This window comes from Lagopus leucura, unplaced genomic scaffold (genome assembly GCF_019238085.1).
Source record: "Lagopus leucura isolate 7727_CA_CO unplaced genomic scaffold, USGS_WTPT01 Super-Scaffold_100004, whole genome shotgun sequence".
NCBI classification, from domain to species: domain Eukaryota; kingdom Metazoa; phylum Chordata; class Aves; order Galliformes; family Phasianidae; genus Lagopus; species Lagopus leucura.
The window spans coordinates 1,283,075-1,423,064 of record NW_024962264.1 but is presented as its reverse complement, the minus strand read 5'-3'; the positions used below and the strand labels follow the sequence as shown (position 1 = coordinate 1,423,064).

The window sequence follows — 139,990 nt, the reverse complement described above, 5'->3', positions numbered from 1 at the left end:
CTGTCTACTATAATTTAAAATCAAAGGTTTATGCCAGTGAAGACTTTAAAAATGCATGCGTAACTGGAGTGATTTTGTGGGTTTTTTTGTTGTTGTTTTGTTTTTGTTTTTGCTAAAAAAAGAGCATATTCCAATAGAATTTAAGGACTGATTTAAAAAAAAAAAAATATATATATATATATATATATATATATATATATATATATATATATATTTTTTTTTTTTTAAATCAGTCCTTAAATTCTATTGGAATATGCTCTTTTTTTAGCAAAAACAAAAACAAAACAACAACAAAAAAAAACACAAAATCACTCCAGTTACGCATGCATTTTAAAAGTCTTCACTGGCATAAACCTTTGATTTTAAATTATAGTAGACAGAAGTATAATCTGTGATTTCTATTACCCTGGAGGCTGGCTGACTTTGTGCTAAACAGTGGTGTGTACAAAGCAGTCCACTCTATTATTAATTATTGGTGTTGGAGCTGGTGCCAAGCATAATCTTCAGTCTGAACTGAAATGTTGTGAGGGACTTCAAGGAAAATTTGCCAGGAAATTTTGTCCCAAGGGAACATCATGAAAGGAAAAGGATGTGAGAAAAATGAAAAACACCAGCCAAATTCACATCACTACCCACTAAAATCACATGTACTCCTGATAACCATATGCATGAACACTCCACACTTCCCTACTTTTACTGCTGAACTCCTGCAGCACTACGCTTATACAAGTCCTTATTATTTACTTTCAGGTTGTAAAAGAAGAAAGGATTAAGAAAAAAAGAAAAAGAAATCACCCAGCCATGTTTTGCCCCTGCAGAAGCAACACCAACCACACGAAGCCTCATGAAAGGTTATCATAAAAGCTAAGAAAAAAAAACAAAAACAAAACCAACAAGGATTACTCAAAAATGTAATTGCTTAGCCTACCCAGAACTGCCAGCAGCAGTTTCCTCTTTAGGCAATTGACTTCACAACCTTACCCAACCCTTCAGAAATTTCCTGGTCAACAAGACTTTTCGGAAGCTTTGTGGAAAAAGAAAGAACAACAAAAAAGCATCGGTTTTAGTCAGTTTCCTTAAGACTGAATCACTTCACAAGAACTCAGACTAAACAACTGTAAATGTTACTAAAAGTAAATTGGTTTATCCCTGAAGAGTAATAAAAACAAACAACCAGACAGGAAAGCGTGTTGGAAACAACCCCTTAGACTTTGAGCCCAAGGGAAGATTCAGATATCAACTGAATATGTCTCTCTCTATTAGTAGAAATGGCACTGAAGAGCTTTTTTTTTCTTCTTCTTTTAAATTTCTTTTAAATTTCCAGAGATCCTCAACGGTATAAAATATTTCAAGGATTCCTTTTTTAAATTGTATTTACAATTGTATTTACAATTCTGATAATTTAGATTTTTAAGTATTTTTGTGACTAGAAGTATAAAGCATGTTTTGTCAAAAGAGTTTTCAAATTAACACACAAAGCAGAGGGAAGATATTCTGTGAGACTACACTGACTCTACATTTACTGCTGTGAGTATATTCTCATCCTCAGGGATGAGCTTGGTGGCATTATTTACATGAACAAGCTCAGATAGATATTAGCACTGGAGGACTATGTGTCCACAACAAACAGGGCTCGATCTCATATCTAGTTATAGGAAGTAATTCATATTTGAAGGGAAGATGCAACTTATGTATCTAGATAGTTGCAAAGGATTAGATGAGAAAGTCAGGCTCCCATTTCAGTAAGTGTGCTCTCACCCATCTGCCAACACACAACAATGGATAGCTGGCCAGGCTGCAATCTATTTTGGAACTTTAGGGCACACAGTACAAATCACATCCATAGTTTCAGACCTGACATTATGAGGTTCTGAATGAAGAGGTCTATATGGAATGAGACACAGGAATTACCTTCTATTTAAAGCATTAAATTAGCTTTAGATGTTGTCCAATAAGTGATTGGAAACCAGTAGCTTTTATGTCAAGAACTCTGAGGTTCTTCTTAGTTTTCAAGCCTTTAAACACAACTGAAATGTCACTTTTTTTTTTTTTTGTAAAGTTGCAGAAAAATTGCCATTGAAAATGATTGTAGCCCAGAATGTCTAAAAGAGCATTATTTTCTCCCAGCAGAGACTTAAAGACCTCCAGGCATGGAAGAAGCCTCCACAGTGCTGCATAACAGAAAAGTAACAGAACGTAACAGAAAAGGCACCGGCCTACAGAACTTGGAGCCTAGTGAAGACCAAGGATCATTTTCAGTCTTTTACTATTTTAGTAAGTTTTCAGAAATATCACAGGTGAGCCAATAGCTCAGTGCTTTCCTTCATAAGGCGCTGAGGGAGACGATGCAGACCTTCCTTCTCTAGAGGGCTAGCTATGCGGCAGCTGATAGAAGGCAATATGAAGTGTGGACTTGGCTCTGTACTTAGATGTAAACACATGCAGAAACATTTGCTTTCACCAGTGAGCTCCCAAGTGATTTTCGTTGTTTTTTTCATTACTGGCATTTTCTCCTTCCTATGTTATTGAAAAGATGTTCGGTTGTATTTATGGAAATAAATTTATAATAAATGAGGCAATATCCTACCAGCAGCTTGTGAACATAACTTAAGCTAAATTTGTATATTTCCATTAAAAGTGCCTTATTCTGATTCAGGTCTGTCAATTGCAACCTGTTAAATATGCTTGTAGCACCTTAAAGTAAATCAATTAGGAGAGCCAAGCCTGGTGCTACATTTCATGTAGGATTTCCATTTTAACAAATATTTGGCACAGTGGTTTGAAAACACAAAGCATTTCATACTGGCATTTTGTGACAGTCTTAACTAATCTCTCCTTCTGACTTCTCACTCTCCTCCCCGTGTTCAACAGGGCTGCAGAGCCACGGGCAGATGATGGTTGATTGAGCTGTAGTAGGTGCTGCTCCTTAAAAAGCATGAGTTTTGTTTTTCTTTAAACTTCAAGGTCTTTTCTTGCTTCTCGTGCTTTAAAAGCCTATTGCAGACTTCCTGTCTACCTGCCACCGGCATTTGATTATAGCTTTTCCACCCATCTGGAGTATAATGAAATTCCTGCTCTGAGAGTCGCTGGTTGTGAAACGGAGGAAGAAAACAAGCTATTGTTCAGCCTGGAAGCGGCTGGGGCCAAGAACAACAAAGATTCCTCTCCTGCCACTTCTGTCACCTACATTCACGCTCCTTCCTATTCCAGTCCGCACTCATATTTGGAATGCAGGTCTCCAAAATGCATAAACAGAGATAAAATTGGAGGGCCAGCACTGACAGACAAAGGTCAGGGAATGCTCTCTTGGCAGGCCAGGCAGAGTGGGAACAAATAAGAGTAAACAGATTACATAACAACAGTTTTTCCTACAGTTATTTTAGCAACACAAGGAAGAACCTTGGCAGTTCTAAGCCGTTTAATCAGTCAACCTCTCTATAAATAAATAGGTATTTAATTTTAAATGCCATTTCTTCCCAAGGTTCAGTTTTACGTGGCTATCACACAGACCTGAGAAAGATGGTTTTTCTGAACCTCCCTTTTCTATCTTTTTTCTACTGCCTGTCTTCCCTTCCCCATATCCCTAAGCAACTGGGATTTGTGATACACTGGTTGGGCTAACTTTTGACCTGTTGTGTCTTAATCCCACTGTCAGGTGTACACATATATTAAAGAACCTCTTCTGCCTCCTATAAACTGGAGCGAGACACCTCCTCAGGAAGAGGAGTTTAAGGACCAAAATTAGCAAGAAGAGTGAAAGGGTACAAAAAGTTCACTTGATCCTGTAAAATACAGACTGGTTTGGAGTAATGAACTATGAGCAAGAGGAGGACCAGGACTTTCTTTGTAATAGTGGTGGATTGAACAAGGCTAGCCCCAAAGCCAGAGAAGTCGCGCCCCACATAACTCTTAATTCACCAGGAAATGTATATTTTATAGTCTTATTTTCTATTACAGACTCAAAAATCTGAGGATTTGAATTTCACAAGCTGGAAGTGTGCTATAAAACACTGCAACTTGAATAAAATATCTTCCCATACTGCAGAACAAACTTGGGAGCAGAAGCTGAGGAGCTACCATCCTTCTGCCTGTGTGCAAAACAAGCCTATTTCTACTGAGGCATTTTCATCTCACAGGCCCAGAATTAAAAAGGTAAGACTTTGTACTGATAACAGCCTTCTCCTTTTTCTTACTGTGCAAGGACATCACAAAGGCAGAAAAAATAAATGTATTGGAGGGGATAATAGCTTTGGTTTCTTCAGACAACAGTGTACAATTATCTGTTGTGTCACAAGTATATCCATTACTCCTTTACTTGACTTCTGGAACAACAACTTTGTGGCAACTAAAACCAAAACTTACATCTGAACCCAACACCGTTAGGGTCAGTAGGCAGTTTGTCTCCATGCATGGCACCTAGATGAAACCATCCTCATGCCTAGGTTAAGTTATCCCCTAATACAATGTGACTTTTTACCAGACATAGCTAGAAAATAATAGATTACAAATCCAGCTACGTGAAAACATAAGTAAAGGCACCAGGGAGCTCACTTACAAATTTATGCTCAAGTTTGCTAAATTACATAAAGACTGCCACATCCCAGCATAGTTTCTCAGTATAGCTGGTTTTCAGGCACAGTTCTGTCATATCCCAAAGAGAAGCAAATGCATTTTCTGGGCATCTTACCATCTTGAGGCAAGAAGGTAAAAAAAAAACAAAAAGAAAAAAAAAAAAATCTGCCTGCCACATCTATTAGTACTTTCTTTTTACATTTTGATCCCGTTAGCATGTTTCATATGACCTCATACTTTATCCAAGGGGTCAGCACGTAACTGCAATTACATTTTACGGCTTCTCTAGATACACAGTGCGACTTCCTTATTGATTCCTTTGGCAAAGTTAGCACACATACAGACAGGATTTAAGAACGCTGTAATTGGGTACATGGCCACGGATGGAAAGATGGAAAGGAAGGAAGTCAGAAGGTATTTTTAACATATACTAAGCTGTTGCGAGCACTTCAATCGTAGTCACGCTTGACTTGGAGCAGAGCAGATTAGAAGTCATACTCCTGGATATCGGTCAGTGCAATTAATACCTTCAAATAGAGGATCATGTAGTAGTAGTTTCCAGGATAAGTTTTTCTAGGCAACCCTAAGGAGGCTCAAAGTTTACATTTAAGTTGAATAACTGAGCGTATTTGAAGTTTACCCACATAAGTCAAACGCTGTGCAAATTGATGCAGGCTGGAAACTTGGAGGAGTAACCTTTTTTCCTCTCTCCAGCATTTATACCACATACATCTGCCACAATTACATTATATCTTTAGGTTTTTTCAGGATAACAAATTGTTTTTTTAATCAAAGTGCAGAAGTAGAAAAAGGCACAAAGACTATGCTAAAAGCAGATTTGTAATCCAGATTTTGCCTGTCTATAATCTAAAAGAGTACTTAGTCATAAAATTGGAACCATTGAGTATGAAGACGTATCCTCATGCATAATCAGAATTAAAAAGAAAAAAAACACCTCTACTTTTCTGTCCCTATGTTAATCTGTATTGGTAATACAGACAAATCTCAGAAAAAAAACTAGATTATCCTTTGATCTCTTTCTTCTGGCTAATTTAGCTGCATCACCACGCTTACCAATAATCTCAAATTGGAGATGTTATTGTTTTATACTCAACTGGTGTTGCCTGATCCAAGAGTACCAGTTGACCCAAGTTTTTGTAAGATCCATTGGTAGATTAATGGGAAAATTCCCATATTAGCATTGCACATGAAGCCACTGACACAGCACTTCACTGTCAGATTTTGACTCCTTCCAAGCATCCAATTTGGCAGAATCCTCAGCATGTCAGAGCCATTCTTGCTGAGGGTGTTGCCCTTTAGTTCATTTACTAGAATCTTCCTGAGCTAGAAATATGAGCTCAACCATAAACATGCTTTGTTCTCAATATAGGACAAAGCCTATAGACACTCAGCAGTGCATTATAAGAATAACATATTTTACTGCAAATTGGTCATATAAGTAATTTATTTTTTACACATAGGAAAGAGTGACTCTACATGCACTTCAAATTCCCCAGGTGTTCACTGGGGAACTTGTTCACCCCACTTTCAAAATGCTAAAGAAACATGCATCCAAATCAAGATTTTTCATTGTAATATAGCTGGTGTTGTCTTTAAGTGCTTCTGTCCAAAATGAATTCACAGTTCTTAGGAAGCCTATGATGGAAAAAGGCAGCTTTTTCTACTTTGAGACAGCCACAGGTTTTTTAAAGCATGAAGTACCAGAATTACGGGCTGAGTGTGGTTTTGGAAAAGACCTAGCTTAGAAAGATGTCATGTTAATAGAAACCAATCAAACAAAATCACACATTTTTAAGAGTCATTAATACTCATTTTACTCTTAGTCTTCCTCCTCATTCTGTTTCGTATTTAATTCTGAATAGGCCTGCAGATAATTGTTGCAGATCAAGATACAATTAATGCTAATACTTCTCTTAATACATCTCTGAAGACTGTATCAGATTCCTTTTAAATGTGAGAGGGCCTTTTTCCCCAAGGGGAGCAAAAAGCAGGGCCAGCTTGTATTAGTTACGATTCCATTCTGGCAAGAAGTTAAACCATTTCATTCTGGATGTCTCTTTCTAGCTCAAGTAATAAAGACAGGTCTGGAAATTCAATTACTGTCTCTTGTCTGAAATTTTTAAAGGAATCATTGAGAGAGAGAGAGACTCAGAAAGCATATTTAAGAGGTCTTGTTTTTAAAGTTTATTATTGTATCATTACTGTTTAGAGTTCAAATTTGAAGTGATGTAATTACCAGTGTAAACACACTATATTTTAGAACTGTTAAGCCAGTTACTGATTCTTTTTTTCTGGCTGCAGGACCAGAGAAAAAATTTACAGCATCTCTTTTTGCATTTCTTTGCATCTCAGGCTGAATAAGGATGGAAACATTCCATGCCTACCTAGAGGAAAGAAAAAGGCTGCTCTTCTCTCCCTGTTCTTAACATTGTTTTCACAATATTTGTTTTGGCCATACATACATCCCTTTTGATTTTATTCTAAGATGAGAGTGAAGGTATGTGACAAGAACAGGTGCAGAAATCCAAGTTTCTTTTAAAATAGATCTGGAAGGCCAGTTTCAAATCACAGCAGGAAAAAAAACCCAGTTTTTGCTCAGTCAAAACAAAGAGGCACATTTCAAACACTATTTACAGTAGCAGTTTCATCCATGACCTCAACAAAAGATCACTGGAGAAATAAATTTAAAGAAACACACTGTGCACAGAAAGCATGGGAAAAAGAAATGAAGGGAAAAAAAATCATGTCATGGATGGTGAATTTTATTACATTGAACGACCTAAAGAACAAAAGTACACAGAAATGGTAGCAGGACTGATATTACAGAACCACAAAAGCAAGAATAAGAGAGCTAGGACTCTAAGTAGTAGTAGGTGGTCTACCAGTACCATGGTTTCTGCCCATGAGGTAATGGCATTTCCAGAGTTAGCTTGGTCAAAGCTGACAAACAGTTCTTCACGTGAAGTCTGAAACATCATTTATCTTTCATTCCCAGGTTGCATTTCTATGCATCTGTATTCTGGGGTAATTTTTATTTTATTTTTCCTTGAGATCTGCTTTTTTTGACTCAGAATGTGAGTAAGACTGGGAATTTCCCATGTTTTTTGACTTCGATTTCCTTACAGCGATCTGCAACCAGAAATTCCAGGAAAGTTCCCTATTGGAAACTATGCTTGTGGTGTTTGAAACGCCCTGTGCGGTGAGCCAGCTGGACTCCCTCAGCTTTTGGTTCCCTGACTTGAAGGCCACGTGCAGGTTCAGGCTTTCAGAATGGTTGCTCAAGGAGGGAGCTGGTGGAGTCACCACACTTCTCCTTATCGTAATGAGTCTGCCTACTGTTGAGAAATTGGACCTTATGCAGAACTACTACAACTGAAAACAAAGCTGCCTGTAAGCTGACATGCCTGCACTGCTGTGACAGATCTTTCTGATTCCTCCCTTGAAGCCAAGATGTTAACAGCTGTGGACGGGCCATGGACTCTCCAGTTACACAGCTGTGCAGCAATGGTGCTTGAACAAAGCCTGGCAGATCTGCTTCAGACCTCTGGGCCCTGGAAACCCAGACACCTTAAGAGCACATGAAAACACACAGGGGTGTAGCTATTGCCAGCTGCCTTGCTTATCAGGTCCTTGGAAAACCTACTAAATCTATCTCCTTGATGTACTGATAAATACAGTTTTACCAAGAAGTTAGGAAAATCACTTCATTTTTGAGAGAAAAGACCAATACCTTGAGCAAAAGTTAACTTCCCTGCTCACATTGCATCACTCTTCAAAATACTGGATAAAATAAAATTTGGCCACTCAAATTTGCCCAGTTTCCTTCAGCTCCCACTAAAACATCTTTCCGGTAAAGCACAAGCAGTGAGTTGATACTTAGGCAGATGAGTTCATCATTGGCTTGGCCTGTTAAGAATGACTGTATCAAGCAGTAGTTATGACACTCCTTCTCCAGACTTTTGGAAAAATCCAGTTGTGCTCCCTGTTAAACTGTGCGAACATTAGGAGCAACCATTTTCTCTTCTGTATTTGTTCAGCTATGCATGATTTTAACATAAAACTGTTAATGGAGAGATATTAATTATCTATAGCTCATTTAACAATTCCAAGATATAGTTGTACCCAATCTGATCACATCCAGCTCATAACTTGAACATAATCAGGTAAGTGACAAAACGTTAAAACGATCATTATTTACCCTATGCTGTCTTCAACTAACTTTGGGTATGTGCTTCAATCAAGTTGTTTGTTGAGATTGTTTAAGGAAAATATTCATTTCCCTCATGTCTTTGGCTATCTGTTTCCAGAATTTGCTAATGAAGTTGGGGGCGATCGCTAGAAAAGGGCAGAATAACTTCTTGTATCTGAAGAATAACTGTGAGGCTTAGAAAAATAATTATTGAAAGGAAAGAATAGTAAGAAACTCAGAGAAAAAGGTATTAATAGGAATTTCTGCTATTAGGATTAGGCATATTAGGATTTGCAACATGAAGAGATCTGAATATATTAGTGGCATAGAGGACTAGCTTCTTCTAAGGTTAAAAACTAAGATTAGTGTTTTAAGCAGTGACAGAAAAGCATTAATAAAGGAAGCAAAAGATTTATCTGGAATGCTATGGTTAATGTTCCAGAAAATCAACACTAAAATACATCTGGCAGATCAGGGAGGTCTTGATGATGCAGGAAACCGCTTTCAGGTATACATTTCTATGGCTCTTGGCAAACTTTACAGTGTAACTTAGTTATATCATAAAATAACTGTCCATACAAACAAGGCAAAATGGATTTAGCCTTCTGACTGGAGCTAGAGAACAGGCAACACTGATGTTAAAATAACTCTGTTTTTCTTACACAGCTCTTTGCATACCTAAGAAAAACAGTTGCTTTCTGAGTTCTGTAAACATAGTTAAGCTAATTAAATACTCATCTGTCTGGATGGTGAATCAAGCACACTTTGCTCTGTGTCAATCTGATATCATTGCTCATGAATGAGGAACATTACAACTGAAGTAAACAAGATCAGCTGGCTTTAGACTAGGTACTAGTAGTACTTAAAATTACCTTTGTCTCCTGTAATGAGTTCTACAGGTACTCGAGGTGCCCAGGACACAGTTTCTGCATGGTACCATTCTGGACTAAGCATATTGCAATCTCACAGAAGAGTGAGCAAGTGACTAAATGTTCTGCCTACAAAATCCTCATAAGGAGCTCAGTTTGGAGGATAGCATCAATCATTAGAAGCAATGAAATTGCTTCTAGTAAGTTTTTCCTAATACCAAGCAAAACATCATTAAGAATATCAATAATCACATGTAGGAAAAATTTGAACCACCTGATTGGTCATGGCATCCGTAGCTGTAGAACATTCCTCCTCAGGAAGTGACCTTCATCCAGGAGAGATGCACTTGTTGGAGGCTAACCCTTAAATGAGCTCAATGAGAAGTGGACCCAGGGTCACATGGGAAGCACAGGTGAAATGCTTGCATCTGTGCCTCCTGGGCCAATCATCAGTTCAGGCCCTGACGTAATAGTTCACTCACAGGTGTTTTCAGGGGATTCCTGGTCTACATCTACACCTGCAGTATGGGTGGGGAAGGGGGGAAATAGAATGGTGTATTATTTACTTGTTAGGGCAATGAAGAGAGAAAACGGAGTTGGGAAGTTCCAGTTTGATGTGCATTTTCCTCTAAATACTAGCAGGAAATATGCAATCCTAGTAACAATGTGAGTTTAGCATTCCCTTTTCCATACTAAAAAACATGAATTATACTGAGGGAGCCAGAGCTTCCTTCTCATCTGGTGAAACAGAGATCTGTTACTTAATGCTAATGTCGTTTTAGAAGTTAGCATAGGGAATGTTCTCATCTCATAGCCTGTCCGATGGGGAGATGTGATTAGGGCACCATCAGCTTGAGAAGACAATTAAACTCAGTTTTTCTGTTTACTAAGTGCTCAGACCACAATGTTGGCAGCAGCAGAAGCTCCCTATGGGACCAGCAAGTCAGACATAATCCTTCCCGCTTGTCCTGTGAGTGATTCACATCCCAGGAGGACATTTGAAGTACAAGGGATGGGTCTAATATGAGACAAAGAGCCTGAAGGTTGAGTGTCTGCATGGCGTCTGTTTCCTTGAGCTCTTAGATAGAAAACATGATAGGATAATCTCCTGAATGAATGGTAAATTCATGAGTCATCTGACCTTTTTGCAATTTTCCAGACATCCTTTTGGAAACTTTCCAGTCATTGGAATGTCATTGTACCCCAAAATACCACAAAGCATTAAGGTGATGGAGAAATCCCCTCTGCACAATGGGAACTTATTTTTAGAAGAACCTTCAGGTGTCAGCTTCAATAAGTACATGATGCCTGATCTCCATGGTCACATCAGAATGAAACTTACAAGGATCTGCTCATCAAACCAAGTGTTTTTAGGAGATTCATAAGGGGAGTTGAGCACTGCAGCAGTTAAGTGCAAAGGCTCCCCTGCATGATGTGTGAGAGGAACCTAAAATTTGGATTCCCAACAGTACGTATTCTGAGAAGAAAATTGCTGTAGGTAAATCCCCAAAGACAGGTAAGATTTTCTTTCTGCCCCTGTAGGGCATGTCAGATATGCATGCCTAGAGTTGAAAGTTCACATAAAGAAAGTCTCCCTAGGGCCTAAACTCTCTTTCTTTGTCTGCGTATACATATAAATGATCAATGGAAGAGCACTTGCCCATACTTTCTGCTTAGCACATCAGTGTTTATGGCCTCCACATACACAGAAGCCCAGCTCTACCATGTTTCTCAACCTTACTAAGTTTTGATCTATGCTTCCTACCACACAGCTTTAATTACCAGGTAAGTCTTTTGGGGGGATCATATCTGATCATAAAGGTGTTCTTGAGAGGTACATTCCAATCCTAAAGGGCTTAGTAGGTACTGTGAGAAAAGGAGCATCAGGACACTGATTTTTTGAACTGTCCACTCATTCTTTGAGTCTAGACCTGCAAGATTCACAGCCCCACAGCTTGTCATATTGCAAAAGTTGGGATTTCACTGAGTTTGTAGGACACAGAGGTGGTTCATCACAATAAGCCTGTATACAGGTATTGCAGTTGTCCCTCCAGTCACTCTCTTGTCAAGAAGCCTCAGTCAATTATCCTTTCATAGATAATGAATGAAGTGTAGTATTATTCTAATTTGAAGGTGAATGTGATTCCAGGTAATTAAAATTTGCTAGTTTGTTGGACATGACATCTCCTTACTGAATATGCACATTCTGTCCTCACTTCAAAGCTGTGAATAAAATAGTTCTAGCTTTAGCAGTGTTAGTGAAAGCACTACCTTCAGTGGTCACATTTTAGATGGCATCATTTAGTGTTGTTCCTCTGAGTTCTGTACAAAGGTGCTGAATCACAAAGCTGAGCATTTACTGTAAGATGCTGTTCTTGCCTGCGGCCCCAAGGCTCTAAACAGAGCTGCCTTCCATTCTTTGTTGACTTTACATTTCAGACTTTTAATCAAAATGCTGTTTGTACTACATCATACACTCAAATTTCTGTGAGGCGTTTTAAAACAGCGCTGTTACTTTTAGCAACTAAGTGTGTAATCTCCTTAAAAAAAAAAAAAAAAGTCCAATTAGCTTGTCAGGCTCTATCTACCATAAACAGTGTTGAACAATTTCAATTAACAGACAGAAATATAATCATCTCCATTCTCTATTTATTCTCCAGAGCCAAACTGACACATCTTTTCTTGGTTGGATCACTCCAGTCACCCCTTTTAAAGTAAGTGGGGATTTACTGATAAGGATTCAATTTGCCGTAGGACACAATGTGACAAGAAATATGCTATATCCCACTCCCATTAAAATGGAGCTATAATCACTTGCTTTTTCCAGTTTTCCAAAACTCTTCTATTAGTCCAAGCTCTACCAAAAATTAACACTAGTGTTCATAAGCCCTTGAGACAACTTTCTTGGGTTGGGTGCAGCTCATTGAGACGTGCTTTTTTAGGTGGTTATTTTTAGCAGCTGCTGCTTAACAGCCTCCTCTGTTGCTGTTGGAATAGAAAATACTTTTCATCATAAGAGGGGATGCTGTATTAGTATTTTCCACAATAGCAGAAGCATTTATTTTTCTGCTGATGTGAATATCAGGAGAGTTCAGTAAGCTAGCATATAAGCATTTGAAAGCATGATTTAGACAATAGTAAACTAAACTCACACTGAATGGACAGATCTCTGTAATCTTTATCTGAGGATCCGTGGGATTGCAATGTAGGGAGTCACGTGTTTGGATTGGATTTAAGCTGAACTGGATCCAATGGCCAAAACTTCAAGCTACATGATAGGACTGATGCATGCATGAGGCAGAATGCAGTACTGCAAATATCAACGAGCTCACATCCTAGAAGTAGCATGGTTATGGTAGCACAACTTTGCATGCAAATTGGTTAGCCTTTGGGTAATCTCCATAGTGATATCTGGGCTGAAATTTTCAGCTCTGCTTTCATTTTTGTAGCTATTTCAGCAGTTCTTAGGGAATGTATGTCAGACGTCATTTGGCAGGTATTACACTTCACTCACTTCACTTTCTGTCCCTGATATACCAGAGATGACTGATGAGTGACTATGGAAAAGAAAATGTGTTGCTAGGAGTTTTTTTCCTTCTGAGTGTTGCAACCTCCTATGCATTGAAATGAACAAGTTCACATCTGCAAAATGAGGTGGGAATGTTTATTTCATTCACCATTACCTGACAGATTCTGAAGCCTATTAATTTTCAAACTGTTGTATAGTTTATTATACTGCTTACTGTCTGTTTGTGGTGCCGTTGCAAGTTAGAACCTGAGTTAATAACCTGAAAATCAAAATGATATTATTTAACAGCAGTAAACACCATTCTTTGAGTAGACTTACAAAAAATAAGTCATAATACTGCCCTAAGATATTAGTGCACTTTGTCCTAAAAGAAGAAGGAAAAAAAGCTAGGTATGAGATAAAATACTACAAATCAGAGCTAACAACTTTGGGAAAAGAAATGGAGGAGATTGCCAAAAGGTGTTCAGAACTTTCTGTTGTTTCAATGTGAAGCAGCCATTCCCAACACCATAACACGCACGTAGGATTAACAGATACAACAACTCTGGCTTCAGTCTGGTGACTGTATTAGCAGTTTTGAATGCCTATACAATGAATTACACTTTTTTCATCTATTCAGTTAACATTAAGCTCTCTAAGTTACCCAAAGTAATGTATTAGTCTCAACTGAGATTGCAGATGTTAAAAGTACATTTACAATAACTGGGTTCTTGTAGTATACAGATGTCTGACTGGCCATGATTTGCAGGAAGAAAAAGAACAGTGAATTATCTTCTTTCACATAGTGGCTCATTTGAATGAATTGTTTCACAGTCAAATCCTTATCATTCCTTCATGTGAGAATCTAGCCCTGCTGGAAGCATGCATATTGTCAATGATGGTAAAACTAGAAGAGATTGAGCGTGACCTTAAAATAGATATTAGCCATCTAGAAAGTCAACACTGAATTCTCTGTACATCAACAAAATTCTGTTGAGCACTGGGTTAAAAGGGATAGATAGGCTACTGGCTGTCATCTGCTGTCTTTACCATGGTAAAATTTCTGTTGTTTTCATAAGATTTAAGACACTGGTGGAAAATACAGAACTGTAACCACTTTTGAAAAATTGCTGCACAAAAAATTTTCTTCTCAAAATACATGAAACGTAGCAAATAAGTTTACATGACGAAATATATGTTATATAGGGAGCCATAAGCCTATAAATATGCAGTCAATAAGAAGATAGAAAAAAAATAGCATGTGTCCTGAAGACTGAAGAAGGAGATGCTAACCTGACAAGAAAATAAGGCAGTAACTTCTCTCCTGTAGCTTTACCCAGCTCCCAGAATGATCATCCTGTTTTACTAGGCTTTACTTGGTCATGACCAGGTGTTGCACTGAAACAAGAGCTTTCATTATTTCCTTCATCAAAAAGGATCAAAACTTAGTCATTATGCTATGAACAAAACAGTTGAAGAGAATGCAGGGAACCCACTGTTGGGCTGTCTTCTTCATTAATTTCTAATTAGATGAGAGACTGCACGCTCTTTCTTAGCTTTGTTTTTGATTTTTTAATGAATATAATGGAATTAACATTACTCAGTTCAGTGGTTCCCAGAATTGAGAAGATATGTGCTGAGCAAGAGGATTGATTCTTATTTGCTTTACTTAGGCATGAACAGGCTTATTGATTCTATGTGTGTGATAGGACTCCTCATGTAAATGACTCCTCTTTAAATGTCCTGTGTTTTACAGCCGCTGGTGAGTTTATCAGGAGCTGTAATTCCAGCTCTAACTAAAGAAGTTCCAAACTGCTAACTCCTGGAATTTGGGAAGTGTACTTATAGTTTTTCATAAACATAAACCAATACAACAAACGGAGACAAGAACACTGAAGTAGATGAACGTGTGGTCTACAGCAACACAAAGCTTTTGCTCGATTTCTTATTCACAGACTCCTAATTGTCCATAATCCAGAACCATTAAAAAAAAAAATAAAATAGAAGCCAGCCTGTTACCAATGACCATACACTGATCGTATCCCTCAGCAACACGTACGAACTGTTCCCCAAAGAGTCAGATTCCAGAGGAGGTTTAGATTAGACATGAGGAAGAACTTTTTGTCTCAGAGAGCGGTCAGGCACTGCAATGGCTGCACAGGGAGGTGGTGGAGTCGCCGTCCCTGGCAGTGTTCAAGAGGAGTCTGGATGAGCAGCTACAAGATATGATTTAATGGCTTGTGGTAGCAGTGGTAGTGGGAGGACAGTTGGACTAGATGATCTTACAGGTCCTTTCCAACCTTGTGATTCTATGATGATGATTCTATGATGGTGCCATAAAACAGTTGAGAAAAGATCCCGTCTCACTCGCAAGATCCCCTACTCCCACAAGATGTGATTTTGTTGTACAATTAAGAGAGCTTGCAGGTTTCCTTTGCCTCTGATCCTTGTTGTTTCTGCCTATATCAGAAATTTGTGCTTAAGCTCTGAGGTTTAACTGTACAATATGGTATTGCATGAGACTTGTTATGGCTTACTGAATGAATCAGAGCTCTAGTTGCTTAAGTCTCTGGATGAAAAAGCTCTTTCAGCTCAGATATACTTTGTCTTTCAACACTTATCTTCAACATCAGACATCAGAAGTGACTGAGTGGGTTACAGGAGAACAGACTTATTTTTGAGGCCTTCCACATGGCGCCTATCTCTTCTAAAGAACAGAGGTGGAATTTTGTACATTTGGATTCTGCATGCCCTTCAGCAATATAAAGTCTGCTCTGACTTCACAACTGTGTGAAGCTTCCAGACCACCCAATTTCTGCTTAGCACCTCCTCAGCATAGCTATATCAAAAATCTGCCTAACATCTTTAAGGAACCACACACGCACAAAGGTGATCTACAGTAGGTGGATCACCTACTTTTCTCCACTGAAGAGTAGAGTCACAACATACATATAGTTTGCCTGAAGAAAGGAGTAATTTGGGATATCCACCCTTATAATACCTGAGGGACATGTTTATTTCACTGTTTTTGATGATAGAAATTCTCAACTTATGACACAAGGATACGAAATTAACAGTGACTGAAGCAGGAAAACATGAGATGGATAAACGTGATGTATTGCTAACCTTGTTATATTGCTAGGATAATGCACAGTGAAAGAAAAGCAGAGTTTACTATGAAAGATGCAGTTGTCAAACTCCAGTCTGAATGGGAGAGATACCATAACCCACCTGGGGGGAACCTGTCATCAGAGCTGCAGAGGAAGGCAGTGTGGCCTTCTTGAGTCGAACTGTTAATTCTGTCTTTAGTTCAGTAGATAATGTAAAAGCTTGCCAAATCAACAAGGAGGAAAAGCACTCCAGGCTGCAAAATTTCTTGGGTCCCTTCTTTGAGAAAGAGAAGGGCTTTTTCTTTAGTTGCTTTGTTTGCAGAAAACACGCCTGTAAATCTGATGATTGCATTACTTGAATTCATGCATCAGAGATGCCTTAAGTGAGAGGGACAGACTCTGACTCTACTTAATGAAGACAGACGAGCTCAATAAGGACTGACACAGAGCATGCTTCAGAGAAGCTTACGTGCTCCGAATCACACTTGCAAAGAAGCTGTCATCTTTCTCATGGGACTTAGCTGCAAACTTACTTTTCTTTTAACAATCTAGGTGAGTTTCAGTGAAGCAATGGGCAAAATGTGTCTTTTCTGAACAGCTTTGTCCAATTTATGCTGAAACAGTAGTCATGTTTTTCCTCTGTTTTTGGCAGACAAACCAAAAAGCAAAAATACTGCCATTGGGTTTGAAAGGTGCATGAAAGGAGTTTGAAAGACAAATTGTGTGATGAAGCATCCCATGCAAAAAATGATTATGAAGAGCAAACTTACTCACACTAATTTAAATATCACGTTGTCTCCAAGCAGCTCCAGAAAAGTAAGTTGGACTACCTGGCATCAGAGTGTGGTTTGAATGTGAATTCTGCAGTTGTCACTCTTCAGGCATCTCTGCATGGGATTTTCTGACAGAGCCATAGCATTACTACAGTATCTTCAGAAGTAAAACAAAAAGTAAATGTTTCCAAATTTTAATTCCAATTTTAATTGGAATTAAATCAAAATGAGACCATCTGAGCAGCAAGCATCTGAATTGCAAACTTAGATGCTTTAACTGAGTTCTCTGTTAAAAAGGAAATAAAGAAGCAGCACACATTAGCTGATGCAGTATCTGCTAAATAAGGTAGCTTTGTGCTTCTCTATTTTCCTTCCATGCACTCTGTTGTATGAGACAATTTTTTTTTTTCTCTTTTTGCTGAAAAATTGTTAGCCTATGCAACCAGGCAGAGAAAGAGTAAGGGAACTTACAAGAGTTTAGGAAGCAACGGATCTGCAGTTAACACCCTTGATAATGTAGTTTTGGTGCTGCTTCCCATCATCCCCATGCTGACAACAGCTGACAGAATGGTTCCAGGAATGTAAATAGCTGCAGAATCCATAAAAACAAGGCTCAACATTGGTAAGCAACTCCCCACTCCATCTGCTTTTCCAGATGAAGGCCCACACCACCAGGCCACCAGGGTGCATCATCTGTGCTTGGGGCAGCAAAGGGAGGTCAAAAACCAAGGACAAGGCAGATGAAGTGAGAAGACACAGCTTCAACATGGAGGTGAGGACAGAATGTGCTCAGCAGCGATAGGAATAGCAAACAGAAGCAGTGGCGGCTTTGGATTGGGTGAGAGTTCTGGAAATGGTGCTGCAAAGAGAGTTCAGATGCTGCACTGTGGGCCCACAGAACAGAATTACATTTCTCAATTCTTCTGCTGAACCAAAAGCTGTGATTCCTGCTTTTATCTCCACTTTTTAGAGGCTCGTGACATCACAAAGAAATCACATTATTAATATAAAAATAAAATCAAATAAACCTCCCGAGGACTCAGAATTCAAGAGAAGCAAGTTTCTTGTGTGTTCACTGTTCTGCATTTGGAAATGGGTTAATATTCAGACTGGATAATCGGATACTGCATTTACAATTGACATGTCTTGCCTCTATAGGTGACTGAGGGTTGGGCAAAACAGAACAGCTGAGAGAATCAGACTGCACCTGACAATTTGCTGGAAGTGATAGCAGAAATTAATACCAACGTGAAAAATGCCCACGTTCTCAACAGAACTCATTTTCATGACAGAAAAAGTGGCAAATGTTATTTCAACTTGATGGTTTCAAATCCACTCAATTTTTAACATTCTGAGTGTTCATACGAATACAATCACATTTCTTTCTTCTTTTTTCTTTTTGTCTCAGAATTACAGCTAAGCAGAGCCGACTAAGCAAACAGAAATCTCAGTAACAGGAGGCTTTCATTTTTTGATGACCTGCAAAAGAAGTAGAGTACAATCCTTCCTGCTTTCTTCTGTTTTTATGTATTGACCAGATACAAATACGTAGTCATACAAACATTTCTCCCAAAATTAGCATTATTACTTTATTTGGTGATTCATTACAATCTGCAAATCCAATAGTAAAAAAAAAATAAAATAAACTAGGCATAACGTTAAAGCATTTTACAAGCAAAATATTTTACTGCTTTCTTTTCAATTTGAATAGGTTGGGATAAGTGTATTGGTTAGAGGATATAAAGTACAGAAGAAACAAAACCACAGTTGATCTAGCTGTACTGAAGAATGCTACAATCCCATGAGTGAACAGGATTTAAACAGCGATAAATGTCAGTGGAAAACCATACACTTCAACATTAACAAGGCTGCCTTCCCATGACAGTGATGCATCATGAAGGCTGTAAGCCTCTGAACTTACTGTAGATCACCCTACTTTAAAGAAACTGAAGAGTTAAACAAGCCACGATGCATCTATCTATGCTCATCTCTTTTCTACTGGAACAAAGGCTAGAATGGAGAGAGGGAATTTTTAACATCAGCTTGTGAAACCACTTATAATAATGTCCATCTCTTGTATATTGGGTATCATGGAGCTAGCAAAGCTTTGAGCTTTTTATTAGCTTTTTATTATTACTGTGCTTGCAGGTTTAAAAAAAAAAAAAAGTACTTTTTCACTGTGTAGCAACAAAGTAAAAATATAGTGCTCCTATCCCATTGTAATCTCTTCTATGTTCCTCCAGCTGTACAAATCCGTCTTTAAAGTTTCATAAAACTAAAAAATAGTTGATCTAGATTGTAATAAAAAAGAATATTAAATACCTTTGGTAAAAATAGATATATTTAACAAGTTTAGAAAAGCAAATAGTTATATTGTCAAAAGGAGAGTATAAAAATGTACACAATAAAAATAACAAACAAACAAAAAATCATCGGCCATAGTATTAAGAATAAAGGCATTGTTCTTTTCAACGTTTTCTTCCTTAGCTCACGTTACTGTCCAGTCTTCTTTCTAAAAGGCAGGAGCTTTACTAGAGCACATGGAAAAATCCAGTCTTTCCTACCAGCGTTAGACAAATTAAGTTTAATTCAGAGCAAGGCAGTCTGGTATAAACCAAATTGATAAAACAGAGAATGCTTTGAGTACATAGGAGTAGTTGAACACAGAAAGGAAGATTTCAGATGTTTTCAGCCAGAGGCCAGATGTTCTGGAGCTGTAGAAATGAAACAGCCAGCAGGATCCAGTCTCCATGATGTGAGCCTTCTAACTTTATTTTTACTCCTAAATTATAAATCCATGTATTGTCAAGAAAACTGTAGGGGACAAAAAAAAAAAAACACATGTATTTTAAATCTCTCATTGATGCCTTTCTCCCATCCTTTCACTGGGCCTCCAAACAGAGCTGTCATACATCACATAATCCCAGTTTTGCTTCTCCTCTTTTTAGAGCTCACTGTAAATCTTGAAGATGGAAGTTCCCCAAAGCAAACAACTGAGATTACAGAAGGAGATAATGCACAAGCCCCATAATAGAATCAGCAAGGATTGAACGTGCTTCAAAGAAAACAGCACAATTAAATCATGTTTATCCTTCAGTATTCCCTTTGCATACACAGTCACACTCCTCGTGGTGTTCCAAGGGTACATCTGTCAGCGATTTATGCAGTCCCCGGACACCACTCCTTGGCTTCAGCTGAAGAACCTGAAGGAGAAGAAGTCAAGCATCAACAGAACAGCAAGTACTTCATCACACACCTAGGCTATGAGTTAGACTGCACTGGAAACACACTGGATGGCAGGAAAAGTATTAAAAGAAATAGGCTTTTCTCAGCTGAATTTCTTCATTTATTCCACTCACTAATTTTTACTTTGGCTTTTACACCAAACCCTTCACAAAAGTTATTAAAACATATAGTTAAATCAGTTTAGTTATCAGGTAATTCTACAATAAATACTGTTAGTTATAAATTTATCACAATGAAAATGGGACAGATATTTATATCTTCTTCTATGGAGCACGTATCTACAACTGAAGAAAGCTGAACAAGGACATATGGATGTCATGTGCCCAAACTGCACTAGTAAACAAGGGCTTCAGAAATGACTCAACGGTTTCACAGAAGAGCATTTTAACAAGGAATGTGTTATTATTTTTTTTAAATGTGATATATCATTAAAAATGGTTTAAATATATATATTTACTGTAAGTGCACTACGTGCAATATTAAAAACAAATTCCTATAGTAAAAAGAAGTTCTTACACTGGCTTCCATACACGAAAATGTAGACAAGTGCTTACCTCGTGGTATTTTTTGGTGACTTTTGTTGGTATACATTGGCACTCATTGCAGTTCTGATGACAACAGGCACAGTTTCCACCACAACGCTTAACCAGAAGACACAGTGGCCAGAAAATGGTGTCAGTTCGCTTCAGCTCCTCCCTCAGTGACACTGAGAAGTTGCGAGGGGTGCAACTGTACAGCCGCACTTCCTCCTTTAGCAAGTTGAGATCAACCACTGCAAAGAGACAAATGGAAAGATCTTTGTTTAGGAGCCCTCACCAATTGTTTTGTAACTCTGGAGGTGTTAGTTCAAATTAGACAAAGCAAGCCTTGGGCCGCTCTGTTCCAATAAGTGCTTTACCACTTCAATCCTGATGGAGTTCCCTTTGCTCACGCTGAGTTTGAGTGTTGCTGTCCCGTATTAATAGCGGGTTGGAAAAATGCTCACAGCAATTAAGAAGGCTACAACCCTCCACACAAGTTTTTGAATTCATTGCTTAAAGCATTCAAACCTCTCTCCCACTACGATGTCAATCATTGCTTTTCTGCAGGTGTGATGCAAGTATAAATAAGAAACCATTTATTTCTAAGAAGCTCACTTCTGTGGACAAAGGCATTAAAGAATCACCAGTGAGTACCGTAGAGACAACAAATAAGTGCACAAGCGTGTTTTTAATTGCAGTACATTCCATTTTTCAGAGGTCCCCTCTTCCTCCATAGCAATTTAAATATGAATCACAGAACCTCAGAATGTCAGGGATTGGAAGGGACCTCAAAAGATCATCTATTCCAATCCCCTGCCGGAGCATGCACACCTAGATCAGGTCACATAGGAACGCATCCAGGTGGATTTTGGATGCCTCCAGAGGAGGAGATCACACAACCTCTCTGGGCAGCCTGTTCCAGTGTTCTGTTATCTTTACTGTGAAGAAGTTTTTTCTCTTATTTATGTGGAACCTCCTATGTTCCAGCTTGTACGCATTGCCCCTTGTCCTATTATTGGGTGTCACTGAGAAGAGCCTGGCTCCATCCTCCTGACACTCACCCTTCACATATTTATAAACATTAATGGAGTCATCCCTCAATCTCTTCCAAGCTAAAGAGACTCAGCTCCCTCAGCCTTTCCTCAACAGGAAGGATCACAAATCTCTACTGATTCGCTAAATCTCATTTTCACTTGATGTGCCTTTAAATATAGTTACTCTTTCCAGGCATCCACTTTGAAGAGCAAGTTAAATTTATTCACGCAGGGCACCTGTTTTCCTATAATCTGGTTCCACTGTATCACCGTAAAGCTTTACTATGCCAATGGTTAAACAGCTAGCTCACAAAAAGATCAGACACAGGGCACACTGCTTTAGGTTCCCCTCAGCTGCCCAGCCAAGAAATAATAGAGGCAATTAAGTCTGGAGACCAAGGACTGATTTAGAGGGGAAAAAAAAAAAAAAATTAATACATTTTTTTTTGCTTTGGTGAAAAGCCATTTAATTTCATTTCTTTCAGAAAAGCCAGACTGTAATTATCATGTTCTGGGATATTTTGTCTACGCTGCTTCTCTCCAAACCTACCAGCATTAAGGAATATCAGCAGCATTCAGTTCACAAACATATTCCAACTGGTTAGTATTATTTTATCCTTCTGAACAAAATAACTAAAACCCTGTGGTAATATGGCTTTTGAGACTGTTGTAATAGAAGACTCAAAGCAGCACAGAGCTTCAAGCCAACTGCTTTTGAGCTAACTCAAGAATAAACTAGGAGTAAAAAATATCCCAGTGCAGTTAAAAAATCAGAGTGTTAACATTACTTCACAAATCTTTTATATTTACTGCTAGTAGTTTGTAAATTAAAAAACCCTGTAACATAAAGTTGAAATATGTTCCTGATCTGAATTGTTCAACAGAGAAATACCTTTTTTCCAACTTATATAAGACTCTTTATTATATAAGGAGTCTCCAGAGATCACCAAGATCTTCTGTCTACCAAGGCAAGATATTCATAGAATCATAGAATCACCAAGGTTGGAAAAGACCTAAAAGATCATCCAGTCCAACCGTTCACCTATTCCCAATAGCTCCCACTAAAATATTGCCCCTTAACTCTACTGAAACGTAGGAAATCAAGAGAATTTAGAAGATTCACTTCCTCAGCAGCAATGCTCACCAGTTCTCCCTCAGAAACAGATACTGAGCAGCAATTTCATTCTGTGTTTCTTAAAATATTTCCTTCGCAGACCATATCCATATACTGCTATCCTTAAGTCAGGCCTTACCACTGTGAAGGGTCAGTTAAACACACTGAAGCTTTTTCTCTGCTTACGTTTACAGTGGGTGCCAAGCTGGGGCACTTCATTCCTTTACTATCAGGTTAACGTAGGGTCCAAATAAACAACCTGATTTTAAAAGTCAGGAGTGTGTAATAACTCCAATAAAGTTACTGATGGGATGCCAGCCTGCCTCCCACACTGTAAGCACATTCCTTGGAGAATGCTGAGAAGGGAGCAGAGGAATAGAGACAAAAGTTACTGGGGAGAGACTTGCTGTGAGGAATTAAAAATTATTTAAGGTCTTCTGATCAGCTAATAGCTCCAGGCTGAGTCATTCAGAGGGTGGACATGTCTACCTGCATTAATCGAGGACTGTGAAAAGGAATCTAATAATTCTTGCCCGTGTTACACTTTCAAACACACAAGAACTGAATTGTCAAAATGAGAATAAAATGCCTAAAATGCAAGAGAAATAGTTCTGCTCATGCTGGAAGATTTCCAGTAAGACTGAAATTTGGTATACTTTGTCTTGTTGCATTGAATTTGAAGGCACTTACGCATCCTACCACAGCCAGATGGCCCTTCAGAAACTGAAAACAGAAATCGGGCACCGATGCTTTTTTTCCCAGCAAAACCATTGACCCACAGGAGAGAGATGCCTGTGTGGCATTCAGCTTCCCTGATGACTCCTGCCTGCTCTCAACAGCAAAGGAATGCAGCCATCTCCTAGTCCTATCCAAAGTTACAGGATAGAGAAAAGAGTTATGTGCTAACATGGGCAGTAAGTGTATTGTACATTTTACTACAGAATCTGAGTGAATTTGAGCTGAACCCTTCAGGCGTGCAGGCCCAAATTGAAAAAGATTCTCTGCAAGAACTCATTCAGCACTTGGCCAAAAAGTTTCAGTATGCTTTGCTGTAACAACAGGGTTCTGGAGAGATGAAAAATGCCATGTTTGGTTTCCATGCTTTACAATGTATGAAGGTATATTGCTATTATACCTTGCCATGAACCTTTGCCCTACCTTATGTAATTCAATTTCATTAAAAGGTCTATGGCAAATTTATCTAGTGCTTATATAATCACTTCTTTGAAGTGTGTGAATGAAGCTGTTATTTTTTCAAAGAGTATTTGTCTGCCCAAAATTTATTTTAACGCACTGTGGGCATGAAGCTAGATGAGAGAATGTATATATTCCCTTAAAAGTGTTTACTTAACCACAATAAAAGGTTATGTGGATTTCCCAAGTGCACTTAGTTACAGTACCTGTTATAATGTGAACATTTAAACACTCTTTCAACTTGGCTGCCACTCATATATCATGTTTGACACAACAGTCAAAGTTCTTTTGTTTAGCACTAGCTCAGGAGGAATGGAAGGTTCTGTAGTAGCACGTGAATGGGAGATACTATAAAATTAAAATCAGTGAAAAGGGGAAAAAAATGGAGAAAAAACACAGATACAGGTAAAACCTACAGTAAAACCTATTTCTAAAGTGCACCTTTATTAGTACAAACATCTGAAGTACTCTGTGTTCACATCTGCCTGAAAATATCTGTGTTCTACAGCTGGCATTGCAACTGTCTAGCATCTTAAATTCTTGTTGGGACACTTGGGTGTAAGCACAGATAGGAGCAGAATGGTTTCAGTTTCTAAGCACTGTTGGTTACAAGCCTTCAGTTTCTAAGGCATTCCTGGAAGTGTAGTTTCCTATAATAGGTCAGGGCTTTTACAAAACTGGTTCCCATGCAATTTTTGAACTGTAAACAAGGATAACAGAAAAAAAAAAAAAAAAAAAGAAACAAACTCATAACTTTTACATTTGAAAAGTATCCACAAAGTAGTATGGTTGGATTATGACTGTTCTTAAGCAACTTTCTGAATATGACCTGAAGATTATACAAAAATTTATGTGGGAAGTGATGGGATCACCTTTTTGCACAGCAATATGTATTTTATTTTTAAGTATGTTTAATATTATAAAGGAATTTAGGACTGTATTTAGACATCAAAGCCTCTGAACTCGGTGTTTCTTTTTTCCTGGCTAGTTTTTGGAAGCATTTTATCCAGAAAAAAAACACCCATCAGAGACAGAAGCTCTGTGGAATTGAGGTTGTTTACATACAGTTTTTTCATACGAATTATTAAGTAGGAGTAAAAGACTCTTCACAAACTAACATACACTTTTAATTACATTTATATTTTATCTTACGAAAGCAGGACAGCAATTTAATTTCAGATTTACCTAACCATGGAATCTGAGAGTTTGAGGGGGAAAAAAACCCTACAGAATAAAGCAAGCAAACAATAAAAACATTTATGCTATGCACATTCCCAAACGTTTCTTAAATAGATTTTGAAATACAGCAAACCTTCCACTAAATGGAAGGTTAAAAAAAAAAGAAAAAAAAAGTTTGTTTTCCATGTCTCTTGAACAGACCTAGCAGTTAATGTTGTGTCATCTCAACTGGACACATTTTCTTCTCCAAGCTATTACATTACACACTCAGTAATGCAGTCTGAGGGTGGTCTCCTTAAGATGAATGTGGCAATACTGTTACATGTTTATTCAGTGGGAAAAAAAAATCTATTTCAGCATCTAATTAGAAGTCTTTAAAAGATTTACTGTCATCATTTCTTTCAAAGATATGTCTTGCAGAGAGTCACCTTTTTCTGCATAGATGTTATCTAACACATGCATTTTAGTTTATGTAAGGTTTCACAAATTACTTTTTTTTTTTTCTCCCACTTACTCAATGCTTATGGCATATATTTGGCAAATACTGAAACTCTTTAATTAGACAAGTAATTAGGCAAGTGCTAAATGACTATCTGAAAGACATGGTTCACTGCTGGAAGCTTTTAAAGAGACTTCCTCCTCTTTGACTCTTGATTTAGTCTTTGTGTGCCAATCTGTAGGAATAGAGGTAAGGTTGAAGGGTTGGTTTTTAGGCTCTGATCCAAAAATCAGCCATCAAAAACTTAAATTTGAGTTATGAAAAGTTCCATCTCCTCCCTTTTCTGACTGATCAGATGATAATCTAGTTTAAATTTACTGACAGAGGACTCTCTTCAGTTACTCCTGTAGGTCACCATTTTCATACTGTGTAATGGGCAAGGAAGGAGATCCTATGTTATCCCTCCATGTGGAATCACAGAACGGCTTGGGTTGGAAGGGACCTCAAGGATCATGAATCTCCAACCCCCTGCCACACGCATGGCCACCAACCTCCACATTTAATACCAGCCCAGGCTGCCCAGGGCCCCATCCAACCTGGCCTTGAACACCTCCAGGGATGGACGGGGCATCCACAGCCTCTCTGGGCAGCTGTTCCAGCACCTCACCACTCTCTTGGTAAGGACTTCCCTCCTTCAACTTCAAACCATTTCCCCTTGTCCTGCCATTATCTACCCTTGTAAAGAGTAGGCTCCTCTCCTGTTTATAGGCTCCCTTTAGGTATTGAATCCCTTTAGGTACATGGAATCCGTAAACATGAAATCGAGGGCAGCATCTGGACAATATGTTGAGAAAAAAAACTCATGAAGGCCAGATTTGGATGGAAGAAAATAACTTGCTGAATGAGAAACAGCTCCACAGATCTTAAAATACATAGCCCATTTTACATCTGATTAATGCAGTTGAAAACTCCATGTTTAAACTGGTCATGGACTTAGGAATTTCATGAGGTATTATGGAAGAGACATTTAGCTAACTGCACCGAGTTCACATGGTGTAGATGCTGGCACAATCTAAGGAAGCAAACCTGTGATACAGTAAGTGTATCTATAAAAAACAGGAAGTTTTTGCCCTTTATAAAAAAAAGAAATCCAGAGAGTTAGGTTACGTGACTCAGCCAGGATACCCTGCCACTCTGAAAATGAGGAGCTCCCAGTTCCCTAGAGTAAGGTACCTTACCTGCTTCAAGTACTTTTTCCTTTGTTAGTTTATACTGCTAAATTCCTTTAATTTCTGACTTTAGCTATTGTTCTTTTCTAGAAAATATAATTGTGAAGATAGCTAATAACAATTATCTCCAATTCTTCTCTTGGAATCAAGGTGATGAATACTCTTAATTACTTTTTACTGCCATGAGAACACACCTGTAGAAAGCTGCAAGGCCAAATAAAAGAGTGATTTACCTCTTGATTTTCTCCCATGAATATATGCCTTCCCAAGAAGTTGCCACGTTGGCCTGTACAAGTCTTCCAAATCCAGCTGCCACCGATCTGGTTCAAGGTACCGGATAAGTTCTTCCACAGTACTGAATCCAGCAACAGCATTGTTTAATACATCTAATGGCAAAGCTGATGGGGGCAGCGATGGTGGGCTAGGTGCTTCTGTGTGGTGCTGCAATCAAAGCCAAGAGAAGAGTGCCAGTCAGAGGTTTAATGGATCTGCTTTGATGAAGTGTTGTACTTTAGACGTTACATAGCTGGGAAAGTTTATACGTAGCTAGTTTGTTTCCAGTGCACAAAAAGACAAATGACAAGAGTCAAAAAGTGTCTAATTATTCTCCAGCCCTGAGTGTAAACAACTTTCCACCAGACAGCTTTCCCATTTCTTACATTCCTTGCCTTAAAGATAGCATGCTCATATACCTGTTCTTTGAAGAAATTCACTAAGTGATGGACAAGATTTTCGAAACAGAATGATTTGCAAATATGGCCCCATTACGGGCAATTACTGCAACCTTATAGAAATCTGGAGAAACATATTTCACACGTTGCCTTTCCTATGAAATTTAGCCACAGTCCTTTTGTTCCCAGTTTTCAATGTAAAATTTGAACATCCCCACTGCGAAGATAGCGAATATTCATGTTCTCATCTATAAGCAAACAAACAAAAAAAGCAGCAGAGTTGTTATGTATTGTGCTAAAAATTGTATTTCTAGCTACGCAGAAGCCTTTTACTTAAGAAAAAGAAAAGGTATTCCCAAGGATTTTAAAAAAAATTTTAGACACTGAAACTCAGCACTGAAAAAAACCACTGTACTTTCCTGCAGCACAAAACTGACTCCAAAACTTGCACTTGCTGGTTCGGGGCTATCAGTAGAAGGCAGTTAAAACAAAGTGAGACTTCTCATTTTGTTCTCACTACAGTCTGCTTGAAAATTCTGCACTGATTTGTATTTTCAAAAGACTTAAAAAAGGCAAGAAGGGAAATCTGTGCAGGATGTTCTGCAACACCATCTTTAGGTTTTTATATACACAGACATCACTACAGACACCAAGTCCACAGCACTGCACTAAGGCAATTCTATGGACCACATAAGAGTAAGGACTGGAATCTGATCAGAGGACAGAAAAGACAAGAAATCAGCAAACTAAGTGCATAATATGTATCACTGCAATCAAGTGTGGTGCATGTAAGATTTGGGGAACATATCACTATAAGCACATTCAAGCTTTGGGAAAGGCTGTCCAGAGAGGCCAGTGCGTCAGCTAATATGCTTTGTGGTCAGTGTTGTGCAGCAGGGAAATGGGATAAGATCTACACTAGTTTATGTCATTATGATATTGCCACTATATGCATACATACATATACATACAGCAGATGTAGTGTCAAAATGGCCCTCTCACTACTGCAATGTGAAATGTAAACATAACTTCATTTTTTCCATCTCTAATGACAGATCAGTTGTATTTCTTTATCTTTACAAAAGCAACACAGAAATAGACCAATCGGAAATGTCCAGCCAGGCAGAAAAAAAAGGAATATAATAAAATAATTCTTGTAACTCTACACACTATGCAGAAATTTTCAAAAATACATAAATACATGGCTATATTACACACAAATAATTACATTGTCCCTTCTATGCTCTCAATTCTATTAAACACGTATTTTTGCCTTCAACTGTATCCGCGGTTGGAAGGGCAGCAAAAAAGGGAAGCATCCATCTTACTCTTCCTATTTTTTGCTTCAAGGGTTTTGTCTCTCTCCACCTTCAAGAACTGGCACTCACTAGAGTGACCTGTGCTGCTTTTTAACAGGGAACCTTGTAAAGATAACAGAGAATATAAATCTAATGTACTAATTGCTAACTTTACTGTATTTTCCTTTTGCCTTTCTTGCTCTATTTCCAATAGAGTGAGTGAAGTAGTTACTGCTCATTCCAGGTGGATGTGGATTTCTAAAAGTCAAAGCATTTCTTTACCTCTTCTCTCCAGTGGCCATAATAAAAATAATAACATACTGACCCATCTATTAGGTTATGATAATAAGGCAACAGATTCTGGTCTATAATTTAAATATTTGCTCTTAGCAAAACACGCCACTCAGCAAGTTTCAAAATAGTGCTGTGACACTGTAATTCAGATGGTTAAAAAAAAAATTACAAAATTTTTCTTCCTGTTTTTAGCCATAATGATGTATTTGTTAACTTCCCTGGTTTGAAGGCGGAGGAGTTTGCTAAGGGAAAAAATAAACTAAGCCTCAAATGGTGGAAGTAGTACCAGAAAAAAAGTTCTTCTATTTGTTTCTAACAGGAGAAAGTACTTCGGTTTCTGACTTCTGTTGAGACCTTTTGCTTCCAAGTGAGATAGATGGACTCCAGATAACAATCTGTCTGTCTAGAAGCTACTTCTACATTTCACAACCTTGAACATGCACACCCAGCAATACACACATTGGAATTCATTGATTAGTGCTGTTCTGGATTCAGTAGGCATTTGCCAGTTATAATGTTATGAAGAGATGGTGAATCATCGTGCTCAACAGCAGCACAATTAAAGTTGTCATCGCTTTCTAATCATTCTCATAGCAAAATAAAATGTGGAGAAAAGTAACCAAAACAGCTGAATTGCACAACTTTCTGAATAAAGTGGTTGAAATCAAGATTAATTATGTATTTTCCAATAATCTCTTAGTCAACTTAAATTCCATAGTTAACATACATCAAAGATTATAGATAATCAATATCATAAAGTTATGTGTTGTAATTCATATGCATAATAATTTTAATGAAATCTCAAATCAATAAACCTAAATAAAAATGTCAATTAAGGTTATACTCCACATTACTCCTCCTTGCTAATAAGTATTACTTAATTTGTAAGTTAAATCTTTTGGATGGAAGAGAGCAGCAAACTGGTACTTCTTCCTTTGACCAGAATAATCTGTTGGAATTTCATCAATATATAATTTCACTCAGTTTTCCCAAACTCTTTCTCTGTTCCATGCATCTTCAAATAATACTGATGTTTTAGGCTTGAGCTTTTTTATGCATGAGGAGGTATAATTTCCATTAAGACATTAATGGAATCCATTAAAATTACCTCAGCAAGTTCCATATGTCAATGTGACTCCTCCAATTAACAAAACACTCAATGGATTTTAGTTTTGTGTCCAGGAAACAACTTCAACTTACTTTAATAGGAATAAAGATGCTTAAAAACAAGATAGAGCTAAATAGTTGTATATTTAGTGTTACTAAAAATGATTTAGGATTAAAACCAGAGCAGAAAACTTAGGATTTCTGCTGTCCTGCAGAACAGCCAAGAATGACAATCAGTGTTGAATCAAACAGAGGTTTCAGAAGGTCTTTTTATACCATATTTCTGTGTTTGTACTTGACTCTGTCAAAACAAATACCTTCTAGAAATTCTCAGAGGTGTTCACGAGCATTAAAGACAAGCAAAGAGATCAAATTTAGGCTACAGTTTTACTTAGAGGCTTGGAAAAAAAGAAGAAAATAACACAAAGGCTTCACGGACCAATCCAGCCCTGGAGGTTATACATAACAGCAGCACTCAGGAAGAAATCTAGGGAGTAAAATGCATGTTTGTGTTCTCAGAATAGTAGCGGTGCCCTGCTGGGGTAATCAAAGCCTTGCCACCTAGCCTCTTTCCCAAAGGGGAAAGGGTCTGACACACACATGGGACAACGAAAGTGCCCACTGGTGAAGCAGTAAATCTGAATAAAAACTACAACACGTGAATATGAAATTACCTAGTTGAAGATAAGACCCAAAGACAATGTAGTTTGTAGTCTAACTTGAAGACTTCATTTCTTTGATTCATTTGATTGATTCATTTCTTGCTCTGACACATATTTCCTGTGCAATCCTGAGAATCTGACTTAGGCCGCAGCTTCCTGGTGCAAAGCTTCTGGCAGCAGCATCTCCTTGTTGCATCAGCATGACTGTGTATGCAGCTGCATCATTAACAAGAGCTAATCTTTCTAAAAGAGAACATTGCTCCTCTCCATTTTTCTTTAAACCCATGTTTGTTCACAGCCTAGACTTCCAACAGCTAAACCATCCCAACCAAAAGTACAGTGGCCAATAAGACAAACGCTGTCAGATTCACTGTGGCATCAGGATCTTCATACCATGACCACGTCAAATGTGTAAAATAAGCAAAATGTCAATTCCTTGATATCATAAGCTCTATGAGAGAATGAATACAATAAACATTATATTAATAGTTTATCTGAAGAATACGTAAGTATGAAGAGTAAAACTTTGGATGTGAGACAGCATTTTGCTATCCGTCTGTTCTCTTGCACAGATCCTGATCCAAGGATCAACTATTCAGAGCAAAACAGCACTCGCCTACCAACTACACAATATAAACTCGTAAGCACAACTGCAATCTAAGCAAAGCTTACCTTTTGCTCCTGCCTTTGTGACTATCAAGGTACTGACACTACCCCCTTCCAGTTAAAGGAGAAGAAAGACGTAATCTTCTTCGTGCGCTGCTGCCAACAGTGATGAATTCCACATTTAATAATGCAGTGACTGAGTTAAGACTGGAACACCAAAAACCAGTCAGTCAAATACCTGGCATGACAGCACATTTACAACTGTCCTGAAGAAAACATTGTCAAGATGTTTTTGAGTGAAAACTCATTCATCAGCTGGCACAGTTTGGAGAAACTATTAAATATTGGTATGGTTTCATCGAGCAAGAAGGCACTTTTGTAACCAAAAATCTATCAATCAACCAAACTAAGGGGACTCCTCCACAAAGATTAGAAATAGAAAGAAATTTGGAAGATTTCTTCTAATTAGGTATTCTTATAGCTTTATTACCATTATGATAAAATAATAGATTTAGAGGTATGCTGTTGAAATTAAAAGCACATGTACATTATTGTAACACAATGAAGAAAGCCTATTTTGTACTTTGATAGGTAGCCCTCCTATCAGCCTCTTTAGAATCTATGAGGAAGAGCAGATATCCAGCTCAGAAGGAGTTTACCCTGAGGACATAGAAGCTTCCTGGCATCACAACAGCTCTTTTCTCCAATTAACAGATGCAATAATGACTCTTAAAAGCCTCAACAAATCATCACCTACCTACAAGCACCAACTTACTTACGCACAAAATGCTAATCCACCTGAGAAAGCCTGTAACCTCCAAAGACTCACACTTTCTGGGCCACTGCTACACAGAATGGCAGATCTCCTCAAGAGAGAGACGTTAGAAGGAAGTGAAGTTGCTCTGTGGTTCAGACTGTGGGCAACCGCCAAAGCAGATGAACTAGATTCTAGGATCTGTTTCTCCTGCCTCTGGCAATGAAGTGGAAAAACAGAAGGAGCAAAGACAGATAATCCATTTAGGCTGCCAAAGCCGTAAGGCTTTTAAATAAAGCAAGAGTTTCCTTGCAAGTGACAGAGATGTAAGCCAGGAAGGCCAGCACTGTTCCCATCCACTGCAGAACTTGCCTCTGTTGCTGAAGTTCCTATCACAGCAGCAAGGATGATAAAATAGGCTTCAGTGGCACTGAAGTAAAAACATGCACGTTGTTCAGCTATCCTTGCTGCTGGGATGCAACTCCTGCCAGTCAAATGACTATTTCTCATGGAGCCTCCAGCTCTCTGCCTTCTGCATACTCCCTGATTTTTTTCTTATCTAAGCCTCCCTTTGTATGCATCCAGGATTTTCCTTTTATCTCACCAATGACCTTACTTTCTTAGCATCCAAATCCTTGCAGTAACTTACATCTTGAAGCCAGAGACAGTTTTCTAAACTCTACATCTCTTATTTTTTAAAGACCCTTCCCAAGTTGTACAGATTTTCTGCTCTTCTGCCTGTAATCCCCAACAGGAGGAAGGTTACAAGGGAATGTGAATGCGTTGCTTCCTTTCTGTCTTTGCCTGTCACGGATATTAATAAAGAATTAATGACATGTAAGAGTAGTGTCGGGAACAGCCTATCATTTCCTCAGGCTACCTGACAGTGCTGAGATAAAATACATCCAGAAATATTCTAAATATTCCCCCAACCAGACTTTCCGTGCCGTTCACAGAATTCTAACTGTGCTGGAAACAACTGGGAGATGTTCTCAAGGAAATTGGCAGCAAGAAAATTGCACAGGATGTCACTAATCATCAGATTTCTTCCTGCAAATCACAGTTTTTTTGCCTGAAGCCTGTGCACCGTCACACCCGTTGAAAAATACTGGTGAGAATTACTCATCTGAAGCCAGAACTGACACCTATTTAGAACAACTTCACTAATTCTCAGAAGATGATATTTACAGCAATAATTTCTGGAGCCATTTTCAAATAAACTGTAAAAGTTAATGACCTATACTGACATGTATGCTTTTGCATGTTCATATTTGTATGAAAATACATTTCACTTTTTCTTGTGGTCCCCCACAGGATTCATTTAGAAAATTAGAAGGGGGTAAAAAGAAAACTAATGCTCACAGTACTGTATTGACAATAAGGCCTTCCATACTCCATGCTTCATTTAAAAGCAAGCCTTTAGCGCTGCAATGAATTGGGCCTGGTAGTATAGAAAAGTTATGACAAATACCTCTGTGACAAAGGAAATTCCAAAATAAAATCAATAAGTCAGTTTTCAATGGCAGTCCATCCATCAGAAACATTCTTTTTGTTGCTGTTTTCAGGTTAATTTAGGTACTCAAACTAACTTCAGGAATGCAATCTCTGGGCTTTGATTCCTATAAAGTACGTTTGTGGAATATATAATAATATCTAAACCATAACTGCATCCAAAACCATAATCCTTAATGAGCACTACCTTCTTGTTTATAAATCTCTCTCTTCTAAATAAGACTTGAAATGAAATGCAGAGCAAGCTCTCCCCACTCCATTTACCAAAAGAAAAAGTAACTCTATCTTCTATATCCCAGTAACTACTACAGAATATTCTCATTTCTGAACTTCCAAGAGGCTTGGAACCAAATGTGCAGCACATTTAAAATGAACTAGATACGCATTTGCCTCCTGTAAGTGCAAACAGGACTATAACTGCAACTTAGGAGCTAAAATCTAGTTGATAATTGTTGTTCTTGCATTATTTGAGAACACAATAAAAACAAACAAAAAAACAAACCTGAGTCTAATTCAGACAACGGGCAATACAGATACATCTATACACATTACAAAGAGTAATGATGGTGGATGTGGGGGAAGCCACAATGTCTGGATAGCTTTTCCTGTACCTGTGATAGGCTGTGCCCTGGACTATCAGTCTACTGAGGTCATGCACAGCTCCTTCCAGATCCTGATCACGTGTGATGTATGTTTCTGTCATATTAAAAATGAATGGACTCCACAGAATCACCGAGGTTGGAAAAGACCTCCAAGATTATCTAATCCAGCTGTCCACCTGCCACCAATATTTCCCCACTAAACCATCCCTTAATACAACAAGATTTTGAGATACACACTGTATACATTCATTTTTTAAGCTGTAACTACATGCTCATAACCTGATCAGAATATCAGGTGAATAGGCTATACGTACAAAATATCTGCAGAAAACAACTGAAATTAGATTATGTATACACAAAACGAAGTCCCAAAACAATTTTCTGAAGTACAGTTTCTCTAACCACAGTTTCACAGAATCTTTGCTTGGAGAAAGTCCTGCAACATACCTGCTGCTTACAGTATGGGGATAAGTCTCTAAGTCTGATAACATTTTCTTTACATTCATAGAACATTATTTTTTCCAGTACAAATCAAGATCTGCAATTAAACATTTTAATGTGTTAAAAGAGTGAGCAAGGTTGTATCCTTTGTATCCTTGCTAAATTTGGCTGAACCACCTATAGGATATATCAGCAGTTTTCTGCTTCAATAAACCTCTTTTCCATGGTAGAGCGTTAACTATTGATGTCAACTGCTACGATGCCTGCTTCCTGGACGCTAACTTTTGAAAACAAACACTATTTTCCTGAATGATAACTCTGTCCTCCCTGTTTTACCAACTTGCTCTTCCTTTCCACACAAAGCACTTGTCACTGTATTGAAGAACATTTACAATTTGTCGTTTCATAGCTGTCATCTCTCACTGCGACAAAGACCATCCGTATCAGTCCCGGTGTAGAATTCTACTGATTGCTTGTTGTGTTTCCCAACAAATACACTGTTTTCTCATTTTGTTTCACTGAGGATCTCAAGTAGAACTCTCCAGAGACCTTTCCAAAACTACTTCCCCATTTCATTGCTTTGTAGCTTCAATCCATTATCACCTTTTATATTTCAAATACAGACTTGAGTGATAACTGGCTTTTTCTTTTGTGTTCCAGTAGTAATTAAGACAGTAGGATACTCTGTGACTCTTTATAAGAGCAATAACACTTCACAGAAGAGTATTATTTCATAGCCATACAAAGATACTTGAATGCATGCAAGAGTAGAGAGCCAGATAAGAAGAGTTTTTCAACACTTGAATAAATAAACCCTTTGTAAACCACTGGTACCCTTATAATAAACCCTTATAATAACCCTTACAAAAAACACTCGGTGTATTTTCGTTCATTACATAATATTTTCTGGAATGTTCTATTTTGCTGAATGCCGTCTTACACTTGCAATTCCCTCCTAGAAGAGAAGTCTTATAAACTATATTACATATCAAATGCTGAGAGATTCTTATGAGCACTAGGATCTCATTATGAGTGAATTCTTCTTTCATAGTTCAGACCAAAAGTCAAATTTAGTGCACAGAGAGCTTTGGCTCCAATATTCAGCTGAATTTTGCTGTATCTGTTGTAGACAGAAATGTGGAAAAGCTTACACTTCAGTTAAGAGAAGATTTGCAAGAGAGCAATCCAAATTATGCTTAAAATGAGAATTTATCCTCTAAATGGAGAAGATTCATTGCTGGACAAGCAGTAATGTAAGAGCCTCAGTGTACAAACAAGTCAGTGCAAAAAATTCCCAGAATCACAAGATTGCAGTGAACATTTGCATATAATGTAAGAAATATTACCTCAAATCTTACTGCAGATTGGGTTACCATAATTACTAACGACCTCTTTGACATACACACACAAAATTCATACAGAAAACACACTTGCATCAGGTACATTTATGATTTACAGAAGGATTTTTTTGGTTCTGTACACAAAGCTCTATTTCTTGCTTGACAGACAGTAGTTTATAAGCAATAAACAGTTAACACAAGCGCAGCTGTTCTGAACAGCCATAAGTTTCTGAATGCACTTCTCTGACAGAGCATGTGGTCAGTCATAATGCAAAGGCATCATGTTTGTGGGTCGTTTTCTTTCTCTTTTTCTTTTTTTTTATTAACCATTTCTGTCAAATACTTTTTAAAAAATACTTTAAAAAATAGAAAAACAGCCAGTGTTTGGAGTCAGGTAATGAAGTGCTCTAAGTTCCCTCCAGGTACTGAAAATGGATAGCTGTTACAAAAATGTTTACTTTTCCCAGTAAGTTCGTAGGTGAGTTCATCAAACGTTAAACATTAGGAACGACTGTTTATCACAACTGGAAAGTGTATTTGGCAGGGCAATGAAAATGCCTTCTACAGCATGTGCAATTTTAAGGTGCTCCTCTGGAATACATGCTAAATTGCATTCCACAACAGATTTCTGTTCATTTCATATCACAATAAAAGGAGCACGCCCCAAATTCCTGTGCAGCAGATATTGCAAATCATAGCTTGTCCTGCCTCGAGGGTAGAAAGTCTTTGAATAAAACATCGCTCTGAGAGAAAGAAACCTCAGCTCGTGTATCCATTCCTTAGCATCCTCAAACATGCTGGAAATTTACTATGTTAAGATCTGTGATGAGAAGTTATTTCTATACATTTGCTTTGTATATAACATACACATCATAACCCAGTGACCGTCTATCCATAGGCAAAGGCTATGACAGCATTGCCCACAAAGAGATTCTCACTCTGATTGAAAAAGCCAGACTTCAGATACATGAGCTAGCTTCTACTGTCCTGTAGTGTTGGCCATAATGTTCTAACATACTCTTAATGTCCAGCTGGATTTCTCTTACCTTTGCATTTTCTGCTCTTTATATCTCCTAATTCCCATCTCATGCGACTTCAATATAATTTCACACATATATATAATGATAAATGATGCACAATAGCATAGATTAGGAGATTATACAAGAACTAACAGACAAAATGAATGGGAAAATTATGCGTACGATGAGAAATTTAGAAAACACATATTCCAAATCCATGTAAGAGGAAAGAGTTAAAAACAGTTCAAAATCATAAGCACTCAAATAGAGATACAGGAGACCAAAAATTGGATGGGAGGCAACATGATCCTGTTCAGAAGAAGACAAATCTCAGGCAGATGCACTCAGAACATACTGCTAGGCTACTGAGCTGCTAGAAAGGTATCAGCCAAAGTGCTTTGTTTTTACCTCCAGCACTTTTAAGGTACAGGCAGACAGAGGGCACTCAAAGAAAAATCAAGAAGAGAAAGAAAACACAAACCATGATCAGATTGAGCAATACAAGTTTTCTTTTTAACCTAGACTGACAGGAGATGCAATAGCATGTAGTAGAGCAACAGATGATCAGCTGTTCCCCAGTCCATCAATCACAGGAAAAAAATGCATACTATGTTAAGCAGTGCAACAGATGATCAAGGTCTGTGAAATCTTTGTCCCTGAACTTCAGGAACTGCACAGATATCTAGCAAGAATAAACTCTAATCCTTTCTTGGAGCGGGACGATGGCTCAGAAATACCCTACCAAATTCCCTTTCAACTCTGCACTTTTGCATTTGCATTACACAGTAGTTATCCAGCTACCTTACCATGTAAGATCATGCTGAGGAAAATTCTGAATTCTGGAAATGAATGTTAAATCATTTCACTACTTGCCGTGTTGACTTGATATAGCACAAACTCTTCTGCAAGCATAAGTAAGCTCTAATACTCCCTCAGCAACTGTTTCTTCATTGGTACGTTAACACTTTCTAATCCTTAAGATTTATTATATTATTATTGTAATAAGACATGATAACTGAATGACTGTATGCCTAAATATGGAATATCCAGAAAAAGACAGTTTTGTTTGCAGGTTAGCCCAGAAGCCCTTATTCACACGAGAAAATGGAAATTAATAAAACTACTTCCTATTTTGGAGTTTACTTTAGTTGCTTTCTCTTGAAGAAAACTAGGCAGTCAGATGTTACAATCAGGCCTTTAGAAGAACAGGTTTTTGACAAAGGTTGCTTATTCTGGTGCAGCAGAAGTTCCTTTGGCAGTATCATTTACAATTTCTTTGAAGCCCCGAAATAGTGTGCAATATAACCCACTTAACAAGATGGTTTTACCATTGGCCGTAAAATAAAAGTAGACACATTTCTGCCATGCTCCACTTTTCAATCTCTGTGGCTGCTATTTAAAATGGAGCCTTCAAGGACGGTTTGAAAGCAGAGCGCTTCATTCTATTTCAAGTAGTCTCCCATGAAATGTTGTGCTGCTTACAGCATGAACAAATCCATTAAATGAGAACAGGTTACATTTTAAGACGCTACATGCCTCAGTCTGCATCTTGTTATTATTTAAAAAATCATAATCGCTGCAACAAGCAGTTTAATTATTTTTACTACAATGCAGTAATATATTCCTACCTTGTACACACAATTCTTTCCCATCCCTTTCCTTTATATGTATAAACAAAGAAGGAAAAGAAAACTGCCGAGTAATAAGCTCACAGTACGGACAAATCCATTGTGTTTAATGGCAAGGTCTGATTCTCCTGAGGACTGCAAGTAAATCAAGCAGCTTTCATGAAGCCTGACAAGTTTGGTTATAACACTGTCTCCTCCACAGCTGTGGTCGAATTATCTCCAACTGATATGGTCAACTAGATCATGTCTTTTATATTATTTTTAATTGAAGCTTGCTGACATAGCATGAGTAAGGCTGGCACTCTCTATCAAAAATGATGGAAAAATCATGGTGACTTTTTTTTTTTGAATCAGCCCATTAATTTTCCCTACAATATTTTCCAAGAGGCTGTTTTGGGTTATCGCTTATGGCAGCCACAACTGCCAGCACCACATCCAAGGGATCTCATCTGTGTGCAGAGTTGCTGTTTCCAGTGTAGCTCTCTGTTCTCGTGCACTCATCCTGCTTGTAAAGCTACAAGCTCAGACCCAGTTATCAGCACAAGAAAAAGCTGACACTGCACCAATCCTAACTCTTTTACAGAGCAAGTTCTTGTTGTTTCATTTTGCTCTGTTATCCCAAATGCATAATTTTAGGAAAATGTGTTAATCCTTCTGCAGAGCGTCAGCATTTCCTTAACTTTTCATGTTCCCATTTTATAAAGTTGTTGAAAATATCTATTTGAAAATGAGTATTCATACACTTAAACATGCTTTTCAGCTTCTATTTTGTTTTGCTGGAGTTTGTTTAGATTTAAAACGTTTTCTTCCTCAGCCTCCTTTCCTGTTCACTGAATCAAGAATACTGTGCGTTTCTGGTGATTGCATGGGGAATACATGGAAGTGATTACAGAACAGACATCAAAAAATGTGGTTTTGCAAGCTTTCATGAATTGTGGCTTCACGGGCTGCTAATCATTGCAATGTAGGAAGTGGTTGGATATGGGGTTTACTATCAGTTTAAATAAAGAGTCAAAGTGTTAGGCATTGGCTTCACCTGGATTTTCCAGCTCATAAAAAGATATGATTTTCTGTGAACTGCAGATGTTGTTTACGTTCTGTTGAATCCAACAATACATAAAGTTATTTACTGTGTTAGCCTAAGGTCTGAAAGATCTGGTTGGATCTTTCTAACCACGAGACATCTGTTGATCCAGACAGAAAATGTGCTTCAAAGACTGCAAAGCAGACCAAACTTCTGATCTACGTACGTCATTTGAACACTTGACAAAACAGTTTCACAAATCTGACAAAGAAGATAAATAAAGTGATAGCAAAAAGGTATCATGTAAGAAAGAAGCACTTATTACTCAGTGTGCATCTCAGTGCATATCACAGTTGCTCTGGGCATTTATGACAGACGCTGCAATGTGATGCAGAAGAGGAGAAACAAGAAATTTTGCAAGGGAATTGAAGACGACTCACTGAAGATATTTGTGAGGCTACTGCAGGTGGGATTTCTTCCACATGGCCTGCACAGTGAATCCGATTAGACAATTTCTTTGTATAGAGAACAGAATCCAACTCTGGAAGCTTGCAATAGCAATTGGTATTGACAATTGTTCCAAAAATAATGCCTCTATTTATTTATATAGAAACTAGAACAGATACAAAGAGCACAACGCTACTGCTTCATAGAGCAAATACTCAGCTATTTTCTTACAGTGTTTTTCAACACAGGCACCACTGTGAGCTATGTATTTCCATCAGCCTTGAACAATAGCTTGCATGTCGCACTCATAAAAATGAGCACCAATGGAGGCAACCCACTGTTGCAGTTGCCTCGACTGAAAGGCACCACCGCTGCCTCACTGTGCTCACATCCACTGCTTGGTCTCCACAAATGTTCAGCAAGCATTGATGCATGTGCCCTTTTTTCCTCATGGAAGAATTCAGTGACATGCCACTCCTCCACCTGCACCTCCACACCAGACACCATTTTGTCAGACTGCCCCTCTGCTGCCATCTGCCACACGGCACCAACATGTAACGGAATATTGGTGGGAAGGTTCAGCCTCTGCTGACATACCACCACTACCTGCCTCCAACACTGTGGGCCAACACAGTAAAATAGGAGGCATTACTTCCTCGTAACAGGTACTGCAGAAACTATCCTTGAGAAGAAATGCCAAGAAGTCAGCTAAATTGACTACAATGACTGCTGACGATAAGAGTCAATTAACTATTTTTTATTAAATCCCTTCTTTTATAAGGAGTTATACAGGGAAGGCACCTAATTGCCAAGGTGACATTATTAGCATGCTCCTAGGTTTCTTCAATTATATACTACTTAATTTGAAACTGTTTTGCATTTTTATGCGTGCAGTCCCACTAAACAAAAGTGAGGATTTGCATGAATTATAATTAATAAATGATCGTGTCAGCACTTGGGAATGGGATGGAAGAATTATCATTTAAAATACATCAGCATAAACAATGTAATTTGACTGAATTCCTATCAGTAAAAAATTCCCTCTGTAAAATTAAGTTCCATTTTAAGACAAGATTTTGCTGCTTAAGGCTGTAGCATCTGCTCAAACAATATCAATGTGAATTATCTTCGCAGTTATGGATTGTAAAAGAATTGAGGAAAACAAAGATTTTTAGTAAGAAACTAAAATACATACTGACATTTTTTTTTTCCCCTACTATAAAGTACTCTACAGAAAATTAAACCAATTGGATTTTTAGAGATAAATACTGATCTTGATCTAAGTAAAGCAGTTTCAGTGCTAACTTGAACACAATTCCCAACAAATTTACAATTGTGCTGGTAATCTTTACTTCATTATTAAACCAGTCTCTGGTGTCTTATTAACTCGGTTAGGAATTTTGAGGAAGAGGCAGCAACTGTAAAATCAGATCACACAGAGCAGAAAATTGTTCTCAACGCAATAACATAAAGGGACAATTATTTGCCACCTAATTTATCAATACGTGTATACTTTAAATAATCTATTTACCCTTGGGTAACATGGCCATTGATTTGCTGGGCAGTATTTTTCTGAGTCCGATACCTAACATTTCCTGTTGAGGGCAATGGGCTCTGTTTGTTTCAAAATCTGCCTGACAGCAATCACACCACATAAACAACAGAAAAGAGCTAAAATGAAAACATCCAGAGATTTCAAAGGCCTATACAGTAGAAAGAGTGCTATTATCTACCACTTCAATTTCAATTGCGCGCTCATCGCGTTAGAAATAATGAGCATTAAAACTACATGCAGCAATGAAACGAAAGTTCACACCATATCAGAACAATGCTAAATGAAATTATTCTCCTTGTCAGAAACTACAGGAATACCATTTGTAAGCAGAATGATTCAATCTGTCAGCATGACAACTGCCCAGTGTCCCTCCTCGGGTAACTTGACTGCAGTTTTCACTTCCCACCTCAGCAGCTAGCAGCGCTCCCCAGAAAAAGCTACCATCCTTTCCTGCAGCAGAAAATATCAATGAAAGCCACAAGTGCCTTATTGTGAGGAAGGAATGGCCCGTTACATGCCATGCACTATCCCCACTAAAGCCTCCACTAAAGCAACAGACTCAAAGGAGGGTATAGAATACTCATAATGAAAAGTTCATGTGCTGTGCACGTGTTTGATAGACTTGTTCTTGCTTCTCTTTGGGAGTTCTCTAGTTGCTAGACTAGGGCAGTGCTTTTTGTGAGTGTTTGATTAAAGGAACAACAGTGTGGAGTCCTTCAGAAGAAAAAAAAATACTTTGATATCACTAGGGAATTGGATTTAAAGAGAAGTGAAGAATGGAAAGTCGTTGTTTTTCTTAAAACTGTGTTGTTAAAATGAGTTGCCTCTGGTTTCAGATTTTTGTGGTATCACTTTCCTATTTTGCCACTCCTCCAAGCATTAACTGTGAAATTTAGACCAGCCCCTAACTATAAATTATCCACTGGCACTTTTGTATAGCACTAGCTTTGTATAGCTTAATTAATAGTGTTCCTCAGACTGGCATCATTTCAGGTTTTCCGACTATCATTACTATGTTTTCTCTTTTGAACACCCTGAAAAGCAAAGGTATCGTCTCTGTTCACACTCAGGCAGCTTTTAATTTGTCAGTGTTTTAAATTGCTCTGTAATTTGTAAACACTTTCAGATATTGAAATAGCAAACTCTCTTGTGGAAATGTCATCTGTTTGTTTACTTTTATGGCAGCTTTCTTCTAAATTAAAGCAACAGCTTCTTAGCACAATTTTTAAAATGCTAGGTGCGCAATTAGGAGATAAATGGTTCACAGAAAATGATGCAAATAAATGAGAAAAAATGGTGTGCTTAAAACAATGGTCAACAGCCACAATTCCACAAAATAATCACAGAAGACCCTTCAATTGCACTGATTATCTGCATGAAAATCTGCAAAAAAAAGTCACTATTTACTAACCGCGTTGCACACAACCATTATGGTTTACTTCCTCCTCTTCTGTTTAACCTTAATTCTAAACAAACATATAAATAAATCCTTACCTACACGATGATATGTAAGCAGCTTACAAAAGTAGCAGCTGAATTTACTTTGCTCTTCCCTCATGACATTGCTTCAAAGGTGTTCTTATGATTTTAAATTAAGTGGGATTAGAATGCTGCTTTGCAGTATGTACCCAGTTTGGTTTACTGCAGCAGAGCAGAGGGCTGACTAAAGAGTGCTCTGCCTCCATACAGTGGGCTGTGAGCTCAAGTTCACCCATATCCCACATCTGTAACCTATCATGCATATCTGTCCTCTCTATCACATCATAGATGTGCTGCTTTGCCCCTTACGCTCTCATACTTTTTGACGTGCTTTGTTAGCAAAGCAATAAGTTACTTCCAAACTAACGTGCCATCTTTCATCTATCTAAATATTTAGTACTAGAAGTAATTAAACTTTTTTGTTCTTAATGAAACATAATTGAAAAACCATCTGACAATTTTCCATTTATCTCTGTATGATGAATTTCACCATCTGTCTAGTTCTTCATGAAATGCTAGGCTCTATTCTGAAGTGTTTCATACCAGCAAAGTGCTGGTTTCAGAGTTTCTTGTGAATCCTAACTCTACCTCTACGTTGCAACAAAGGATGCACTGCTATTTTGAACAACTAATTGCTACAGGGTGTTGGGGTTTTCCCCACATGAAAGCTGCCCGTAACTATTTTAATCAGAAAAGCAATTTTTAAAAGTAAATACAGTATTTAAAGTTACAAATATTGACAGAGTGCAAACAGGAAGAGAACAATGACAGGATTTTCTTTGACTAAAATATATGAATTCCAAGACAAAAAGGCGTTATGCAGGTGACTCAGGAACCGTAAGTATTTTATTATTAACTTTTGGTTGCCTGGTACACCTCACATTGAAAAGCGAGAAGACAAATACGCACATGCAGATCAGAAGATTAGAGTGGTTTTTAAAAGCTAGGCAAGAGCAACCCTATTAACAACCTACATATTAAAATCCTACGTATATGAGGCTAACTGCCTGCCAGCTAGCATGTTAAAAACATTGTGGCATTTGCTCCTGTCTTCCAAAGAAGTAAAGGTGATATCTGAATGAAACTCTCAGATGCCTTAATCTCCTCACCTACCTAATCATCTTGGTTTTGACAGCTAGCAGAAAGTTCAACAAGTTCAAGTTGCACAGAATCAGCAAAATTTGTCTATGACACAACTTCAGAGGTTTTGAAACTTTAAAAATACTGCTGTTTTTACATTCATATATGTATAATAGCATAAGCAATCTTTTCAGTAAAGATCTGAACTGAAATGTATTGGAAACATCCTACTGCCAGATCCAGACAATTCCTTTTGACACAAAAATATTTGGAATAAACCTACTGAAACAATACATTTGCAAATTCAGTTCTAGGGATTTACTATGCGAACTATTCACCAAACCATGACTACATGGACTTCTGCAAGAACCATCTTAGGCTAGGATGCCTCGTTAAAGACGATCACATTGTTAAAAGGGTATTTGTCGTGCTATTTGAAGAACGGTTCGAACAGATCTGCCAAGAAGCTATTAAGCTAAGAGCTACCAAAAGATATCAGGGCGACATACTAGACAATAAAGCATAAGAGTGATTGAAGTATGTACAGCACTCCACTGAAATTCCCCTCACCATCTAATAGAGAACCTGAGAACTGTTGTACATGATGTCAAGGCTGAGTATTATGCAGGGATCCTTATGCAGAAGAAAGAGAAGAGTTATTTGGAACTAACAGTTTCACAATGTCTTCAAGGTTATATGCAACATTTCTCCTAAAGGCTGCACCATCTGCTTTCATGCGTTCACTTCTCAAGTGCCTTTAAGCCAGGTCTTTCATGCACTAAATTGCTCCCTTCAATTTGAAGCCCTGCAGTTTAGTTCTCATAAAAAAAAAAGATTTTTAGCGATTTTCTTCCTACAATTTATTGCCCAGCTCAAAAACAGAATGCAGCCTGAGCTTCTGGAACTGACTTGCCAAGCAGAAATTGTTCCCTGTTCTCATGCACAAGGTTTTTATTTGTCTTCATTTTTTAAGCAATTAATGTGTACTGGCTACCAGTAGTCAGCACAGAAGGAACTCTCTTAATTCTTTCCCCACCATCCTAGTCAGAGATAATTGAAAGACCAGATTCATCACCTTTGTCATTATGTAGATTTTTTTTCCCCATGAAAACAAAACCAGAACCGTTTGAACAAAAATCCTGGCTTCTTCAGCCAAACCTTTCATCATCATCATTAAAAGTTTTGAGCACTTATGAGAAGCTAACAAATGACAGCTTATAATCCCCATCTGTAACACCAGAGGCCAGGTACTGTAAAGACAAGACAGGTGCAAATTTTGGTATTCCCATAGTGCTTATTATCTGTCCCTTTTTAGAAACAAAAGGATTTCTCTTAACACTACCACCAATACCCCACATTAATCTTTCCTCAAGCAAACTCTTACCCCGAAGCTACTACACAGTGCTATTACTCTGTCAAGAATTTTTTCTCCTGAATTTAAAAAGCTGCTTCCACCGGTCTGTGTTGTCAGGCTGTGCTGTCAGTCACCTACAGAAGCTGCTCCACTATTTCATTCTTTTTCTTGCGATTCTGCTGTCCCTAAGGACATTTCAGATATGGAACACATACAAAAAAATGGTCAGAGAAACTGCACTAAGTAACTCTTCTTTGTTCTGTCCTCAATTTTTCCCCTTCATTCCTGTTTTCATCTTTCCCTACCAGAATTATGTTAACAAAACTTAGCAGAGTACACACCACTAAAGTTTTGTTGATTTGTCTGTTTTGTTGGGATGAGGCAATCCGACTGTGACATAGCTATTAGAATGCATAGGGAGATGGCATAAATGAAGCTAAAATAGGAAAATTTAAAGTTATGGTGCTGGAACCTAGCATCGAATGTACACTTGCTTACCTTTTTTTTGACTAGCAAGCATGTCAGGAAAAGTCCCTTAGTATTTGAAAGCACAAAAAACCTAGCACTATGCCAGTTACACAGGAGGTTACTTTGAGAATGGAACAGAGTCCCTCTGCTTTGGGATTTGTAGAGAAGCCATCAGCATGCTTTCTCAAAAAGGTGTGAATAACACGCTGATCCTGGAAACTGGAAAAGGGATTGTCAACTAGACAGTTATATAATGCTTGAAACAGAAAAAATAAAGATAAAAGTTCTCATGGTAAAAAAAAAAAAAAAAAAGCTAGAAGGAATATGGGAGGAAAGTGTTTGGGTTAATTTTTAAAAGTAGCTTGTTAAACAATTTTTTTTTAATTAATTAAAAAATCATGGGTGATAGAAAATGCAGTCTTTAGAACAGATATGACCAATAAATTGAACAAATAAATCTGAGCCATGATTACAGAACCATTTTAAAAGGCTAAAGGAACATTCGGAAATCAATGTGGAATATTTATTTTGAGGTAACATCCAACAGCTACAATTACATGGGACCAGTGTTTGAGTGGCATGTTTTACACACGCATTCCTTTCAAACAAAGGAACGTTTTGATGTTTCTTTTATATGAGGTTCCAATACAATCTCCACATTCTGTAGGAAAAGAAGTATTCAAGAAGTTAATCAAGTATTTAGATACTGTCTCAATGTGCACAAAGAAGAAGAAATGTGTTCTAACACAAATGCGTCTCTCTGCTCAGACACTAACTTCATAATTTCAATAAACCAATGTTGCCTTTCAATCCCCAGTTGCCTTCATCCCCAGTTTTTCAGGCACTTGTCAATCTTTTCACCATTGTGCTGTGTAAAATCCTGCCAAGCCTGACTAAACAACTAGTCCTGCAACCAGAGGACTGCTAGCAATCAATCTGCTTCAGGGCTAGAGACTTAATAACCTCATGAAGTTTGTGGGAAGCGAAGAGTTAAACACTGAAAAGCGAAGCATCAACATGAACTTCACACGATCCTGGCAATCATGCCATTTACCAATTCCAGAGGTGCTCCAAATGTAGCTTTCCATCTTACTTCCGTCTCACCATCTGCTACTCTGCTGCTGCCCTCAATGTCCTAAGACCCCCAAAAGATTGCCACCAGCTGCCCCATCCCTGAAAAATCTCCCTCCACCACTTTTGCTACACAACAAATTCTGGTATACTTGGCTATCCTTCTGATGTGACCGATTCCGACACAGATCTCTTGCTATTAGCAAATTCTGTACCATTATCTCCAATGTCTTGCAATTTCAAAAGGGTCCAAAAGGGTACTAAAAGAATGATGAAAGATTTGTAATGGCTTGCTGATAAAGAATGATTGAACCGTTTGGGATTAATCAGCAAGAAAAGGGCTAGCAGTTTGAAAAAGGTGGGTGGGAACAACTGTTCTCTGCCTCTCCAACTGTAAGAACTAGAGGCCATCACGTGAAGCTCCTGGTAGCATGGCTCAAACAAAAGGAATTGGTTCTTCATGTAAACAAGCGATACACCTGTAAGACTTTTTATCAAAGGATGTTGTGAAGCCATGAATCTCGCCTGGGCTCAAGGGGAAACTGGCCAATTATTGTCAAGGAAGGTTGGTTACAGATTACTAAACATATAAAACATACAGGGAATTCCCTCCCTTCTGCAGAAAGCAGCTTACAAGTAGAACAGAATAGAAATCACAGATGAGGAATCACAGTATCGCAGAATGGCCCAGGTTAGAAGGGACCTCAAGGATCATGAAGCTCCAATGCCCTCTGCCACAGGCAGGGCCTCCAACCTCCCCCTTTAATGCCAGCCCAGGCTGCCCAGGGCCCCATCCAACCTGGCCTTGAACACTTCCAGGGATGGACGGGGCATCCACAGCTTCTCTGGGCAGCTGTTCCAGTACCTCACCACTCTCTCTGTAAAGAACTTCCCCCTGACATCCAACCTCAATCTCCCCTCCCTCAACTTCAAACCATTTCCCCTTGTCCTGCTGTTATCGACCCTTTTAAAGAGTTGATTCCCCTCCTGTGTGTAGGCTCCCTTTAGGTACTGAAGGCTGCAATGAGGTCACCCAGCAGCCTTCTTTTCTCCAGGCTGAACAAGCCCATTTCCCTCAAGCTGTCTTCGTAGGGGATGTATTCCAGCCCTCACATCTTCTTGGCCTCTTCTTAGTGGTAATAGATTCCTTCAAGATTTGGTTTAAGACATCCTGAGATGTCTTGAGAAACAGTGAAAGGTGTAGAAACTTAGCCTTACTTCTAACTCTGCCAAGTAACACATTTTCAAATTCACATCCCCGCAAGCATAACAGATTAAATGCTTGTTTCTATTACTACTGACTGATAAAAGATTATTTTCTTTTCATCGTAGCTCGTTTTTGTACTCTGTAGTTTTTTTTTTATTTTTAAGAACTGACCCTGAAGCATATCCCACTTATCTATGTATTTGTGGGTAATCTTTCATATCTTACGTAAAAAATTTAAAGGGAATTTCTCTTCAGTCCTCAGCTTAGATCTAATGCAAAATGAAATCGCCAAGGGAGAACTTCGTCCAAAAACCTCCCCTGACTTGCAACATCATTCTTTGCCACAGACAAAAACTGAATCAAGGGATTTACATGCTCGAGCATCTTTAGGAGCCTGTTGATTTATCTGAGCTTAGGATTCACCATACATAGTGGAAACTCTGAACACAGAGTTTATGTTTAAGAGCCTTTCTGAATGTATAAAAGATTTTCACAGTCCTCTTTCCTCTCATGTCGCCATCCAAAGCACTGCCTAACACTTACATACTCTCCTGCTGTTTCATACAACCTTGGCTCTGGCTCAAAAAAAACCCTAAAATCATATTGTTTCTTTTCCAAATACTTTTGATTACTTGTTGAGATAACGCCTTTCCTTCACCTTTGTTTAGGAGATGAATAATATCCTTTTGTGATGTTTCTAGATGGGTTTTCAGTTATTGCAGCCAAAATTAGGCCTCTCTTGGTCTTTGGTCCTGATGTAACACATACACATCTGACATTTCTGAAATGGATGAAAGGGAAAGCCAGGTAAGAGCTCTCCTTTCTCTCTTACTAGTATACATTTTTCTACAACTATTTACATTTTATCAGCATTTTCTCATTAAACATTCTCAATTTAAAGAGCTTTCACAAACAAAATGAACATACTCAACCCTAAAAAAGATAAAGTTTAGACAATTCAGAGGAAATGAAGTAACAATTATTACACGGCCTTAAACAGATTACCTGAGGAATATTAGTCCTTCTTCTTGAAGTCAACAAGTAAACAGTTCCTTACAGTTACCAGCAAGAGAACTACCGACATCATCTCTCCATCAAAAGAACATGATCTCTTTTGGATTGAAACCCAGGTAGCCATACAGGTACTGCACCAAAATCACAAAACACCTTCCAAGTCACTTTTAAACCAGGTCAGTCTCGTAAGACTCCGTTTAGATTTTCCTATTTGTCTTCACTTGCAGAAAAGAGGGTTAAGTCTGTTCTTAGCAAAGATTTTTGGCATGATCTTCCAGACATGCTGCCATATGCCAAAAAAGAAAGGGAATATAGTCACCCCCAGCTTCGACTTTAACTGGAGCTGCTTTGTTTTGAGTGCCCTGAATAATTAATAACTACTTTGGCAATCAGTCATGCATTCCTTAATGGCACCTCAGGCATCAAGTATCCCATTCACCCGCTCCCCCAAGAAACAATGGGCTTTATTACATCAAGTTTTCTATGCCAAACTTGTAACTGACATAATTTAAACTAAACAAGTCTCTAGAAAGACTGAAGCCCAAACTCATATTGTAGGAGTTCATGAGGTTTCTTCTTAATTGCATATGGCTACTATATGGATTAGACCTGTAACCGGGGGCAAGTGAGGAGGAGGGGAAAAGAGATGAAATACGGATCATTTTTGCAGTATATTTCTAGGTGGCTTAGATTATATAACACTGCCAAATACACGACTTTTAGTAAAGGCATAGCTGAACAGTCAAAATGCAGAACAACCACTAAACAGCCCTTAGTGAATAATGCAGCCCACCAGTAAGCACTGACTGACAGGGTATAGCATGAAAAGAGTGCCTAAGAATAACAACTGTGCTGAAAGTAGCAGGAGAACTCTGAAATAAGACAAGCTAACTTTTCTTAGCAAAAATAAGCTTTTTCAACACTTCCTTGCACTTTACAGTGTTCCAATTAACTTGCAACAAAAGAACACAGTTAAAAATAAAGAGAGCTAACCCAAAATTAGAGAATGTTCTTCTGAGATGTACCCATGACACACAATTTAAAATGGAAGAAAATCAGATAATTAAACTGCAGTTATCTAGATCCTCTAGAAGAGCTGTGTGGTTGTCTCGGGAAACGTTCTGCTCGTATACAGCATACCCACAGCTTTTAAGCAGTGCCTTGCAATCCTGTGTTAAATGTTTCTGTAAAGCTATGTTGCTCTGAGTGCCATTGGAACTAATGGTAGTACTTTTGAGCAGCTAAATCTTAGGAGAAAGGTAATCAGATCAATAGTCATTCTCCTTCTACTTATTAATCATAGGAAAGTTAGTTTGAAATATAATATACAAAGTTAAAAATATATATATACAATAAATTACAGGAGGCTTCAACAAAGCTATTTCTCTTGCTCTTTAAAAGACCTGAAAATGTGTCCAGTGCCCTTCTCCGTGTGTGGCCTCCAAATACAGAAACAAGCTTGCACTGTTTTATTTCAGTTTTGCTTCATTTCTCCCCAAACAATCTCTCATTGCTAGTCTACCAGGCATCTCCCCCTCCCCCTTTTCTTAAAAAATGAAAAAAAAAAAAATTAACTGTTTAGGACCAATTCATAAAAGCGAATCACTAAGCAAATCAGTGATGGTTTTTTGCAAAAATCACTTACAAATTACACTCATTCCTCTAGCTGACATTTTTCACATGAAGGAGGAAGCCGTAAATTTTAATTTATCTTGAAATGTAGGATGATACAGCATTAGATATATGTGCATAAATGAATAAGGAGAGAGAGACAGAGAGACAGAGAGACAGAGAGACAGAGAGACAGAGAGCCTTCAGTTTTCTATTGCCTGAAAACCAGAAGCAGGTCTAATCCTGCAACTTATCAATAAGGATTGCATTTACAATCTCTACAGTTAATTACGCAGTCTGAAATGTGAAACTGTATTTTCCATGGCTTATTAAAATGGATTGTTTTGAAGAAAAATCTCTCCATTAGAAATTTGGAAAGTCATTCTCACCAACCTTTGAACAGTTGTTGTACCGTGCATTTTGAAGCTAGCTCTGCATTCCTGTGACATGGTGGGGTTTGCTCTTTCCTCTTACATATGTGACAGATAAAATAGCTTGTTCTCTGTAACAGTTTGTATGCATACATCTTAGGCATATAAACTTAATTAATGGAGGAAAAGAAGGACTAGAAAAAGGCATAATACAGTGTCAGGAGTCTCTGTTTTTTGTCTACTTAGCAGATATTCATGGTTAGTGATCTAAATATTCTGAAAATTAGCGATTACTTTTGCGAGTGTTAATAATTTAAAAGTTTTCCCCGTCAAGTATATAGGAATAAATCCAGCCCAGCAACACATGAATATAATTACATGTATATTCTGGTAGTTTTAGGTGCATTTGTTTTAGGTGCATTTGTTTAAACCATTCCAGAAAAATTTGATCAAACGTCAGATAAACGTATGGCAGGTAGGATGCAACACCAGAGCAACTGCAATGAAATCTGGCATCAGCTCACACAACATCTATTTAGGGATCTTCTTTTTACTATTTTCTAAAAGTAAACATACTCATTACCTTCTGCCCTTTGGTACTACAAGTTCAAACCTGGCCATATTCCAAGATGGTTTAGAGACTGACTGATGTGTTTTCTGATTTCAAAATTCATTCATCTAGCTTACAAAAGAGTCAGACTTGCCCTTAGTCATTTTAGAAATATTACTTAGGCCTAAATATTTAGCAATACTGAAAGGCATACAACAGGAAACAGCATGTATATACACAATACAGCACTTAAATAACTTCACTACCAGTGTACTAAACATATAAGATAGGAGATGAGGTGTTATCAAAAGATGCACAGAATTAGTCTTTGATTCTCCTCAATAAATGGAGTTTTGTGAAGGAGGACAACAGGCAAAAATGGAAAAAGAAGCAAGCCAAATGCATCGAGTGAAGTGCATGTCAGCAGGCTTACAACATGGATTCCTTTGATCAGTTTTTTATTGAGCTTGCAGATGTTTTACACTAACCAAATACCACAAACCACAAGATGACTGAGGAGATTCACAAAGTGAATTATAAAGCTTGCAACAAAAATATTCCTTACTCTCTTTAAATATGGAATATCTAAAACAAGTCAACTCCTGTTCCACTCAATCCTGAAGTTCAGAACATCGTCTCATCCCTAAAAACTTACAAATGTTGTTTTGCTAGCACAGGTCTTTTGCTTGTTGAAAAAAAAAAAAATAGAAATCTGTTGATGGTGAAAGCAGCCATACTTCAGACAACAATTAGCGTTTAGTACCTGTGAGTTGCAGGTGTTAAACAACATTAAGAGAAGTCTAAAGTACATTTTCCAGGAAAAATGCAGTGAAAAATGAGTATCGTGCTTCATCTGCTTTGCCACTATAATAAAACAACTCAGAATAATAAGGACTTTTTTTTTTTTTTTTTTTTTGAGCTAGGTATAATCATTCAGCTCTGCATGGCGTAGCTGACGTAGAAGAGCATAAATTTCTTCAGTCTCACTTGCACTCAATGTTCTTTACAGGTCACACAGCTGATTCTTATGCTGAATTTGTTCATCTCAAAGCAAGAGAAAGTGGCTTTTTCACTGCACCGTAATAGGAATGCAAATATTTTATTCGAGTTTCCATATAAACAACTGAGCCATCAACTTCCCAGTCCAAAGCCACCCAAGATCAACCACAAAAACACTCAGTTAAAGAGCAAAACGTACAATTCTGGCAGACAAATTATTCATTATCATTATTACTATGAAATAAACAGTAATTAACCCTAAACTACGTAAAGATTCTTTTGAGCCACCACTTCAAAGACGTTATTTTTCTGAAATGCTCCTGAAACGTGTTACTTACTGGCACAAGAAGGGTATAATGGATGCAGAATCCAGGTTGAGAAGGAAAATATTCATCAGACACAAATCTTATTCTGATCTGGTTTCCTTTGGAGATTTGTCTGCTTGGCACACTACTGGAACCGCACCAGCGCCCTAAAACAGTGCCATCACTAGGTTCTTCAACTTCTACAAAGTCATACCTGAGCAGAAAAGAAAATTACATGTTTATTTACTGGTAAATTTCTACGAACATCCAATTTTAATGCATAAACCAAATTTCTTATTATATTTTTATTATTTCTAAATGCTAAAAGTATACTACCAAAGTTAGCTCTTTTTAAAAAAGCCTCCAACTTGCTACTGGCTTAAATACATAATAAAATCACGCAGTGAGGTTAAAGAAATAAGAGCAGAATTAGCGTTCTGAATAGACCACGAGTATGATTTAGCCTGTTCCTTTTATGGGGAATTAGAATATGCAGGATGGGGCAGAAATAATTCAGACCAAAAAAACCTGGAATTAGCTATGTGTGGCACTGTAATATCATTGGAAATATATTCCATGTTGCCAGTGAAATTTCAGAGGCTTTTGGCAATGCAATCTTGTCCCCTTGTAATACCAGGGATGAGTAAGCTCCAGAAGGTTAAGGTGGTTTAGGGAAACTTGGAAGCACATTTGGAGCTTATGCATATCCCAGTGAGACACTTGTTAAGCAAAAACATAAACGCACCATGTGTCAGAAAGAACCCGATCCGTTGGTAATACCGACAGGAGATATATGAGTTGGGAGCTTTGAAAGAACAGAACGTAGAAGGTTTGATTTAGTTTCATTGGTTTTTAACGTGTGGTCTGGGTATCCGTGGGGATCAGTGAACAACTTCAAATAGGTCCATGAAAGGTAACTAAGGAACGCCCGTCAGTTGTCACCCACAAGCTTTAATACACCACACAAAGGTCCTTGCTTCCACTGGAGAATGTTTAGGGGGTTCTCAAGTCATAAAAACACTGAAAACCACTGCTTTAGAAGGCACGTCTGGTTTTAATATTTCAACCTGTTTCATGTCAATTCCCCAGCTGCCTGCTGACAGAATAAACAGTAGGAATTTCTGTCGCTTTTCCCCTGCCGTCGAGCTTGAAAACCTGTGAGCAGCAATGCTCCTGGGCTCAGAAAGGTAGAAGTGCAACCCTCGGGCCCCAGCTGGCTTTGGGAAGCTTACTGCTGCCCCAGCCCCTGCTCTGCTACATGACCACAGCACCTCTGCTCTCCTACCCCAGCCTAACACACCTCTAGGAAAGTTTCGACAGTTTGGAGAGCGTTCTGCTCTCTTACAGCTGAAGTTGTAAACAAAATGCATTGCTCATAGAAATCTAAGTTGGTAAATGTTACTGAATCCTTTTCAAGGGTACAAACAGTCCTACTAGCCCCGATGACAGCAAGTAACTGTATTTTAAAAAGGAAAACTCACTCCCACTCTGCCAAGAAAAATTTAATGGGAAAATTATTACCTCAAACATTTTCTACTGGAGCTTTTTGTCAATTTTTTTTTTTCAGTAAATCTAATCTTTATAATGACTCCCAGTTCCCTAGTTAGACAGCAGGTAATAAATTCTGGTGTTGCATGTTTGTGCAAGACTGACTTGCACATTTATTATCTCCATTTAAAGGACCAGTATTTTTTCCACTTAATTAGAAATGAACGCAGTGAATATGCTCATTAACTGTGTTCAAAATGTATTACTACCACGTCCCATAGTTTTAAATCTTTGTTGAACTTATGATACTAATTACTTCATCACCATATTTTTTCCCAGTGAAACACTAATTCCTTTACCTGATTCAAAACTGCTTTAACTTTATGATCAGCTTTACAAGTGACTACGAAGACAACGTGTACATTAATCGCAGTAAGGCTTCGAAGCTCACCATATTTACTGAATTGATTTTGAGCACTGAATTTTAGCACACAAGGGCTGCTCTGAAAGTAATGCTCTTATTTTATTCTGCTGGCTCATGACATCAGAGGCAGATGCTGGTGGTATGGCAGTAGAGGCTGAACTTTCCCACCAGTATTCCATTACATTGTGTAGCTGCCATCAGAGGGGCAGACAGGGATGTGTCTGACATGGAAGTGTGCATGAAGCAAAGGTGTGGCACCAAATTGCTCCGTGTGGATAAAATGGCACCCACTAATTCACCAGCACTTGCTGAATGTGGATGTGAACACAGCGAGGCAGTGTGTGGTGTGTTTCAACAGTGATTGGATTACAAAATTTCCAATTTCCATCTTTTTATGTCTCTGGTAGATAATTATCCCTCTATTTTTTTCTGATTTGTAAAGAATTAATAATTTAATCATACTTCAACAACTTCAGATGCTTGTAGGGGGTCAAATACAGAACAGGCATTAGTACTTCTACCATAACTTACACAGCATTTCTATTTCATCGTTGCTCTCCTTGTACCCCTGAAATAAAAGTGAAACAAATTTCACATCAACCAAAAAAAGCCCCTCGCACATTTTCTGGACACATTGACTGAAGATAGAACTTGCTGCAAAACACAGCAAAGCAAAGTGATTCAGATGCTTTAAGCATTTACAAGACTGCACTGCACAGTTCTGAGGCTTCTTGTCAACTGGCAGGGACAATATCACAGCCACCTAATTTCCCAGCAAGGGAAGCTTTTCCTTGTAAAGCAAGAAAACTTGGATAAATAACCAGGAATTGAGAAACAGAAACTTTTTTCTATCCACAACAGAGTTAAAAAGTTAATATGCTCATTTAACAAAATAATCCTTTTTGTGCAGTGTACAAACCAGAAAACACAATCCTCTGTGGCACAATGACTAAAGAAATGCTCATACATATCCACACTCAGTACTTTACTCAAAAACTACCTATTAATCAGAACTTCTGATCAGTTCTGACTAATAGGTAGTCTCATCTCTTATCCAGGGACGAAAGGTGCATTTGCCTTTAGTCAACACTTCCCATTGTACCTTCCCATATATAACTTGCAGAATATGTATTCCTCTTCCCTATGGCTAGGTGCCCAGGACTCTGAATTGAATTAACAACCTGAACAAAGGCAATTTATTTGAAAAGGACAAAGAGGTAATGTAAGGGACTCTGAACTTCAATACTTTTCAAACCAGGAAACGTATTCTCTAAGGAAATGTGTTTTCCTCTCCGTTCTCAATTTTTCTGTGGTTTACACCATTTGCTAAATATTTTCTGACAGGGTGTTTACCTTGGCTTACAGTTTTGTGACCTTCATGTGGCTTCCCTCTGCCTTCAGAATCCCACAAATGTATCAATGAATGTAAGGAACAGAAATCCGCATGGTAAAATATTTTGCCACACTGGTGACACTGGATCTTTCCATCTGATATAGATGTGTGCTAGACAAAAAGCTAGACACTCACCATGAGAAAAGTGAAATGCGTTCTTCCTACCCTCTTTTGATGAACATTGACTTCATTTTCTTTTTCCACTAAGTGACATGAAGTTGACAGCAACCCCTGACATTTTTTTCCCTGTGGGATGCTGCAGTATTTCTATTCCATTTTGTTGAAAAGCATTAGGAATCTCAAGGTTTTCCCTGTGCTATGGCAGCATACAAAAATTACCTACCTCAGACTTGGACCTAAAGCACTGAAGGTCCTCGGGCAGTTCATTAGACAAAATGTTACTGAATAGAATGCTGATGGTTTATACTTGGGCAGCTTCATTTTGGAAACAATAGAAATTACAAAGAACTGTCATCCCGACAATATTTTCTAAACAAAACTTCAAAAGGACAGTTTTCTCTCCATCTTCTGTCAATATTTAAAATCATTTTCATTTTTACTTCTGAAATATTTAAAGCTCCTATGGAATAAAACTTTAGTGTCCATCATTCAAGTTAAACTGTATTGTTCTACACACAGAAGTGTCAAGGCACTGGCAATAATTCACGGTACTCTTCACCTCTTAGATCACTTAAATCACAGCTGCAAGTAATCATAGTGTTTATTTCACAAAGAACAACATGTTTAGAGAGGAAAGAGAGGCCAAGCATTTAGCTTGAAGACGTTTTCTTTCAAAGTTTGTGTGCCTCACTTGTAACAAATTTTGGAAGCCTTCCTCTATCAACAGAAATCTCCAGCAATACTTCAGTGGGAAAGTTCACATTTATCTGAGTGGAAAAGGGAATACTGGAGCACAACAGAGGCATCAAACCCATGGCACCTGATGGCAGAACCAATCTGTTTAAGTATCCTTGTTATTGCCTATAGGTCAAGGCATTGTGTGGCCTCCAGCAAAAATCACAGGATGAGACATGGGGAATGCAAAGTTCACCATGAAGAACTGAGAGAAAATGGAAGGATCCCAAGAAGGAAAAGAGCATAGAAGGATAGTGACTCTCTGAGTCGGAGCAATGAAAGTGGATTTCAGGCAAACTACAAACCTACTGCTGCAGCAGTACAGTTGTAGGAAGAGGAGCACACACTGTGCCATTGATTCAACAGGAGAAGAACTTCTTTTCTGTCACCTGCACGTCCCTCCACGAAGACTAAAGGAAATGCTCCTCAAACATTGACACACAGAGGAAGAAGCTAACGTGTGAGATTAAGATCAAAATACTAAAAGAAATTAAACAGTAGGTAATAATGAAACTGCAGGTACATGCACGCTATTTTTCAAGTTGTGTAAGATGAAATCTTAGTTTTGGTAACTTTTCTCCTCTGGTGCTGCCAAGCTGTACAACTGTTACACAAGTTTGCAAGCTTCAGAATAGCTATTTAATTCCTTCACCTTTCAAATTCATTCATTTATTTTATAGTATTTTGTATTTATTGCCAGTAAACCACCTGAACGTAGACTAGGAAAGATTGGCCCATCAGTTAAGCCCACCACTAACAAGTAGATAAAATGTTCCTGAAATCACAGACCTTGAACACTGCACATCCATACAACTTTGCTGTTAGTAATTCAACCTGCCACCAGAGGTAAGGAAAAAAAACCCCTCAAATGAGACAGAAAGCAAAGTTTCCTGGAAGAAAGGAAGGGAAAGGGGACTTTGGCTGAAATCTTGACTCTGTGGGCAGCACCAACAAATACCCAACTGAGGGAATGTTTTTAAACTGAAAAAGGGAAGATTTCGGTTAGATGTTAGGAAGAAATTCTTTACTCCAACTGTGGTGAGGAACTGAACAGGTTGTCCAGAGAAGCCGTGGAGATGGAGATGCTGGAGATGTTCAAGGCCAGATTGGATGGGCCCTGGCCAACCTGGTCTGGTGGGAGGTGTCCTTGCCCACCTCAAGCACCTTCCAAGCCAAGCCATTCTAAGATGCATTCTAGGATTGTATGTCTTCAATATAAATTCATTTGACATGAACAGAAACGTTTGACTGAGGGCTACTTTAAATGACAGTAAAGACGAGTTATTAGAAGAAACCTGTTTTTCAAAGACTACCAAATATAAAATTTAAGATATTTTATATGTTCCCTCTTGATAATGCCTTTACAAAAGGAAGCCTGCAAAAAAAAAAAAAAAAAAAAAACACTCAAAAGCACATGGAGTCAATTGACTCCAGTTGCTGAGGTGCACAGCAGCAGTTTCCTCGAGCCACTTTGGGAAAACTTATCAGAGCCACCAAGGAGGATAGCAGATGAGCCAACAGTTAAGAAATGAGTCATGTTCCACTTAGCAGCTTACAATTTCTGTTATGCTTGATGTTTTAACGTAAAAAGAGACAGCATTGAAACAGCAACAATTTGATGTAAAATGAATTTCCATAGCTGTAACTGTATCTGCTGATCCTGACATACTGTGTTTTAACAGTCACTGTTAAGAAATAGCATACCCAGAAATAACTGATATAAATAAAGTGATGAGGTCAGTTTTCATACTCAGAAAATGATGTTTAATTATACACAAACATCACGTCCAGCAATAAACTTCATTTTGGCCAATGTAGCAAATGAGTATTATATAAAACAACAAGTATCTTTCCACGTCTACATTTTTCATGAAATAAAGATACTCCGAGTATAAACAGAGAACATTTCTAACTTCCATTTCCCAAATATGGATTGTCGTTTCTGTGCCAACCTACGTTGAATACATCTATTTTAGAATATGCAGTGCTGTACATTAGGAGCTGCCTTATGGAAACACACATTCATTCACAAATGTTATATGGTTGCCATGGCTCTATTTCATCTTTCCTCATGCTGATTAATAAAACCTTGAGGCTTCTAACAGAACTGCATAATTCCTTCTGTGTTTCTATCTTGCTATTTAGGATACATTAAAAAAAAAAAAAAAGTTTACTCATCAGTAGTTTCCTTCCCCTTCGTTCACTGTAAACAGGTTTGATAATGACTATACATGACTGCAAGTGAAAGGAAAAAAATGAGACAGTTTAAACCCCCAAATGCTACTCTTCAAACAGCCCAACACTTTTCACAGAAAGGAAAAGATGCAATATGGTTGTCTGATTGGGAGAAAATACCTGCTGTGTAACTGTCCTCCTGCCTAGCAGAAAACACGTTTCCAATTTCTGTGGACCTGCTGATAACCCGAGGGAGCAGCTGATGCACCTACATTTCATGCTTAGCTTTTGTTTCTTGGGAACAAAGCAGTATATTAAAGAAAAAAAAATTCATCTCTTACTTCAGAGCTGATTCATAAACAAAGCACTGCTGAATACACATCCTTCCCCTCACGAGCAGCGCATTGGCACACAAACACAATGTGAAAATAAATCACGGTGACTGGCATTTATGTGCACTGGTGAACACTCAAGCGTCTCCAGCTCAGGCATGTGAATACTGCAGACCCTGAAGATAACTTCTGTCTCATGGGGAGAAAGGAGCATTAACTTTTCCACAAAATGGGAAATTGCAAACTAGATGCACTGCAAATCTTCTTCAGGTTCTAAGCCAAAATAATTCTATGTTCAGACAGCAACAACGCAGTAAATATTTAAGTGTACTTTAAACTTGCCATACAGATAAAATGTGTAAATAAGTACTTTCAGGAACATAGCTGCCACAGAACACAGATCTAGATAGCCTGTGCCATGAACCTAAGTTGCACAAGTTTAATTACTAATGAGCCTTTTCTCTCAATCACTTGAATAACAATCCTAGAAAGATATACTATAATCATGCAGATAAAAACTTGAAGTATGAAGGGAAAAAAGACTCCTTCTTTTAAGATTGATTGTTAGCTTTCTGAAGTACTTCTGATGCCACCTGTACTCACACTGTTCACCATAGACAGTGCACCTCCTTCAGCTTCTCTGAATCCAAAACTATGTTTTTATCACTGTTTTTTGAGCAGCATTTTACATATTTAGTCTGGTATCCCAAATCCTGTATGCACAACCCCTTATATCCTGAAAAGTGGTTACGGATTGAGTCAACGACATGAAAACTACTGGTTAAACAACTTCTTAGTGATATCCACAAGTAAATTTTAGAAAGCAGCAACATTGCTAAGGGGTATTTTAAGCACATGAAGGCACTCACAGGCCAGTGCAGGCAGCACCCCTCCCCTGATACACAGCAGCATCGTGCACCTGGTCAAGTCTCTCCTCTTCATTCCTCCTGCTTCTTGCCTCTTCACTGGAGAGTGGGGCTCTACTTAGGCTTATTTAAATGAAAACACTTCTTTCGTTTAATGATATAACTACATATGGTTTCTTGCCTGCTACAGTAGCACACAGGATTTACCAATCCAGCACAGCCCATTTATCACCAAATCCAATATCCTGCTTCGGGACAGACTAATAACTGCTACTTGAACAGAAAGTGAAAAATCCCTGTAATGTAACTGAGGAGTTGCAAAACACTGCAAGAGGCAGAAAAATGTGTTCCCAACCCTAACAGGAGATCAGTTTACACCTAAAGCATGCAAAGAGTTTCCTCTCACTTCAGTTTACCTAGTTATAAATTAATGGACGTAAAATTATGCAGACCTATTTTTAATCCAGCCACAGCATACCAATCAGAGCCCAGTATGAAACAGAACTTCCTAATAACTGCTGCTCACTGGTTTTATTGTCAGAAGGAGAAAAATATCTATTTATTTTACATTATAAACACCCTGGGATACTCACACACGACCACCCATCCTTTTTCAGGATAAGTAATCCTGCTTTTTGCAGTATCTCTTCCACGTGCATCTTCCCAAATATCCTGATAATCCACACGATTGAAAGCACTGTCTAGATGATGCTTGAATTCTGGCAGCCTGGAAATATGGCCACTGCCTGTAGGCAGCCATGAGCCTCCTCTGCTCTGGTCTGAACAAACCAAGGGACTCAGCGGCTCCTCATGTATCTCATCCTCAAGACCCTTCACCATCTCTGTGGCTCTAAGCAGGGGAAAGCTGCAGTACTCATTTACTCCTACATTTTAATTAGCACTGGGGAAGGAGCAGAGAACTCCATTAGCAGTAGTTGTCCTCAGAGCATCCCAGAGACAGGTAAGACCTAGCAGTGCCTAGCAGGAAATTACTTCATGCCACTGGAAACACAGCCAGCTTTGGTAACATGAAACAATTTTAGAAGCAATAAATTAGGATTAGGACTGTTTACAAAATATTTTGATACTGTGGACACAGTTTACTTCATTCAAACAGCTTACTTGAGATTGAAAGGACCAAGAAGGAATATTAAGGAGCCTAAAATGTTTTCTAAATCAATGAGTGATAGTCTCTAGTGTGAACAAAGCGTAAGGGATTATGTCAGCTACCCACTCAGCAGCAATCACTCTCCTAACACTCAGAGCTGTGAAAATTGGTAGGCAAGAATGCCACAATAGTCCCTAAGTTTGTGCAGCATGTGCTCCTCATCATGCTGTGCAGGCTGTGCTGTCCTCCATACCAACCATGGAAGCACCTTGTCCTATTTTCCTTTCTTGTGTTGAATTCTGATTTGCTTACAGAGTACAATTTTGCAGCTATAAACCATTTATACAGAACAGTGTTTAGTCTTTTTAGAAGCTTAAGAAACGTGTTGCAGAGTAGTGTTGGCAACAACTGCACTACTCGAGCTTTATCTTCTTTTACTGCAATATCTGCTTTGTCACATTTACAAACTCATCATCATATAAATGGTATTAAACGACTTTTAATATTCAGTAGAGAACCTAAATGAATGCTTATATTTAGAAGCCAAATTCAGATTACAAAATTGGGTAATATTTTTGTCTTCTGCCACGAGGTTAATCATGATCCTCTCATTTTCATGAATCCGTCTACTTTGAGCGTACATTGGCAATTGTACCACAGAGTTTAATAGCAGCAGGAGCTTAGAAGAGGTTTAACTCTGCCTTCCTAAGTCTGGAGCTTCCACTGACTGCCCTCTCTTCTGGGCACGAGACATGCCTCTGCCAGCACCAACTATTGACAACAGTTAAAGAGCAGGATAGGAGCAGCTCAAGGATGAGTTACTGTACAAATCATCATTTAGGAATTTAAGAGATGAATTTTCTGGAATCATGGAATATTCAAAAGAAACGTCTTTCTAAAGTAAATAAATACATAAAAGGAACCACATTTTTGTCCAATTCAGAGCAGTGATAAATTTTTCTTGTGCTTCATTTCAGAAGTGAGCCTAAATCAGACTGGCAGAAATAGATACGGTTACTTCTTCTGATGGAGACAAATACTCTGTTGTTCTTCAAAACATAGAATCATAGAATGCTTTGTGTTGGAAGGGACCTTTAACATCATCTAGTTCCGTTCCTTGCTGTAGGCAGGGACACCTCCTCCAGACCAGGTTGCTCACAGCCCCATCCAGCCTGGCCTTGAATGCAGCCAGGGAGGGGGCATCCATGACCTCACTGGGCAGCCTGTTCCAGTGTCCCATCACCCTCGCAGTAAAGAATTGCTTCCCAATATCCAGTCTAAATCTACCCTCTTCTAGTTTAAAGCCATTTCCCCTCATCCTGTTGCAACCTGTCCTAATAAAAAATCCCCCCCCAGCTTTCCTGTAGGCAAGTAGGATTCATGAGTGTACTGGATTCCTGTGCATTCATTAAATTGAAATGATATTGTTAGAATGAAACTTATATGAAATAAACAACCTTTGCACTACTGATTATTTTCTTTATATGTAAAATAAAGATTTAGATAATCAAAAGACTTTGCCAAAATTAATTTAACTTCTCAAAAACTTTGATCCCCACACTCCACTCTCATCCTTCCTTTGAATCCATTCAGCATTTAAACCTCTCCTGAAATGCTACCACTACTCAGCTGTCGTGCAACAAATGGACTGAGAAAATAGAAACCAAGAAAAAATAAATAACAACAAGGGGAAAAATACTCCACCTTCACTCAAGCCTTGTGGCACACGTTGCTCCTAAAATGCCACCTCCCTGCCAGCAGCAGGACATCAGTGATGCTACCAAGAACGTCAGCTTAAATCACCTGTTTCAAAATAATTCCTTCTTATCAGTATTTCACTTAATCTAAGGCTCTTGAATACTAGAATTCATTCTGGCTATTTAAATTATATGACTCCCCCCTTTCAGACTTTGAATAAAAGTGATTAACAAAGACTTTATATGTCAGAAAAAAAAAAAGGTAAAATGAAGGACTCGTAAGCTTTTTGTTATTCCAGTTGTTAATGGAATAATTTCTATCCAAATGGATCTAAATGTAGAAGACAGCAATAATGGGTTTTAACTTTAATATGACTTTATTTATGCTTATAAATATATGTATAGCCAGTAATGAAGGAGACATTTAAGTATCGCAGATGTGGAATCATCTAAGTAGAACTGAGGCCATCTATGTTCATTTCTGTTCTCAGTCTGGATTGGTTTTCTGTTTTTATTTTTCTCCATAATTTGAAGTCTTAGAGATTTTGGGGGACTCCTCCCTGCCATTTGAGTTTTCAAAAGAAGGTGGAAACGGCAAACCCTCGAAGTTCAAAATGAGAAGAACAAACAAAAATCCTCAAAGAAACCAGCAGCCTGTCTACTTAGTGACATGAGTCACCGTGAACATTGACAAGTTGAACTTTGCGGTAACTTCTCTACCTGTAGCTTTGCACAGATAGTGTCACTCTTGCAACAAAAAAGTCCATCAGAAGTATTGAAGACTGCCAGGCAGCAAGGACAGTTCACCAAATGTCAAGAAGTTATGTTTCTTTCTGAATATTTGATAGTATGTTCTTAGTACATACATTAATATTGTCTCCACAACGCACTCAAGGCAAAAGAAAAACAACAAAATGAATGGGTTTTTTCCCCTGTAGGTTGCAGTACAGAAAGATCCTAGAACTTTTCTTTCCTGCACATGCTCTGTTGACACAGTTAGGTGTTACCATGGCACGGGCCAAACAGAAGTGAAATATCTATTATCTTTTTACTTAAACACCATGCGGCTGCAGCTGCGCATCTGTATTTAACTCCAATGTTAGATGGAGAGTTTTGTTGTAATTAAAAGAAAGTTCCATGTGCTCCATTGGGTCCTACGTTACATGGAAAGCTCCCTTTAGAAAATCATGTAACAAAATGTTTAGCTTTCATATAGTGCTTACCATAACTCACCACCAGACAGAATGCATTTGACATAATTTATACCAAAGAGACAGCTAAGCAAATATTTTCCTTCTTCATAGCCAATGACTACAGACAGACTCTTTATGTTGTTTCTTAATACACTTGTTTCAGCCTTGTGAGACTGAGACGAATCTTCAAGATTTTTAATCAACACTTTGCTAATGATACATTCATTAGGAGCTGTTTAAGCAGTTTGGATACGGTTTCCTGGAACCTAAGAACTTTGATGTTACCTGAATGGAAGGGAACAGCTTGGGCACAGTTTGATCAAAAGATTTGAAGTGAAGGAGAGTAGCATACAGAAATGTTAGGGAAAAGGGAGGCAATGAGTTTAGTGCCTGTGGCTTTGTATCTTAAAGCATCATCCTAAGTACCCCCAGAGAAAACATTCCTGGAATTGAGATGTAATATTGAATTTCATGTGGGGACAGTCAAAAACAGTCACAGTGCTACTCAGTGCTACTGAGATTTTATCCCACGTTACCCCTGACAGCCATCTTCAGCTTTACTCATTTTCAACAGGCAAAAGTTCTACATACTGCACGTTAACTGGACAAGTTTTAGAGATTCATTCAAAGCTGTACAGACAAGTGCTTTGCTTACATAATTGCAACAACAGAATCACATGTGCAGCTGCTAAAAGCTTCACATAAAAACAAACAAACGAAAGCCTACAGAACAGACTATAGTGCATACTTAAATCACTAGAGCACTGAAGAGACTTGTAAATGCATGTAGTCTTCCTAAAGTGAAGATGAGTGTCAAGTGCCATCGAGTACTCAACATTCATTCAGTTCTGCTTGTGGATCTTCATCCTTATAATCTGATCTATAGTAATTGCACTATGCACTTGTAACACATTTCTGTGTTTTATTATATATAAGAAAATTCAAACAGATTGGAATCATCTGATAATTAGAACAAACAGCTGCCACCACCACGAAATGAACAACTATAGCCATTCTGTGCACAGCATGAGAGTGAGTTTGGCACACGTCACTATTACAAGAAAGATTTTTGTTATTTCATGCTGCAGTGTAGGACCAACTCAGAACATCAGACTGCCTCTTAATGGCAACTGTAACACACACGTTCTTCAAGGAACTTCAAGCTAAGTCTGTGCCTTCATGACTGAAGGAGTTTATGTAAAACTTCTGCCATTGTATATTCTCAAAGACAGAGCACAACGATTTCAGACAAGCAAGAGTTGAGCAACAGTTATTCTGAAATAAATGCATGGATTGTTTCATATGTAAAATGGACTTTGTGTACACTTTTGACAAGGCACAATTTTAGTCACAGAGAGGACCCAGTGCAGGCGAAGCAGAATTACTGTTAATAAATTATTAGCTGTATGTTAAACAGTGCAGAGATGAACTACAGAAATGTAAAGCTATTGCAACTGTAAAGCCTGGGCAAAAGTCACCTGGAGAAATATGGGCAAAAAATCAGATGTTTATTCTGAAAAGCCAAAACCAAACAAAAAACACCCAAATAGTTAAAACTTTTGCAAAGTAAAAGAGCCAACAACTATTCTTTACACTGGTGAGTATCTGCACAGCAATTAGGACTATGGAAGTTTTATGCTTCCAGGTGAGACTGGGTTCTGATGGCATAAACATAAAATTTGCTGTAATGCAAATAATTTGTTAGCACATTTTCTGAGTTGAATTACAGGTAAAAGTGGGGCGGAGAATAGCTGTGCTATATTCAGATTCAGGAAACTATTTCAAAGGGAGGCTAAACTGGTACCTTCAGTGTACCTGTAAGATGTTAAAATCCTTCTAGACAAGAAGCATAGCTGAAGTGTCAGAACTGACTTTGGAGAAACCCAAGTATGGCCAAGCCAGCCAGATGCTGGCTTCTAGACACAGACAAAAACATGATCCATGGAATAGAACACCTCTCCTATGAGGACATGCTGAGAGAGCTGGGGCTGCTCAGCCTGGAGAAGAGAAGTTTGCGAGGTAACCTGACAGCAGCCTGTTGGTATCCAAAGGGGAGCTTCAGGAAAGAAGGGGACAAAACTTTGGCAGGGTCTGAAGTGAGAGGGGAAATGGTTTCACACTCAAAGAGAGGAGATTTAGTTTGGATATAAGGAAAAAAAGCCGTTTACAGTGAGGCTGATGAGACACTGAAACAGGTTCCTTAGCGGTATGGTTGATGCCCTGCCTCCAGAGATGCCCTGGGCAGCCTGATGGAGCTGTGGTGTCCCTGTTCACCACAGAGGCGTTGAACTAGCTGGCCTTCACAGGTCCCTTCCAACTCTAAGGTTTCATGATTCTATATTTTATTCTGTTCTTTGTCATATAAACTTGGTCTTGAGAAACCACTCTTGCAACAACAACATTGATTTGTGACCTTCAAGATGGCAGAAACAGAGCAGTCATAAATAGAATGCAGGCAACAAAAACCCTCAGCTTTTCTGCAGAAGGTAGAAAGAAGATGAAATAACTTTAGTAAGAACATAAGAGCTAAGAAGCAAGACATTACTTATGAAGAGATATTACTCTGATAACTCAGTAACTTAACTGGGCTGTGTAGAATTGCTTTATGAAGTTAAACTCTGCACTTTTATTTCCTTGTCAATTATTTGTACTGACTTCACGGAAAAAAGATACATATTCCTTTCCTTTACTGACAACATTACTGAATTTAAACTATATAGGAACATTATCTCTGCGTTTTCTTTGTTAAAAACAACAAAATTTCTTTTTCAGAGGGTCGAATCTTCAAAGTTAAAAAGACTAATGTGTCCTCGAAAGTGCACACGTCAGGATTTGCACACATCCAGCTTCCTGGTACACAAGCACGAATATGAGCACGATAAGATAACGAGTGGGTGAAGATTATGAGTGACCATATGACTGCTTTTTAATTTGATTAGTACTTCTGCATTCATCACCTTGTTTACTTTAAATAAATGTACTCCCATTAAAATAATATTCAAGCTTTAAGATTGAAAATACTTTAACTTATCTTACTTTTTTCTTTGCAAGTGGACGAATGAGTCACCCTACCTGGATTTTCTTTCACCTCACTTCACTCTGCCACATGCAAAGAAAAGAAAAAGCAAGCTAAGTTTTCATTTAAAAAGGGAGTGCATTCATCCGAGCAAACATATGCTTATTGTACTTGGTATTTTGATATATTTACATAGCCTTGACAATCACTCTCTTCAGAATTATGAAGGTATCTGTCCATCCGTTATGAACCACAACTTCCAAAATAAGAATAAGTTCAAAAATAACCCCTAAGAAATCCAAAATTGAAAAAAAAAAAACCAACAAAAAACTGATATGAGATATACAAATAAATGAAGACTAATGAATTAGAAAAACTGAAACATACAGAGCAGTAAAAAAAACAAAATCTAAAATAGGGGGGGGGAAATAAAGCAAAAGAAACCTACTTGGAAAGGAAAAACTGCTGTGAAATACCTCCCCAGGAACACATCAAAGCAGGATATGACATTCAAATGATATTTCAAGCATGAAATGCTTTCCTAGCACTGCAAAAGAAAATCAGTAGCTAATACATCAGAGATGCATTTTCATAGATAAATTGACGTGCAGGTGTAATACTTTTCCAAAACCTGAGGAATACTCTTGTTCCATCCCCCATATCTTCTTTAAGATATTTTGTAAGTTAAGCAAAAGTCACTTACTTGCAAATGTCATCTTCTGGGTCCTCAAGCCCAAATCTTTCATCAAAAGTAAGCTGTATCCATACATTTTCATCTACTGCTACTAATCTCCACACTAGTACAGTATTGCGCGGGTATGTGTGTGGAAACTTGGGGCTGTGAATACTTCCATTAGAAGTCACAGTTATTATCTTCTCATGCTGAGGATCCTGCACTCCTGTAGTAAAAAGAGAAAAACAGACACATCAATACTGTATTTCTTTCCCTTCTCCTAAAGAGCATAGCATGCATAGAAAAAGTCCCTTTCTTCTGATGGCTTTTTTCTTCATTTTGTCTAGAAAATCTATTTAGTAAAAACAGATTAAGAGATAAAGCTCCAACTGTTGGTCAGAAAACAGAACACAAGTTCAAGTGGAGGTAAGAGAAATGTGACTGCATAGTTCCTTCAACTCCAACACGTAAATGCAAGACTGGAGCCCTCACAGAAGTCCAGCAGCCAAAGGGACTTAATCATGCAGGCTGCTGATGGCTCCAGTTCTTTGCTACTGGGGAGTGCAGAGAAATCAGCTGAGGGTGGAAGAGCAGGCCTGCTCACACCTCATGCCTACCACACAGAAGGGCTGGTTTAAATTTGTCTCTCATTAGAGGAGACTTATACATTTACTGGGTCCAGCAATCAGGATTTTGATGGCTGCATCCATGCCGAGGGCTGTACTGGCCAACGATAGCCTGATGCAGGAGCATGTCTGGGATGTGCTATTTGGTAGTTAGCAAGTATATGAAATTAGACATTTACTGACAATTTCCGATAGAGGGCATCCCTTAAAATACTTCAGCTTTGTTAGACTACAAAATGCACGTAAAAATAAACGTTTTATGTGGCAGTAAACGAACTCAAAAGACATACGCTGACTACATTGGACTCAAAAGCACACAGAAGCACTGAAACAGTTTCTTTGGGTGATGAATTCACAACTGTGAGGAGTTTCCGAAAGGAAAGGACTCCTCTGGTGATTGGTCACTGTGACTGTCAGGGACACAACTCTCCTCACAATAACTCAAACAACCTCATTGCCAAGTGCCCAGCATTCCCAGGAACTCATATTCAGCAGCTGGAATCAGTCTGCATGGAAGACTCAGCTGCAAACAGGAGGCACTGATCTAATCCGAATACTTCTCAACATCATGACACAAAACGTTGAGATCTCTAAATGACAAAATTCAGTTCCATAAGCACATCAAAGGAAAAAAATCTTTATGCTACAACACAAGACCTCTACTGTCTTTGACCTTTTCTAAAAATCTGTATATAGTCAAGTTTGACATAGCAGTCAGTAAACCATAGCAATCCTCAGTTACCTAATTAATAACCTTAGTAACTAAACACATGTATAGTTTTGTACTGGGGAGTAATTCACGTTATTTTCTTTTTGGCAATTAGTTTTGTCAGTTAGTTACTTCATTTTGTTTGTTATATAAACAGCACGGTGATGAAAATACATTTGAAACTATGTAAAAAGTCTGTGCTTCAGTCTACAATGAAAACATGCACTGCAATCATACCTCATTACAGCAACATGTAAAGGCTGACAGCTAAATGAATGTACTGCAAGAAAAGAAACCTATACAAACAGCATTGCAATTTTAAAGGAATTAATCTATATTTAACTGTAATTTAAAGTCTGACAGACTTTTGCCTTCTATTCTGACGGACCCATGCCTTCTACTTGTGGTATGAAAACGGATTTTTTTCCTTTAAATGAATTGCTGCTTACATAAACCTGAAGGAGTGTGGTTTTGCCAGTATTCACACACTATTACAGAGGACTGACAGCCTTGCAGACACACAAGGAGAACAACATGCAGTAATAAGAAAAAAAGCACAAAGGACGCACAAGAGTTAGATTCTTAATTTAGACACCTCCCCGTTTGTTTGTTTGGTTTTTTTGTTTGTTTGTTTGTTTTGTTAGCTAAGACACAAGCATTCTTTCAATAACGTATAGAACACCAGCAGGGAGCTCCACATTAAACACAGCAGCCAACAGTAATAAAAGTGACTTTCCCAGAGATTAGTACACCAGAGTGTTATTTCTAAAGTATGCAAAGGAACCTTATTTCATTGATGACACTATATTCAGTGATTCTTTTTTGTCTTGAAAAAGCACACACAGGATTACAAATCATGTCATATTTCACAACGTACTTCTTTTGTATCACTGGGACAAGGACAACCACCTCAATGCAGTTAAGTTCTGTAAGCAGTCCAGCCTTAGCAAATAAGAAGTCACTAAAGAGAGGCAAAGGAACAAAAAGGCATGCTGTAAATTAATGAATGGGACTTGCAGCATCCCCAGCATCTCCAGCTCCTCCGTTTGGAAAGGAAAAATGTCTTTTACACAGCACTGTTCCAAAAACATATCAAATTCTCACACATATCACTTGCTCCATTTCAAATATTTGCTCTCACACAGTGGAATTTCTTCTGCAAAAGAATTATTTTCTATGGCCACAAAGGAAAGTAACTGTCGTCACTGGAGAATGAGGCTTGTTATTTGTTTTCAGATAAGCTGCAATATTCTTTTTCATCCATTCTACATAAACTAATTGTACCACCACACTGCAAAAAACTAGCCTTCGCCTATTGATTTTGTGCATGTTCAGAGAATTTCTTTTGGGTAACTTGTGTGAGGAGCACAGCCACCTGAATGTAACTAAGTTGAGACTACAGTTTCTTGTTCTTCTCTGGAATGACTTTACAATTTCTGGCTTTATTTCAGGGTTAGGCTTAAAAAGGAGTAACAAGTTCATCCAGATTTACAGTGGTCAGCTGTATAGATCCAAAGCTATACATTTATCAGTCCTAACAGCTGTGACCTGTTTGCTTTGCTATTAACATCTCATAGCCCCCTCAAAAAAAAAAAGATAAAAATGGATCATGATTTTTCAGACAGCACAGATCAACTTGAGAAGCATCAGTCCAGAAGAGGCGAGGTGCCACCTTAGCCTTAGTGCAGCACTATCGCACAAGGGAAGGGGGAGAGACAGGGCTTCAAAAAGTGAGCAGAGATCACCTGCAGGAGAAGGTCCTGGAAATGGGGCACAGCAGATGGGGAAAACCCCTGAGCTGACCCAGGGACACGGCATGGTTACACTTCTTAGGGAAGGACTGTACGAGCATCACAGGGCCCGAAGCTGAAGAATGAGTTGCCACAGTAGTCTTTGATGTGGTGCAAGATGCTATCGCCAGATTTATCTATCAATGTAGAAAGCCCGCACCTGAAAATTACAAGATTCCAGACATTCTGAATGCACGGCGGTGCCTAACCCCTCCACTGCAACGGTAACACAGATGAAAAACCACGGTATCACCAAGAGATCAGCAGATGCCACTGTAAACTGAAATTAAACCCACCGATGAGACAAGCTCATTCCTGCCTACTTCAAAGTAGGCCTCTTCCCCCATGGGCACAATACATTTCACAAAGATGACTGCTGACACTTCTTAAATATAGCAAATACCTCTTCCTGGTAGGTTGCAATCGCTACGTTTTGGCAGGGGTCAAGGGTAAAACTCAGACAAATCAGATGCAGTTCTGGAGCATCGAGGAGAAACAGCCTTGGCCCCTGGGTGCCGCTCTGAGGGCGGATTTTCGTTGGAGGTACAGCGCCGGTAATATCAGTTTTTAAAATGCTTTTTGTTCAGCCTTCACTGATTTCTCAAAGTAGTTTTTTCTGTAAATAGGACAAGATCAGAGTCCTACCAATCACGGATTGCTCATAGACAATCTTGTTTATTTCATTCTGGAGTCCTTAGCTACGAAAAACCACTTCTAGGCTTTGAGTAATAGCCATATAAGGCTATCAACGCTTCAAAAAACAACGCCAAGTTCAAATACAGAAAATTCAACTCTAAATATTTACAGATTAAGATTAGAGCTCTTTCTGATATACAGCAATGCAATACGTTTAAGTCTTCTGCCTTAAAACTTGCCAACAAAAGATAGCTATTTGTTCATTACCATAGAACTTCAAAGGGATGCATTCTTTTCAAATATTATCATTATTTGAAAGGATTTCCTGCAACAATCCCATGCAATTTCTACAACTCTCCGCACTATGTACAGAAACAAGCTTTGTAGAAGAAGCCCTTTGAAATGTAACATAATATGGTATTTTTTCCAAACTTTCAAAAAGCAGCAAGCCTACTTTCAGAAGTAATAACTAAAGGAATATGAGAATACCTCTTTCTATCCTCTGTCTCTGGTTCACTTGCCTCCAGGCGCTTCATAGCTATTATCTGAATGTAGCAGCAAAATTTAACTCTTTTTCCAGACACAAAGGAAAAACTGGAAAATGGCCTGTTACTAGCAGAAAACAGCAGGCAAACAGCTCAGCTTGATGTTGTTCACGTGTACACTGGATATTGGCGCAAAAACATTCAAAATCGTACAAATGCTGCTCTGTGAGACCTACAGCCCAAGCTCTTGGTTGGGTCACAATTCCTGCTCACACCACAGCATGTCACACATTTGACGGCTGGCATTTTCTTGTCAACTCCCAGACTTGCACAGATATATTCTCCATAGTGTCTTCAGATAACTTGCTCCAGTGACATATTTAATTCCAATATAAGATGTTTTTCCTCATCTGAATCTGAACCTTTCTAGCTGAAATCCTGATCAGTTCTTTTTACTATTTTTATTTTATTTTTTAGAGGACAGGGTTGCTTTGGCCACCAGGTCATGCTTGTAGCTGTTCTTAAATCTGCTGTCAGACTGCCCCTTATGGCCCTTCCTTCTGCCCATAAACAAGACCATCTTTGCCACCTCCACTCACTGTCTAGGCACCAAGTCTTAAAGCCTGGCAGTCAAGCCAACTTCACCCTATCCAGCAAGCAGTCTATTCTTCCAAACCATCATGCCTCAAGCACCGCGAGAAAGTACCACCTTGTGCTTTTGAAGCACAAGGGCTTGTTTTCATTTTCACCTTTTCAACTAGTGAGCAAAGGAAACTTCACACAGGCCTGCTGTATCTTCTAAGATAGCTTTAAGTAGAATGGCTTGTGGTTTTCTGGGTTACATTTCTAAAACACGTCATGCCTTTGGTGGAGGTTTGATTCTGAGTTGCTTCCATGCTTTGATACAGCTACCTATTTGAAATCTTAGTGTGATTCTTCAGATATTACTAAAAAATAACCAGAAAGAGAAGTTTACAAAGTTTACAGGCAATATACACAAATAAGCTGTCAACTCACACATGATAAATTCACCTTCTAACAAGAAAACTGCTGATTTACACAAGTACAGGAATGTGTACAGGACTGTATATGTTTCACTATTATTATTATTATATTTTAAAATCCTACAATTTCTCCCATTTCATTGCCTTAAGCACTGAATAACATATACGATTTAACTGCTGGTTAAAGGTCCTTCTCCTGTAGCTATGTAAAAAGCATGATGTGAAGGAGTTCACAGAGACAGGATGAGCAGAGAAGAGCAAGGCTTCTAATAGATCTTCAGGAACCCAGAGTTTTGGCAGCTGGTCATGAGGGAAGGACAAAAGAAACGGGGTGTGAGGAGGGAAAGATGTCATTGGAGAACAGAGCATGACTTCATGCCTTGCAGAAGACATTCGTGACTAATCAAACGAATCACACACCAACAAACTTTCTTTGATTCCAAACTGCATCAAGAAAATAAAAAAAGTTTAGACTTTTGATATTTTACTTCATGAGTTTATAACCTTCACGTATCCTGCCAGCCTTTTTTGCCTTGTACTCTGGCTTTTGCTTTGAAAAGAGCATGGCAATTAAACAGTTTGGGTTTTTGTTGTGGGGTTTTGTTGTTGTTGCTTTTTTTAATGCATGGCAAATTTAAAAATAAAAGTAATCTCTTGAGATCTATTTTAAGACCAAATGCTTGTGGAAGGCAAACTTAGTCCTGAATTCCTCTATACCTTCTAAAACTACATATACAGTGCATTTTAGCCAATTCCTTTTCTTTAAATGTTAGATAACTTTCTGTATTATCACATGCTCTAAGATCTAATTACTCATGAGTGTTTCAGTAAGTACTTTATTCCAGTGTTCACAGGTAAAGTCTTGGCTGCACTGGAATAAATATTTAAGCTCTTGTTGGCTTGAACGTGAAAGGAATTCCATCTCTATTAAATACCTAATGATGTTGAAATATTTATCATATAATGAACTTATAATAGTAGCATCCGCCTTTTTTTAGCCATGGGATGATAAATGTCCTAAAATAAATATGAATATGCAAAATACTATCAAACCTAGAGTATACACACATTCCAGCTTTGGACTGCACCCTACCTCAACCCTCTTCTGTTAAACTACAGAACTACCACCCCAAGGGACCTGAACCTTCTTAGACAGATACAGCCATACTAAGGAAAGAAAATTCTGCCTTCAACTCAAGACTCTTCCGATTAGTTACTGAATTAAACCAGAATCAGGACTTGTGTTGGAGATCCAAACAAAGAGGTAGTATTTCCAGCACAAAGTTTTATAAGCAATACATTACACTTGATTGTTGCAAGAAGAATTTTATTTGTGGGTGTACTACTATACAAAAATGGGCAATACAGCTGTTTAAGATGTTAAAAGGTGTTGATAATTGTAAGGGTGTACATACTGAAGAGACTTCAGACTGGATGTAAAATAATTCCAAATTGGCAAATATGGGAGTGGAATGAAACACTGAGAAACTACTCTGACTCCTCATCCATTCTTTGTAGGTAAGAAAAAAGCACATTAGGCAATCATGAAAGCACAAACCTTGAGCAACATTTTACGGTGCTGCTTCTTTCAAAGAATATTTCCTTAGTCTACATGGTTTGGATAACAACTACACATATATCTTTTATCTATATGCAATTATTCTATTAGATATAGTAGAAAAATCACATTTAATCAGCCACAAGAGAAAAAAATAACTATTTTACGGACTGAAAAAGAACAGTTGTTTATGTCTCCATTTTTCTTCACTTCAAATGCTTTATTTAAAAATATTTTTATTCACGTTACTGCGATGACAAAAAAAAAAACCCAAAACGCAACAACTTAATGTGCAACTACTCAGATTTTTTGATAGAAGATGGAGGGAGACATGGAGAGGAGATGAAAAAGAAAACAAATAGAAAAAGAGGGAAAAAATGTCATCACTTCCTCTGTTCTTGCAAGGACTGGCAAATAGTAAGCATCTTCACAATCAACAGCATCAAGGGCAGATGAAAGATAAAAGCTAAATGCCTGACCATCCCCCAATAGCATGAGGTCACCACCATCTTCTCATCTTTGTATCATAAAACCCCTCTTCCACTTCCACAACTTCCTATAATGGAATGTTTGTTAATATTTTTGTTTTCTTCTATATTCCTGATAATCAATATGCTAAGTAATACAGTTGATATTTTCTGTAGCTTATTTTCCCCTCCCCGAACAAAAAGAGTAGTTTGACATATTCTGCACTTCAGTACCAGTTAATAAGCAAGGTGAAATGAGTAACCATCCATCTTATTGAAGCTCAGACAAGCTATTTCCAAACTCTTAAAAGATATAATGGTCTTGGACTGGGAGAATTGCAAGTCTCTTTGGAAAAGTACAACTTAATATACACGAAAAATGTCTGTAGAAGACAAATCCTGTAAGGGTTAAAAAGTGAGAGAGACCAGGAAATAAGAACAAACAGTAAACCAGAAAACAGTTGTCCAACTGGACATACTTACACCTACTTAGAGATTACAGTTATTTACTTTCTTTAAAGGGGAAAAAATTACACCTTGAAGTGCTTGAGAATTTGAGCGGAGAAGATTGCCAATATATTCAAAATAAGTAACCTTTTCAATTGTTCTGCTACTCAAAAATGTGATATAGGTTTGTTGATGCTATTTTTACAGGACATTGACTTAGGAAAGCTAACTAAATTCTTAATTAAATGCAAGCAAACACCAGAAGTTATTACTAAAATAATACCTATATGGTTGCACCACAGAATGGTTTTGCAAATGCAGAAAACATTGCACATAAGTGCTTGAACATAGCACTTAGAATTTGTTTTGAATGTTATTAAGACAGGACTTAAAAACCACATCCAAAATTAGATTTGTTAGTGCTAGAAACCACACAGGTGAACAAAAATTATCAGTCTGTCCTGAATGACTATACAGCCTGAGCAAGGTATGAAAAACCACAAAAGCAGCAGTATTCCCCCAATTTACTAAACTGTGCATAGAGTGGCTTAATAGTTCAATAAGATAGCTTCAACAAAGCTGTGAAATTAGTCTGGATCTCTTTCAATGTCAGTTAAAAGCATTAGTTTCAAAGCCAGCTCTTAAAACTTCTTTGCGTATCTCATTTTCTAGTACTAGATATGGTTCCCCCTCCCCTTTAAAATCCATGTGAATCATGTCCTTTACAAAAAATTCCTTAATCTGACCCATTCAAAAATTTCACTTCTTGATCTCCATTTAGACTGTTGAAAAGCAAGGCTTAATTTTATTATGCCCCTTTTCTTTATGGTTCCTTCAGTTTATACTGCATGGCACTTGTTAAAAGCAGACACTAGTAAACATTTGGAAAAAAGATTATCCATGGTCCATGTGGAATTCAGCCTGAATAAATAGACTCTATGGATACGGTATGCGTTAAGTAGCTACATCTCATTTTCAGTTTTATTCAGAATGAAAAAATATAATCCTGTCTTCATCATGCTATCGGAGCTAAAAAAAAGAAAGATGCTACCCGAATCTTTATAAATATCAGTCCTGAAGTGTTTTGCTTTGCTTTTGCCATTGTTCTGGTATTTGTGTGGATTTCCCTTTTAATTCTTTATTATAATAATAGTGATTCAAATATTTATAAAGGTCACCATTGTATTTCAAATTCTGTAAATAAGCTGTTCTTCAAACCAATTTAGAAAATTGTTACTGCTTAGCTATATGAAAACACAACTCTCAAGGATGGTTAAGACTTTTAGTAAAAAAATTACATTGATCAGTGCATGTAAAGGAAAGAAAACACACCCAAAGATGTAAGGGATTTGCTCACTGCAATCGAAGGTGTGATTATGCTCCATCTACAGCTAGTTTTAACTACAGCACAAGACTCACTGTAACAGTGAATCCAACGTGGTGTTCAGTTCACTTCAAAAATGCAGAGGGTCTTATGCAAACTTCAAAAGTTTGTGCCAAACTTTTGATATAGAAATAACATTGCTACTGGAAGGTCTACAAGCCAGATTAAAGCTGCCTCAGGCTTGGACTGCATATACAAAAAACATAGCTCTGCCATATACTTATGTCAAAAAGGCAAGAGAAACAAAGTATGAAAACAAAACTATTTCTGATCTATTTAGATCTTTTGAGAACTGGACTATACTATAGTCCCAAATTCAAGGACATAAACATTTACATCTTTACTATGTGTTGAAGTAAAAGCATTTTAGCTGGTCCTAACCTGCTAAAACGAAACCTCTGGAAGAATATAATGCCTTCGTTTGAGTACAGTTCACTTTCCCAAGATGATTTGGGAGAAAGTGGTTATGCAGTATCAATACTAATCCACAGGTATGTGTATAAAACAGCTGTTACTGAATTTGAAGAATTTTAAACAGACAGAAGTCAACAACTAAGTTTAAAACACTTGTTTCTAGTATCTTTTAATGGGAAATTAAATCACGTAACATATCAGAAGAATGCTTGTCCAGAAAAGGATACGCAAGTCTAGAAGAAATTCAGAAAGCAAGCACAAGCACAGCTACAAAATCCACTGCAAGGTGAAAAATAAAATGGCCAATAGAGCAATAACATTTCTTTACAACTCCTTCACTACCACATGTCTCTGACTCTGCTGGTTATTGAACTGATGCACATGAATGTCAAGGACATCTTTTATAGATGGACCATAACGACAAGCAATGAATATTTAAAGTAACTGATAAGAATTCTGTTGAAACAGGACAAGATTTCTAGGAAGTGTGATCACAGAAGTGTCACAGAGCAGCAATGAAAGAACTGTGTCCCGTGGCATGGGCAATACAACAGCCTATTTTGAGCAAAACCACTGCCAAAAGACCCTTTTGTTAATCTAGTAGAACAGGTGCTCTTAAGGAGGACTGACAGCAAGGCCCTGAGGACAACCTCAGTCACAACTTCCTTCATTAAGAAGATTATGTACACTACTACACAGAAATCTATTGGTACACTGATCTGGGCTTCAGTCCCTAGCACATCCGTAGTTCCTTATTCCTATAGGACTTATTCCATAGACGCCTTACTTACTGCCACATAATTTATTACTTATTATTCCAGACATGAAGCTTAAGCTGTTATTCCTGGGTCACCTAACATCTCTTTCTGCCTATCTTGAATACCAGAATTCTTCCAGAATGCTTACGTGGGAGCATTCCCAGTTCTGAAAAAGTTGCACAACTGTAAAATGAAAAGTGAAATCTTAAAGTCTCAAGCCACTCCAAACCCTACTTAAGGATATGTGTCCAATTTGACAGCTTTTTTAGAAATATACAAGGGAACTACCTATGGGATTCCTCATAAAGGTCTTGGCACTGCTGTCCAAAGCTGTTTTCTTTTAACAAACTTTGATAATTCACAGCATCACATCACAATCTAATGTCCAGTTTTAAATCTGGTGCAGTTTGCAGGGTTGCTGCTCTCCCCTTTCATCTTCAGTACTGCTTGGAATCATGCCCAAGCAACCAATCGATCCTCACTCTAAAGCGTCACTTCACCTTTTTTTAAGCCTAAACTCATGCTAAAGTGTCAGTAACACTTTTCAGCATACATCAGTTTCTTTGGAAAACACATGGGCATGTGGCAGGGGCTGGAGAAAATTGATAGTTAAAATGCATTTTGCCTAATTCCCCTGCGATTCTAGAGAGCAAGCAAAGAGTATAAAATGAAATCAGAGCCTTGGTCTTGCTGGTACAGCTTTAGAACTGTCATGAGAGGTGTAAAGGAACACGTAGTGCTCCAGAAAGGGGCACACAAGCAGTCCAGACAACACATTCTCTCTGCCTTGTTACATAGCCCAGCGGTCAAGGAATGGATTCAGAGTGAACATGAAATTCTTAAAAGTCCAAAAACATTTTCCTAAGTTTTAAGAGTATGAGTGCTCTTACCAGAAAGGTAGCAGGAACGCTGTCATCAGCTCATGTAGAATCTTCTGCTCCTTGTTACAGGAGCAAAAGATTTTGATAAATTCATAGTGAAATTCTTAAATTCAACCACAGTCTGCTGCAATGAAAATGCAGATTCTTTTTTTTTTTTTTTTTTTTCTTCCATTAGTCCAGTGTCTCATCACACTCTTTTATTTCAGCAAATACAGCTTCAGTTTAGAACTGAATGGTAGAACAAGATGTAAGTTTGGGCAAGTGCTATCTTTCGGAAGCCTGTCTGTCTACTAATAAATAAAAGCTGTTTGCTGATGATTTATTCTAGGTCAGCTAGGATAGTTAGGTCAAGACATTTGAAGAAAATCATTCCGCAGTCATTCACATGCTTTTCAGAAGGTGCTCTAGATGCCTACTGTGATCAAGTCCAATCCTAACTTGAAGATCCCAATTCCTTGAGGCTGAACATGGTACTATTAATTTCACAGGCACAGAACTGTGTTTGTTAACAGTAGTTTAAATAAGTTGAACTCAAAGTTAACATCACATTGCACGTGTCTCAAGGTAATGAGAAAATTAAGTGCCGGGATTATATTTGTTAAAACAAGTAAAATAAAAATTATTTTTCCCTACTCAGAATCCTTATAGAGTGATTCCACTGTATTTTCAATCCCCATGTGGCAATTAAAAAAAGAGAACTTTAAAATAGAAGAAGATTGTTATAATTCCAATTATAGAAAGGAAAGGCGGTGGTGTAGCCCTCTATGTTAAGAAAGAATGCAAATGTATGGAAACTAGTGATGGTGATTATAGGGTTGAGAGCTTATGGGTCAGAATAAAAGCAAGGGCCAGTGAGACTGACATTATCATGGGAGTGTGCTACAGACCACACAACCAGGATGAAGAAGTGGATAAAACACTTTATAGACAGTTGGGTGAAGTCTCAAAGTCTCAAGGAGGACTGGCTGAACAGAGACCTTTGGCTGGAACTCAAGAGCAAAAGGAAAGTTTATGGTCTTTGGAAGAGTGAGCAAGCTATTTATGATGATTGCAGGCACATAGTGAAGCTGTGCAGGGAGAAAATTAGAAAAGTCAAAGCCCAGCTAGATCTGAACTTCGCCACTAAGGTAAAGGACAACAATAAATATTTCTGTAAATACATCAACAGGGAGAGGACGGCTAGGGAGAATCTCCAACCCTTTTCAGAAGCCGAGTGCAACATGGTGACCAAGGATCAGGATAAGGCTGAGGTACTTAATGTCTTCTTTGCCTCAGTCTTTAATAGTAGGATTTGTTACTCCCTAAGATCACAGCCCCCTGCACTGGTAGATAGGAATGGGGAGCAGAATAGGCCCTGTATAATCTATAATGACATAGTTTTGGACCTGCTCCCAAAGTTGGATGCTCACAAGTCCATGGGACCAGATGGATTGCACCCTAGAGTGCTGAGGGAGTTGGCAGATGTGGTTGCCAATCACCCTCCACCATTCTTCAACAGTCCTGGCTACCCAGGGCTGTCCTGGTGGACTGGAGACTGGCAAATGTGATGCCCATCTTCAAAAAGGGCTGGGAAGATGATCCTGGTAGCTGCAGACCTATCAGTCTCACCTGAGTGCCAGAGAAGGTTATGGAATGGATAATCTCAGGACCAAACAGATAATCATGGACCAATTAAAAGTCAACCAGGAGGTTGTGCCCAGTCAGCATAGGTTTACAATAGCAGATCCTGTGACCTGCTTAATAAGGTGACCTGCTTAATGGATGAAAGTAAGGCTGTCGGTGTGGACTACGTGCACTTCAATAAAGCTTTTGATGCTGTTCTCCACAACATCTTCATGGAGAAACACTGGCTAGATGGCTGGGCCCTAAGAGTTCTGGTCAGTCAAGGGCAATGAAACTGGTGAGGGGTGTAGAACAGGCCTTATAAGGAGCAGCAGAGGGAACTGCTACAGATTGGTCTGAAGAACAGAAGGCTTAGAGGATTTCTTATTGCTCTCTACAACTACCTGAAAAGAAGCTGTGGCACAGTGTGCAGTCAGTCTGCTCTCCCACATAACCAGCAATAAAACTAGAGGGAATGGCCTCAATTTGCACCAGGGAAGGTTCAAGTTGGATGTTAGGAAAAATCTAGTCTCTGAAAGAGTGGTCAGGCACTCAAGCTGGCTGCCCATGGGGATGGTTTAGTCACCACCCCAAGAAATGTTCAACAGAAATTTAGATGTTGCACTAATAACATGGTTTAGTGGTAGTAACTGGACATTTAAACTGAATAATCTTGGAGATCTTTTCCAGCCTTGGTGATACTACATTCTGTGAATGATGAAATTAGCTTCTTCCTACGTGATTATTTTAACTAAATGGCACAACGTGTGATTTTCCTCAGGATGATCATTTCAGAAAAAGTAATAATCAAACAAAAATCAGAGTCAATTATTAAATTCACGGTTGCCTTTAGTTAACCTCCGGTATAGTTCTTCAGCAAGCGTAATGACATAAAGCATAAGGGCAGAAGAGGGTGATGAGTAGAAAGAGGAGGAGAATTGGTATGTAATGGTATTACCTATTTCCATAAGGCTAAATCTGGCTATTCACTTCACACAGTTTCTGACCCAGGTGCAATTTATCCCACCACTTCAGCCCACGTCTATCATCAGGGTTGAGCAAATCACATTCTCTGCAAGACAAGAGTTGCATGGATACATGGCAGCTTAACCACTGCTCCTATAAAATAGAGGCAATGAATCTTCTCTAAGAAATAGAAGAGCTAAAGAACATTGACTCTTTAGCTGGATCATGCTGAGTTCAGTCTAAATGCTTTATATCTTTCCAGTGTTTCAAAACCATGTACAATAGTGATTTTACTCATGTGAACATGTTTAAATCATAATCAGCTTCTAAACTCCAGGGTTACTCTGGGTAAACGTACATCTAGCTACCACTAATCAAAACACCATGATCAACCCTGTTCTTCAGCACTTTATCAGCTATCTGGTACCAGTTAAATATTTAACCAAGCACAAATGAGAGAAACAAAGCAAAGTTAAGAAAACGCCTGCTTATCAATGTTTCTGAGAGCATAATACTCAATGCTGTGATCTCTTAGCAAGGCTCTGCATGTGCCAACAAGTTTCCAGAAGTTATATTGGAAACAATATATACAATATATTGGAACTTATATTTAGATATTCCCACATATATTACAGTGCATATATCCCATGTTACTGAAATGGCTCTTTTCATTGCAAGTACCATAGATCCTCATAGTGAGAAGAACGTTCAAATTAGGCGATGCATGACTTGAAATAAGAAAGGCTGAAGTACAAGGGATGAAGAAAGTAATTTCACTTTAAAATAGGACCTTTCTTTCAAACTTGCAAAATACAGAGTTGCTAACAGAAATGCTTTCTTTCACATGGCAATAACTTCAAGTCTCTGGTTTCAGCTCCCACTTCCAGTAAGGCATTATTTCAGAATGTAAATATCTGCTTACTAAAGATAGTTAGACTCTTTACAGAGTGCATCCTGCAGTAAGATACACATGTAAGCACGCATCCAAATAACCCACTTCTAATATATTATCATTCTAATCTACAAAAAGGAGGAAATTCATACATCCAGAACTTCTACCCAAACTGTTTAAGCGCTCTTGAATGAAAACTATGAGGGATTATGAGCAGACTGTTGCACAGATAAACCACATACATTCATATACAGGAATTCATTGGAGAATTGATGAACAAATCTTCAAGCTCTTCCATCAATTAATACTTGTTACTTCACAGTTCAGCAGAGGTAACTCTAATCCGTGAAGTTTTCATGGATTTTACAAGGTTTACATATTTACAAGTTTTTTCATTCTGTGACAGACAAAAGACTTCTAGCATAGTATCTCATGCTACTCTTTTCAGCTTTTATGGCCTAATTATTGCTAGGTGCTCTTCCAAGAGTAATTTCATATCTACCTGTAAGATACAACGAGTTCATGGCACAAGTGAGAAAGTAAATAATAAGGACAACACCACATTACCTCAGTTTGAAATTGGCCAAATCTGATGAGAGATCATACATTCTCAGCTCATGCAGACTGTCTCTGGAAGACTTCTCTCACAATGGGACATGTAACAGGAAAACTGCTTCTGATTCCTTTGGAGACAAGCTGCATATCTAAAGCTAATAAAAATGAAAATCTTCCTGCTTATTTCAAGATATTGATGTTAAATATACCACAAGGCATAAATGAAATACAGAATGCTAAGTCACGTTGAAAGAAATCGTCAGCAGCCTGAACAAAGAGCCACTGACTACAAACCTGTGGCTGCAACCGTCCAATCATTTATCCACTGAGTAATTCAGTAGTTCAGCCTTCTAATACATATAACTCTCCAACGTAGAGATAAAGATGCGGTGTGAGACCACGTCAGAAGCCTTGTACAAGGCCAGGCAGACAACAACAGTTGCTCTTCCTTTGTCCACAGATACTGTCACGCTATCACAAGAGGCCACCAGAGTGGTGAGGCACAATCAGCTCTTGATGAAGCTGTGCTGACTGTCTCAGATCACCTCCTTATATTAAATGTGCCTTAACAGAGCTTCCAGGAGGATCTCCTCTGCTTCTCATATACAGAGGTGGAGGTTCAGGCTGGCGAGCCTCACACAACTCTTCCTTTCTCCCTTCCTTGACAGGAGGGGTGTTTTCCTTTTTCGCCTGTCTCTCCTGACCAACAAACCTGTAGAATCCCTTCTTGTTATGTTTCATATCCGTCGCCAAGCTCAGTTCCATAAATGAAGGTATCCTAGGATATTTCAGACATTTACTGAATGGATGGGAGATTTTCCACAAGGACTGAAAGTTTCCACAAGGTTCTGTGTTTGCACTTTGTCCAGAGTTGCTTATTATCCTTTCTACTTCTAGAGACTAATCTAGGAAAATATTAGGCAAAAGCCGAATTGAAACAAAGTAACCTTTGTAAAGTAAAAATAGTCTAGATTAATAAAGGGGCTGGAAGCACAGTTTTTCTTTCTTTATTTTGGCAGCTCCTCATATACAGCTCCCTCCAACCCCCAACAATCGGAAAATTGGGTTCCATTCCATTTGTTAGTACGTCCCGCAGACGACGGCAAGCCTGCTTTATCCATTTACGGAATCGCTTGCTTCCCTTGCGATTGCTGTTAAAATTCACACTGATAACAAAAACACTCACCCTCTCCCAGACACATGCACTATTCCCCCAGCCGCTAACCCTTGGTACAGGACCAGACCCCCAGTCATCACCGGGAGCAAGAAGCCAGCAAATCAGGACTTCTTGCAGCTCAGCCCCAAGTCATTCAGCACGACAGTATTCCCAGATTCAGAGTCATTTCATCTTAACCATTAGGATTTCCTGTTCTTAGAACTCCCTTCCCAGTAGCTCTACTGGAAAATAAAGCCACAGAAATATCAGGTAATCCCAATGCTTATCAGCACTTCACAATTAAATAGCCCAGGGACTTGGTAAATTCATCTTCTTACAGTTAGTATAAGAGGAGAGAAAAACCCACTTCTTCTGTTATAAACTTCATTTTAATAGTATTTACTCATATTGTGGTTTCAAGACAAAGCAGTTCTATCTCCACGTTAAAAATCAGGAGTTAAAGGTTTACAGACACTGTGTAAATACAAATGAAAAAAAACCTAGTGATAAATACTTGCTGTGCCTATCCACTCACAGAGATAAATCCTGAAAGCTGATGAGAGGCACCCCCTTTTCCTAACAGAGCATGTAATTATCTCTTCAGTGGGCTCAGATTACTGACTGCTCTGGGCTAAAAGACCAGTTTTAGATTGTTCACATAAATTCAGTTCTATCAAAGGTTGTTAAGTCAAATCAAAATATTAACCTAAAGCATTCAGTGACCTCCAAAACTAAACACCACCCATGAAACTGCTCTTCCGTGTGCACCAAAAAACAAGCTCAGCATTAAATCAGCATCTCATCATCAGAATACCAGAAATTAATCCTCCCTTTTCCAGTCTAGGGAAAGGGAAGGAAAAAAGGGGGCATTGAGGCAAAAGGGAAACAGAATTGTTGCATTCTTTTATTATTATTAGAAAAATAAATTCCAAGACCCGTCCCACTATTAATACTTGAAAGATCAAATTAGCCAATTGGCAAATCAAATTAATAGTCATTTGATGACACAATCTACCAGAATCCTTCTCATCTGCTCTTGCCCTTTCTTATTCCATTTACATTACAGCTGATAAAGTGGAAGCAATCCAAATGTTACGTAAAACAGCTGCAAATGTGCTTCTAAGCATCCAGTGCTTTTACTCTGCCTAAGAGAAAGTGCTTATACTGTCAATGTCTGTAAGATCAGTTCACTAAGGAAAAAAGAAAAGTCAGCTGCTACTCCTTACTAACAAGTCAAAAAGAATCCCCAGCCAAACATAGGTCTTGACTGAAATTTGAGTACCAGTTGGTATCTAGTTATTCATTTAAAGACAAAAAGTACTATTTCATGCATCATTCTTATGTTTTTTCCTATGACTTTCATGTTTCACTGCATTTTTTCGTTTTTATCCCTGCGTAACAGCACTACATAAGAGCTGCTCAACTCTATATCTAAACCCATAATACACTTAAACAGCTTATAGAAAAAATACCACGTAAATATCAGACTTGAGAATCAGAAGTATTAAACATCAAAGTTCGTACACATATTAAATATGAAAAATGGTATTTGACCAATTGACTGAATTAGAAAGTGAACTGATGACAGATTAAGAAATGGCCCAGTTAAACCTGGAATATTTGACATTTTACATCTAGATAGTAAAAATTATCCCATCCACCCACACACCAAATGTGAAGTGATACTTTAACTGTCATAGCTCTATTGCTATGAAAGAAAAAGGAACAAAATCCATCCTTGATTAAGTAATTTCATCCCAAAAACCAACTACGGAGTTCTCTTAACTTCCCACAGATTTGCCAAATTTTAATTATTAGCTGTCACATTTGCTCCCAAGACTGGAATCCTTGGGATGAAGGCAGAAGAAGCCACTAGCAGAAACAATTCTGCCATTTATGTGGAAAATCCCAGATACACTCATTTCAGAGTAGAGGTCAAAGACCATTTATCTTTAACCAAGTTAGTACAACTGTCTTCATTTGCACATCTTATCTCCTGCAGATTAACTATATTTTCCAAAATAACAACCACCACCAACATAAAGAAAAAAAATCCTGTGTTGCTTTCCATTCTTTCAGCACATTCATTTGGCTACTTTCACCTCTACAGCAAGATAAAAATCTAAGCAGCAGCAGTATGTAGATAAACAAACTTCTCCTATCATAAACAACTCCAAATTATGGCTCATAATAACACTCTGAAGTTTATTCATTACGTCTTCATTTCAGAAAGGCATTTTTAGGCATTTCCCCTACAAATTCACCCTTCCTTTTCCTGCGTAACAACTGTCAAGTCCGATGAGTCTGAAAACACAGAACGAAGAAAGTCTGAGAGTTGCAGCAATAGCAGCACGACTGTCTTACACCATCAGGATAGATATTTATAGCTCATGCACGCAAGTGTTTAATGAGTCTGAACACTGAATCATTTAGTTTCTTTTTCTTCTAATTTCTGGGCATTTGTGCACCAAACAAGAAGGCTCTGTGGATGCATTTCGAGGAGAAAGATGAAAGATTTTGGTACCCAGTGAAGCCTACAGAAGGGCAGGGTAGCACATGAATGTAGTTAGGAAGCTGACAACGAAGCTGTAAAGCTTAGTCTTGCAGCTGTCTTCATTCTCTTACTAGAGCTGCACAGGCTATGAAGAGTTCACATCATAATTAACTAGTTTTCAGTCTTCCTCTACAAAAGACACATAATCACTTTTATGCTGAAGCTTGTATTATACGTAATTACTGCCTCGATGATCAAACAACAGAAGTGATACTCATTCAATCATAATGGCACTTACAGTGTTAACTAACGTGTCACTAGGGGCAAATTGTTTGCTGCAGATGTTTCTTACAACAAATATCATTTCTCTTTTATTTGCTTATTATCTGATAAAGAGATCTTTTTAAAATACTTCCAAGCAGGCAAGCTCTCAAACTTCAGAGATTAATTATAGGATACTTTTCCCCTATAATGCATTGCTGCTGTTTCTACTCCCTGGCAGTGGTAACTTAGCAGGACTAACATCCTGCTGTTACCTTCTTTTTTCCTGACAGATTATATGTAAATACTCATAATTTTTGATAGCTGTATATGTAAACACACTTTAAATAAATTTGTATAAAATATCTGAGAGCTTATCCAATCTAAATACTACCCCAGTATTTATTCTCACTATTTGTGAGGTCTCCAATTTCTGTAATCACTCTTGCAACTTACAACCCTCAAAATAATCTAAATGACACACAAGGAGAGAGCTTCTGCCACTTCCCTCGGGTCTGCTCTCAGGATAATGCGTTATTCATGAGCAAGTCTACCAGGATGTGCTCTTCAGAACCATCACAGCAGCTGAATGAGCATTTTCAATGTTAAAACAAAACAAAACAATAAAATCTTAATAGGAAAACATTTTTGAGACTACATCTGTCCTAATTCCAGCATAAGCCTAACAAAAAAAAAATAAATACATAAAAACCTGTGTCTGTGTGGCTCACAAATGGAAGGAGTCAGTTTTTGTTTCATAACTTCCCTGACTGTAAGTTGGATTCTGTTATGAGCACACTTGCCATCTGTACTCGAACCCTAATGGCACAACTGAATTGACTGTATATGGACAGAGACGGTCTCAAAGATTTGGATTACAAAGCAGATAAAGTGTAACAGATGTGCTCATCAGCGGGCAGGCTGGCGTTCACTCCACAGCAGCTGAAGCTTCCAAGATTAAGCAGACTGGAGCAACTCATCTGAGCTTGCAAGTCACCAAAAAAAAAAAAAGCACTAATTCATAAGTACCCTAAATATGAGCAGGGGGGGAAAAAAAAAAGAGAAAAAAATTAAGAAAATAAGATGTCTGTCTCTGGTAATGGATAATAAAGCCACCACTCTGGATAGAATCTCAGCTGACCCCCAGTTCCCACAGGTGCCCCTGCTGTAGGTCCTGTACGTGTCCCCTGCTGTATAGTCCTGAGCGGACTCCAGACCTGTCAGAATGAAGAAGGAAACACAGCTATGCCAGCCAGGGACTCTTGCATTACCTACATTGCTCACAGAGTTTTAAGCATCGCAGCACCCACAGACACCCAAGATAACCAAAGGAAGAAAATCAGACTGCTTTGGTTGTGGTCCTCTGCACAGGAGAGCATTGACCAAAGGTGGCAAAAGAAGCACTGAGCTCAGAGACACAGGCAGAGCACAGCTCCTACTTGAGGGAAGCTCTTCAACGAGAGCTAAGCATCAGGTGCTTCTAACAGAAAAGCAACACCTCCTTCCAGGAAATACAGTGATGTGGAAAAATCCTGGGAAAGCCTCCTTGGGCTCAGACCTGATTATTTACTAATACCACACAAGTTTGTTAAGTAAAGGGAAGGGAACTACCATCTCTTTCCAAGTGTAAATTACTAAAGTCAATACAAGATTTATACTACTCTTACTTTTTAAACCATGTGTTCCAATGGTTTGTAAAACCGTAACTTACTATGCATAAGACTGAGGTTGAGGAAGAAGAAAAAAATCCACCTTTATGTATTTGTGTAGCTTCTACCAGAGCAGCAAGCACATCTGAGTATTATCCTATTTTACTAGATCTGAAGGGAATTTAAAAAAAAAATTGTGTTTCCAACTGAAAAACAGAATCTTGGAAGAAGCCCAGTTTCCTTCCACTCTACTTCATTAGGTCACGTCATTCTCAGATCAGCAAACTGCCAAATACTTCTGAAGCATACTTCAGGAGTGCCAGGTGGCACTATTCAGAAGGTCTTACAGGCCTACAGTATAGGTGGCATTAAAAATGTTATTTTCCATATGAAGCCCTCCTTCTGACCAATGGAATGTTTCTTTCACAAAAAGTCTATGTTCAGAGGTCAGAAGGCAGACTGGTTTCTGTTTAATAAGCCTCCAGTCTTCAAATGAAATTAATATGTAGTTAGGTAGCAGAATAGTTTAAAAACACAAACAAACAATGCGTTCTCTGAAGACTTCAAATGACTCCAAAATAGCTCTCAAAGATTTAATACATCCTTACGTAGTCGGACCAATTCCAGCTCTGCAAAATTCAAGTTCTTGGCTCATTAAATTTAATGTCAATTAAGCTTCTGCTCCTGTATGTGAACACTTTATTCTACTTGCCATACGCAAGAATAATTCAAGAACAAGCAGCAAAAATCTTACTGAAGATTCTCCACAGATACTGTCCAGAGAAAAATGGACTATCAGAGTTTAATGACAGAATTCAAACACCACAGGAATATGCATGTTGCAGGCATCAGGACAAAACAGAATGGATGCAATATCCTACCGAACAGAAGTACTTTTATAATCATTCCCTTCCCACTACAAAAGGGGATAAAGTATAACCCACCTTGATGTAACTGGAAGTGAGGTGGCAGAATGAATACCAGGTGTAAAAGTTGCAGTTGATTTTAAATTGTCTTCTCAAATGATCTAGTAAACAGCTCAGGAAAAAAAAAAACACAACCAAACAGCTAATAATGATGCTAGCTACTATCACTGCTAAGGATACTGGTATCATGCTGTATATCGTTATATCTACAGAACTAGACTCTGAGTGTACCTAATTACAAAAGTCATTAATTAGCAATTGATGTTTCATAAATCCATTATTCAAAGGGAGGACAAGAGGAATGGTGATCACCACCAGCCCGGCTATGAAGGAGTTCCTTTACTCCTTTCTGTGTCAATTGGGGTAAAAAGTTTTAGATTAACATTCAAGTTACGTTCCCATTGCTAAAAAAAATATTAAAAAACGGTGAGCTTCTTTCAACATTCCTAATTTTATTTCTCTTAACTTTGGGGATGGGCATTTATAGAGCAGCACAGGCTAACAGCCCTGATCAGAATTAGCCAGCTATCTGGACAACGTGAGAATCTCCTCTAACACATGGTCTCCAGGAGGCTGCACAAAAAGAGCTGGCATCTCCAAAAGCTGCCACTTGTACATGGAACAGATTGCTTTCAGCAGCAGTCAAATGTCAGAATCTTCAGAAGCAAATCAGCAATATAATGTCTCCAGAGTAAGATAATGATTATAATGTGACCAAAACACAGTCGAAAAACACTCGGGCCTAAAATATCCAACATTACTAGAAATGTTTCTCTTATATAAACACCCAACAATGCCTTTGAAAGTTACTGAAGTAAATTAAGATGAAGGCATGCAGCAGCTGGAGAAAGTCTGGCATTTAGTAGGGGATTCTCGCTTGCAGGTCTTATTTCTCTAAAGGCAGCACAAGCAAAGGTCAGTGCAAGTTTTTGTTCTTTGAAGATTATTCTGTGCTCTTAATTTTCATCGTTCTGAAATAAGAAAACAACGTTGCGACACCTTGGTATGTTAATAGCAACTTTAATAGTTAGTTATGTGGACTGTAAATTTACAGAGTCCCTTAAAATAAACAAACAAAAAGCCACATCAATGAGGCACATCTCTCCCTGTGAAATAGCTCGTTATTTACAACCTCAGCTCTGAAAACACTTATTCATGAGCTTAATGTTGAAAACTGCCCTCAGTAAACCACAAGGGCAATGAAATCATGCAAGTAAATTTATAGCTACAAAAGAAGCTTGCAAATAAACGCATAAATTGTTTTGAGTATACTTCTGTTTTAATAGAATCTTTGTGGAAACAATCTTTATTTTTTAATACTTTTAGATGACGTTTATAAAAGATTGCCTCAGGTCAGAAATGGTTCCCTTAAAGGTTAATAACTGGTAATAACTAGAAAACGAAGGGTAGGTATTTTTATTACTACTATTTACATTAAGAAAGAAAACAAGAAACAGCGTTGGGACCACTGCTGCCAATGTGTTAATGACTTCAGAAAGCAGGATAGAAGGGGAACAGCAAAAATGTTAATTGGAACAGTCAATTCTAAAAGAATAAAGTATAAAGACAAGAACAAAGAAAATAATAATACAAGAAGCTGTAATAGAGTTCACAATTCCAACTGATAAAACTGCATTGAAATAAGCACTAAGGCACAGTCAGGAGCAAAGCATTGGTATCACTATGGAGACCACTTGAAAATATCAGGTCAAACTTGAACTGTGACCAGAAACACAAGAAGCAAAGAAAGAATGTTGTGCCAAAACCAAAAATTGAAGTAAGGCAGCAAGGAGGATCCATAGGGCTGCTGTCAGCCCCAGTCCAACTCCCAGGAAACCAACAGAGATGGTCCTAACAGAAACTGCTCCCAGATATCAGGCGGCAGCAACTTACAGAAGAAACCACACACCCTAAGGCCATACTGCTCTTGAGCGGTGTCTTCTCTGACAAAACATGGGTTTTAAAAACAAGCAGACAGCAGCCCAGTTCACTTGTTTGGGCTACGGCAAGGCACCCAACACATGCCAATATGGAAGATCACAGCACTTCTCCTTGTGGTCGAGATGAGGAGATGCTGGATGAGTGGATAACAAGGAGTGTGGAAAAACTGACTGGGCTTTCAGGCTTATTAGAGGCCAGTGAAGAAATTCCTTTCAGAGCTGATAGCGCTGTATTTTCTCCAATAAGCTAGGCAAAAAGAAGCAGCACATGCTGAACAAGTCCAAAGACAAAAAGGAAAGCAGAAGCGTGCACATGGTTGGAGGGCACAGCTGCCAGCCAGAGAAGCCTCAGCAAGCTACAGGGGCTTGCAAAGGGGAAAGCAGGCCTTGAAAGACCCAGCTCGCAACATTAAAGCAAGTTTGAGAGGAAAGCACCTTAACCTTGAACTTCAGAGTGCTCCATGTTTTCACCATGTAACACAATACTTTGCAGAAACTTTGGTTCAAGCTTTAATAAAACAGAAGTCACAAATCCTACATTTACAAGCTATGCCATGACAAAAGTCAGTAGAGTAGAACAATGCAGTTAACACTGAAAAGTAAGGTGAAACAACAGCAGTAAATTATAATTACTAGACACGTATGGGAAATGGAAAATGTATGTTTATGTATTACTGATGCATGCAACTATCAAGATTAAGACTGATTTTATTGTGCCCAACTCCCTCCCCAAACCTTGGGGAAGGAGGAAACTTGACTTTCATGTTTTAACTGGAAACCAGAAAACCCTCTTTATACAGTCATTAGTAACTATAGCTGCCCTTCTGATAAGAAAAAATAGGTGCTTATAATATGCAAATGAAATCACTATTTAAGGGTTATCCTTAAATAGTCTGCAGTTCTGCACAAACAGGATTTGCAGTAGGACTGAGTATTGACAAAATCTGAAAAGGATGAATCATAGGAAGTCAACTTTGAAGACCACAAATACAAGACAGCCACTCCGGTTTCAGGTTATGCTGTCTCATGAATCAACATACATTAGTCATGCAAGATAGCCCATAAAGTTCTACTAAATGGTAATGAAATTGCTAAAAAATTACTACTGAAATACATTGGCTTTGAAATGAACACATCTGCTTACAAGGAACTGCATACAATAGAAGAATAAGAAAACACAGCCTTTGGATTTCTCCCTCATGAACTCAGTAATGCGTAATAGAATTTTGAGCGTTTTACTGTGTATGTTCAAGCATTAAAGTGAACAGAAGCCCTGTGATTATATTCCACAGAATTTTTAATAGACGCTAACACTTTGATTCAGAACGCCAATTAGTTCTACCAACTGACTCTTAACAGGCTTAAAAGCCATTCAGAAAACTTTCAAAAGGCATCATTTAAGAATATACAGCATCTTCACTTGAAATGATAGATTTACTGAAAGCTGCAAGAAATTAAATGTTTCTTGTACTTACCATGTCCCAGAGCACGTTGCTTAAAACTAATGTAGGTACATTAATCACTTAATATAAACACACGAAGCTGGGACAAAGACAACTTTTTCTCCCCCTCATAGAGAATTCACGGACTTTGCTTTAGAAATACTTGAACGAAACAAAAGGACAGATATATTGGTTCCACCAGACCAAAGGTTTCTTAATAACCTTCATAACCATACTGCAACATTTACTAGTGGCTGGTTGTATAGACAAACATTCAGTACAACTGTTGAAGAAACCAATGTACCTAGCCCTCCCTTTCTTGTCACCACCCCCAACTCCTTCTCCCCAAAACACAAGTATATAGTTGAATAACAAAAAAAAAAAAACACTATGCAATGTAATGTGATCTAGTTATGCTTTTTCTTTAACATATTTTTCAGCTTATTCTCGACATGGTTTTCACATTTAACTGGACCTTAGTACCAAAAGCACTGACTGCATGTAAAAATATCTGAAACAACACAGTTGTGTTTCTTTCTCAACTCAGGAGGCACGCAACTTCTTGAGCTGAAATAGAAAGTCAGCCTGCATGAGCTGTTATCTTCCTAAATTCAAATTTCTGTTGAGAAATTGTAAAGTGACATTGCAGGCAAGAACTGAGTCATTATTTTAGTTAGTCGCTAGCAGTAACTAAAGTTTATGGGCAAATCCAGTCAAATATCCAGTAAACTCAACTTCAAGAAATTGATTTATCTATTATTTTCTGCCTTGTTCCACCATTTTATCTTACATCCTCCAGTCCCTTGTCATATCCAAGTTTATGCCTAACACCACAGACATTTCCCACGAGCAGTCATTGCAGCACTGCTCTCCTGTTAATTTCTATAAGAATGATAAATTGTAAAGCTATTGTATGGTGCCACAAGCTTTGATTCTGTAGGCAGTGTTAGAAATAAAAATGAATACTAACGTAACAAACCAAAGGTATGAAAATGTACAAAAGGGCTGAAGAAAAAAGGGCAGTAAAAATACAAAATAATAAAGATCTTTGCTAATTCAGAGGAGTCAGTGGCAGCTGGGCAAAGTGCTCTAGACTAACCATACCAAATCTGCCGCTGTGCACTGCCAACCAGGAACAATTTGGGATCCTCCAGTCTCCTACGCTGTGCCCAGTGAGCTGGCACTAAAGCAGATTTATAGAATCAAAACAAATGGGGATTATTTCTTCCTGATTCTTGTTTTCTTCCGATTATCTTCTGAAAGCTTTGTAATTGAGCCAAAGGTAATTTATAGCCAAAGTTAAACAAAATGAACAACAGGAAACTGCAAAGCATTGCATTTCTTTACAGGGTTGTACTCCAAAAGGTAGACAAAACAAACCGGCCTAGGGAGGCAGCTATAGTAAACCACGCTTCATTAAACACATGAAGACTAATTCCGTTCAGTAAGCTTTTGTTAAATTTCTGCTTCCTTGAAATCAAACTGGTTGGAAGAAAGAAGAAGTGAGTTGACTTTGAAGGATTAAAGCAGGAAAGCATCTGTTGTTCTACAGACATTCAGTGCATCCATGCTGTTCGCAAAGGGCTGGCAGTTCCTCAGTGCTGCAAAGCAAAGAGCTATTTAAGCTGTCCTGCAGTAGGACGGCCAAAGGGGTTCAATGAGCACAGCTTGGAACAAGCTCCTCCGAAACCATACCGTGATCATTGCTCCTGGAACCGGCACTGCAGAAGAAGTATTTCTACCAAACGTACACCTGTGAATGACTGAAGAAATGGACAAGCCAACAATTCCATGCAACAGCCCACGCAAACACTTTATGAAGAATTTTATTCTATGTACATGCATTTCAAATGCTCTCCAGCATGTTAGCAGCTCACACACTGCTGGAAGCTCTTAGGGGCCTTTACTCCTTCATTCACTCTGCACAGCACCTTCATTTGCTACCTCGAAAATAAAACCTCTGAAACTAACATACTTCCAGTCACCTCACACTCCATTCCAGGAAGCCACTAAAGAGATTCAGTTACGTCTGCATGCCCAATTAGATTGACAAGTGCACCTGCAGAAAAAAATTGAGTGATGTTTCCTCCTTCCAGGGGCTGCACACACTAATTTAGTCACTTGTAAGGTTAGTGGAGAGCATCCAAAATTCTGCAGACCAGGGCCAGACACATCGGCAGCCAAAAGGACAGTAGGGTTTGTGTCTTTCAGGTGCTCCTGTCTTAACAGCCACAGTCCTCAATGGCACCAGGGGCTACATTCAGCCCACTGACTTGTCCTGAACATACTGTAGCCCATCCCTTCCTTAACTGGCATTTAACTGCCAGAACACGAAAAGGTCCTAAAAAGTAACTACAGACTCTAGGCTAAGCAATATTTTATCTTTTTGCTTAAAAAAAAAAAATTAAAAAATAAAAACACACTTTATTTATAGCCCCTTATTTTCAGGCAGGCTGCCCTGGATTAATATTTATACTATTTTTTAAAACAAACTGTTTAAAATAAATTATTTAATTCAAAACTTATTAAAAATAAATTACACAGGTTTGCAACCTCTGCAGCTTTACTACTGCAGCACCAGGTGATTGGTAGCAACGTTAGGAATGCAGGTGTTGCAGAGTGCAGATGGAAGAAGGGGCCTTCAGACAGTTTGCCTCAAATCCACTGCAAGCTTTGAAGATAAGGGTATTTCAAACTGCCGCTGAAGGGGGGAAGGGGACAGCAAACAGTCTTAACTCTTCCCTTTCAAGAAGTGTTTGACTAATAAGGGTGACAGTCTCCTGTGCAAACTTGATGTTTGAGCCTGCGTTCAAAGTATTCTCGGGAATACACGGGCTCCTTTCACACAGAACAAAATAGGTTTACTCCAGCAGTTCCCCATACAGAGCCTTGTATTAATTTCTCAGAAGAACAAACTGGCCCACACAGAAAATCCTGCTCCAGAGACTAACGCGGTGCTGCAGGGTGAAAATAAAGCCCTCATAACCCTGCTGAAGAGCTCTCAGATTCTCTTCCTCCACAAAAAAGAACCCCTCCTCCCCTAAACATTCAGTGCTGCTGAATATAAACATCTTCCTTACAACCAGTAAGGATGAGCATGCCATTTCAGATGCAGCAATATGTTCACCCTAACTGCAAGCACCCATCCTCAGCCTGGGCTGCTGAAGCTTTTCCTCCCAACATGGGCAAAAACTACAACTCTCCTACCTCAGCTCATTCTAATTAGAGGACAGAACTGAGGTGCTGTCTAAATTTAACAGGGATGGCTGGAGCTGGGAATCATACTTCTAGCCCCAAGAGTGCTCAGGTCACATTCACATCCTCCAGCCAGAGCCCACAGCTCTCAGATCCCCCAGGAATCTAGGAACAGAACTGCTACCTTCCCTGTCTGGAAGGAGCTGCTGAGCAACAGCACTGTTCTCACAAGCTCTTGGAAAGCCTTGCAATGGAATACCATCCCTACAGAAAGAGGATTCAAGAAACATGCATTGCTCCAGCTACCATATTCTACAGTATACGTGAAGCAGAGCATTTTAAGGGAAATGAAAGCTGAAAGGCTAGTGTCACGCAGTGCTTTCCCTCTGTGCCCTTCCCTTCCTAGTCATTATAGCAAGGAATTGGTGGAACATAGAAGGGAGGAAAAAAAGGAAAAAGTTCTGTTACAAGACATACAACTGATGAAGATTACTGCATCTTATTTTATGTTTTTATAACCTATCTGAATGCAGTTTTCAAATTCCTCAGGAATTGTGTGTGGGTGCGAGTTAAAACATGTTTATTCCCCTTATATATTTAACCAGCATGATTTGTGATATGCTGGGCTCAATTTAACAGCTGCAGCCTCACTGCCACTGTATCACTTACCACGTATCAGACAAAGAAAGTATTATACAAAAACTTGAATTTCTACTGCTGGTCTTTGTGAGATAAATTCCGAGAATATCTGCAAAACACTTTATTCTGACAGAAAAGCAAACCCACTAGAAAAAGGTGCAGACTCGTTGCCTGGGTCTCGTTCAATAGCTGAAACACGGCTGCATTACAGATGAATAAAAGAAGAGAAACATGGCATTGTCAGAAGGTTTGGAATTGTGAGCTTCACACCATCACATGAGGTTCTCAATACAATGCCTTTCAAACTGCTAGTTTCTATATGGAGTTATTGACCAATCCACTCGTAGCCCATTTTGTTATCAGTCACTTTGTTCATTCCTTTTATTTCATCTGCTTCAAAGAAACACTCCTTAGAGGATGCTATTTCTCCAGCAAAGCTGTATTCACTACCTTTCAGTCACTGTATATTTGTTAGATTTAAATTTCAAAAGGTATTCCCAAATTCTATATATCCTAAAAAGGAAGGAGCCATTCCCAACACTCCAGGCTTTACCCTAACTGCACACAGCCAATACACGTCCTAACTGAAAAGGCAGGAAGCAAGGTCAATTTCTTGAACTCAACTGCATCATAACTAAACCTAGTGAGCAGTTATGGGGAAAGTACAGGAAAGACAGATTGATTTTATAGCTAGTAAGTCTTCAGAGACGACAAAAGATTTTCTTTGAAGTTTGAAGAAAGCAGGTGTCCCTCCATTTCTGACTTTGACAACTCCTGCTTTGCTGTATGCAACCATATTTGTCTTACAAGTCATCCTTTGCGTATTTAAGCATTTTACTGATAGAAAGGTTATCTGAAGTCATTCAAATTAAATGTGAATGATCTGCTGAACCCTTAATGATGTCTAATCTCTTCCTTTCTTGAGAATTTGGATGCGTTTCCCAAGAGGCTGTAGGAACGACTCATCAAATGAGTCTGAGAAACTTTGTAAGTCTCAAAGACACTTGGATCAAGAGAGTAACCAGATCCAACTTAAAGACAGGAAATAAATGTAGTGAATAATCCCACTTAGCAAGTTAATGGAAAACCCACAAACCCCTCAGTTGTGAAAATGAAACCCAATGTGCTGTATACATATGAAGTTTGTGCTGTTATTTCAAATACTTATTTCTCGAAACATTCCCTTGCAATAATACTTTTAAAGACATTGAGATTCCAGTAGTTATTTAAAAAGCTTTCAGGCTGAAAACCTTGAGAGTATTTTTGCTGAGCGCAATGCCTAGAGTCACTGCATTCTCTTAGTTCTTGTCACAAACTACCTTAGTGCTGATCGTTAACCATCTCATTTAGAAGCTTCACACCTAAAAAACAAATCTGTGGAGAGATCTGAATTCACGTATGTACTTTCACATGCAGTATAAGCAATAAACTAAGTTTCACATGGCTTTAAAGCCAAAATTAAACATCTGTACTCCACCAGTTATAAAACTAAAGAGTACACCACTAAACAAACACAATACATACATTTTACTAATTGCCTAATGATATTGCTTCATAACATCCAATTAGCTCTTATTTTAATGTCTTTTTGGAGAGGCAAATTAAGAGCAGCATTCCTCAAGGAAAGAGAACACAGTTATTACCCAAGCTTATTGGGTGCCGAAGTTATAAAATAGCCACAGCAGAATTTATTCTAAATGACCATGAACTCAACTGCTCTTAAAAAGGCAAAAAAAGACAAAAACAGTTGTTGTAAGCATATGCTTTGCAATGAGGTGCCCTACATGGGGAGCCTTTACTGTAATACTAACATTTTTCTTGAAAACTTCAGCTGGCTTAGCAGGAAGTAAGAAGATAGCATTATCCAACAGATAATACACTCTAAATGTTAATGCACACCTACCTTAGCGTGTTATGCTAACCGCATTCCTTAATTCACTTCATAAAATTCATTTTTGAAGGACTGTATTTATAATAGCTATAGAATATTAGTTTTATAAATAATAACTCTATTTGTGCATACAAATGTATGTGTGTATAAATATAATATAAATAAACCAATGTATAAACGTACATAATTTTGAAACTGTTTCTTCTTGGTGGAAGGAAAAAGGGCTAAGCCCTTCTTAACCAGGTTTTAATGCACAGCAGTTTGTCCTATCATTTTCAAAAAACGGATTTGTACAGAAGGGTAGACTTATTTATCAGAATAAGAATTGAGATTTCAAACACTTGTGAAATCATTTTAGCTGGCTGGACAACGTCCCACTGTCATTAGTTCCTGGAGGGCAAGATTTCACACAGTGTGAATTTTAGGATAACTGCACTAAACAGCAACGGCTCCAGTGCACCTCACATTTAGTATGCTGCTATTGGAGAGAGATCAGACATCCACAAGCTATCCTGGCTGCAGTTTTCTTATGAAAGAGGCAATGCCTGATCATGCTATTTTTTTAATGAAGATTTGATGCGATTTTTATCATAAAACAAGGATGAACACCAACAACACAGTATTTTGCATTTTCCAGTTAATGTTAACCAATGTTAATGTTGAGTGATATAAAATAAATACAAAGCTGTAATTCTTAGTGCTTTGGGAACCAAGGCCTCAACAGCATCTTTTACCAAATCTCTCACAGGGATGGGCTAACAGATCTACTTTCTCTCTAACGGGGTTCTTAATGGGTTTTAAATACCATTCTGAACTGTACTTCATAAAAACCACATATTTTAGATTTTTTCCCACTCTGCTTCCTTTAGGAAGATAAAGGTTAAAACATCTGTCTTAGAACACATGCCAAGCTCTTTGTAGGATATTGTGTTTTTGTAGCGTAACTGTACGTATAAAAAATATTGCCTCATTCTGTATTTCTACAATTAATGCAGAGGTAGAAAGTGAAGTAATTCTGACAGGAATCTCAAGAGAAGCAGATAAACCAGCAATCTCTCAGATTACGCCCCACGGTTCTACTCGCAGGTCTTTAAACAATTATCAGCAGCTTCACTGAAAGCAACACTTGATAAGAGCAAGCTGATGTATATTCTACCACTTCACACTGAAAATAAACACTCTATAAGGTCTCACCTTAAGTTTTCATCTTAAATAGCTCTTGCTGTGGATGCATAACAAACAAATATACAGCATTCACAGCTTTTACCATCTGCTTAACATACTTTAAATTCAAAGTTCTGAACAGAATACACAGCACAAGATATGCCTTCAGAACTAAGATGCAAGACAGTACTAGCTTAAAGTTTTCAAGGAGCTACTACACAAGTTCAGATAGCTGCCAGTCACCAGTTCTATTTCTTCCTAACCAAAGGGAACTCTGAAGTGCTCTCACACAAGCAACTCTGAATTTCAATGAATGTATAGCAGTTAAAAACCAATGGCAGTGGGAGAGGAAATCACTTTTAAAGGTCTGGCGTGGCCACAGAAACCTCATCGCTCAACACAGGAAATGAGTATCAGAAGTTCACCTAATCAGTCTTCGCCATCTCAGTACCTTCTGAGTGGATGCAGCACAGGTTTTGTCTAACATTACATGAAGTAAGTTCAGCAGAGCACTAAACGTTTACAGTTTTTCCTTATGACGCTACTCACACCTTCTGTATTTTCCATCTCCCTCCCATCTTTGAACAGGAACTTGAGACAAAAAGAGTAGATATGAAAAGGTAATCCTTCCAGAAGAAGAGCCAGTTGTTCACATCCGAGTTCTGTACTTCAGTTAAAAACATCAGCTTTGCAGGTGCATAATCTATCAGTGCTTTGCACAAAGGAAAAATAGCTCATGAAAATTGCAGACTGTGAAACTTCATCATTGTTACTATTCCAACATGCAGCTAACAGAACAAAGGCAGGTCTTGCACGTGCACTTCTGTCGCCACCATTTGAAGACCTAATCCTGCTTATGATGTCCACCTTAGTGAATCTAGTCACTGTTTTCTACCTACTTCGAGAACTGAAGGATACCAACACATGGGCTTTTTTTTTTTTAATCTATGGGTAAAAAAATGGATTGAAAAGAAAAAGCATCACCAAATATCATTATCCCATTTTAGCACAAGTAAGAAAATATATGTCAATCGGTTCACTTCATGCATGACTGCATGGCATTAGGCCTAAGCAACACTTACAGTGGTCACAATTTTCCCCCGTAAACGTAAAATTCTGTTGTCACTGACAATGTTCCACCCAGAAGCCTGGCAGAAGCCATCATAACATTTGCGTAACATCAAGTTTCTTCTCATGCAAACTGTAGATTCCACAGGAGGAAAAACAAACAAACGAAAAGAACCAGCAGTTCAAGTCTATAGCAATAACGTGACTTCTAGAATACCAACGAGGGCTTTGAAAGACATCCTGTGGAAACATTTCCTTTTAAACAAAATTTTACACATGAATTTTAATATATATATCACTGCATAAAATACTATACAGCAATGTCCTTCTAAAAAAGTTGCTGTTTTTCCTATTTCAGTACGGGATGTCTTCCAAATCCTTTTACTTTATATAAAATACTTCAGCCAAAAGATTTTCCTGCAGTACAGACGAATGGTTTAAGTCAGTTGGACTTTGGAGCTTTTCAAGACTAACACATTGCACTCACTCTAATCCACTCCATGGGAATCTTTTGCCATAATCCAAGATTAGAATCAGCAATTCAAATGTAATATTGAATAATCCAGAAACTTGCTCAAGACTCCACATTTGTGCTAAGGTCTTATCCTTAGCCTACAGTATTTGCTTTTGTGATTTCTGGATATCTAAGCTACAGAAAGAAAAAGATTGTCAACAGAGCAGAGGAACACACAAATCCCCCCATATTCAGAAGAACTCAATAGAAAAAAAAAAGAATCATTATTAAAATAATACGAGTACTGGAAGACAGCAGTCAACCTCATGAGAATTATTATTTAATACTTTCAATTCACTTGACTGAAATACCTTTAACAAGTCTGTTACCTTGTAACGTTGTGTTTCTGAAGACATAAAAAAGAAGTAGATTCTTTCCAAAATCACCACAACAGAAGTTCACAAGAAAAGAAGTTCAAGTTATTCAAGTTTACAGTGTCAAGCAATGTGCTACACAAGCACATCTCCTCCATATACCATGTGCATTTAGCAAAAAATGTAAGTAACTGCAGTACAAGTTGGTCTGCCTTAGACAAAGCTTAACAGACTTGTTCCAGTGCCAAAACGTGATTTCCTGATGCTAAGAAAAACTAGTTTGTATTTGACATTCTGAGGAAATTGTAACTCGCATTCTTAAGATGCGAGTTATTCAGAAAACTCATACATATATACTATTTCACAGAAAAACACACATATCAGTATTTACTGTTTTGCCTTACCCGAGAAGACATCTTATGTGCATCTTTTCTTCTGAATCTGCCATTTATTTCATTCTTCCATTCCTCCACAGAAGTGGAAAGAAACCAATAACCTTCTGTTTTCTCTTATTCCCACACGCCCCTCTCACCAGTTCTTTCCATTTAAGCTTTTACTATATTCCCTTTCTTACCCTTCTATATCTGAAAGCATGGAAGCCACCCTCAACCACTGCAGTACCTCTTTCTAGCATACTACTTTTCTTCAGAAATTTTTCAGCTTCACTTTGAGATTCAGAATCAAATCTCTAGTAAGCAACCTCACAACATTCCTCAAGCAACAACCTTATTGCCCATAAGGACTTCCCAATATACTATTTGGGAAAATGAAAACACAGAAGACAGCTGATTCATATTTTAACCTAGATATAGTGTAACAAAGAGAAATAGGCTGAGAAAGCTCGAGCTGCTCAGCCTGGAGAAGAAAAAGCTCCAGGGAGTCCTTACAGTATCTAAAGGGGGATGTAAGAAGGAAGGACCCTTTAGCAGGGTCTACAGTGATAGGGTAAGGGGAAATGACTTCAAACTAAAAGAGGGGAGCTTTAGATTGGCTATAAGGAAGAAGTTTTCTTTACACTAAGGATGGCGGAGTTCAATGCCCAATTTAACTCAACTGGTGATCTCTAGAACTTCAGATTTTTGCAGTAATGAAACCAATTGAGAGCACTGCCTCCCCATAGGAGGCCCATTAGGTGCATACAGGGAGGCTCTTTGGTGGAACTAGTAAGTTACAGCAGGGTGGGCAAAAGCTAACACTACCACAGGAAGCCAAACACCACCACATGGAGACTGAATATAGACCTCAGTTCTTTCCGTTTTTGTTTAATACAAACTATCCCTCAGGGTTCTGTAAGGAAGACATGTTTTCAAGAACTATTTTCTATGTCTTTGCTCCCTCCTCAGTGAAAGCCATGTTTTCAAAGAGGCCCCAACATCGGACAAGATGCACCACTCACTGGTTTGCTGGCTTCTTAAATCCTTCTGTGAAGGACTGCTTAAGGGGTAGAGCTGAGAAGGACAGTATTGGCTCACAAAAGATAAATACCCATTATTCAATCTACCCATGGTCTGCAAATTTGTGTTTTGTTATACATATATATAGGGAGAGAGAGAGATTAAGACATTAGATAGGAAAGCCGTGATTTTCAGGACATCTAATTAAGCCTGAAACTTAGTGCAGTATATCACAATGACTATGTGATGATGTAGCAGGTGCTCTGAGGTCACTAGGATAGTTTGGATGCTGTGAAAACATCCCCAGCCGGAACCCATCTGGAGCACAGCCACTGAACAGACCAAAATCAGAACTGACCCGTGCAGCAGGAGGCCACATTTCTGCTCTGTGGACATCTTGCAGTGACTTGCAGTGCTGTCTTCAGCTCTCACTCAGCCACAAAGCTACAGGAGTCAGCAAGTCCAAATAGTGCAACTGCTGCTGCCTGGCCAGAGCAACTGTAGCCATGCAGAGCAGTGGGTGAGAAAAGAAGCTATCCTTGTATTTCCTGGGAAAGAGTCCTCTCTATCTTTTCCACATTAGATCAGTATCGGCTCTAAATCCCAAGTAATTGAGTACATAATGCAATAGCATCACTTTTCTGAAAGCTGAGATTAATGCGGACGTAAAAACTTAAAACCAGATTAGGAAAAAAAAAAAGATATTCAACAATCCTGGTCCTATTTCACTGGATTTGTGGGGCCAGAGAGGGACCCCCACAAATAAGCACTACAGCTTCTCATATACACCCTTTCCCCAAAAGCGGATTGGGGATCATCAGATTCAATGTTTGAATTGCAAAGCTTTGAATAGAGCAACTTTAAGCTGATAAGTGTGTGACTAATTCATGGATTATTTAAATAGCACGCACAATATTGTACAGACACTGCTCAGATTTCTAGCACTAAGGATTGGTCCATGCTCTTTCAGTGAATTCTTGCTTTTACAGGGCTAGACATCAATATTTCGTAACCAATCTGGAATGGAATGGCTTACAACATTGAATTTCAAAAGCAATGCTAGTTTTGTGTGTGCTTACATATTTATGGGCCTAAAAATTCAACCATATGCACAAATCTAAGATTGTTACCCAAAATATATAGTAAACGTCAACTGTCGCGTCACTACATTTGTTGCTTCTGAAAGCTTTTCTTGGTTCTAAAGATGCTCAAAGGCTTTTCTTCAAAGTAGTCAGCCAAAACACACCAAGTTTTGCTGTTATGGCATTTTCCACAGAAATATATATACACAAACAAGCTTGTACGTATTTATATATGAATACACACAGCCATGGAGGAAAAAAAATTCTGAATCACTTCTCTGCTTAGTGTGGTCTAAATCTGCAGGGTAGACAGGATCTCACAGTGCCCAGCAACACGAGTGCTCTTTTAGATAGATGGACACAGCACGGGACTGTGATTTACCAGTTTAACCTGATCCTATAAGCACTGAGTCAGCCATTTCATTGGTATTCGCTCCACCGGCCATGTAGGACCCCATTACATGTGCACAAATGTATGCCACTGATCAGAGGCTAACTGCCTCAACTGTGTGCTCATAAGGACTTCGTTCTTGCCTTCTAGGGGACAAGAAGGCTTGGCTGGGCAACACTGTGCTGTTTTGCCTCCAAAGACCAACGTTCACTTGCCTGTAGTGCCAATGCAGGATTGACAGCCTGTCTTTGATGAGAAACTTAACGCCTTTTCAATTGTACATCTTTTTAATCACTCTGGTTTAATGGCTCCTTGACTTAAAGCAAGAAAATTCTCCTTTTACAGTATTGTGCAATGAATTTATGTAACAGATGGCTTCCATGAGAACCTGGCTATAGTGGCCTTCGGAGAGTTGCTTACAAGAAAACACAGGTTTTCATAGGCTTGTCACGCAATTAGAGATTTGTGGTCACTGGAAATCTACACGTTCATCTACACTGCATTTCTTAACAGGAAACATCACACTAACAGCACGCTTTTCTACTTACAGAATGTCCTGGGTTAGAAGGGACCTCAGGGATCACGAATCTCCAACCCTCCTACCACAGGCAAGGCCACCAACCTCCCCATTTCATACCAGCCTAGGCTGCCCAGGGCCCCATCCAGCCTGGCCTTGAACACCTCCAGGGATGGATGGGGCATCCACAGCCTCTCTGGGCAGCTGTTCCAACACCTCACCGCTCTCATAGTAAAGAACTTCCCACTGACATCCAACCTAAATCTTCCCTCCCTCAACTTCAAACCATTTCCCCTTGCCCTGCTGTTATCTGCCCTGTCAAAGAGTTGATTCCCCTCCTGTTAGTAGACTCCCTTTAAGTACTGGAAGGCTGCAGCTATTTTTGTGAAATGAAAACAGATCACCAGAAAAGCCATCAAGTTGCAGCTTCCAGCATGTCTCTTTCACAGGCTTGCCCTCCAGCTGGTAAGAACATTAAAGCTGTTAAACTATAATGTTGTTTATCCACATTTAAGAGTTTACAACACTCACATATCATACTGCAGTATGCTCATACAACAGAAAACAAGTCCACATTTGCTGCTTTATCTACACTGGTACACTAGATGTCAAAATATGAAGGAGATTTCATTATTTAACATCCACATTTGTAGTATAGCTTAAAAAGGTCCTACACATTTCATACAGTAAGTGTTGAATTTTTATTTCATATTCTTATATTAGAACCCAAGATGTTACAGATGTTTACTAGATATAAGATTTATTTGCATACTTCTAGAAAACAAATCTATATGAAGTTGTATTTCAAATTTGATTTATTACTAAGACAAATAAGCAGGCATGACTATTTCTGCAATGTCTGGAGTAAAAAAAACACCAACTTGTGTTAAGTAGTCTTATATGTATTACTTGTTGGAGAAATTGTCTGTTCTGTACTTCAGTTTTGTTCTTAATAAAGAACCTGCTGTAAAAAAGACTCCTAAGAGTCTCCCAGTCAGTGGGCAGCAGGTTCACAGTAGGCTTTACTCAAGCAAGGAACAAACAGGGACTGGGGTGAGGAAAACAAAGGTTGAATAAAGAAGACGAGGCTGAAATGACTAACTGAGCAGAGTACAGCTATTTAAGTCTGTATTTATTATGTGGAATTTGAAGATCAAAATGCAGCCCATCAGCAGCAATACTTCTATCTACTGATACTGAAATGTATCAGATCAGCAATCACTTAGAGCATGGCTGTCCAACCATTTGGTTTGCTTGGGCTGCACTGAGGGAAGAGAAGTCATCCTGGGCAACATATAACGACTATCTATTAGGTATTTTATAAGTTACGCTATGTAGTCAATGTGTATAAGTAACAAAACGTAATTATTTTTTATTAAAACATAAAAAAAGAGGGCAACAAAAACACTGAAGCCATGCTGAAATAAAAATATGACTAAAGAAGCAACATTCCTAGTGCTAATGTTAAGTAATTATAACAATATGAGCAAAAAAAAAAAAAAACCCATCCAAAAACCAACTCGATACATTTTTGTACTTCCTACACCATGCTTGTTAAAAAACTATTGACTGCAGAGACCGCAACTGTTATGGTAATATTTTCTGTGCCAAAGTGTGGATACCACAGATGTGGTCACTCTCACCCTTCCAAGAGCTACGTTTAAGAACTCCCATGCTGCACATCACGTATTTCATTTATTATTAGTAGGCAATACCCTAATAGTCTGTGCTCAGAAGTCTTATCCATTGGTTATTTTTTGGCGACTTTATATTTGGCCTAGTGTCCCCGGGTGCCTCTCTTGCAGGGATGGCAGAGCATGGCTCCACTAGCCCACCTCCCTTTAATGCTTCCCAGTGCTTCTTCATGTTTCTACCTCCTCTTTTAGCTGTATTAAGCCTCAGCCCCAGCTCGATTCTGCTGCTGGAGATAATTTTGTGCTCATCAGATGCCACTTTGCTGGAAGGGAGTGGAAGTGCCAGCCTGAGCTTTTTGCCAGGAGTGCTCAACTCCAAGTTGGAAGTCCCTCAAGAGAAGGAGAGATCTTCTGAGGATGACTGACAGCAAGAGGCACTGCCACTGGTTTGCAGAGATCTTACGCATGTAAAGCACGCATACAGTCCAGCCCAATATAGCCAGCTAAAGCCTAGGTGAGAAGGTCAGTGAAGGAGACAGGTCATGTGCAAACAAAGCATTACCTCCACTCACCAGAAGGATTTCTGGACATCCACAAGAGCAGCGCTTTACAGAGTCAGTGAATACCGCTACTACCAGAATCTCATCTCAAGCTCTCATCTCCAGATGGTGAAGGTGACGCTGAGAAGCGATCGTAAATACTTAGTTCAGAATCACAGGGTAAACCTCTGGGAAACCTAGAGACTGAAGCAGGCTTCCAAACCAAGGGCAGATGCCTTAGGCACAACAAAACCTCACCTTTCCTCATGTTAAGATTGTGCCCCATATAAGCTTCCATAATGAAATAAAATGCTTCAATTGGTTACATCAACTTTGAATTATGCGAGTTCAAAAATATTCTTGCTTCATCATAATTCTAATGAATTTATAACCTTAGCCCTGAACTTGAGCAGTTACACTAAGTTACAATAAGCGTAAAACTGGCAATAAAATCTGCTTTGGCTGAGTCTAAGTTTACTTATGCTAGCTTACTAATACTGCTTTAGTTTAACAACGGCACTTCAGTTTTCCTGCCCAAAAGCTTCAGAATCCTATTTTCATCCTGCTTTTCTGCATCCTATCAAAAATAGGATGTTGGGAATTCAAGAGGTTGATTCCAAGCAGACGAAACTGAAAGGAGGCATCACAGCAAAGAACACAAAGGCTTCACAGTTCTGACCTTCAGAAGGACCCAGCTCATTAGCAAAGATGAATTCTTTTGTATTGGAGGTGAAATGGCAAATATTTTCTATTATTAAGGAAGGTTTTGGATTACTTTCTCCTCACCCAACTGCAAGACTTCTGATAGGTAATCATAATAACAATAGAAAGACTGTTGAGACCATCCTAAAACTATAATAAAAATCAGATCACATTGCTATTGGAAAGAACAATAAAGTAGCACATATAGCCACCACAAAAATTGCATTAAGGTTTTTTGATGGTGCAAACAATTTCAAGACTCTGACAGGAAAGAATTATTCAGCTGAAATTCAGTAATTTCAAGCAAAAAGAAAAACCAATAACAACTACAGAATATAAACACTAATGATCTGCTTGAAAGGTGAAGAGACCTGAAAACGGAGAGATTGAACTTGAACCCTTTGGCATCACTGCAACCAGAGCTCCCACAATTACAAATGTAGCTGAATACAGCAGGTTAGGTGTCAGCAGTTTATGGGGCTGGTATAGACATAGTAGAAAGAGCCCCCAGAATTTCTAACAGGGCTTTAAATTACAGAAAAGTTTTGTCTTCGTGGCAATTGTGTTTCTTTGTTTTATTTATTGATAATTCCATAGCAGCTGAGTTTTGTTCCTTTATTTTCCATACACAACAACATTTTCAGTTTCAGTAGTGACAGAGGATGCCATCTGGTCTATCACTATTCCAAGCAAGAGGAGGCCTCTAAGTAACCAAAACCACTTCTGTGTTGTTCAGAGCAACAAGTGATGCTGCAAGTAGACATATCATAAACTGCCATACAACACTGTGAGAACAAGAGGGATCTCCAGTTCAGTAAGTACAGATAGGTGCAAATTACCTCCACTTGTGATTTGACTATGTTAGAAGCTCAGCAATATACCACACATTAGAGCATTTTGAAATAGAAGCACATAAACTATGGCATTTTAAACATCACTACTTGCTAGATCAGAAGAAATAGATATGAACCTACAGGATGCTCAACATTTTGACCCTGGTCAAGAAAAGCACCTGACGAGCAGCTTAACTTTTAGCACAGAGATTGTGAGAGAGCTTCCAGGTCAGGATCAAAGAGCTCACTGCATCTTACACAGAAGACTCTCCCTGTTTAGTTAGTCAGAGTTGTGATTCCCCTCTGAAGCATTAATTGGTTCCATGATGCTGTGTTAAGGCCAATGGGAGAGCAAATTTACCAGGCAATTACAGGAACCAATGAGAGATCAATGTGACCTTTCAGGAATCCTCTGATCCAGTCTTTTGCCTTCAGCAATGACATCATTAGACATCATCAGTGACAAGAGTTACAATGAACAGAAAATAAATCATACAATGAGCTATCAAGAAAAATCACAAGAGGTTAGCAGTGGAAAAGCGGTACAAAAGGAAACTAATCTGATATGCAGAAGAATAGGGAAGGGAAAAAAAAAGAGCAAAATGGAATCCCGGTTTGTAGAGAAAGACTTCACAGAAGATATATTCCAGTCTCAGGTATATATATTTTAGTTAAAGATGCCTTTTTATTAATATATATTTGCAGACACACCTTGTGACTCAAGCAATAATTTAGCACACTTAGTGACAACAATAATCGAGCTCCGGGAATACAGAAGATCCCCCGAGGCCTGACTTTTTCTCTGTTTTGATCCTGCTCACTTCTTTCCACATTTAAATACTAGCTTTGCTTCTTGCCTCTGGCAGAAGAAAGTTGAGGATTAAGCCACTAATTAACTGGTGGCTCTGGGACTTGTAGCCAGCAGAGTAATGAAGAGCTAAATTGAGAAAGTGCCCTGGGAAGCCTATTATGTCAGTGATTCTCACTTCTTCAGAGAAGGAATTATTTTCTTGGCTTATCTTAAGGCAGGAGATCATCACATAGTTGTTTTCTCCCTAATAAAGCCTTCCCAGCCTCCACACATGTAAATTAGACAAGAATGTGAATTACCAGCTCCTCCACAAGCAAGATATGGCAAGCTGCAGGTGAGAGTTCACCTGGATGTAAACCAGCAATAGGATCGATTTGGCAAACTGGCTCATCTTGGGTGTCATGTCATCATTCCTCCCACTGCCTGTTTTTGATGATCAATAAACCCCCGGTGCCGTGCCACCCAAAGGAGTTAATTTCACAGCCAAACCTTCATTCCTTACAAAGAGAAAAGATGAAGTCCCACAAAGCTGAGGAGTTTTCGGCCTGTGCAAGAATAACAAATACAAATACTGCCTAACTCTTAAGAAGTGTTTAATTTTAACTACATATTTTCAAAGATTACATAAACACTGGGTAATGCAATAACATGACCTTGGAGAGAAGGCTCCCTCTATCATGAAAGCATCTTCAAGGTAACCTCAGGAATTTAATTCTTGCCTGAATCCCCACTTCTACTGACGGAATAAAAACACACACAGCAAATTTAGACTGTGGTCTAAACTGACGCGTGCACTTGCAGGTTGATACAGCCAAGGAGCCATGGAACAGAGCTATCAGCCTGAAAATAACAAACTGTGATTACAACAACGCTTTATCTCAAATCATAACTGAATATTTAAAGTGCGTAAAAGCCCTAGAACTCAAAATATGTTCTTTGTCACTTATGAAACACACTATTAAAACCGCAGCAAATTGAACAGTGTATTTTGACCTAATTAAGTGAGACAGAAATTGGAAAAAAATCAAATGGCAAGATTCCCATCTTCCAGTGTAAAGCAGCTTTGGGAAACTGAGTGAAAATTTGGAAATCTATCCCTTTTAGCAGTCAGCAACCCGTTACTCTTCCTCCTCCCGTCTTTCTTCCTTCTTTTCAAGGAATAATTAAAGCTTCACAGCTTTATCTGAGGACAGCAATTGTCTGATTTAAAGAAAAACTATTTGAAGCCTTTAGGGTAGGAGCCAGACCAGTGTACTATGTGCACCATAGCATTAGTACTAAAAATATCTTTACTAGCTAAAAGAACAATTAAAAATTCTATAGCAGTTGAAGAGTATTTCAAGTGCTTCAAATGACCCACTCCAGATTATTTGCACAGTCCTCAAATCTGTGATTCTCAGAAAGTCATACAGTCAGTGGAAAAAAGAAGCCCAACCTGGACATATTTTGTATTACATACTACTTTCCCTAAAACAGATCACTATTTCACATAAAAGAAAGAAAATATTTAGACTCTCTGCAGTCCAACTGATTTGCAAGTAAACTGCTGTATTTGTGCCTCCTATTAAAAAAAATAAAAAATAAAATAAAAAATACTATTAACGACAGTGATAGTTAAGTGTTCTGCATCAAATGTAAGGGATTGATATCGCTCAATCAGAAATGTCTCCAGTAAGTGAAAGTATAGACTTGGTAGTAGGTAGTACTTAATGAAATGTTTGTCATTTTTAAAATTATTACTTTAAGCAAAATCAATTGCTCTAAGAATATTATTGATCCATTACATTGATCCACTATAATCAGCTGACATTGCATCTAATAAGCTGTTATCAATTGGGTATCTCCTGATCAACATTTTGAAAAGAAGAAATGTGGTGACAGGAGCTTGATCTAAGCATTGTTTTAAGTAAATAGCTGACTGAGGCTCCTGTGTTAGCAGGAGTACAGAGTGAAAAACCTGTTTATTTTTTCTGAAGTGTATTTCCACTGGAAAAAGACTTTTTGCTTTCTATTGCCCAAACTTCCTTATTTAAACTCGGGTTTACACAGTATTATCTACAAGTTTTGGAGCAGCATACTTGGAAACGTGCAGCTCTCTGGCAGCTTACAGGCAGAAGGAAACACCCCTTCCTGACCATAAAAGGGCTGAGTGCATGTTCTCAAGCGGAAAATGTGCAGGACCTTATTTACAAATGTATAAATACATGCCATTCCTTTGTGCTCACAGGCACGGCTGAAAGCCAGCCAGAAAAGGAAGTACCAGCAACTCAATCTGAGATTTCCACTACATTTCCCCTCGCATGGGATCACTCCGGCCTACGTTTTCATAGAAGTCCGATTATTTTAGTGAATAAAACCACATAGGTCTCCAAATCAAGAAAAATATGGGAGGGAGGGGTTCATAAGCATCTTTTTCAGTTAGTGCAACAATCATCTATTTCTTCTCTTTCCTTCCCCCAGCACCCACAGCCCCTCCTAAGACAGATATGGCAGACTGAGGGGGAATGAAGCCCAACTGTTCAGCCTTGGAGTCAGAATCAACCACGGAACATCTCACAGCAAGCACCTTCCTCTCTGAAAGGTTCCCAAAGGCAGGACCTGCTGGCAGGCACCCACTGACCCCATCCTTGGGAATATCAGCCATGCTCCCCACTAGGATCTAAGCTTTCCTGGCTGCAGGAGCTCTGCCAATAGACTTGCCCAATGCTAGTGAGATGCTTTCAGCAGAGCGTGTGTTAGGCTGTGCATGACTGTGGACTTCATCCCTCCTCTAGGAATCCATAAAATAACAAACAAGTGCCCTCACGAAAGACAGCCTACCAGCTGAATTGTGGGTTATCTTTAAACATAGAAGACAATCCTGAAAAACATTTCTTGTAAGTCATCCCAAATAAGAACATGCTTACCAAGTAACTTCCTGGTGTGAATTTAAAGCTCAGCTTTCAATTCTACAGTCTAAACATAACAATGCTATATCATGAAGTCCAGAAGATCAGAATTGAAGAAAACACAACAACAAAACAGAAAACAAGTAGCTGTTGCTATCTGGTGCTTATCTTGTCCCCTCTCCCTGAAGTGGTTAATGGGGATTATCCACTAAGTGTCATTTATCATACACATAAAGATCAGAACTTCAGAGCACAAGACATCAGATACACAGCTTCTCTCTTTAATACACTTACCTAATAGCAAATATTTTTGTTTTGGTTGCAATGAAAAACACATACCTAAGGGCAGAATGGCTTCCAAACACTGATTCCAGAGAAACCAAAGAGATACATTCTGGTATATACCTCGTGCTCTGAAGGGTCTGCTTCTCTACATTTAAAAATGAAGAAGAAATCCTAGAAAATTTTGTTGGAGGAGTGGCAGGGGGCAGTAATTCACTGTCACACACAAGCTAGACAGAAGACATGGCATTCCCCATTAAACTCTGGAAAACTTTCTTACGTGTGTAAGACAAGTAGGAAAGAGGACAAGGGAAAACAGCAGAAGAGAAGTACCTCCTTTGTGAGATGTAAATTCCATTGCCTCTATCAAGGAACCCACCTACTTCCTCACTAGGGAGCTGAAATAGTCAGCAAGGATGATTTATTGTCTTTACAATATTAAGACAAACATCTCTGGATCTTATGCAAAAGAAAGTTTGCTACACCTATGTGTTAGCAAATGGGTCACAGTTCACATGTCACTTCCAGGTTTCCTTTAGAAAGCTGTGCTAGAAAGCACTGAAAATGGCTCTTCAGAAAAATTCAGCCACTAGCTCTGTTCCTTGAGCTGATAAGGTAGAAGAAAGCCTCTGCAGCTCTTACAAAGAGGCTTCAATAGAGGAGTAGATTCTGGTCCTGATGGTATACTAGCCAAAGGAAAAAAAGTCTATGGGAAGAAAAGCAAAGCCAAAACAAACAGACCGCTTCTTGACATAGCAGCTTAGTGCTTAAGAAAGAATGCTAAAGAGCATTTGCTTCTCATTTTTACAGTCACCACCTGAATACCAACATCTCTTAACAACATTAACAATGCTGTACTTGAAACAGAACATGAAAAAAGCTCGCTGCAGTGAAATTTATGGCTCTGTACCACTGAGGTTCCCAGCATTCCCAGGTCTGAGTACAGCACAAAGAACTTTCTCAGCATGGTTCCCACGTGCAGAGCTTCAGTGACAGGATTATACAACACATACCTGTTACAATTGGAAAGATTAACGTGGTGGAAGGATGATAGAGGAGTGCAATAGCAAAGGGACTAGCAAGGATAAGATGGCATTTCAAAGGAAAAATAAAGGTGCTCACTCACCTCCAAAGATCTAGGCTAACAGGAAAGATACCACAAGGGAAGGAACTCTGGTTGGAGATCCTTCCCCAGTGGCGGTCAACCCCTGAAGTGGGGTCTAAGAGAGGCATAGTCAGGCTTCACACCTTCTGGTCCCACAGCTGAATTGCCTTCACCTGAGCTCCCAGGGCTGACTGGGTCCTTTCCTCAGGTGCTCAATCAGTGGTTCAGGCTGTGACTCAACATTTCCCATACACTCCACCCCTTCACAGTGTGAACCAGTGACTGAACTGACTGAACAGTGAACCTTCCTGATACAAAGATCCAAAGCACCTCAATGCTCGTACAATTGCCTGTTGTGATGCAGGTTGATGTAGTATAAGATGATAGTTGATTTGCAATTGAAGAACCTGCAGAACCTGATGGGGGTTCTGAACAGAACTCTGGTGTTGCCACAGGACCCAGCCAAAGCCATCCTGAGTTACATGGACGTCCAATATAGCTGGGAAGGTAGGATCAAATACACCCAATGCCTGGCCTTGTTTAACTGCCAGTTTGACCTGTTGGAAAGCCTCGTGTTCCATTCTCCCCCAGTCCCACAGTTGCCCCTTTTTCATGAATCTGTATAATGGTCTCAGCAGCTGCACTAAATGTGGTATAAAGGAACACCAATACCCCAACATACCTAAGAACTCCTGCAGCTGCTTTGGTGTTGTAGGGGCTGGGAATGCCTGAACCTTATCTGTTACAGCACCGGGCAGTACTTTGGTCTTTCCTGACCAAACTGCCCCCAGGAATTTCACAGGCAGGCCCGGACCTTGCACCTTCTGAGGATTTATAGCCCATGCTCTTTTTGCAGATAGGTAGTTAATGAATCTGCTGCCTGTCCTACTGCCTCCAGTGAATCAGTCAACAGGAGATCATCAATACAGTGATAGAAACTAACATTATCAGGTTTTTCCCAATTAGCCAGGTCACACACCACTAGATGATGGCAATATGTTGGTGCATGCACGTACCCCTGTGACAGGACCTGAAAGGTCCACTGCCTGCCTCCCCATGTAAACGCAAACTGGTCTTGCAGTTTCAGCAATTGGAATACTGAAGAATGCATTTGTCAAATCTAAGACACAGTGGTAGGTTTTTATCTCAATGAGTCCATTAAGGAGGCAATATGGGGTATGGCAGCATGAACAGGCAGCATGACTTTATTTAATTCTCTAATAATCTACTGTCATTCTCCATGTTCCATTTGATTTTCACACTGGCCATACAGGGGAATTATACAGACTCTGTGCAAGTCTTAATAATCCCAACATTTTCTAATTCCTGCACAGTTCTTGATATTTTATCTTGCCCCCCCAGGAGTCTATAATGCTTCACATTAGTGGTCCGGTGTGGTTCTGGCAGACAAATAGGCTCATGCTTTACATAGCCTCTCAATATTGCCTGCACTGCCCAGACGCTAATGCACCTCTGTCAGAGTTTGAACAATCCCATAGCTGTCTGGAGAGCCAGACCCCATAAAATGTCAATGCCAAGATGTATTCTGGGACTGGGGGCAATAGACAGTTTACACTGCTGGGGCAGAAGACACCTAATTTCAACCATGTTTGGGTGACGGGAATGGTCTGTCCCACAAAACCACCAATCATTAGTCTTTCTCCTTGAAATTTAGTTGGATCACCGTAGACAACTGAAGTTTCCATGCCTGTGTCCACCAATGCCATAACTCGTTTTTCCAGGACCGAAACATTGTTAATTCGACATAGGGCCTCTGGTCCTGTCTGGAGGCCCTAGGTACAGGGGAACTAACATCCCCTGTCACACCATAAACCGTCCTAGTGCCAGGTCTTTTTCTTCAGGTGGCTCAGGCATCATAGCTCAAGTCACCTGAGGAGGCTTTTTCCTTCTATTAGGGACCATAAGGTCCTCTAAATTCCAAGTTCTTGTTGGTACTTGTCAAATTATTCATACTCCTGATCTTTTGGCAATATTTTGAAATTTCTGATCATCTTGTAGTTGTTTCCAAAATTGAAGTAAAATATGATTAGGCTGCTGATCAATCTTGGCAAAGGCCACCCAGACTGTATTAGATCATTATACATTTGATTCCAGGACACCGGTATGGGGCCTGACTGGAGTGCCCAGGGGCAGCTTTTCTGGTTTTAATAACTGGGAGAACCTCGGCTCCTTCTACCACCCTAATAATAATTGTTCTTAGGTGCTCTGTTTCCCCTAGATCAGCTACCAGCTGGGCAGCCTTTTGTACAACGGCCTCAGAGGTCAATAGGGGCTTCAGTATTGAAACTAAGGTTCCATAAAGGTGGGAAGGAGCCTGTTGTAAAATCCCTTCCCACAACGTTGAGACAGCACCAATTCACAACGTTTAGGAGCACTGATAGCCTCACACCGACCACTTAAACTTTTTTTTCTGCAAATGATGATTCCAGGGGTTACAGGACTGTTTTCAAACAGACGTTATTCAAGCTCCCCTTCCTTCTCTTGTTAGCCCATCCATCCATAAATACACATCTGATCGTTTCTGAAAGAAATCTTTTTGGCAGGTGCAAGACGCCGACCTTTCTCACCAAAAATCAACACTGTCTGGATCACACCCTTTTCCTTCCAGGCTCAGTTTATTTAAACACAACATTATTTACTTTTTTTTTTTTTTTAAAAAAAGCAAGTCTCCAAGTCTCATGCACACGAAACACAACAAAAGAAAAAATGCCATCAAGAATAAGAAGCAGAATTAATTAAAGCTAAAGCTTTTTTTTGTTGTTTTTGTTTTGTTTTTTAAGAGCCTTAAAATGGTTCCCCTTGAATTTATTTTTCTTCATTTTCCTTCTCCCAGCATCTTACCACAGGAATGCACTTGTTTTCCACAACTCCCTCTTTAACCAAACCACCCACTGACTTTTATGGTCATTTGCTGCATCACAACTGGGAGACAGCTTGCAATCCCAAATGAAGTCAGGCTCAAAATGGCCCTTCTTTTGAGAGATCAGAAATGAAGAACAATCTGCTCAAAGTTCTTGTTACTTTCACATAAGCAAATATAGTTTTAAAACATAATATAGAGAGTTAGACCAAGTGTCCTCCTATTTATCTAGAAACTCTGGTGTGCAGCAGCTCTCAGTGCTCACTGTGGAAAAAAAAAAACAAAAACAAGTAGTGTTTGGACCAAAATTTTTCAAGTAAATAGTTTACCCTCTCATAGAGCTTCCCTGCAGCCCTACAAATTGCCATTACAATCCACAAAAACTGCCTCCCCATTATTTATGAATATAGACACTCAACTGTAACCAATGCTCTTGAAAGGGGGCATAACATTGTGTTTCTGATATTTCATAATTGTTCAGTGTTTTATTTTGTTGGTTTTTTTTTTTTTTTTTTTTTTTACAAAATATGTACATTTACAACAACAGTTCTCTAAGCAGAGCTCCTCATCCCTTGCAAGCCATTAACAGTTAAAGGAAGGAAAGAAGTCTTGGTGAGAACCTTGTTTCTTCTTAGAACTATTTCAGGAAATACTAAATTACTCTTTTTTCTTAACTGCCAGGAATAACAAGAAGACAAAACATGGTTACACTAAATCTACTTTTTCACCAAGGTACCATTGTTTGTTGTCTCTTACTGCCCCAAGTGGCAATGTAAGCATGTGCCAATAAAGATGACCCACAATTTTCAGATAGAGAAATATTTTTCTGTTGACATACTTTTTTTTATTTTTATTTCCTCCCCCCCAGTACTTGGATCCTGATTTTTAAAGCTTATCATTTGCTCTAAACAATGAAAACCATTGGGATGAAGCTGTCTCTTTAAACTGCTCTTAAAAGACAAGCAATTCAAAAGACCACGTCCAACACTTTGATTTTGGTGCACAAAGAAACGATGGAGGAAAAAATGAAAATTGCTCACGTTGAGAATCTAACCAGCTTAAGAGTCTGCCTCTTTTTCTGTGCTTCACCAGACTTATAAACACATTACATGACAGCAAGTCTCAGCATAAACAGTAAGAGACAAAAGTATTGGTTTCTCTCTACTTCCTGGATAAGAACTCTCTGATTAACATCAAGTGAAAGAAAACGGCACAGGATTCATTTCGTCCTCTAAGAAATCTCCACTCAAGTTGATCATTATGGACTAATAACTACAATCCCCATGTCACAGAATCACAGAAACACCAAGATTGGAAAAGACCTACAAGATCACCCAGTCCAACCATCCACCCATCACCAATAGCTCTCACTAAGCCATGTCCCTCAACATGAAATCCAAATGTTCCTTGAACACCTCCTGGGTCAGTGACTCCACCACCTCCCTGGGCAGCCCATTCCAGTGCCTGACACTCTTTCAGAGAAGTAGTATTTCCTGATGTCCAGTCTGAATCTCCCCTAAGGTGGCTTGAAGCCATTCCCTCTAGTTCTATCATTGTTACACAAGAGAAGAGGCCGATCCCCAGCTCACTACAACCTCCCTTCAGGAAGCTGTAGAGTGCAGTGAGGTCTCCCCTGAGCCTCCTCCAGGCTGAACATTCCCAGCTCCTTCAGCCGCTCCTCATCAGCCCTGTGCTCCAGACCCCTCACCAGGTTTGTTGCCCTTCTTTGAACCTGCTCCGGGGCCTCAATGTCATTCTTGCAGTGAGGGGCCCAAAACTCACCCGCGGTGCAGCCTACCAGAGCTGACTACAGGGGAACAATCACTGCCCTGCTCCTGCTGGCAACACCGCTCCTGATGCAAGCCAGGATGCCATTGGCATTCTTGGCCACCTGGGCTTCAATGTCTTGCCAACATAGAGCAGCCTCAGGAGACCATTGGAAGCTTGTGTACCAAAAGTTCAGCAAGACTTATCTGTTCAAAGAGCAACAGTCACACAAGGAACAGGGTCTCAAAAAGAGTTCTCAGCTTCCCATGCCATAGAAAAACAAGCTAAGCCACCATTTTTCACCCTACATGAAAACTAGATTGTAGCTTTTGCTGTTTTCAGCTTCATCTCCTTATGGTGACAAATTTCCCAACTCTCCTTTTCAGTACCCTTACTAATTTGCTAATCAGGTGATAGGTCTAATAGACTTGTAAAGTAAAAGTTATTCATGCACAACATTAGGAAAAAACGTTCAACCACATTTGGGAATCAACATTCAGCCTTCTACTTGTAACAAAAGGGAATAGATAGATAGAAAGACAGATTCTAATGCACTGTAATTTTTTTTTTTTTATCCAAGAGATAGCTTTCAACACTGATTTCCACATCTGTCTGTCTCAATTTTCAGCATATACTGCTTCTCTGTGCTATAATGCATCCAACAACGCTCAGCTATCCTGCAAACTACAGAAGAGACCATTTTCTTCAGATAAGAAAGCAATTCATATCCTGTAACTGAATTTTATAGCTAGACAGGAACAACCACCGTGGCAAACATGCATACAATTGCTGAGCTTATTTAATTTCATGTTTTATGAATGTAATCAAAAGTCTGAAAAAGATGTCACCTTGCTAGATGTTTCCTTTTTCCAGGCTTTGATTAATGACAGTGGATTTATCTTGCAGTTGTGCATCTCCTAGTAATGAGAACCAATTTCTTCCCAAGTTCAGGGCAACTCCTTATACACTGAGGAAACTTCTTGGGTGCGTCAATGAAAAGCTCCTCATTATATCTTTGTATCTTTGACACCTACCCAAAGTGCTGTCATTAGACAAATATAGGGGAGTAGAGGTAGTCAATACACTGTTAGTCTTTGTAGTTAAGTGAGGAGAAAGTCCAATAAACTACTACTGCATAGGATAGAGTGCACTACATTAAACAGCACTGTTAATGCTGCCTTCATATTAATGATTTGACTAAAGTGGGGATGGAAGAAAATTAAATGCAATCATAAATATTAATTACTTTACCAAATCTTTGTAAAGTGGACTTCAAAGCAATGAATATTCTGAAAGCAAAGATGGAAAGGAGATAACGTAACTGAAAAATCAGTGTGACTAAACTGTGACTAACATCTAACGCCAATGTACTGTTGTGTATGATTGTATTGCCAACATAAGTCTGTAGATACACACATACAAAAAAAGGTGCTCTGACTTATAAGACCATTCATTAAAAGAACAACAACTGTCTTCTGAGACCTATAGAGAGGCAGGAGTACAGGGTTCAGAGATAAATAGCTACTCTATTCCACGTTCAGTAGCAACATCTGGGTGCAGATGCAAATTCCAGAACAAAATGGCATGAACCAGGTGCAGCACACAGATGAGATGGTATATCTTTGTGTCTCTGCAGGTCATACTGGCCACATCCAAACTACAGGCTGCGTATGGATCCACAGATTCAACAGCCTCTGCTGCCTGGAATTTAATAGATGTAAGAACAGCTGACATGTAGAAGACCAGGAAAGAATCCTTTCTTCCATAATATTGGAAAATGAGAGTGAAATAGAAACACTATTTGTCGTTACTTAGCATTACTTGATCTTCACCTACACATACATACAAGCCTACTATTTAGCCCATAAACAACTTCATTTATTGTTTTGAGGATCTGTTTAATATAATGTTAAACCACTTTTAATACAGTCTAAATAGTTTCAGATCCAATATTTTCACTGCTTGTCTAAGTCAACCAAAAACAAGAGATGGCTGCTTTTAAAACTACAAGGAATATGTTATTTTCTGAAATTCAAATGAACATAAAGATTAATAAACACTTCCCGAAAGTGAAAAAAAGCTGAACAAGTCAATTTAACCTGAGAATATTACCTCAATTAAAAGAACAAAAACAAACAAACATTAAGCACCCACAAACATAAAAATGTCAGAACAAACCACATACAAGTGCACATAACTATAAATTCAAGTAATTAAAGACCATCCATTAAGCAACTGCTGCTAGGAATGAATGCTTTGCTGTTGCCATTTTCCATAAGAAAACTGAACACCTATGGCGAAACATTTACAACACTTTCTAATGAATCAGAATCAGTAACAAGATAAGGGATTTTCTGTGTTTGCTTAAAATACCAAGCAAGAGAAATCAGCTTTATGCATGGCCATTATTCCAGCCCTGACCCAGTACTTTCAGTGGTAGCATTTTAGACTCAAGGAGAAGCTAAGCTATAGATCCTGTAAAACTATCGGTTGGCATTAGACATGCCACAGCCACAGCATCAGTTTCTTTAAGGCAAAGAACTCAAGCCAGGTCAAATTTTGGCAATGTAATTATGTAAAAAGCAGTTACACTGCAGAAACACATCACAGCTCTTTCACTTGGTATCATTACACAGCACTTCAAGCTTGATTAGTGGGACAAAGCAGTTCTATGATTCTTACCAATAAAGCAAGCACAAGGTTTAAAAATGTGAAGTAGAAATACAAACACAACAACACAAAACCATCTTTCCAGCTGCAAGCAGCAAGTTTGCAAAGCAGACAAATAATGAAATAAGAGAGCTTTCTTTACTTTTATACTCCAGAGTCCCAAAGTGTGCCACGCTCGATGTACTAGGTGAGATTGCAAGTAACCACAGTGCTTTCTCTCAAGAAGAAAATGAACTTAAAACCCCTTTTCCAGCCCTGGTTAAATTCAGTTCAGAACAGCCACTTTCCCACCCCCACACTGCTTCTTGCAGATACTGAAAATCAGTTATAAAGTAGCAATCTCCAGTTAAAAAATAAATAAATCAACAAAATTAAATAAAAGTGGCCATTCCAACAACTCGTAACAGTCATCACATGGTCAGCACACCAAAGAAGGTGATCCTGTCCCTCTACTCTACGCTGGTGAGATCTCATCTGGACTCTTTGTCCAGCTGTGGGTCTCTGACTAAATGAGTCGGGTGTCTTGGTAATAAGGGATGTTGAAAAGGTGGAGAATCTGAATGCCTTCTTTGCATGAGTTTTTAATGCTTAGACTAGCCTTCAGGAATCCCAGACCCTGGAATTAGAAGAAAGAGTCTGGGTAAATTAAGACTTTTCCTTTGGTCAAGCTGGATCTTGTCATCTAGGAAAAATCAATGCACACAAATCCATGGGCCCTGATGGGATGCACCCACGTGTGCTGAGAGAACTGGCAGAGGCGACTGCTGAATTGTTCTCTATCATCTTTGAAAGGTCTTGGTAAGTTGGAAAGGTGACTGAAGATTGGAGGATATCCAGTGTTGCTCTAGTCTTCAAAAAAGGCAAGAAGGAGGATCTGGGAAACTATAGGACAGTCAGCCTCACTTCTGTCCCTGGAAAGGTGATGGAATAGCTTGTTCTAGGTGCCATCTCCAAGAAACTGGAAGACAAGAAGGTTATAATGAGTAGCCAGCATGGGTTCACCAGGAGGAGGTCATGTTCTACCAACCTCCTATGATGTCATCATCATAGATGTCTAGCCTTCTACGATGCCATCACTGACTGGGACTGATGATAAAAAGCTGAGAGGTTTGGCTGACAGACCTGAAGGCTGTGCTGCCATTCAACAAGACCTGGGCAGATTGAAGAGCTGGGCAGGGAGGAGCCTGATGAGGTTTAACAAGAGTAAGCGTAAAGTCTTGCACGTGGGGAGGAATAACTGCATGCATCTATACAGGTTAGGAGAGGAGACCTGCTGGAGAGGAGCTCTGCAGAGAAGGACCTAATGGACAACAGGTTGGCCACAAGCCAGAAATGTGCCCTTGTGGCCAAAAAGGCCAATGATACCCTGGGGTGCATTAAAAACAGCATGGTCAACTGGTTGAGGGAAGTGATTCTCCCCCTCTACTCTGCCCTGGTGAGGCCACATTTAGACTGTTGCATCCAATTCTGGGCTGCTCCATTTGAAAACGACAAGGATCTCCTAGGAAAAGCAGGCCACAAAGATGATTAAAGGCCTGGTGCATTTTCCATGTGAGGAAAGGCTGAGTAATCCGGGTCTGTTCAGCCAGGGAAGAGAAGACTGAGATGGGATCTGACAAACGTTTATAAATATCTAAAAGAAGGCGGGAGGCAAATAGATGAGACCAGGCTCTAATAGGTGATGCATAGCAATGGGATAAAGAATAACGGCCTAAAACTTGAACATAGAAAGTGCCATACTAACATGCAAAAGAACTTCTTTATGGGGGTGGGTGACAAAGCACTGGAACAGGTTGCCCAGAGAGGCTGTAGAGTCGTCTTTGATGGAGATATTCAAGACTATCTGGACAGCTACCTGTGTGACCTATTGTAGGGAACCTGCTTTAGCAGTGGGGTTGGACTCAATGATCTCTTGAGGTCCCTTCCAACCTTGTAGTTCTGTAATGGCGCAAGAAGCATGAATCTGTTGGAGTGTGTCCAGAGGAGGGGCACAAAAATATCCAAGGGAAGAAGCACCTTCCCTGCAACAGCCGACTGAGACAGCTGGGGCTATTCAATTTGGAGCAGAGAAGGCTATATGCAGACCTGAGAGTGGCCTTTCAGTGTCTGAAGGGGAGCTATAAGAAGAAAGTGGAGAGACTCTTCAGCAGGGTTCGTTGTTGTGATAGGACAAGGGGAAATGGCTTCAAACTAAAAGAGGAGAGACTTTGATTGGATATAAGGGAGAAGTTTTTTTTACAATAAGGGTGGTAAAGCACTGGAACAGTCCAGAGAATGGATGCCCCATCCCTGGAGACATTCAAGGTCTGACTGGACAAGGCTCTGAGCACCTGAGCTGTAGGCGTCCCTGTTCATTGCAGAGCAGTTGGACTTAAATGGCCTTTCTAACTCAAAAGAGTCTATGATTTTAATCCATTAAGGAACTTATGAGCATAAGTGAAAAGATGTACTGTTCTCCAAAATATTCAGATCCTTAGCACTAACAATATCACTCATCACAAATTCAGTCTCCATAAGAAGTAACTACAAGGCTGAATCAGCACTTCAAGCAAATACTGTGTGAATTCCTATATCAGCACATATCACAGGAAAAACAGAGACTGATTAGTAGAAGTTTTTAGAGAAATTAGAGTTGCAGATCCTAAGCTGAATATAGATGTGCCATGCTCCCAGGGGTCAGGCATAAATTGTATGCAATGCTGATGTACATAAAAATACACACCTTCATTACATTTGAAAGGACCAGAAGGTGAGAACAACACAGAATCAGAAGAGCTGAAAATCACTTCACTGAGAGTTATTTCATATTTCAAGAGCACATGTGTATTCTTATAAAACACACATTTGTGTATTCTTACAAAGCAGCCAGAGGCTACTAGCTATCAATCCTTCTAAACGCAGAACAGATTGTATTATCTGGTGACAGATATGACTGATTCTAATATTTGGAGATAAACTTCACAAATGATTGGTTGGAGGGATGAGTAGGAGACATTCCTTCTAGTAGATGGATTTTAAAATAAATGTGCAACTCTAGAGAGGTTGGAATGATGAAAGTATCTAGCAAAGAGATGAATCAGGAAGATACCCAGTGAGGGAGACAGTGGACTTCCCCATAATCATCAAACATGGGATGGAAACAAACAAGTTAGAATGGCAACGTGTGATGCTGAAAACTACCTTCCTTTTTCCCCTCCCAAGGGAAATATCTGAAGGAGATAGAAGGAATATGTCCACTTACCACAGAGACTGAAAGGCTATTTTTGTGGATAAGACTTACACTAGAAATAAGAGTACAACTATTCCTGTAAGTTGTTAAAGACTAGGTAGTAAATGCTAATGAAAAAAAAATCATGATTTTTTATTATTATTTTCTTGCAATCTTCCTGCAAAACAAAGAAAAGACCACATCCAACAAGAACCCTGCATAATTTTAAGTATTAGCCTTTAGGTAAGGTCAGATATAACAGTTTCTCCTTGAAAGTAGAATTACTCTACTACTAGATTCTAGTACTACTAGTAGAATCAATCTACTCTAGACAAGTAATCTCCTTGTCTAGAAATCAGGTTTATTTTGAAGTCATTGCTTGTTAGCTCTCAGTTACAGAGCTTTACTTCACTTTCAGGTCTACCACAATAATGAGCAAGAGACATATTTACAGGTATGAATCTCCTTGCGTAACATCAGACACCCTACACAGTAAGACACTTGAAGCCTTGAGATATATTTTTGAGAGGTAGTCTATTGTAACGTTTTTGAAGTACAAAGTGCCAATAATATGAACACGAGTGTTTTACAATCTACACTGCACCATGAAACATTCATCTGATTCACCTTGTAAAGGACTATATAAATACAAAATGTCCAAGGAAGTTAATTTTACAGTCAGATTATTTTGGACTGTACACATACACAGGTAGCTTCATACACGTACAGTCAATTGCAACTAATGCCAAACTTTAGCAAGGTTGTTTTCATTCTGAAATTATTTTCACCTTTTAGTCCATGAAGAATTGCAAGTAGCTGAAGTTACATTGGCAACAGCGGAGCTGAGCAGCCACATCTCATGACAAAGAAGGCACCTGCAGTAGCTGACACCAACACCTCTTCACCAAACTCACAAAGTTCTCCCTATGTAAGCTCACATTTACACTGACGTATATAAGTAATTGTAGATAGCACTTTATTATACCAAAAAAAAAAAAAAAAAAAAAAAAAAAAGAAATTTTTACTCTTTTGCATTCAAAATTCTGAAAGAATAATGAGATGAGTCATAAGGGTTTTCAGTTGATGTGCCACAGGTATGACTCTCAATGCTTAAATTTGGTCCAACATAAGTTTCCGTAACAGAGTTTTAACTTGGATCAGAGTTGCTGCTGTTCCATACAAACCTATTAATATGAACAGAACACACAGCCAAAACGGTTGCTTTGCAATTAGTTCAGGCATGTTTAAATCCAGAAGGGAAACTGTTTTAATTTATCTCCCCCTGGAACACTACAAAGTTCCACTACAGCTTTACAGTGTAACCACACGTATCGAGAAAGGGCCTTCATTTACCTAGAAAAAGCATTGAATTATGCTATTGAATTGTTCTTCTATTTCTCCGCTCCACTCTGAATGCACTGAAATGTTTGAAAACACTATTCCTGAGAATGTGCCATCTATAGTGTCAAAGACATTTTGGCAGAAAAAGAAAGTCTTGTGGAGGGCAAAATTCAGTCAAGACGACTGTAAAACTTAATCCACACCTTCGAATTTGGACTGAATATCCATCACTTAAACATCTTGTAAATGACCCAATTTGTTTACATGGCCCTGTAGATTTTTAATGGCTTTTCCATAAAGAGGTTATTGCATCCATCCCTTTTATTTTGTTTGAGAGCATTTGAATAAGCCCCAGAACCACAAGCAAGTGAAACAGACTCTGTGCAGATGGAAGTGGCCTCATATAATTCACCACTACCGGTAGAAGAGTCAGAACAACACTTTCTGTTTGGAAATACCTTCACACACAGCAGAAGAATTTCCTGTGCCATATGTCTTCTTAAAATGTTCAACTATTGTATAAAATGAGTTCTGGTTTCCTGTCCGTCAGAGGAAGAACACGAAACCACTTGGACTTGAGCTCCCCATTGCTTTCAATGAATGTGAAGGCACTCAGATGGTTACACAGTGAGGTACACCAAGGCAAGGAGAACAAACAATAATAGCAGTAGTCCAACAATAAGTAAATAACCCAAACTTATCAGTTGTTCTACCTGCTATCATGCCCTGGTCCATCCAACACAGCTCCACAAATAGAGTTTAACAAAAAGACTAGACAACTGCTTTTTCTGGAAAAGACCATAGCCAAAGACTCAAATCAGCAATATTACTCTTTATTTCACAAAGTAGAAGCTCTTCCAGCAAACTCATTTCCCCTCACTTAATGTGTTTCAAACAAATGATACTTAAAAAGCAACAGAGAGATTAAAAGGACCAGACTGACATGGACGGTATGGCAGGAGTGTCTCCAAGTACTATTTATTAATATATTTTTTTTTACTCTTCAAATAAAACATTCCCTGCTATTTTACACCAGGACTTCTCTTTGACACAGATCTAGGGCTTTGCTGATAAGTGCCAAACCAAATTAATTCTCTAAGGGTGTGCTGCCACTAGAAAAAAAAACAAAACCAAGGTAAGTTGTTACCGGTTGCTACTCCCTTCCAACTCTCTCATTCTCATCAGTATAAAAGGAGGCATCTATACAGTAACACTTGAACATTTTCCTATTTCATGAGCAAAGCTTTTCCTGCTTGTAATAGACATAAGAGGATAATTCATATTCTCTTATCCCAGCTCCAAATACTTGCATATGAAAACATTCAGCCTGGAAAAGAGAAGGATCTGTGGAGACCTGAGTGTGGCCTTTCAGTATCTGGAAGGAGGGCTATACGAAGGAAGGGGACAGATTCTTTATCAGGATTCATTGCTGTGATAGGACAAGGGGAAATGGTTTCAAGCTAAAAGAGAGGAGATGTAGATTGGATATAAGGAAAAGAGTTTTTAAGAGTAGTGAAGCAGTGGAACAGGTTGCCCAGAGAGGTGGTGACTGCTCCATCCCTGGAGACATCCAACATCAGGCCAAATGGGGCTCTGAGCAACTCGATCTAGCTGTGGGTGCCCCTGTTTATGGCAAGAGGGTTGGACTAGATGGCCTTTAAAGTCCCTTACACCTCAAAAGATTGTACGATTCCATGACTAGAGAACAAGTGGCACCCAACACACCAAAAGACTTTCAAATCTTTAAGGTTGGAAAAGATCACTAGGTTTATCTAGTCCAACTGCCAAACCATCACCACTAAAACCAGTACCTAGCTGCCACATCCCTTAAAAGCCTCCAAGATGGTGACTCCACTACTTCCCTGGGCTGCCTGTTCCAATGCTTACCACTTTTTCTGAAAAGCAAAACAAAACAAAAAAGCCTTCTTGCATTGCATTTTATTGCAGTGTTGAAGAACTTCTCTAATTTGTCATAATCACAAGTCAAAAGAGGATGTGGTGTACTTCTTCACTTTCCAGGAAAAGAGCTTTAAAGTGTTTCAAAACAAGTGTTGGATTAAACAGAAATATATTAATCTTAGCACAAATTGCATCACTATCATGTTTCCTTTTAGATGACACGTTCATATTTTGTTCTTCCTTTTCTTCTCAAAACAAATGAGATTTCTGCCACCCAGCAGTAGACTGTACCAGCAGTTGTTAATTCAGCTGGACTCAGCAGAAGCAGCATTGCTTCCCATTGCTTTGAAGTAGGTTCTTTTGTCAGAGATAATCTTGCAGTCACATTAATGCACTTAATAAAAGCACTGACATTGTCACCTCCAAGAATTGGATGACCTGCATCCAATCAACAGCATCAACATACTTCAAGTATTGCAAGCCCAAGTTAAATGATCTTCACCAGTAGTTTCATATCATGATTCTGTCCTTATCCATGGATTAGCTCCAAGCTCCTTTGAAGATGCACAAACAGGGAAATCCTCTAGATGATTACGATGGGACGTGTAAGGCCAGGCACTACCTAAGGAGAAGACAGAAGCCATTTCTGTCCTTTTGACACTGCTGAATTCCACCTGCTCCCACCAAGTCTTCCTGAGACTGGTCTGAGATAAACAAGTCTTCAATTCCAGCTTGTCACTTTTCTTTTTGCTTAAATGACATAATCCTTCCCTTTCCAAAAGATTCAAGAAATACATTACAGAGTGATCCATGATCAGATCTTTAATATTAAGGGTTTCTATTCAAAAGCATAAAAAAGAAATTACTTAAAGAAAATGAAGAGCTATCAAAACATTGGCAAATTACCTATGCTGCAGGAATGACAGAAGTCTAATGAAAGCTATGGTTTTCTAGAATTTGCTTCAGCAACTTTATTCATCACTGTTCATTGATCCTTCCTTCTCCTCCATTCAGCACTGGTGAGGCCAGATCTCTGTGTAGTGGGGGTGCCAGAATTGGACAAGAAAGACCCTGGAAAGCCACCAAGATGATAGAGGGTTCAGAGCACTTGTCCTGTGAGGAGAGGCTGAGAGAGCTGGGGCTGCTCAGCCTGGAGAAGAAGGGGTTCAGGGGGATCTCATCCACGTGTACCAAATACCCAAAGGGAGGTTGCAAAGACAACGGAAACAGATTCTTTTCAGCACAAAATGGAAAAGATCACCATAAATAAGCATAAACACTTATCATATCTTCCCTAAAATAGCCAAGGAAGAATAATTTAGTTTCTCCTACCAGCTCACGCTGCAATTAAATCCAACCTAAACTAACAGTGTCACTAAGCAAATGCACTCAGGCCACTAGAGTTAAGTCATTCTCATTAAATACTCCACCAAAAGCTCCCTCAGACACTGTTGAAACTACAGAAACTAGCTGAAGGTATTATTATAGAAAAATAGTATAAAAAAGTATAATGAGAAGTACACAGAACATTAACAGAAAGAAGAAACAAGTAAGCCATCCAAGCAATCAAATTCAGTATGCAAGAGATTGAGTTTTGCTCCCCCGAAGGAAACTGAGGTGCCTTTCTTTTGACTCCTTGTTACAGTATGGAAAAATGGTAAGAAATACATCAGTCATAAGAAAACTGACAAAGCCATCTGTATCTGAAGATCCATTCAAGCATAATCTGTTTTCCAGCATAACAAAGTATTGTCAAAATTAAATCCAGGTAAATAAATGGGAGCCATCACTACATTCACCACTTGCTACTAGTTCCATCTCCAGAAAATGGTTGTACAAACATCTTTGATCCTTCAGATGAGTATTTACTCAGTTGAGATGAAAACACTGAAGATATGATTCCCCCCCACCCCCCCAAGAAAATCACAAACTCCTTTAATGTTAAACAAAGTTCACAAATAAATCTTTTCTTAAGGAAAACCTGACCATCACAGAGGTCCAGCAAAAAATGACATAGCTGTAAGTCATTTCAAATGGAGCCATACCAGCCTTGCAAGGCCCATCACGCTGAGCTCCTAGGAGCTAATAGCCAAAGGTTGTGTTCTAAGAATACCTAATTCACAAATACAAAGAAGTACTTTCCCTAGGAAATTACCACCTAAAATGTCCCCCTATAGAAACAGGGGTTCTTAAATACTCTCCCATTTCACAAATAAACCCAATTGAGTCCAACTGCAATTCTGACATTAACTCAATTAGCAATTAAAAAAAACCCTCCACTTACTAAAAGGAAAGTCCGTAAGCAACTGCTTACCTTCTGTAACACAAGCAGTCCCACTGATTTAACAATTGGTCATAGACATATGCAGTACCACCTTGACCCACCATCTGCATCATCCACACACAGAGGGGAGTAACACTGTAATCCACGCTGCATCAGAACTACTTGGCCACGCAGCAGTTTCACAAGTAGACAGAGTTTTTATTCGTAGATTGCGTGAGTGAAAAAGCTCTCTCTCTGCTGACCAACGATTATTTGGCACACGAACAGCAATATCTCATTCTCCAACTCCAGGCAGCTTTTAACCTGCCTCTAGCTAAAAGCTATACAATCTTTAAGTTGCAGCAGAGTGTAAAAACCGCTCTAATTAAACCAAGTAAGAACTGGTTTGACCAGTGTTGCTGATCCCCCAAATAATTAAAATCAGGGAAGAAAAAAATCAGGAGTTGGTACTTAGTTGCACTTAAGCTTGTAGTCATTTTTGAGAAAAGTTTTGCAACTGAACAACTAGAGAACGGATTTCAAGTAAACAACATCAAGGACCTGGATTGTTTTAAGTATAAACTACCAGAGAATATAGTTCCACAGCACTGAAATCTCCTGGATTCGCACTTACTATAAGAGGCACTGACTGTACCTCACAGCATGCCAAATCGCACTGCAAACCAGTTGAAGCCTGACCCAAGGCAGCTGCACTTCGGCTGCATGTGAAGAGAATTCATCTTATGCTGTCACGTATTCTTAGGTCCACTTACACAAGTTCTGTTTGCACGATCCACCTCTCACACCTCTCTGCTGGATCACTGCCATTGTACGGTGCCCTGCATTAACAAGCACTACTGTGGAAAACCGACCCCACAGCAGGTTTTGAGCTAACAAAGTTGAAGCAGAACAATGGCATCTGGGCATCCTGCTGCAATCATACAGATTGCGCAGACTATGGCACAGAAGTACCAGATTTTTGTCTATTAGTGCCAAGCTCCTTTTCCTCACAAAGTGGTGCCCTAAATTCTCCAGATGTCAGGTAAGCCAGGAAGGAGCAGAGGGAGCAATTTCTCCTCTCACACAGAGCAGATAATTTCCTGTACTGTGCACAGAGTCTGATTGGCTTCCTGTCAGAGCAGTGGGTCCCGGGGTCTTTTGATCACTTTCCTCCGGCCCTCCACAACTGCTCTGATTAGAGATTGATCCCCGCGCCGCGCTTTGATCAGCAGTGCTGGCAGCCCGCAGGTGCCATACATCATCACATTAGCGGGCCACAGCAGTGTGCATCTCTCATGCTGTGCTCGCCAGCACTTTATGGATCCTGCCAGCACACAGAATGCTTGCTGAGCTCCCCATCTTTTCTTTCTATTAGAGAGATGACGTAGAATTCTTTTATCAGGGGAGTCCCAAGTTCAAAGCTGACTAAATCACGTTAGTCTTAAAGCTGCATTTTTGCCCTATTTCATTACAGCACGCAGGAGCTTGAGAGCTCCCAGCTTCTCCTTTTGTGCCGCTCTGTGCTCAGGCATAGAGCTCGTTCTAGCTGACGCGCAAAGGACTTTTTTTCCCCCTTTTTCCCTCCTTACGTGAAGCACCACGGTTTCTGTAAGCACATGCTAACGGCCCAAACTTCAGATACCGTGCACCACGCGTGGTTTCATGCAGCACATAACGCATCAGCTTGCAAAACACTTTTAAAAAAATGACTTCGCAAAGGCAGATCAAGAGGAAAGGCGCTTAGAAATCTGAATAATTTAAATCACATGGAGTTCAGAGGCTAAGCAAATTACACACCCCGGAGCCGCCCGCGCTGAATGAAAGGAGCCTTTCTCCAGCCCCGCGCAGCCCCGGCCCAGGGGGACTCCCGTCTGAGAGTTCTTCAAACACTTCAGGTACACATGAAAGTTGGAAGTAATTCCCTCTTCCTCCGCGGGATCAGCCCTCTTCCAGCCCGCCCCGCACACCCCTCACCCACGCACGGCCCCGGCTCCCCCCCCCCCGGCGGCCCCTCTGCGCGGGGGGCTCCGCGCCCGCCCCGCCGTTACCGTTCTGTTCCTTAGCGCCGGGGAAGGCGAACTTGCTGCCGAGGTCGGACTCCGCGACGGCCCCGTGCCTCCGTCCGGCCAAGGCGGATGTCAGCAGGAGCAGCCCGAGGAGGAGCATTGGGCCGGCGGGGCGAGGGGCTGCGGCGGAGCAGGCGCTGGCGGAGCGGCACCGAGGCCCGGGCGTCTCTCAGCGCCGCCAGGGGAGCAGGCAGCACTGAGCCTGCTCTGGCAGCGAAGAATTGCAGGGTAGTTTCCACATAATCCCATCCAAAACTTTTTCCTAGAGCCCTTGTCTGCTTCTTCAGCTTTTGTTTTTGTTGGGGCTTTTTTTTTTTTTCCTAAAAAAAAAAAAAAAAAAAAAAAAAAGGATCAAAGCAGGATCTGGACTCAGACCAGCTTCTCGAGGACTAAACAATCCGGGCCGTGCCGGGCGGGGGCCGGGATTGCTGCTGCAGGCGCGGGGCCGCCGGGGGCGTGCGGGCGGCCGGTGCCGCGGAGCAGCGCGCACCTGTCAGCCAGCCGGCCGCCCGCGGCGGGGCGGGACGGCCGCGCAGCGCAGCGCTCCGCACCGACGCCTTCCGCCAGCCGCGGCTCTCGGAGCGCCCCGCCGCCGGGAGGGGCGCAGGGCAAACGGCGGCAGGGCAAGCAGCCGGCAGAGGCGAGCGGCGCGGCCCCGGGAGTCTCCGCCAGGCGCCCGTCCTCTCGCCGGAGCCGCGCAGCCCGCTCGCCCCCTCCGCGACTCTTTCCCAAAGCTCCTTTCCCAAGAGCCCTCTCCCTAAACTCCTCCCTTCTGTCTCCCCCCGCTTTAAACTCGCCCGCGTCCTCCTCGCTTCCCACCTTCGCCCGCCCCCGGCCCGCAGCCCGGGCAGCCCGTTACGGCGCAGGGGGAGGACGAGTCCCCGATCGGCAACGGGATCGCGGCGCCCCGCGGCGGCCCCCGCCGCTGCCCCGCTCGGCTGCCGGCACAACAGGTGCCGCGGTGGGGCTCGGGGAGGCCTCGGACCCAGCGGGCTCCTGAGCTCGGTCCTTGGGGCGAGGCGCCGTGCTGACTTACCGGCTGTGCTTCGAGAGGTGGTCGGCAGGCGTTTGAGTTGGTGATAGGAGATCGATGCTCTCCTTGGATGCTGCGAATGAAGCGCCAAGGGAACGCTCTGGATGCGGGTTGTTTTTCTTCTGACTGAAGTTGGTGTTGGAGTGACCTTGAAACGAAGTGCTCGGCACGCACATTGATCGGCTGAGTTGCCGCCGTGTGGTGCTTGGCAGCTCTGTCCTGTGCTGAAGCAGGACAGGGTGGTGTTAGGTGTGGGGGAGCTTTCTTTTTGCTTTGGAAGTCAGAAGTGAACGTGGCGAGGAGCACCCCCCACACACACTGATTTATTAAGCACCATTAAAACATGCCGTGCTCAAACTTCTCTGCTTGAGCTGATGACCTTTCTGGTTTGTTTGGATGTGGTTTGAGCTACAGCTACGTGATGGGTGGGGTAACAACAAAGAGGCTCACGGGCAGGGCAACAGGAGCAGTGGGAAAGATGCACCTTTTCTCTCAGCTGAGAAGTTTGAGCAGTGTTCTTTAATAGTAACTCCAGCCCCTGTAGCTTTGAGGGAGCTTGGGGAGATCTGTGTAGCCGTGGGTCCACACTGTGTCAAAGGCACAGGAGGGAGAGACTCAGTCTGCCCTCCTGGAGACTTGAGTACACGCTATATAAATGCCTCATCCTTTGACCCAGCTCTTTCCATTATATAACTGAGCTATTTCTTTGCCTCAGCCAAAGTAACCCTTGAGATAGTGATAAACATCCCCTCTGTTCCTAATAAGTGACATATTTCTAGTAGCAACTGAAAGCTGTCCAGCCAAGCTGGGCTGCGTCCTGAAAGGCAGACTTGGAGCATTCCATAAATAGCAACCCTTCCCTTACAGAGGGTGAAAAAAGTCACTGCATGGAGCAGACTGTGCAGTTATTTTTATTATTGCTGTCATTATAAATAGTTTTTTTTTTTTTCCTTCCATTGTTGTTATTTTAAATTTGAAAGAAAAATATAAAGTGCTGCTTTCCAGGTCTTGTAACAGTACTTCTCGTAATCAAGCAAATGAAGTTGCTTGGTAACTTAACCTTCATTTCCTGATGGTTTTGTTCTGTTTGTTTCTTGTATTTCAGGGGATTGAGAACAAGTTTCCTCTGAAAAATGTGGCCCTAATGTCTCAATCTGCACACATGAACACAACGTTTTTCATAGCTTTGGAAGCTTTAGGCCGTGTCAGACTAGCATGTCATCTGCCATCCTGGCTCTGGCATTTCAAAGGAAAATGCAACAACTCCTATAATGGGTGAATATGAAATAACACTGAAGAAGCAGCTTTTTGTTTTAAACCTCCTGTAATTAAAGATCAGGGTATATGTTTGATCATTAAGACCCTACATCTTTTTCAAAATGCTCATGTTAATCTCACCAAAAATGCTGTGTGATGATCCTTATAAATGTCCAGTCTTTCCTGAAATTCACACTGATCATCTGTCATCAGCTACTTATGCTTATTGTAATTTTTTTTTTTTTTTTGACTTTCCAGTTTCATTGAATGCATTTATTTGTTTCAATTATGGAAGTGAGTAAATAGAAATAATTTCACTTCTCCATTTATTTTCTGTGTTAAAGACTTATCCTTTCCCACCTAGGCTTTTTTTTTTTTTTTTTTTTTTTTTACTCTATTTTCCATCTGACTCCCTCTGTATTTCCATGCTTTTCAGAGTCCTATCTTGTTTTATTACATTGTAGTTGGGTAGGACAATCAGAAAACAATATTCCAAGTGAAGGCCTAATCTTAAAATATTCTGTTGCAACTGCATGTATTATTATGTGCAGTATTCCTTATGTACACTTCTGTCTTTTTATTGGATCTGCTTGTGCAATAATCTGCAGAAGCACTGTCAGACTCTCTGAATGGCTGGATAATTATCCCAAGCCAACAGCTTTGTATACTTTGGGTCGTTCCATGTCAGCTCACAGGACATCACATTGCCAGTACTGAGTTCCACAGAGGGCCGCAGTGCCACCCCATCCAAGAGTTACAGTGACTCCAGCACCCAGTAAAAACATCTGGATTTCATTACGAGTCGTCATGCTTCCCTTTGGTGCTTGCTTTCTTTTCTTCATCTACAATAAATGCTTTATACAAATCTTTCTATCCTTGACTTTTCTCCATACTGAGAATTACACTTCAGTCTTGGATATTTGTATCATGATTGGTTATGATGCTACACCTCGTCTGACACCACTTAGCTTACACTATGGAGTCTTTTTCATTGTGCACTGGGGACTTACCTCAATTTTCAAAGGTTTTATAATATGTTCCATAAAATTGTATATTATGTATTTTTAAATTTAAATAATGCGACAGCTCTTCATTAATTTCCATCTTTAAATAGTTTGAGACTACAGAGAAAAATCAGTGTCTCAGTGTTTTGCAAATCTTTCAAACTGTTTTATAATGGCTGTTTTTCCAGCATCCTCATTTGTAACTTTCCTAAGTGATTTTTCTTATACTCGTAATTATCTGGATTGCCCCTCAGGAATTTATTTTGCACCAGGTTCAGGAATAGTGTTGTTGAGACCTAGCCACCAGAAAAGACAATGGAAATTCAGCCTGTTAGGGCTCCAGAGACTGATTGTGATGTAGTCTTTCTATTCCTGAACCCTAAAATTGTTGAAATGAAAAGTCTCCGTCTTTTATTCTTAACTTGAAGAACTATAATTAGAATAAACGTTCATCACAGTTTTCACAAACTACACTTACCTCTGTGAAGATAATTCCCCACACCAGTGTCAAAATAACATCATTGCAGAACGGACAAAGGCGCCGTGGCTTACGTGTGCTCCACTCCTTGTCTTCTCACCATGCTGCAACAAAAAAAGTTGTCCACTGATGTGGTCTGCAGGTGACGAGATGCTTAGATTTACTTATTCTGTCCTTTATGAGTTGAGCTGATGTGACAAAATCCTGACTGTTTTCACTGGGCATTAAGTATCCCTAGCTACTGCTGTAGGTAAATATTTCCTTTTCCTCTATGCTGTCTTCAGAAAGTCCTTCCCAATCATCCCCACTCTCCCACTGAGGTAAGCTAGGAGATGTTTTCTGAGGAGGAATAGGGCCATATTCTGCAGGAAAATGGGAAGGCTAAGACACGAACACATTTTTACGCATGATTTATGACCAAAGGAAAACATGTAGCTTCACAAAGATAATTATTTCTATTCACAAGCACAATTATAAATTCCTGTCTCACAACAGTTAGAATTAAGCATTTACTCAACTATTTATAGGATTAGGAGCCACTGTAAGGGAGAAGTTGGTTCTCTTGTCTCCTCACTGCTTGTTATGTTTCCTATTATGACTGGCTAAAAAAGGAATTCATGCACAGATATTTCTATATTCCTGCATACTCTGAATGTATTCATATATTCTTTGGGCAATCATACCAAAGAACAAGTATTTTGAAAGCTCAGCATGTAATTTAAAACTAACAAACATCTGCTCATCTAGACAAAAGGCAAATGTTTGCTTTTGTGAATCAAGGTTCTCTTGATTTCTATGTAGTTGCATATGAAATGGTTTCAGGGTTGAGGTTTGAGTGCTTATGCTCACATTATGGAATTAGTTGTAATTGTGTGAAGATCTTCTAAACAGTTAGTAAAGGTTATGTTTGTACAAAACCTCCTATGGACGAGGAATAAACACAAAAACTGAAATTGCAGTAGAAACACTTACAGTCTTTTAGAAAAGCAGCGGTTCCACACTCTGCTGTCTTGGTCACTGAAAAATGGTCAGTAGACATATGCACAAATGCATAAAGAGTTGCACAGAAAACAACTCCTGCATTAGAAAGCACTCCTGTAGAATCAAGTATTCTGCACTGGATTTTTATGGCCTGTATCGTTCTTTTCATATTAAGTATTTTTTGTATTTATTATATGAATGTAGCCTGCTTAATCTATCCTTTCTGCCACAAACACAAGTGGCTCTTTGTTTCTGTGCTTTGGAGTTAGCTATATGGCTCACAGGGAGCTAGCTGTTCCTTCTCCGTAAAGGGGAGCACTGCTCCTTGAGGAATGAAGCAAGACTACAAGTAAGAGTATCATGTTATTTACCCTTTGATAACAATGAATAAATTACACCATGAAATCCATACTCTCAAAAATTACTAAATCATTTGTAAATGTTGCACTCTCTTTCCTCCCTTTCAGTATCTACCCTAGTACTCTAGACTTATTGTCCATTCCTACTGAATTTGTAAACAAGTTGAAGAGCCGTGATCCTGGTTCTATTAGTACTCAAAAATATAATGAAGAGAAAGAATGGGTTTTGAAGAGCCTTTATTATGTCAGTGTTATGCAGTAAGGCTGCCCTTACTAAGACACAACCTAAGACCTAAGACCAACCTAAGACACAACCAGAGAAAAATGAGCTCGGAAGGTAGCTTGGTCACTTGGATCACAACTTCAAATACACCATTTTTATATTGTAAATACTTATAAATACACTGAAAGGTGAGTATTTTAACACAGACCTCTAAGCACGTCAATGTTGTTATGCTCAACATTGCATAGCTTAATCAATCATTTATCAGATCGATTCAAATCTCAATCAAAGTTATTACTGAGTGTGATTTTAGAGCAGCTCCATTTAGATTCCAAATACCTTAATAAATTCATTCATACATATGGAGTCCAAGCCAAATGCAAACCTAACTTTGCTTTGTGCAGGCTGTGGAAGTTGCAACTGGAGACAAGAAGGATGGAGGTCCACTAGAGGTCTCCCAAACTAAAAAAATGCTGCCTACTTCTGTCACCTGGTGGCTCATTTGGATTTTGATGGGCTTCCAAAGTCAACAAGTGAAAAGTGTAATGCAGGTAAATCACCTTTACTGAACTTCATTGCAGTCTGTATTGAGGCCTGAATGAGCAGCAATAACCTGTCTTGAATTCTGTTTTTTTTTTCTCATGGGCCATGTAGGAGTGTGCTGAATACATGAGTACTGCCTTAAAAATTCAATTTCATCCCTTTTATGCTCTCAGAGTAGAGCACCACTATGACTTCTGGGGTCTACACCTGATTCAAATGTCTCTCTGTGTTCAAAAAACACATGCTCTTACAAACATACCTTAGTATCTGTATTAAGGCTTAGTCAGGTAGATGTGAATGTTTGCTTATTTATAACAATATATTCGATGACTCGTCTGAGGTCAGAAGCCAGATATGTTTTCTGGCTGCTTTTTAATCATATGCTAACAATTACTGATCAATAATGTCTTATGGCCTATCAGCATGCATTCAATTTCATTGTGATCACAACAGAAGATGGCATAAGTTTCTCTATGATGGCTCTAAATAACTATTGAATTCTGAATAAATATTGAATTTGGTCTTTCTTCCTGTCTCCATCTCAATAAGCAGTGCAAGATGCACATTTGCAATAAAAATACAGATTTTGGGTTGTATTTCCAAACATTCTTAACTCCTGCTATTAAAAAAAATAGCATGTATCGCAGTTATAAAGTAGGATAGTTGTGTACAGATTCAGTAAAACTAAGGATACTCTGTACCAAAATATACATAGGAACAAGCAGATTATTTCATACACCAGAAAAAAAACACTAATAGCATTACAATATTATTTTTTTTTCTGATCTTCATTCCAACATATTTCTAAGCTATTTATATATGAATATCCTAGTGGCTTTGAAACTTCTCTCCAGAGAAATGATGCTCAGCTGAAGATATTTATGAAACCATGGTATGGTTTCACCACCAATGTTTGTAATGTACTGTAGTTAGCCTTGCCAAGACAGATTATCAAATACATACATTAAGATCAATCACATCAGTTATTTTACTGGAATATTTACATTTATAGAGCTTTGAGAATAAATAAAACAGATCTTGGGTTGCCTTGCTGTCACAGGTGTTTCCAATATACTAACAGATATTATTGATGTTAAGAACTTTGCCACGTGTGTACATTTAATTAAACTACTTATATTATATGCCTGCCTGTAGCACTACATCTTTAATCTTTTGGTACACCATTCTAGACAGAGTTGGAATAACAATGAGACAATTATGTACTTTAGTTCAAATTCAGCAAAAGAAAAATCACATTGTCAGGAGCAGCCTTAGAAGAGCTTCCCTTTCCTTCCCCTAAATTGAGGTTAGGGCTTACCTGGGAA

At 39.1% G+C, this 139,990-nt stretch overlaps 1 protein-coding gene across 2 annotated transcripts; it reads right to left on the bottom strand.

Moving 5' to 3' along the window:
• Positions 1 to 18,609: 18,609 nt before the first annotated feature.
• Positions 18,610 to 133,219, bottom strand: PDGFC (platelet derived growth factor C). 2 transcript variants are annotated; one of them, XM_042871221.1, is made up of 7 exons: positions 132,770 to 133,219; positions 68,718 to 68,913; positions 53,501 to 53,681; positions 27,232 to 27,439; positions 20,843 to 21,060; positions 20,156 to 20,245; positions 18,610 to 19,856 (listed from the first exon to the last, which is right to left on the bottom strand). In XM_042871221.1, the coding sequence occupies exons 1-7, from the start codon at positions 132,885 to 132,887 to the stop codon at positions 19,848 to 19,850; spliced, it is 1,020 nt and encodes a 339-aa protein (XP_042727155.1). In that variant the 5' UTR covers positions 132,888 to 133,219; the 3' UTR covers positions 18,610 to 19,847. The 2 variants fall into 2 exon arrangements, with proteins under 2 accessions (XP_042727155.1, XP_042727154.1); XM_042871220.1 differs by having other exon boundaries at positions 18,610 to 20,245; positions 132,770 to 133,217.
• Between the last annotated feature and the right edge of the window lie 6,771 nt (positions 133,220 to 139,990).

Bases quoted from the DNA above. Each gene is read 5' to 3' on its own strand.
- PDGFC (XM_042871220.1), bottom strand. From the start codon at position 132,887: ATGCTCCTCCTCGGGCTGCTCCTGCTGACATCCGCCTTGGCCGGACGG. The intron at 53,682-68,717 runs GTAAGTGACTTT...TTTTCTGCTCAG, and splicing joins CCAGAAGATGACATTTGCAA to GTATGACTTTGTAGAAGTTG. The intron at 27,440-53,500 runs GTAAGTAACACG...CTTTGATTGCAG, and splicing joins ATTATACCCTTCTTGTGCCA to CACCACACAGAAGCACCTAG.